Genomic DNA, 141,717 nt, shown 5'->3' with positions numbered 1-141,717 from the left:
TCCGATAACTGCATGAAAACTCCCGCTGCCTCAAGAATTCACCAGCCTCCATTTAATTATATTTCCTGCAGTCAAACAGGTCTAGTTAGAATGTTGTTTTTTTTGTTGCTGATTAGGACATCCATCTGACAGGATGTGTTGTGGATAGTCTTCAACTAATTATAAAATAAAGTCTCTTTAAGAATATTCTGAGTTCGTAGATTTGTTGAGTAGTAACGCCTTTATTTAATCAACAAAGGGAGGCTGGTGGCGCAGCTTAAGGTGTATGGCCACCATTTTGTGTAATGATTGTTCACTGTTAATGCTCAAGCTCACAAAATGGCTGATATTAAATGCATGTAGAAATAACATAAAAATAACCAAGTCAGATGAAAATAGTATGGAAGACTGTTGAGTAAAATACAATATTTTACATTAAAGGTGCAGTAGGACACCCTTATAAAAGTAGTACATGAGACGGATAATATGTGAAAAAACACTCCATAGCTTGAAAATTTTAACGAGTACAATTTCCAGGTCCATACCCCCTCCCTCTCCACTGTGCTCCAGCCCTGCCTCCAAAGCCCCTACTGAGCCCCTAGGAGGCTGCCATGCACGTGCTATCTACAGCAATATCTATTCGGCTAAAGAACTAGCACACACTTCACTTCAGTGCTTAGGTGTGTGTTTGATAACAGAAACTGTCATAAATAGCGCTTGATAAGCAGTAAACCACTTATGAGAACATTTACCTGTGAGAGCACAGGCCAACATAAATATCAGGACAAACAACAAACTGATACGACTGGGCACTTCACAAAGATATTTTCAAATCAAACAATGCTAACCTACAGAACCCCTGAAGTCCCATAAGGTGATATTTTGTATCTTGTGTGTATCTTGTGTGCCCTGCAGCGTGTGCATGAGTGTGGAGCTAGGTGAAGACTGAGGAGCCTGATTATATTAAGAGATTATCTGTCTCGTGTACTTTCAGGACATAATGACAGTTTTAACAATTATGACAAAAAGTTATTTTATATGGATTCCCTACTGCACCTTTAAATGTAAAATATTGCTTTCTACTCAACAGACTTTATTAACTATACTATTTGCATCCTATCAGAAACGAATCCTAATCACCAAAAAGTAATTCTAACTAGACCTGTTACATCTGACAGCAGGAAATACAATCAAATTGAGGCTGGTGAATTCCTGAGACCGCAGGAATTTTCATGTGACTGGATGTTCTGCACAGTCACAGAGAGATATGAAATGTAAGATTAGAGATGCATTCCTGCAGGAAAATGTGATTGTGATTGTGCCACAACAGCACCCAGTCATTGCATGCCGTAATCTATGCAGTTATGTGGATGAGTCAATGTTCAAAAGGAGTCAATGGTCTCCCTTCATTGTGTGCATTGCACCTTATTGAGATCTAGGAAGAACTCGACCACTATGTAACTCTGAGGAACATCTGTTATCTTTGCCTTCTCGCCACAGCAATCAATTTAATTTAACAGTACATTTAATAAGAGGTTCAGACATTTTTTGAACTTCTGATAGAAGAACAATAATTAGATATGTAGTTGAGGTTTTTCATTATTAAGTATGGTATGTCTTCAGTGAGTGAAAAGTTGTTGATATGCAGAGCTCTTATTCACTCATAATTTTTTTTGTTTTCAGAAACACATTTGGTGCAACATCTCCACCTTTTATTGACTACTTGAAAGATATCCTCAGGAGATATCCAGATGGAGGACAAATATTAAAGGTATGGTCTGAATTGTTTTGTATATGGCAGTATTGATGATGAATGGCAGTGTAATCTGTAACGCCGTTCTCTGACTGGTCTGCCTGGTCTTTGAACAGGAGCTGATACAGAATGCAGATGATGCTGGCGCTTCAGAGGTGGTGTTCATTCATGATGAGAGGGCCTATGAGAAAGACAGCCTGTGGAGTGAAGACCTTGGAAAGTACCAAGGTAACCAAACTCAATTATTTGTGGTGTGTTACTGAGTTACTCTACACTGTGTGTCTGTCAGATGCTACATTTTCCTAAAACTTTTCCAAATCTTTATCAACTCACCAGTGTTAACTTGCCACAGTCACACAATCACCAGGACAGCTCTTTAATATAAGCAAATATAGGCAAGAGACAAGCATGGCAACCTTGTGACCAATGTAACTGTTCACACATGAAATATACATTAAAAATATTATTATAATGGAACACCAGCAGCTCCATCAGTTTTCCCTTGTCTGATATGAGCCATTGAAGTCCCCAGTCATTATTGATAAAACAAGCTGTAACTGTCAAGTATGACATTACCTGTAAAGACAGTTTTTCCCCAGTACTGCAGTTCTGGTTGCTTTGTAGTTTGCATAAGACTGTATGACTGGGGTATTAAGGTGTCTCTGTTAGGAATCATGTAACGGTTTTTTGATATCAGTTTGCTGATCCAGAGTAGTCTATGTGATGGGCGTCTCTGAAATACAGATTATCTTGATTTTAGAAAGTGGTTAAAGCAACACCAACGAGCAATTGTGCACTTTCTAATGTATGCTTTTATAGGCAATTCGTTTTGGGATCATCCTCAAATTCAGTTTATAGGTGTCTGGTTATGTTCAGGGCAGATAAACATACCTGTTTTTTTGGTTTGGCATTGATCTCTGAATGGCAGTGCACCATTGTTTCTTATGTGCTGTAGGGAACATTTTCAGTAAGGCCCTGTACCACCCATTGTCTAGCCTACATACTGTAAATGGACTATCAGCCTAAAACTATATAGCCTACCATTGCTAACTTGACTGTTCGTCATGTACTGTATGTAAGTAGAAAACAAAAGTGTGCTTCTATGCAGTTTTCAGCCTACGCATACTCCGCCCTTGACTTACATCTGTGTGACAGTTATGTGTGAAAATATTTAGCGGGGGTTACAGATGGGGCCGTTGAAAATACCATACAGCATAGGGTTCAGGGTTTTAGGGTACCCAACTTAATACAAAGGTAAAGACACCATATTATAGTGCAAAATATATTGCTTATCGTTAATTTCCTTGGCTCATCTCATGTGAATATCAGATTATGATACTCACATGAGATCAGCCAAGGAGTCATTAATCAGCCAAATTCCAATTCGAATGCATCATCACCAATACATCAAGGGTGTGGGTTGCATACAAATAACATAGATATTATTTATTAGCTGATAAAAATGTTTTTATAACCAGAACATATTTTATATAATTTACAAGTACCTTCAATTCATTAAATCATGTATCTTCTTTCTATAGAATAAAATAATTTAGGATGCAGAATTGTCTGGCCTTGTTCTGATGCAATTACAAAACACCACACAACAGATGTCATACTTGATTTCTTTATTACTTTTATCACTTTAATTATTAATATAATTTAATAATAGACATGCCATTCAATTTCCATAGTTCTATCTCAAAATCATGTTAAAAAAATGCTGTCTTAAAAATCCAACTCAAATGTGTAAGCCACTGTATAACCTACTTCCATTGTCTTCAACAAACACCACCTCTTTAAATATGACCAACACAATATTAGATACATTTAGTGTAAAATATTCTCTCACATTTTACATTTTTATTTAACTGCTCATTACAGAAACAAGAACAACAAATAGGTGGCTTTGCCACTGTGCATTTAAGTAATTTAAAAAAAGTAATTTTAAATATAAACTCTAGGCATGCACTTTTTAAACACTGTGTGCAAAATTTACCATCTTAAAAAAAAAAAAATTTTTTTTTTTTTAGACCACGTTTTTTAATCGTGAACGTTGCGGTTAGAAAATCGCATTCTATCATATCGCGATTAAATCGCAAATGCAGTTAATCGTTCAGCCCTAGTAATTTTCCATACTAACATGTGTTTATTACAGACATACACATGTTCTCCAATTCTCTCTCGTGAACAAACACACATATAGTCTTCTATGTTTCCTAAGGTCAGTTGAGCTCATTTTAACATCTGTTCACCCCAGGGGTCTAAAACTCAAATTACCCGGGGGCCGATGAGTGTCTTTTGGATCCCTTTGTCTCATTGATAGCCCATGACTTACATATACAGCAGTAATAGTTGGATAATGTCTACAATCAACAACTATATCTATATTTTTCCTTCATATATGTACATTTCAAAGCAAATGCTGTACTGCACCACTTTTGTATAGTTGGTAACAAGGCTGCAAACAAAAAAAAACAAAGCAGAAAACTGAATAAAGTTTCAGCAAATATCAGAATCATATAAAATAAATGTATTTATAATAAATATATTTCCAGAGTATAATTTCATTAATCTGTTAAAATACAGCATCTTCCCATCTATAGTGATCTAAAATGAATAGTTTACTGATATGCTGATTATTGAAGGTGCACCGTCTATTGTTATTCCTCAGAGCGACTTCAATGACAGTGCAGCATGCTCCATTGCGTCACACAGTTGCTCAAATGCATCCTTAGCTGTGGTACGGCCTTGCATTGTTTTTACACAAAGTAATTCCTCTTTCACTTGAAAGTGGTTGTTAACACCGCAGAAAAAAATTGCGAGCTAAGCACTATCATTTATGTCAGTACTCTTGTCCAGAGCCACAGAATACGCTCTGAAACTTTTGCCTTTGACGGATCTGGCCTGGGGGCCGAGAGTTTGAGACCCCTGGTTCACCCCATGCCGAAAATCAAAATGGGAATAAAATCTTTGATGGGGTCTCCCGGCCCAAAAAACAATGATGTGCGCTTCAAAAATTGTCCTGTAATGCCGTGACCAGACGTCAGTTGTTGTAGCTTTTTAAGGGGTTGCGGTCGCAAAGACATTAGAATGACTGGAACGTGTCAGTTTTTGGAGGGGGGGGGGGGGGGGGGCAGTGGGGTGACCAGTCATTTTAGCATGATGGCCCCTTGGGGGCGCCCTTGTCGGGAGAGCAGACCCTTATGCGCTTTTCAGCGACACGCTTCTGAGGACTAGAGTAAGTCAAGCGCCACCACAAGGCGACACAACATATTGCGTTTGAAGTCAGCAATAGCATTACTGAAAAAACATTAGCCAATGTTTTATTTCCGTTTCAAAGTTATATAGGGTAGCATGTTACATTAGGATACATTGTAACTGATATGTGTGTAACTGGAGGCGTTAAATGAAAAAATACGCCCCTTTAAGTTCAGATCTTTAATGCAAACTTACTGCAAAGAAGATCACTGAATTTAGGACCTTTGGCATTGCAGGGTCACATCACACACCTGCCTTAAAAGCCAAATAAGATAGATAGCCTCATTGATGTTGTGAAGGGAACCATTTATTCAATTCAATTCAATTCAATTCAATTTTATTTATATAGCGCCATAACAATACAATTATCTCTAGGCGCTTTACAGAGCCCAGAGCCTGAAACCCCCTTAGTGCAAGCACAATGGCAACACGGGCAAGAAAAAACTCCCTGTTAGTCAGGAAGGAACCTTAAGCAGAACCACGGCACATAAGGGGGAACTCATCTGCTTGAGGTCGGCCGGGTGGAGATAGGAAGGGGGGAAGGGGGGAGGGTTGTGTGGCAGAAGGGGAAGGGAAACAACAGGTGTTGTACATAGCCTGCATTTGGTAGATGTACATAATATATATACAGACATCCAGTGGTAAATACATGATACAGACAAGACCAGTTTAGTGGATATACACTGTGCTGATAGGGTTACTATTACAGGGGTAAGGGGAGTAGGAACAGAGAAACATGTCGATGGTGGCAATAATATATATTGTATATAAATGCTAGCATAGGGTATGAGGTAGAGTAAGTGTACGGCAGTGCAGTGGCGGTGGGTGCAATTGGTCGAGGGTTTCTGCAGGTAGACCGGGTAGAGAGACTACAGCAGCGTCCCATGGCGAAGATAGTCTAGATTAGGAGAGAAAGAAAAAGAACAGAGTGAGTGGGTTATTATAGGCATTAGCAATGTGATAAGAAAGGAGAGGGAGAGGGAGAGAGAGAGAGAGAGAGAGAGAGGCTGCCTGGCTGGGTGTATGGGGATTTTATTTAGTATTTAGTTGGCTGGTGACAGTCGCAATACGCGCCGTGTGCTGTACCCGGGATCTTCCGCACTCCTTCACGGTACAACATACGCTGTCTGTAGCCCAGTTATGTTGATTAGGGGGGTATTGCATGTGTTTTAGATGTGTTTAGCTATTCTGGCATTTAGCATTTAGTTTGGTTTGGCATTTAGTTTGGTTTAGCATTAGTTATGTTTAGCTATGCTGCCATTTAGCAATTAGTTTGGTTTGGTTTGGTACATATGGAGATTTTAGTCGTAAGCTTTGTTAGGGTTGCAGGGTACAACATACGCTGTCTGTAGCCCAGTGATATACATTTTTTTTTTTTTTTTTATACCACACTACTAGAGCCAGGTTTGTTGGTAAGGCTTGTTGGCAATTCAGATCATTTGTAGTGGTCACTTCCTGCAATTGGCATCCCTCATACACCTTCCACTTCTTCCTTCACAGTATGACCCCCACTCACAGTTCTTTACTCATCAATGGGATTCTTACATCTCACATCCCAGTGAGAATCCCATCTGAATGTGCAGTCACTCTGAAAAAACTGGTAACTGACTAAAAAGGACGGTAAAGTTTCGGGTATGGTGTTGTCACCCTGGCGTGTCTGTAAGAACACCGCTGGGGGGTATTCGTCGTAGCTCGCTAAGCGGTTTAGCGAGCTAATTTTCAGGCTAAGATAAAAAACGCCCCTCTTTTTGGTTCGTGGAAGCAACTTTTGATAAATCACCATAGTTACATATCGATTAGCACTAACCTGCTCCAGGGCAGGCTAACTTAAGTGTAGCTGGATAAGCTTGCCACACCCCCGGAAAAAGGAGGGATCCCATTGACCAAGGACTGATATTAGAGTTAGATTAGCGGAGGGAGAGAGTTCTTTGCGATCGCCAAGATCCATTATTCTTGTATGAGCGCTACCGATTCAGCCGACAAGGAATCATTAATTTACAAGACCTTCTCGAGTCATTTATTGCAAACACCACAGTCGAACATTGACTGTCTTGCGCTTTTTTGCGAGTGGTACATTTTTGTAGTGTCGGTGATGCGGAGAACAAAGCACTCATAATTATATAAGTGTTATTAGTACACCATAGCATATCATTATTGTAGAAAATGATTAAGGTGGACTCATGATAAGAATAGAGAGAAATACAGACAATTTATTTTCACTGCTTCAATTTATTGCATTTGTTATTAATACATTTAGTCATTTAACAGATGCTTTTATTCAAAGCGACTTCCAAGGAAATGTAAAACTACATCGAGGAAGGAGGTGAGGGGATTTGAACTAGCAACCATGCAGATTCAAACCGGTAGAGGAAACCTCTGTACCAGTGGACACTTGCTGTCAGATATTCATACATAGATATCACCCTATAAACATCCCAACACATGACCCCCACTCACAGTTCTTTACTCATCAATGGGATTCTTACATCTCACATCCCAGTGAGAATCCCATCTGAATGTGCAGTCACTCTGAAAAAACTGGTAACTGACTAAAAAGGACGGTAAAGTTTCGGGTATGGTGTTGTCACCCTGGCGTGTCTGTAAGAACACCGCTGGGGGGTATTCGTCGTAGCTCGCTAAGCGGTTTAGCGAGCTAATTTTCAGGCTAAGATAAAAAACGCCCCTCTTTTTGGTTCGTGGAAGCAACTTTTGATAAATCACCATAGTTACATATCGATTAGCACTAACCTGCTCCAGGGCAGGCTAACTTAAGTGTAGCTGGATAAGCTTGCCACACCCCCGGAAAAAGGAGGGATCCCATTGACCAAGGACTGATATTAGAGTTAGATTAGCGGAGGGAGAGAGTTCTTTGCGATCGCCAAGATCCATTATTCTTGTATGAGCGCTACCGATTCAGCCGACAAGGAATCATTAATTTACAAGACCTTCTCGAGTCATTTATTGCAAACACCACAGTCGAACATTGACTGTCTTGCGCTTTTTTGCGAGTGGTACATTTTTGTAGTGTCGGTGATGCGGAGAACAAAGCACTCATAATTATATAAGTGTTATTAGTACACCATAGCATATCATTATTGTAGAAAATGATTAAGGTGGACTCATGATAAGAATAGAGAGAAATACAGACAATTTATTTTCACTGCTTCAATTTATTGCATTTGTTATTAATACATTTAGTCATTTAACAGATGCTTTTATTCAAAGCGACTTCCAAGGAAATGTAAAACTACATCGAGGAAGGAGGTGAGGGGATTTGAACTAGCAACCATGCAGATTCAAACCGGTAGAGGAAACCTCTGTACCAGTGGACACTTGCTGTCAGATATTCATACATAGATATCACCCTATAAACATCCCAACACACCTTGCTCTCACAGCGGTGGTGGTGTTGAATTTTGCCATGATTATGGTCTTGTATTCTTCATAAGCGTTCATGTTCATCTCCTACTCGCCAGCGGAGAAAAAAAGAGCCCTTTTCTTTGAGTTTAGAAACATTATACCGTTAGAAAATCATGGTTTTGGTGATCGACCTTTCCTGCCTTTTGAAGTAGGACGTGCACGCGCAAATGCCATGATAACTTTAGCCTGGTTGAAATGAACCACATTAACGAACCGATATTTGCTGTTCTCAATCAGCTCGCTAATCTTAACGGGCTAAAAGGCCAGTTGATTAACTTAGCTTCAATCCTACGACGAACGTACCCCTGGAGTCAGAGAAATGTCAACTACGAAGGTAGTTGACACATTTGAAACAGGTCTAACATACTAACTAACATCATTAACAGTTTGCCTCAGCTGCATTTGGAGTAGCCAGAAATACAACTTGTATCATGACATACTAACAAACCAGTTGCTAAAACCAACAACGTTATTACAGAACGGAATTCGTTTAGTACTTTCATCCAACAATAAAAACAAACTTACAATTGTCAGTGATGCAAAAACGTGCAGGAAAGTAAGTGGAAATGCAGTCCAACATCCACCGCTAACATATAAACGAACGAGCAAACTAGTTGCCGTGCTGACTTATCAGGTGATTTTCCGCTTACTAAACTACTCACGAGATGTGCAAATCAAACACATCTCTGCTCATGCGCGCAGGGAAATCTGCTACGGTCAGTGGCAGTAACACACACCTTCCCTTTTTAACCAAAACAGTCTTGCTAGGCAGCCAAGCTGGCACTTCGTTTAGAATAATAATAACACACTTTATTTGTTTGGCACTTAAAATAAAGAAGAGAAATAAAAAGAGAAAATACAGAATAATAATGGGTAAACCACACAATATTAAAAGAAAGATAAACCACTCAATCCAAACTAAAAACAAAAAATACATATAAATAAATAAAAGAAAGTAAAAGAATCACACAAAAGCATTTAGTGCAGTTTCAGCTCTGTGTCATAAACATACCTTTTGTTACCATTTGAATATGCTTCCATAGGCCATTGAATGCTGGGCGTGTACAAAAATCCCATATTTTCCAAAAAATATTTTGAGAAAATGAGGCAGAACTCCACCACAAATGTTTGATATGTTAAGAACAAATATCTAATCTTTCCAAAACAGTTAGTTTCATGTTGATAAATGGTGTATTTTTTTTGCTATAGCTTGCCAAGAATTGCACAAAATGTGTTTCCATCCATTTTTAAGCTTTAATATCTTCCAGACCATTCATCACATAGGGACATTAATACAATATACAGAGCATACATAGGAAGGTCTGTGTATAATATCAAGTGTCTAGCTTTAATATTGAGCTTTCCACAGGCCTTCAAAGATGCAACAGAGCGTAGAGTAAAATCTTCGAGTAAATTCAAGCACCCTGAATACTATGATATACCCAAACCCCACACCCTTGGAAGTGCATATTCTTCAAGTAATGGTATCAGATTATTTTAAGCCTAGAAAGCTTGAAGGAGCAAGCTTAAATACTTTTCTAGTTATAGCAATTTGAAAATGGCTCTTCAGAAAACGCTGCTAAAAAAGCGTCTTAAGTACAGACACCCCCTCCCCCCTAAAACATCTTTTTGTGACAAAACTGTTGGGAGTAGAGAGTAGATATTTGGGACTATACCTATTAAGAAGTGTATGAACAACCTTGAATTTTTTCAGCCAAATCTGAGATGGTCGAGTGGGGAGATTTTCCTAAATTGGTACGTTTGGCGTGGAATGACTCAAATGTGTAATTTTAAGTCATCAGCATAGCTATGATAGTTCATATTGGGTTCTCTGATGCTATTACCCAGTGGTAGCATATAATGAAAAAAGACAGCTTCCCTGTGCAACAACAAAATAAATGATCGTGATCACCAACATAGGATGAACACGTGAAGACTAACATAGAATTGTCTCCCTGTAATATATTCTTTAAACCAGTTTAAGGCACGTTCAGAAAGGTCAACCTACTTTTCCAGCTGATTGATGAAAATGTTGTGATCGATTGTGTCAAAAGGGGAGCTCAAATCTAAGCACTGAAGAACCGAAACCTTCCTTCTGACAGCACTGAGTCTGAGATCGCTGACTTCTAGTGAGAGGAGTCTCAGTACTGTAAATAGATTTAAAACCTGACTGAAAATTATCTAAAATATTTGGGTTATTTTAAAAGATTTTGCTGATGGCAAAGTTCGATATAGGCCTGTAATTACTTATCACACTAACTAGTCTCAGTGGCATTTCTACATTAGGGGCACATGGGGCACTGCCCCACAAGATCCAGATGGCACTGTGGTGCAAAAAGCTCAATACAGCTGTGCTTTGTGGCAAAATATATCTTATTTTATTTAATATGCAAAGTAGCGATTCAATTGTAAATGTGTGTGAATAAACTAGACTCACAAGCATTATAGTGCTGTTTTGGAGTAATTTGATTTGTGTGTGTTTCTGTGTTTGTGCTTGCTCTGTGAAATGCTGCCTGCTCTCCGCTGTCCGTCCCCTTCTGGGGCAGCGCTGCAAACATAAGACTGTTGCTATGGAAACACCAATGAGCGTGAGCGACACAGGCCAAAGTTTACAATGGGAGTTCCCCACGAAATCTGCCTAGCAACCTGTGACCAACAAAAAAATCAATTATACAGATCGTACCCATACAGATCTACACCACTAACGTTACTGCTCGTTAGCTATCACTAGTTTTCTCCTGTTTTGGAACCAGCCTCCGTGTTTCAAGTTGCAGCCTGAAATAATTTCTGTTTATAAGACAACACTTTATGTAAGTTTTGTTCATTTAGCAGCATGATTTGTTGCTGTTATTTGTTTTAGTCTTGCCTTTCGCTTCATGTTGTATGCGTTTGCCACAAGCTTGATAAAGCATGCAAGTTATTTGAACAATGTGTCTATCTAATCTTTTCATTTTATTGCAATATATTTACTTTGTTGCTGTATTATAAGCAGTGGCGGTGCGTCAATACAATTTTGAGATGGAAAAAAAAAAAAAAAACATTATATACCAAACAATTAAAATAAGAAATGTACTGTGTTAACGCGTTAAATGTGTGTGGGAGACCGTAAGCCCCTGTCAACAACCACTTAAATGTGACCAAATATAATATATTGCCATTCGTTATCACTGAGATAAGCCACTCCTCCCTGGAGGGGCGCCGGCCAAATGGAAGTCAATGGGAGCTCTCATACTTTTCTGAAACATTTGAGCAAGGACAGCTTCTCATTGGCGGATGAAAGTTTGATCCTGGGGCGCAAAATTTTGCGCCCTAACCAATGACATCGTTTCTTATTTCAACGCGACTGGACTATTCGTCGAATCAGAGACCTTTATCATTCCCTCACATCCCATATACATCTCACGTATCTACGTGAGCAACATAGCTAGCAGAGACTTTGATTCTGTGAGTATGGCGACTGAAAACTCTGTGGTATCTCTTCGTGAAACACCTTTCAATCGACGATCAGATGTCAATAAGAAGAGACTGAAAGACATGGGACCCGAACGTCCGGATTTAAAAATGCAGCAGCAGAGCATCGACCGCGGGAGGACGTACACCCGTAGCTTCTCCTCAAGCCTGTATGCTAACCGGAGCTGGTTAGCTGGTTGTTCAGTGAGTGATGCGTTTTTTTTGTTTCCCCTGCCTGTTGTTCTAAAGTCCTGGGACTGAAACAATCTGGACTGCAACGGGGATGAGGGATCTAAAGCATTTCAACGATAAATGTAAGAAGCACGAATCTTGCCGCAGCCATCTAACTAACAGCCTGAAGCTAAGCCTCTTTGGAAGACTGAGTATAGCAGAGCAGCTTGACTAAGGGTACCGAATTGGCATTCGAAAACACAATGAAGAAGTAAGGAAAAACAGACACATTTTCTCAAGAATAATAGACTGTGTGAAGTTCTGTGGTGCATTTGAGTTGGCCCTGCGTGGTCATGATGAGAGCGAGAACTCGGATAACCCAGGGATATTCCGTGGCTTGGTGGACGTCGGTGCCTCACTTGACAGTGCACTGAAAGAGCATCTCGAGAGCGCGACTGTGTTTAAGGGAACATTCAAAACAGTCCAGAATGAACTTCTTGACTGTATGCTGGCTGTTGTGAGGGAAAAGTTAGTGAGATTTGCCAACTTGAAATAGAGGAGGGCTAAATTTCTTTACAAGTGGGGCCTACTCTTGTCAAACACCCAATGTAAAATGTGATATCACTTGTGCTCTAAACCTCTCATGTAAACCTCTGAAAACATTCTGCTCTGAACCGCTCATGCCCAAAGTTACAGTTTGTTGATGGTTGTTATTGGATAGTGTTGAGCACTGTGTGTTCTTGAAATAAAGCTTTGTTTTTTTAAATATTCTACTCAAACTCTTTTCTTATTGTGGAGTGCTATTTTAACCGCGCCGCCCAACTGCGCCCCCCCCCCCCCAAAAAAAAATCACCAGCCGCCACTGATTATAAGCAACATCTTTGTGTCGTGCTGAGAACTGAAGCATGTGAAATGTAATTGAAAAAGAATTTCTGCTCCCTCCCGGCACTCAATATGCAGCCCATAGCCTACGCCTACCTGGGCATAAAGGCAAATTGCTTATATAATAATATAATAATCAGCTAGCTCTATTTTGCTCTAAAATCGCCAAGTCTAGATTTGGTTTCTGTAAAAGCAGATTCACAACAGCAATGCATTTTGGAATATTCCAGCTTCAAGGGATATGTTAATTCTTTTTTTAAAGAGGTGGAGACATTATTAAAAAAACTTAATTTTATTTAGTAGGGACAGGATCAAGACAGCAAGTTGATGATTTGCACTGTCTTACAGAGTTCTGTCTCAGAGATGGTATTGAAGCAGGGCTTTACGCTAATGTTTTCCCCAAGGAGTACATGTGTTCCTAAATGAAAACATTTAGGAGCACACAAAGAAATTTAGGAGCACAGTGTTTTTTTTATTATTTTCGTTTATTAAACAAATTTCATGCAAGTTTGCTCGTGCAAAATCACACATTGGCCTAGATGCAATGGATATCAGTTGTCCAGCTACTTTTATATGTTTATATTAGGGCTGTCAATAGATTAAAAAAAATTACCTAATTAATCTCACAGTTTGAAATTCATTAATCTAGATTAATCGCGATTAAAAGTTTGTTTGTCTGTTTTTTTTTCCAATGAAAAATATCTCAATTCCATACATTGTCAATAAAATGAGCTGTGACACCCAGGTAATTGTCATTGCTGACGTCCAGTGGTCACCAGTAAGGGCGACGCTGGCAGCTTGCTCGAGGAGCTGAATTTTTCGTGCTCTCTCGCCGTCATACAAGGAATGTATGCGAGACACAATGGTGCCCCTCGACGGTTAATCGTAGAGTTGTCCCCTGTAGCAATTTGAATCTCCTCAGTCAGCCCAACGTCTTTAACTAAGTTGATGGTCCGACAGTCACCGGCAACCCAAACTGCTAATGCGTTAGTAACCTTTTCACGGACTGGTCTAGTTATGGAGTGTGGGTGGGCGACCATCTAACCTGGGACTGCTTTCTATCGGGTGCTTTGCATTAAGGTGATAACTTAAAGACGAGCTGCTTCTGTGATCGCTAAATTCAATTTGACAAATGCTACATACAACTTTAGTTTTGTCGATTGTTCCGTCATTTTGCCTATGAAACTTTCCGCCCAACAATCCCTCAGCGCTCTGCATCTTCAACTACCGTCTCGGTCTCTCCTATTTAACTGACTGCAGGCACCCAGCGGTTTTGTGTCAGGGCTCAACGCACACCGGATGTAAACAAAGTTGCGTTAACTGCGTCAAGATATTGTATCGCATTAATCTCGGCCACAATAATCTCATACATTAACGCGTTAACTTTGACAGCCCTAGTTTATATGTTTATATGTTGGTGTTCGTTGGCATACAAAGTTAGTCTTCTCTTATTAGCCTAGTTAGTACATCAGGGGGGTATTCGTCGTAGCGAGCTAAGCGGTTTAGCAAGCTAATTTTCAGGCTAAGATAAAGAAAAAATTGGGCTCCAGCAGAAGGGGCACTTTTCTCATCCAGGGCAAAAGGGCAGGTGCTTGAGCACCACTAGGGGTCTATCTGTGCACGTGCCTGCTGCCTAGTGTTATAAGTTAATGTAATACATAAATGTTAATAAAGTATCAGACGATACAACACACCAGTAACCAATTGATATTATGTGTTAATATACCGAAAATGTCAGTAAATCGAGATGTTGCTGCGGTCTGTCCTGTCGAAAACCATTCAAACAGGTTACCAGCAGTGGGTTTTTTGCGAGCTACTTGAACCAAGTGATCACGTTGTCAGCGAGATCAAAGAGTGTCGTAACTCTTTTTATATGGTTCCGGCCCATGGCCCGTCGCTCTCATTTGCATAAAGTTAAGCAGTTCATCATGCTATGTTCACATAGTGCAGTCGCGACCCCGTCACTTGCTTTCCATGTGAAATCAATGGTATGCTTCACTTCATCGCGCTGTTGTTCCGTGTATTGACAACTCGCGCACTGTGCTCGTAAATCATTTTTCAAGTTCGCACATACCTATTTTTAGGCGCAAATGCGAGTGAAATACTCGCACTGTAGAGCCCTGTGAAGTTCCTCATGGTTCTTGGCCTATTAAAGGGCAAATCTGTGCTCTACTGGTGTTTCTGACGATTATTAAAATTCTTCACATTTTGAGGCAGAATCTAGGCTGAAAATGTCAGAGGCTGTAGCGGGATAGTCGCATAGGCGGAGATCCCGGGGGGGACGTGTCCCCCCCTACCATAAAGTTGTCCCCCCCAACAATCATTGACATTTTTTTTTTTTTTTTTTTAAATAAAAATACGACGACACAAGCGGTGCTAATTATAGATGTAAAACAATGTGTTTTTTAAGTGTTGAAAAATCATGTTCCCCCTATTCCTCAAAGTGGTTTGGTTCACATGCTGTTTCCAACGGGCAGGGCTACCGGCAGCTCCGTGTTTCAGTTAATCAGCCCAGTAGCCTACACGGTCAGATTGTCAGACTGTTTCCTACTCTGTCCCCTGTCGCTGCCGCTATGATACACGATATGTAAAGAGATTTACCTCATTCTCGAACGCAGTAAGAACATGTAAAGAAGAAGTTTTTTCTAAACTCCATTTACGAAGTTCCAATCGATATGCACAAGTATACATAAGTTTATTAATGGATTGGCATGACAACGTGAATGTTTGCCGATAACACACGCATGCCGGTAATTAACACAGTTAAGATAGCTAGCTAGACAGTCTAGGACACTGTCCTGTCAGGGGCTAGTTAATAAACGTAGGTCTACATCTCAGTGCCTCTCCAGATTTGTAAAATTATCTGAAGTTAAATGAATGTCATCTTTTTCTGCGGTCCATGAACTATGCTGGTATTGTAATATGGAGTGACAGTGGCGCAGGAGGTAGAGAGGTCGAATTATAATCAAAAGGTTGCTAGTTTGATTCCCTGTTGAGTTGTTTTATAACTTATTTTGAGCATCAAGTTCTCTTGAACTTTGGACATTATTTGTCTGTGAATAGATATTTCGTGTTAGTACATTTAATGCTGTTTAGATAATTCTAAAATGACTTCGAATTTCTGTTTGTAAATGTGATAAGAGAATTCGGTATTTAGCAGTTTATGCTAGCTCTCGTGAAAGCAATTGTTTCATGTCCCCCCCCCCGGAATTACACTCTGAAATTTGACCATGTATTGTCCCCCCCTACAATGAAATGGGATCTCCGCCCCTGGATAGTCGTTCTGTGGTTGAGAACAGTTGCTGCAATTCTCTGCAATGATATTTGAAAAGTAGGCTTTTGTCTCAGTGCAGATAGTATTGTTGTAGGTGGAGATACTCTTCTTTAAAACTGGACTTCCAGTTTAGTTGTTCTCCATGCCCTACACAATCTCTTTACCTCACAGATAGTAATTTATTCATGTTTTTTTGTCATGTGACCCCTTTTTGATCTTAATTGTCGCAATGCTGTCAAATGCATTTCCTAAGTTGCTATTTAAGACATCAACCATTTCATTCATAGAAGAGTGTGCATTAGATAGATCAACTAAGTTCGCAAGTTCAGAACATATTTATTCTGCTCATAGGTCTTTCCTCATTTTGAAATGTGCAATGTTTATTTCCCCCATTAAGACACTTGCATACATTTTCATTTTCAGGTTTTTTTTTCACCTTTTTGTAACCAAACTCACCTCAACCAAAATACCTTTAATTTTGAGTAGATGTAACTGAACATTGTTCTCTTGAGCAGGTCCTGCCCTCTATGCTTTCAACAATGCTGTCTTCACTGAAGAAGACTGGCAAGGCATTCAGGCCACAGGAAGAAGTGTCAAGCGCGATGATCCAAACAGAGTGGGGAGGTTTGGGATTGGATTCAATTCTGTCTATCATATCACAGGTGAAAATGATGAAGCAATACCACTTACTACATACATACATAATCATGTTGTGTTAAAAAAGCAGTTAAATCTAATGCCATTGAATCATCATTACCCATAGATGTGCCATGCATATTCAGTTCCAAATACCTGGGGCTGCTGGACCCACAGGAGAAGCTATTTGGAGAAGGAAAGGGAGGTTTCAGATGGTCTCTGGATGATGAAGAAGAGAGAAAAGAGCTTTTGACCTTGAGAGATCAATTTCAACCACTCCGAGACATTGTTAAACAAGTCAGTAACAGTACCTGGGAGAAAACCATAGAAGAGGATCAGTATTTTAATGGGACTCTTTTTAGGTTTCCTTTGCGCTGTGTATCCTCAGAGATTTCTGACAACTTATATGACTCTGACAAAATTGTTCAGCTTTTTGACAGTTTCATTGCAGATGCAGACATTAGCCTTCTTTTCTTGAGACATGTGTCTAATGTCTCCCTGATGCACATTGATACCTGTGGCTCTGTAGCCGTGAGACTTAAAGTGTCCCTGTCAAGCTCCCCAGCATGTTCAGATTCAGGTGACACAGACACAGAGCCCTCAGAGGGGTCAACCGTGTTTAAAAACATTTCTTCTGCTTCACTCAGTGATGGAGAGAGAAATACCCAGTGGCTTGTAACGTCATACTGCTTGGAGAAGGGGGAAGTGACAAAGATTGACTCACTTGCTGAGAAGCTGTGCTACCAGCCTAAAGTTGACTTGGCTTTCCCTTGTGATCCAGAGAACTTCATTTCTGATGGACGACTGAGTTGTTTCCTTCCACTTCCAAATAATGAGTCAAACAGGACCGGGCTCCCAGTTCAAATTAATGCATCTTTTGGCTTGACTGACAACCGGCGGCATATCAAATGGCAAGATGAGGACCAGAAGAATGACGAAGCGGCACAATGGAATGAGCTTCTGATGACTGACGTTCTTCCACACACATACTTGAAGATGATTCTTGATTCCATTCAGTGTTGCAGGAACTCCATCCTTCCTGCAACATCAGTGTACCGCTTGTGGCCAGACATTGTCCAAATGGAACATAAAGAGAAATGGCACGGAATAGCAATGGATGTTCTGGAACGTCTACTGGACGAAAAAGCTGTGTTCTCTCTTGCTAAAGATGAAAAAATCTGGGTGACCCCATTAGATGCTGTATTTCCAGCTAATGACATTGAGGAGCCAGTCTTAACATCTGCTGTAGCCAGAGTTTTGATGGCAGAGAATGAAAATCTTATCAACATTCCAGAGCATGTGATAAATGATGTGAAATGTGTCTTTCCTGAGTCAGACACTCTACAGTGGATCACACCACGTTTGGTCAGGGATGTTCTCCACAGAGGTGGATTAGAGGAGGTCTCACACAATGACAAGCTTTCCCTACTGGAGTATGTGCTCAGTGATGGGAATTACCAGGAGCTTGAGGGTCTGCAGCTCCTACCACTTTACAATGGGATCTTCAAAAAGTTCACGGATAGTGATGAATGCACTGCTTTGATTGACAACAAAGAATTTCCAAGGTGAGTTAGGACAATTGACTTTACAATTCTTTATCCTCAGATAAACCTTATATTCTTTTGTAAAGATACTAGAAAATTCAGTTTTGTTTGCTTCCACTTTACAGAGAATTGCTGCCATTTTTCAAAGAAGCGTTTATATCTCAGGAATTGAGCCCCAAGAGCCTTTGTCACCTGAGGATTCTGGCCACAGAAGGTTTGTTAATTTCTCACTATTAATAAGCAAACATAAACAAATAAACACATACAACAGTAATAGTCCACCAGCATCTGTAATGCATCATTGTAAATTATTTCATAGTGTGTAGAATTTAAGGTGTAAAACATATATTTTTTAGAAAATCATCTAAATCTTTTCTTTTGTAAACATTGTAGAAACATTCAAAATCATCAACCTGGATGCACAAAATGTGGCTGATTTAACCAAGAAACATTTTCCACATGAATGGAAGAATGGACATGACCATGTGATATGGGACGTAGGTAATCCAGAGCATCCTCCAAGGGGTTGGTTGATAGAGTTCTGGAAATATCTGAGCTCCCACTGGGAGGAGTTAGGCCACTTTATTAACATGCCGTTGATACCTGTGAAATCACCTGAAAGTGATTCCAAATCTGTGTTGTTGGCAAGGCTACAGGAAAAGCCCACCCTGGTGTTTCAGCAAAGCAAACATAGCAGCCTGTCTGAACAAATTCAGAATGTGGTGAAGAAGGTTGGGGGAACCGTCATAAAAAGAGTTGAGTGTCTCAAACACCATGACATAGAAACCTTTGTACTTCCACCATCACCAAAAAGCCTGCTGAAGATGTTCTTAAACCTGAGCATGGATCAGGTCATCAGGGGAATCCACTCAGCATCTTGCACTGAAAAAGAGGAAATCAAGTTCTTCCTCTCTTCCTTGGATTCTCTTTCCAATGAAGAGCGAAGCATAGTCTCTAGGATGCCTCTGTTCCAGTTGATGACTGGCGACTATGTATGTGCTGAATCAAAGCAGGCAGTGCTTTTGAACTCCTCACCAACCATTCCCTCTGACCTACCCATTCCTAATTCTGTGGTCCAGTGTGCTACTGAAGCAGATCGCAGACTTTTGTCCATGATGAAGATTGAACTTTTGGACACAGCACAGTTGGCCCTTCATCTGGTGGATTGCATTGAGACAGGATCATTTCAATCGAGAGAATGAAAAGAAAACAATGATCTGGATATTACAACACGGCTTCACTCTCTTCACTCAAAATGTGATGTTACACAACAAATGTAAAGCTCTGACCTTCATTGAAACAGAAGGAGAGTGCCAAAAATCCAGAGTTTCAAATGTGTTCGATCCCAGCAATGACACCTTCAAGAACCTCTTTGAGCCAAATTTCTTTCCTTCTGCTGACTACGTAATGACTCCACAAATGCTTCAGAGCTTAAAGCAACTTGATCTGCAGTCAAAAGAGAAGGACATATCACCTAACAATGTGCTGGATGTCGTCAGAAATCTTGAAGAGCTTCACACACATTCTCAGGAAGAAGCCTGTAAGAAAGCAGACGTCCTTCTCAAAGTGCTGAATGATAATGATATAATTTCTAAATTCTCTCCTAGCCAGCTGGAGCAACTGCAGAAGATAAAATGGTTTCCTTGTCAGAATCCACACACTGTCACCAAAGACCTCAACGAAAGACCTGAAAAAAAAGGTTTCTATAAGCCGTGTGAGATCAGACATTCAAAATACCGTACTGTTGTTGGGCATGTTATGCCACTTGTTGCTGAGCTAAATGAGAAAGTTTGCAAACAGCTTGGACTACTGAACCCACCACCAGTTGAGAAAGTCATGGAGAATCTATCTGTACTAAACTCAATGGCCCAAACCACACCTGACCTTGACAAAGATATCCAATTTAAAACAAAGTTGCATGACACGTACAGATTTATGCAGAACCATATTGAGCTTTTTAGGGAAGTAATGAGGAAGAATTCTGTGCCTTGGCTCTGGATTGACAACCACTTTGTTTCACCTTGTGATGTGGTTTTAGCCTATCCCCCTGAATTAGATCTGAGTTCTTACATTAAGAAGGTTCCAGAAGAATACTCACCATTTGAAGTCTTACTGACAGAGTTTGGAGTGAAATTAAACCTTTCAGACGATGAGATTGAGGAAATACTTCATGATGTCAAAGAAAGAATTGACAAAAGAAGTCCACCCTTTGGAGTGCCCTCTGAGTTGAGAGTGTCCTTAAATATTCTGAACTGGATGCGCAAGGAGCAGAAACCTGCTAAGGATGATACTCCAGTACCAGTCATGGCAGAGAACCAAACATTTGCTTTGAAGCCTGCCTCTAAGTCTGTGGTCTGTGATATTAGCAAAGAGGGTTTAGCAGACTTGAAGGAAGACCATGAAGATTTTCATGTCATACATGAAGAGGTACCTCCTGTGACAACAGAGTGGCTGAGAATTCCGCTGCTCAGCACTCGCATTCTAAACCCAGAGTTCATTGGAATAGAGCAGTGTGGGCAGACAGAACCCATAATTCTGAGAATTAAAAACATTCTGAAGGAGTACGACGAGGATAGTGACATTTTTAAAGAGCTCCTACAAAATGCTGAAGATGCTGGTGCAAGAACTTGCAGATTCATGGTGGATTTCAGGAAACACAGAGACCCTCCTGAAAGTCTCATTGACAGTGGTATGTCCCTGTGTAGCGGCCCTTGCCTTTGGACATTCAATGATAAACTCTTTTCAGATGAAGACTGGAAGAACATCACCAGAGTGGGATCTGCTTCAAAAGAAAAGAAAGTGGAGAAAATTGGAAAATTCGGAATAGGATTTAATGCAGTATACCATGTGACTGATGTTCCCTCTGTGTTAAGTGGGAAGAGCCTCCTAATTTTCGATCCAAATGTGACACATCTAAAAAAGTTCATTCAAAACAAGGGAAATCCGGGAATCAAACTTAATTTATTCCAAGAGCGAATTTTTCGAAGGTTTCCAGGACAATTCAGGTCATATGAAGGCATTTTTGATTGTGATCTCTCTGAGATAAACACTGGAAAATTCTACAAGGGGACATTGATAAAGTTGCCCTTTCGCAGTCCAGAGGAATCAACAATGTCAGAAATCAGCACAAAGGTGTATGACACAGATCGTATTACGGCTTTTCAACAACACCTGACTCATAAAGCTCAAACTCATCTGCTTTTTCTGAAAAATATAGAGGATCTCTCACTTCAGACTTTGCCAGAGAATGCCTCCACACCTCCAACCACAGAACAAATGAAGACTCTTGTTCAAATCACAAGAAAAGTTGTGGACACAGTTGAAATATCGGATGGAATTCGTAAAGACACTCAAAAAAACTCTGTCACATCTTTGATGCAACATTATACCAAGTGTGCTGATGTAATGGATAGTTCTACAGCAAGCATTACTGAAATAATTCTGAACAATGTTGATGGATGTGATGTTCAGTACTGGCTTCTTTACTCTTGTTTCGGCACCCACAGTTCACTGAGAATGGTCCAAGAGGACAATGAGCTGAACGTCTCTCTGCCAATTGGGGGAATAGCTGTGCCTTTGCAAAAAGGATCTCAGACAGGAAAATGGGTTGCCGATAAAAGCAGCTTAACTGGACAAGCATTTAGTTTCCTGCCTCTGTCAATTGAAACTGGCCTCCCTGTGAACATCAATGGTTCATTTGCTGTGATGTCAAATCGAAAATGTCTATGGGAGACTGGGATGAAGGCAGAATGGAACAGAGCCCTACTGAAGGATGCTGTAACAAATGCCTACATTACCACCCTACTCGTCTTGAAGAAATTGTCAGAAAATGGAAGCCTTTCAGATTATCCCTATTACACATTCTGGCCAGATAAAGAGAAAGTAGGCAAAGCATTTCAACCACTGGTTGATGCCTTCTACTCAGAAATTGTGCATGGATTTTGTAACGAAGATCTTAAGCTTTTCAGTGATGGGAAGAAGTGGTGCTCACTTAACTATGTGAGGTTTCTGGACCCAAACATAACAGAGCACAAGGATGTTGGAGAACTTGCAGAGAAGATTTTTCTGAGCCAGCAAAACCCAGGATTCTGTGCGGTTCTACTTCCTTCGTGGGTGAGGGAAAGCATGATGAAGAGTGGCTTCAAAGACATTGTTAAGGCGAGAACACTCAATTGGACGGATTTTTTCCGGGAAGTGGTGTTTAGAAATTTAGATTCCCTGGAATCCCAAGACAGAAATGCGATGATTCTCAGTGCAATTGACCTCAATGATGATGAAGTTGATGAACTACTGAAAGGGCATCGCTGCATTCCTTCACAGAGGAGTGGTGAACTGCAGTACATCAGAACAGTTGTGAATCCTTCTGGCAAAGTGGCCTGTCTGTATGATCAAGAGGAAGGCAGGTTTCTTGATGGTACCAGAGATGACTTCTGCTCCCCAAAAAGGATCCAAAGGCTCACAGCATTGGGAATGCTAAGTGATCATCTGCCCTTAGAGGACATAATTGAGAGAGCAGGCACTATATCAAAGGTTTGGGAAACAGACCAAATTGAAGCAACAAAGCGTCTTGAATGCTTGTTTGATTTGATGCAGGAGCCGTCAGTTGACAAAAAATCTCATCACTGGTGTTCACTTCAAAACACACCACTCATCCCTGCCTGTTCCCCAGTGAACACACTACCAGACAATCAAGTGATTCCTACATTGAAAAAGCCCTATGAGGTTTACAACTTCAGTTGCCGCTATTTGGTTAACATGACAGAATTCACAGTAGACCATAGAACCCTTAAGATACAAGCTCATAACTCAGTTCTTGAGAAACTGGGTGTGCGTCAAACACCACCACTTGAGACGGTGCTAAGACAATTGGAGGAAGCATCCAAATTTGATGTGTGTGATCAGTCTCTATTAGCCAGAATAGCAAATGAGAGCTATGAATACTTGAATAAGTGGCTCAGTGATCAACAAGACCAAACTCTCATTGATGAATTTGTGAAGTCATTTCCCTTTGTCTTGGTAGAAGACAAATTTGTACACGTGAAATCAGTGGCAAAATGTCAAGATTTTGAAGTTAAACCATATCTCTATGTGCTTCCAAGTGTCCTCTCCAAGTTCAGCACACTTTGGGAATGTGTTGGCATACAAAATCAATTTACACCTCAGCAGTTTGCTGCTGTCCTGCATGAGATGAAAAGAAAGTATGGATCCAATCCTGTTTCCAACACTGATCTTAATATCTGTCTGGACATACTTACAAAAGGACTTCTTAAGACTAAAGACGCAATTTCACAGAACTATCTTGTTCCTGATGAAAACTCTGTGTTGAGACCGAGCTCTGATCTACATTACAACGACAGCCCATGGATGCCAGCGTCAGCTGATGTCACGTTGTGTCACAAACTAATACCAAGGGAAGCTGCATGCCATTTTGGTGTTAGAACAACAAGACACCACACACTAAAAAATAGTTCAGTTGATGGCTTTTCACCTTATGCACAAGAATTTGGACAACATGAGAAGCTAACAGTCCGAATCAAAAACATCATAGAAGCATATCCTTCCAAGAAGGACATCATTAAGGAGCTCATTCAAAATGCAGATGATGCAGAAGCAACTGAAATACACTTAATTTGGGATAAAAGGAAACATGGCACTGAAAAAACATTTGGGATGAACTGGAATTCACTTCAAGGTCCAGCTCTATGTGTGTACAACAACAAGGTGTTTACTGATGCAGACTTGCAAGGAATTCAAAAGCTGGGGGAAGGTGGAAAACAAGGACAGTGTGGAAAGACAGGAAAATATGGTCTTGGATTCAATTCTGTTTATCATCTCACAGATTGCCCTGCCATTTTAACAGGAGACGAGTGGCTTTGCATATCTGACCCACACGTGAAATATTCAGAGTTGGCGACAAGACAATTACCAGGATGCAAGTACTCATTGGAAGATACATTTAAGGATTCATTCATGGATGTCTATCAGACCTTTCTGCCATCAGATTTCAGCCTCAAGTCTGGAACTATGTTTAGGCTTCCCCTCAGAACAGAGGAAATGGCAGCTGAATCTGAGATTTGCAAAGCAGATGTCAGAGACCATCATATGGAGGAACTTTTGCAAGTGCTTGCTGAAGACCCAGATGGCTTGATCCTCTTCCTGAAACATATCAAGAAAATACAGTTTCATACAATCAGCCCTGACTCAGACAAACTGCATACCGTGCATTTGATTGAAAAAGAACTATCTGAGAAAAGCAGCATTAAGAGAGCACACTTTCAAAATCAAGTTCAAGCTTCTCAGATTCCATGCCAGGTCATCTATGATATGCATGTCTCTTCATCAGATTCAAAACACAAAAGGCGAAGTCAATGGGTTGTTGCAGAACAGTTTGGCTCTCTTGCACCAACTCCTGACAGAGGTAATGGGCAGTCAGATGTTTCACAGGCCCCACAGGCCGCTGTGGCAGCATGTATGGGAGCAAAGCCATATGAGCCTGACTTCATTGGAAGGTTGTTCTGCTCCCTCCCTTTGCCTGGGGTAACTGGACTGCCAGTTCATGTCAATGGAAATTTTGAGGTTGACTCCTCTAGAAGAGACCTATGGAAAGAGGATGGGGAAAGTCTTAAGACTATATGGAATGAGTCACTCAAACTGGATGTTATTTCACCCCTGTATGCTGATCTCTTAAAGTACATACAAACGAACATTAAAACAGGAAACCACCTTCTTGTATCCACTTTAGGATCACAGTTAGATCCTCATTTTTGAAATTCTTCCCATCTGTCTCAAAAGATGTTAAGAAAGAATGGCACACAGTGATCAATCATGTGTACAAATCAATCAGTGAAAGAGCCCTCTCTGTAATACCTGTTTTACAACGGAAGCTGGAAGACAAAAAATATGCAACAACAAAATACACAGTCAGCTGGTCAAATGTTTGCAAACACAATCCAATGGATTCTCCTCATTTTAGTAAAGAGCTAACAGACGGCCTTTTTGCTATTTTAGAGGACATTGGAATGAGCGTGGTTCCTTGGTCTTGCCAGATGGATAAGATATCTACAGGTTTTAAGACTGCAGGTGTGGAAGTGATGATGCTATGTCCCAAAACAGTAAGAGAGTATCTGAAGGAAAAACCTCTGAATGATGCTATGAAAACTTCAGCAGCTTTGCCCTTACCAGTGGCTCACACCCTAATTAAAGACAAAAAGCGATGTTCCTCACTGCTGACTTCTGTATGTGGAATGTTAATGAGAACAATGTTAACTCTGTCAATGGACTTCCTCTTCTACTAACTCAAGATCAGATGCTAAGGGTTTTTGACAGGGACTCTCCAAGGCAGTATTCCAGATTTTGGGATATATTTCAGGGACAGAAAGCAGTCTTTGCAGATTATCTCATGAACTTCGATCACCGTGAAATACTTGAAAAAGGCGGTTATCTTCAGAAATTGACAATTCCAGTTGCATCAAAATACTTTATACCTGTACTGAAAGACCTTGTTCAAAATGAAGACAACCCACCTGCGTGGCTGAAGCAAGTTTGGGAATTCTTTGAGGAACAAATCCAACGAGAGGTCATAAAAGATGGAGAAACAAAAACTAATTTCAATGAAATCAAGAAAGCATTCTTCGACTGTCCTATTTTGCCCGTCATCAGCCCAGAGCCAAAATAACAAACAATATCTGAAAACAATGAGAGATCTTTCCAGTGTTGTTGGGAAACCAACTGAGAAAATTTCATCCATCTTAGTCCAATTAGGTCTCATGACATTAAACTCTTCATTTTTTGTAAATTTACGAGAAGTGCTTTTTAATCATTTGATGCCTGAGCTCCTCAACACCGATAACAGCAATGCTGTTTTGGACCATGTTTCCCAGATTCCCCTTTCTAAATTCAAGCTCCTGTCCAATGATGACTTGGATAAGCTTCAGGAGTTTCTCCAAAGTGGAATTGGCACTGCCGAAAACCCTCAGAAATATCAGGAAAAGCTCAAGTCATTACCACTGTTTCAAACAGTGCAGGGTGAGCGACAGCGCATCGAAGGACACAACAGTGTGTTCATCCTGAAGACAGAGTGCTCTGGAAAATTCCCAGATTTGTTTGGCATTACTACAGATGGGCATCTTTTCCTTAAGTACAACCTGGTCAATGTACACCTGTCAAAGACCATGGACATAAGCATTTTGACTGATCTGGACTTCTATGTGAAGTTCCTGTTGCCCTCATTGCACACACTCACAGAAGCACAAGTTCTTGACTCTATTCGGCTGCTGTTGGTCTTACAGCAACACCAAACATACGGAAAATACCATGATCAGATTGTAGCTGAACTAAGAACTGTTAGGTTCATTATGGACTTCCATGGTACTCTTCAGTTGACCTCCTACTTTTTTGATGAGAAAGAACCTCTGTACAAGATCATGCTTCCTCGAGAGAAATTTGTACCAGCAAAGTTTTGGAAACTATTTGAACATGATGAAATGTCACCTAGACGGCTACTGAAGGACCTTGGAATGAAACACACTGTGTCGGATATGGAGATTATTGAGTTTGCACATACAATTGAGTTAGAAGCACGAGGCAAGACCTCAGTTGAGGAGCTCAGGAGGAAGTCTTCAGCATTATTCAAGGAGGCTTTGAAATACAATGTCACTAAAGAGAACTCCAACTTGTTGAACAGGATTGCAACCATCAAGTTTGTTTTTCCAGTGAAAATTCAGAAAGAATTGTGTGACTATCACCAACCCCTTGCTGGAGAAAGAGATCTGGTTGGAATCAAAGGGTCTTTGATTGAAGGAAACTCTGATCATCAATATCTTATTTGGTCTTCCATGTCAATAATTTCCACAGACAAACTTCCTCAATCTTATCTCGAACATTTGAATAAAGCAGGAGCCTTTCATCAGCCACCCGGTGATTTAGTGGCCCAGAATCTGAAAAACATCTGTCAGTCAGGATGCGCAGACAATTATTTGAGAAACATTAGAAAAACAGCATTTTGCAAATCGTATGCATACTTACAATCAACGGATTTCAGTGCCTCTCTGCTTCAAGACCAGCCAGTGGTTCTTGTCGAAAATGATGCTGTTCTTGTGCAAGCCAGTCAAGCAGTGCTTAGTCTTGATGATTACAATGAGTTTAGGCCCTATCTGTACAGAATCAGTCCACGGCATGCCCTATATGCTGAGTTCTTGAAAGGGATAGGTGTGCAGGAGACACCCACAATAAGGCAGTACAGCGTAGTCCTCAAGGATATTTTCATGGACTCCAAAGGAAAAGAAACTCTGAATGGAAATCAGCAGTCAACTATGAAACGCACTGTAAAGCACCTGTTTCAGCTGATGAAAGACCAGACAGAACAGATACAATTTCAGGAGACCTTGTATTTACCATCAGCAGATGGCAAACTGTACAAGTCTAATGACCTCTACTTCAATGACACTGGCTTCCAGAAAGAAAGACTGGAAGACTCTCTGAAAGACAAAGTCAGTCTCCTTGTGAACCTGGTTCATTGTCATCTGGGGAGGGACACGTATAAACATCAGCACATGCTCAAATTATTGCCTGAACATATTCGTCCTACAATGTTGTCCCGTGTGACCTCTGAACGTCTTGCTGGGTTCTCGTATGAAACCTTGTGAATACGGAGAAAGCTGTGAGTTCAGTGGCTCTTTCAAGGAAAAATTGTCCTCTGGTCCATTTTTGCATGGTGTTACATGTTTGATCCGACAAGAAAGTGAGGGCAGTATGTCTCACGATGATGCTGTTGAATTATGCCAAAACACCTTTGGGACGACTCAAGATCACTTGCTGTGAAAGCCTAGAGACAGAGCTCTTCTTTGGTGATGAGCTACTGGCCAACACCGCTTCTGAAACACAAGTGTACTCGACAAAAGAGACACAGGGCTGCACTTTCTACCTGAAACACAGTGATGATATGGCCTCAAAGGTAATGTTGTGTAGAGTGAACACATTATTAACCAAAGAAATTAATTTACTGCTGGAGAAAATTCTCTGCCAAAATTATCTTTTCGCTTTGGGAGAGCTTCTGTTGTGTGATACTGTGGTAGAAATTGAGAAGACATTGGAAGCATATAAAATCCGCTACAGTGCCTACAACGAGGAAGGGCATCATCATCCAGACCCAGGCAGCCCAATACCTAAGGAATGGTATGATGCCCTTGACATGAGCTTCATGAACAATTATGAAAGAGGCGAATATGTTGGCTTCAAAAAGACATCAGAGGATGAAATGTATTACTATGCAGTGATTGTTGAACGTTTAGATGTATCAAGTGAAGGCCAGTATTGTTGTAAATACAAAATTCAGATCGGCACAAATGAGTTTGATGAGGTCAGCTCCCTAGATCTTTACCAGTTTAAACGTGAAAAAACATCTGCTTCAAAGCAAAATCATTGTAGAGAGATCCAGCTGGTGGATGGACCTGTGCCACCACCTAAGAAAGACTTCCCCAAGACTTTTAAAGAAATAAAAAGGGAAATTGATCAGTGCCTGAAAGAAATCTGCACCCTGTCCAAAGATGAACAACAAAAAGCCCTCCGGCGCCTGTATCTCAGGTGGCACCCAGACAAAAACCCAGACCAAGAGGAGCTGGCTAATGAGGCCTTCAAGTACATAAAAAACAAATATGAAGAATTTAAACAAAATGGAGAAGGACATGGTCAATCATCATCTTCAAATAACTACAGGGGGCAGAATAAGAGTGGACAGTCCAGTTGGTCATGGAATTTTAAAGACTTCTATGATGAGTGGGACTCTGAGGCGACACGTCACCGCCAAGGACGAGAAAGGTTCTACAGACACAACAGCAGATCCCACTATAATTTTTCGTCATTTCACCAGGAAATGCCAAGACCAGACAAAGCAGAAGCTAAGCGCTGGTATTTACAAGCCCAGTGTGACCTTAATGCTGCTCACAATGACACAGGAGGAGAGAGCCCTGAGTGGTGTTTGTTCAAGGTTCACCAAGCTGTGGAGAAGGCTCTGATGGCAGCGGAGTACAGAAGGTGTGGAAAAAGCTCTCCCAACTGCTCCATCTCTAGTCTTGCTCAGAAAGTGTCAGGCTACAGCCCAGAGCTGAGTGCTTTGCCAGGCCTTGTGAGTCGACTGAAACATTTGGGTGTGAACGCCAAAACTACTCAGTACCCCAGTTACCATACTCCCCCTAAAATCCCTAACAATACATTCCAACCTGAAAACGAAAAAGAAGTTTTAGATATTGCATTGGAACTTCTGCAGAAAGTGGACACATTTATAACAAACTGATTAAAAAGTAGCGTTCTGTTTGTAGCTCTTGTATGTTTGCATTATTCATTCCAATTTTTTTTTTCTTCATCTTTAAAATACCTTAATGGTGATATTATTCTGATGGTAATATATTTCTTACGACTCTCTGTATCATTTATTATGGACATGATTTATTTGTGTGTGTGCATTTATTCTGAAAATACGGTTGCTCAGAAGGTCTGAGTCAGTAAATAGTTAATCTCAAAAAAAGGTTAAGGGAATGGTGATATTATTCGGATTTCTTATGATGTTCTCTATCATTTGTTATATGATGTATGTGTGTATGCATATTCTGAAGTTAAACTACTTAATAAAGATTGCTTAATTGAAGATATTTGTCTGTCAGTCAATATATTCAACTGAGTTCATTTGAAAGTGAGTGATATTAAAGCCATTTAGACAAACACAAATCTTTACTAGACAAAAACTTTGACATAAGTTTTCAGTTACTTTTGATGTTGTAATGTTAAAACACAGCCAGATGTAATCGGAAGAAAGCATTGTATTTCTTAAGAGATTATGTGACTTAAAGACAGAGAAGGTTAAAGGTTAAATTAAATTGTAGGGCCAGATCCAATCATAGTTTTTAAAAATAACTTCTCAAGTAGTTTTTGTATTCCTGAAATAATGAAACCATCATCTATGTCCATTAATCTGGAGAGAAGAAAGGAGAGTGTTGATGGAGGAAAAACAGTTGTAACACATCAAGGGAATATGATTTGGTGACTTTGGTCAATTTTCTTTGCAGTCTTGACTTAGCCAGTGATACCAGTCACCACCACTCATACTGGAATGCAACAGAAATATCTTTGCTGTTCAAAACTCAAAACACAAATGTTTGTATTCTTCTTTGTATGTCATCAATGAACCATATATCTAAATGGTCTTTGTGAATAACAGATCAAGATGTCAATTAAGATTTTAAACTCATTATCTGGAGACAGCAAAAAAGGCAAATTCATACAGTTCAGTGAGCAATACCCGAACGTCCTGAACAAGGTTGATACTGTCTGAAATAAGCAATGTCACTACTTTACTAAACGATAAGTTTAAAAGCAAACAAATAGCAAGCATCTGGAAATATTTAAAACAAATGGAAAGGGATGGATTAAAAACAGATCCTGTCCATTTCGAAATAACTGAACATACTTTTAGGGAGAAAATGAATCAAAAGATACTATTTTGGTGGTAGTGATATCACTGTCAACATTAGCGTAATTAATTGGCATATTTTATAAATCAGAATTCACAAATCAGAAAAAAACGCAAACATGAACAATTTCAAACCACAGCCAAATCCGGCTGAAATGTGTTGCTGTCCTGTAAAACATGATCCTTCAAGTGCCGTGCTTCAGACCTCACTTCCTGTTGACATGTGAGCCAGGGCAGTAGTGGAAATCACTAGGAGTTCTTGTAGGCCAAAATCACTCTGCTTAATGGCACGTTGAGTGCATGATAATCTACATGGGTATATCAGGCAACTATAACAATCAAAATCAAATCAAACCATGACAACAAAAAAGAAAAACATTTTCCGTCACCTGCCTTACCAAAAAGCAGTCTCAACGTCCAAGGCATTCAAATTAGTCTGTCATAGAAAAATGTACGCACAGCATAGCTCTGTCAAGATTAGGAATGGCCCATGTCTTCTAGGGATAACGAAAGGTGAAGGTGAAGATCCATTCACTTTCTGTCTCTTCTATTTCACTTCTGCTCTATCCCATTGTGTGCAAACTGCTTATCTCTCCACGATGTCCCTGCCCCTTTAAGGCCACATGTTTTAAGGCCAAGCTGATCAATTAGGAAGCCATCATGCATATCCTGGCAGGCTGTTAAAAAAATAAAGCCCCAACATTTCTTGTGTGTGTGACTCTGTGTATGTGTGTGTTTGAGAGTGAGTGTGTGTGTGTGTGTGTGTGTGTGTGAGGGAGTGAGTGTGTGTGTATGTGTTAGAGAGTGAGTGTGTGTGTGTGTGAGAGAGTGAGTGTGTGAACACGCCCTTTTCACCACATATCCACCAACCAACCAACCACCTTTGGTTTTGTTATTGGCAGGTTCCAAGCCACAGAACATTTCTGTCTGTACACCCAGAAATGTAGACGGTGTTGGTGGGATCTTCCGCCTGTCATCCATCCCATAAAAAACATGAACACAGAGGTTTATGGTCAATTTATTCACCCATCAAGTGATGCAATCACACAAACTCAACTCAGACACACATAATCCTGAATTCTACACTTACCATGCCAGAACAGCAAGTCTGTGATACTTTATTAATGACCGTTTATTTTGATAGGACTAGCTTTCAGCTACCGTGTCCTGGTTGTATATGTAGAGTTGAGCCTTCACTGGATGTTGTACTTATTCTAGCCTGCAATACACTGGGAGGCTCCACAGCACGCCCAGCCTCACTGTGGGTGACTTTAAAAAAAGAAAAAGATTGTTAATGTTACTGTGAGCGTGTTTGGGGTTTCTTTTTCTGATAGTCAGTGTCTTGGAATCAAATGGAGTAATGCATACAGCAAATAGCTTACAATAGTAAATACATAAGATGATGTATTTCTGTTATATTTTCAGTAAAGTTGTTTTTTTAAAGAGATTTTGAGAAATTATGCAGTACAAAATAGTTTCACATATCCTGAAGTTATGGTAATGTCGATGTTGTTGTTGTTGTCAAAATATTCCACTTATCAAACAAAAATCAGCTACTTGTAGAAATGTAATGTTTTTTCCCCATGTTGATTTGGTCGTGGTAAATAGGGTAGGTAGCACATGGTAAACTGTCCATTTACTCACACGTGAGATGGAATGACTCATCGTAAATAGAGCAGAGGAATTATTTATAGGCCTTTTGTAGTGAACTGCAGTGGATTCCGTGAAATTGTCGACTTTGTAAAGAATGATGATTTTATCACAGAGAAAGTCATATTTGAAAAAATATATATATTTAAAAATTACAAATGTATGTATGGATGGATATATATGTACCAGTGGGTTTAATAATATTGTTTTTTGGACACACACACATACCTGTGTGTGCCTGTCTGATTGAGAGAATGAATGTGAGAGGGTGAAGAGGAAGACCTAAGATTCTCTTTGATTATAATTTTACACATGTAACCCTTTGTGTATTATAAATATTTTGGTGCTCTAAAGTGGCCTGCTGTAAAAGTATCATAAGTAAAAGTTTATTCATAAAGACAAACTGTAAGGTAAACATGTTGGATTTGAAAAGATATTGAAGAAGATAATGTTTTAGGTATCAAAATTGTTTGGATTTCTACAAAGCAGTGAAACATGTAATGTACCTTGTGTAACATGCCTTAGATATGATTTAGGTATGTGTAGTGCGTGTGTGGGCATACCAGTTCATACCAACAAATGTACGGCTGCCTCTTTCCCAGTATATTTGAGGCAGTTGTGTTCACAGAGGTTGTCATGTGTGTATAGCTCCCTCTAGTGGGCACTGACACTACATGACTGTCTCCTGATACATGATTTTGTATCCTACATGCTCGCCTGTCATCTTGAAGAGATGTTATTTAAAGTAATATTGGTATATGGGTCATTCCATGTCATCTGAACTATGAGCATCCACCACACCATCTCAGAATTGGCTGATCATTTTACCCTCAACATATCGCAAAATTGTTGCTTCCTATTCCCCAAACTTTTCTGTTTGGAATGTATTTAGTACTTAGAAAGCTACCTTTATCAGGTAGTTCAGAGAAATCAGAGAAATGTCTGTGGCTGGGAAAATGCTTCTAAACTAATTTTAAACAGAAAAGTTTTGGAAGGAAGCTAAACGTCATCTCAAAGTGTATGTGTCAAGGTAAAAGTTCTGGGATGGTGTGGTGAAAAGATTTTTCCAAATTGGTTGAAATGACATGGAATGACCCCATATGCCATTAATAAAATGAAGTCTAAAATGATTTATCAAAACGCGAGAAATCATTCTCAGCTGTAGAATAGACAAGCCAAAACACAATCATACCCAATAATACATCTTAAAATACAATGATTGGTGATTTTAAAAGTAATGTAATAACTTTTCAAAATCTGTCTGTGTTTCATTTAAGACGACAACACCTCCAGCCACCACTTAGGTAGGGGAGACTGAGCACAATTATAACTCGCTTAATTTCTCAGATGGTGACAAAATGTGATGACTCACAGACAACGTGTGATGGCAACAGCATGCTACGTTCAAAATCAATAGTCAATCAAAAATCAATCAATTAACTATAATGTCAGTAGTTACAGAGATAAGTTGGTTTGGGGGGCCAGTTTGCATTTCAGCAAGTGAAGAGCCTAGCTACTTTTGTGAAAATGTGACATTCTTGGTTTGTAATCTCACTGGCATTTTGAAAACAAATGCTGTAAAGACTATAATTTACAGAAAAACCTTAAACCTTATCCACTGCTATGATGGTTTGAATAATACATGGCTGTTGCCGTAAATGTTACTTTACCCTTCAATCTGGCATGTTCCAAATGGTATTACATGTAATGTAGATAGCTACACAGATACTGACACCTTCCCTGTCTTGCTTACTGCTATGAAGTGCGGACGTTACAATTTACTCTTTGTTCACCAGCTGTCATGGGTATATATAAACATTGTTTGTGCTGTATGTGTATGTTTGTGTATGTATTGTATATACTTTTCTTTACTTGTATATACATTTTAAATAGGGAACACAATATTGGCAATACATGACAATGACAATAACTCTTTGCGGTTAGTTGTGTAAAAATGTAAACAGGTCCTTTTAGAAATACTGTGTTTTGATATTGAGATCTAAAACGATATTGAGTATAAAAAACCCCAGTCAAGTCACATACACTAAGTCTATAGAAATGTATATTTTCAGAAAATATATAGACATCGAGCCCTGAATTGGGCCTAACAAAGATGGCTGAGCAGAGTATGAACTTCCTGAGGCTGCTGAAGATATTCAACCTGCCAAAGGCCATGATGGTGGACTTTTACACTGCCATCGCTCAGTCCATCCTAACCTGCTCAATCACCATCTTGTACGCAAATACAAGAGCAGACTGCTGTGCTGTATATCATTTATTCTACTGAGAGGATGATTGGCTGCCATTTGCTATCGCTCCAGGACCTGAATGACTCCAGGCCCCTGAAGTGAGCAGGGAAGATTCTGGCTGATCCCTCCCACCCTGGTCAGGTCTTTTTGAAAGACTCCCCTCTGGTAAGAGACTGTGGTCCATCAGGACCAGAACCTCACGCCATAAGAACAGTTTCTTTCCAAGAGCAGTCAGTCTCATCAACAATGCCCACAAACTTCTGTTTCAGCTCACGGACAGCTATTCATTGCGACATGTTGACAACCTTGCACTGTTGCACATTTTGCATAATCCATATATATTTAAAATAGGTCACATACAGTAATAGGGCAAGTTCAACTAACAACTCTGTTCTGCCTATTCATATTAAGCAATCTATAGGCTCAATGTATTCAGTAATGTACAGGGTGTTCTATGACTCCCATTTTTTATCATATATGTGGACCTTGCAGAGTTCTGGATGTGGCGATCTATAATAGATTTAATGGAGAAATGTCAACGTCAATTTTAATAAACAACAAAAAATAAATGTTGTGTAGCCTACCTAATGGGCTACCATCTCATTAAATAGTTGCAAGATGAGTCTGCTGCAATGACAAAATTTGCAAATGAAATAGGCAGTGTATTTATCTAGAGCAGTTAGCACAACAGGTATATGCCGTGTAAAACGTTGAAACATTCGTCAAATCGTCAAACAAAACTTTGAAGCGGACTTTTATTTTGACGCTTTCCAACTTATTCTATGCTACAGGGTAAATATGGATAGCGAATGATAGATGTTTCACAGCGCCAAATGGTGGCACGGAGTAAAACTACTCAATCACAATAACAAGAACATCACAAAGACCTTTGTGGCTGTAAACCCATGCAGGAATATACGATTAGTAGGTGTGTAAACTAGAGCATGTAATATTAAAAAGTCCAGCTCTGATGTTGTTTTTTCGTGTGTACCTTGTTATTTTTTATATTGTATATGGTTATTGGGGTAAATTGCCCATGTGGGTGCACGCAGTCTTGATCTGACTTTGCCCTATTGTTTAACACATTAAGCAGACTGCTAAGTATGCAGTATGGTTACCTTGAAGACAGTCATATCAACTCCTGAAATGTTTGACATGATATCTGAATGTAACTTATGGAAACAGCAAAGTTCTGACAATAGTGGCACCTTGAGTTTTGCTTCATTAGAACCCTCATGACATAACAGGTGAAAAAGTGTTGGCTAAGCAATTAACGTATGGTGTGCTTAGTGACACTGTAGCATTCTAACTGTCCTACTCAACATGCATCATAATTGCATAATCTGGATTTATGGCTTCATAATTTCACTACTAATTATGGCACACATCATTGAGAAGATATTGTGCTATTCGATTTAATAACTATGACATGTTAACATTTTGACATTTTGTGCACATTGTCTTCACCGCCTCATTGGCTTAATGATGATGAATGTGCTGCGATGGGCAGAGCAGTCCAGGGTCAAACATAATCAAAGCCATGCTTTAGATGTAGCTTGAAACAGTTTTCCATGTCCTCTGCCTGCATGTCATCTTGTTTCAGTGGCGGTTATAAGGGCAGCGACTAACTCTGAGACAGGCTAGTCAGCGCACATCTCTGAGGCCTCTTGGGACCATGAAAGAGATGAGTGGTAGCTGGGAGATGTTGGAGTAGGAGAAGGAGGAGGAGGTGGAGGAGGAGGAGGAGGAGGAGGAGGAGGAGGAGGGGGCCTGTGTGCACATGTCCAGACACACTTTTTCCTCCCTTAGGATCATGCTCTGAAAAATCTACTGTTACAGATTTGAACCTTAACCTAATTCACTGGTATTATTACTGGTAGTATGATAATCATTTCAAAACAGTAACTGATTGCACAGTAATTGTTAGTTAGAGTGAAATCAACAACACTCTGCAGAGTCTGGTATTAAAATGAAACAAGCATCTGAAATACATCTTAATGGCAGCCGACCCTTATGAAACAGTCAACCATATTTTCTGGGTTTGTAAATGTTTACTTCTTTCGAAATATCCGTGATATGTATTCATATTTCAAAAGCCACATAATTCACTGACCAGTAGATTGCAGTAGATTCTTCACTGACTCACTGCCCTCTGACTGTATACACTTCCACTTCCTACGGAGGCTGTTCATTTCAAGTGGAGGCACACTGTGAATTGAACAGGAAATGTAGCAAGACAGTGACCAAATATGAACAAGGCAGCACTTCACCATGGATTAAACATTAAAAAAACAGTGTCAGGTGTATCAATCCAATACCCATACCGAATTTTCAGGGAAGGCTATTTGAAGGATGTTCAGGGGTCAAACCTCGGGCATAGGGGGATGAATGTTTCAGACAGTGGAGTGTGGGCAGTCACATCACCACTTGTTCACCTTTGCTTGGCTCCTGTCCATCTCACACATTTCCCCCATCTGTTAACTTCTCCAGTTGTCTTACAATCTGACTGACGCTGCTCTTGGGCCATCTGGTGCCCTTTAGAGCCAGAACTGGCCGGTGTCCAAGTGCTATGCAATGCAGCACCTCATTATTTGCCTCCCTGTCACTGGCACAAAGCCACCTGCTACATAATTTTTAAAGAATATATAACAAATAAAAGAACAAAAACAAAAGAAGTAGCTTTAAACATGTACTGTGTTTTGCCTTACTGATTTTAGGTTGTATGGAGAGGTAACCTATGTGGCCTGTTATCACTGCACTATGGAGTCTCATCTCTTTATGTGACACTGTTGTCTTTAAAAAAGGTTGTAGATGGATATTCATCTGTCAAATTCATCCAACCAGTTGGTTTATTATTGCTTTATAACCATTGAATGTTTAACCATAATGTTTATTATAGCATGTCTGAAGTTTACTTTATGTTCCTAATATTAGTAAATGCTGGTTGAATGACAAGCCCTTCCTGAGTGCCCTTGCCCTTCAGTCCCTTAAATGGTGAAAGTGGTGTTATGGGTCACTGGTAATGTGAACTAATGTGGCTCTAAAAATGAATCTGTCAAACGTCCTTCCTGCTCACTAAGAAATTACCATGATGTCCTTTGTGACCCATTCAGGAGTGCACTGAAAGATCTTAAGAGCATCCCACCCAAGCCCTCGGGCAGAGAATTCCATTACTGAGATACTGTGCATCAATTCAATCAATCCCACAAGACAATTCTGTGTAGTTGTAGTGTTGTGACTGTTTGCCAGGGGGCAGCCACTTAGCACGGACAAAGAGAGAGATGCAGCTGAAATTGGCCAAAGAAATGGCCCGATGCTCTTTTTGCCTCGGTGTGTTTGGTGTCAAAGTAGAGGACCTCAGATAAAATCCTCATTTTAAAACCACAAAGTGAAGTAGGGGAGACATAGTGTGCCATATATTGTGACAGCTCAACATATTGAATAGCACAATTAAATATATCAGATAAATATTTTAAATTTGTAACATTGTAAAACAGTCTTTTGTTTCTGAAAAATGATCAAATGCTAAGTCTTTATGAATTACTTTGGCTAGAATATATGACATAATAATATTTATTCTATGTGCATTGAAAGCTTCTGCTGTGAATCACTGGCCATGCTGGTCTGAAGATGTACAAAACAGTGGTACCTAACCCTTAAAATCCCCCTAAACCGTAATTCCTGATCTAAATCATTTCCTTCACATGCATTGGTACTGTTTACTGTTTACTCTAGGGTGAGATAAACGCCACTAAAATGAGGTCAAGGTGTAAAGGTGTAAATACAAGAGTTTATGAGGCAAAAAAACTCACAACGTCCACTATTTGGATAATACAACTGATAGTACAGAAAATTGACATTAACAAAAATATGTAATAGTGAACTGTGAACACACAAAAAAGCTACTATGGCTAGATGAGCTGAGTTGAATTTGAGGTATATGCTAATGGCTCTAACTTACTTACTTCCTACACAAGCACATCTGATAAAGATATCTGATATAACGCCAACAGCAAATCAAACTTCTATCAGCACTGGACAGGTCAATTGAGCATTCTCTGCACACCTAGAAATAATAGCACTCCTCATATCCACATACATTGACAGACTACTCTGTGTAGATGATGGTGATAAATGCTCAGTCACTGGAATTCTGCAGGTTTCTGCTTTAAATCTCTTAGTATGTCATAACCAGCTATCAAATCTAGGTCACATTGTATTGAAGGCAAGAAGAATAAAGCTTGCGTTCAAATGGCCCATGGCTGAGGGTGTATTTTATTGTCCGTGATGTAAAGTCATTCCCACCCTACACTGAGAATTGACCCACCTCCTCAAGTACCTCTTGAGGCTAGAAGAGAATATAAGAGGCCATCTTGATCCCCTTTTTGACCCTCCTGGCCTCCATAGTTTTGAAGCTCACACCCAAACTCAGGTTGCCAAGAATGAAGACACTGACTGTTACACTGCAGTATAATATAATCAGCACCCAGCTGGGCACCATAGCGTAGCTCTCTTCTCTTCAAAAAAAGGAAAAACCTTGAATGACATTTTCTCATAATAGCATCCACGTTACAAATCCTGTCTGTCCAATCCAAGCAAACTCAATGAAACTTGAATGAGGACTGATTCCACAGCAGAGGCTTGCATGGGATATAGAGTGCTAGAGTCTTGTTCCTGCTGAAATCCTTCCTCTGGTTATTTTGTTGCGCTGATGTTATACTGCAGATGGTTAGCATGGCTCCTACAGCATCAGTGCACTCTACTGCCTGTCAAAATCCTCGCAGATAGTACATGCAGGAAAATTAAGTAAGCCTTTGGAGGCTTTCTGAAGGTGGCAGAAAATGGTGTATTTAAAGTCTTTGCTCCAGAGAGTCAAGTCAAATGTAAAATAAAGAGGATGGTTCCCTGTGAGCCACTGGCTGCACAGGACCTGTGAGGGGGTGTTCTACAGGCTCACTCACGGTTTGGCCTTGAGGAAATCTTATTAGGTACATACACAAACTCACTGGAATGGGGAGGGATGGAGACTAGCGGTCCTGGGTTCATTACTGAGCATTATTATCACAGTGTATTTGGAATCACCGCATTAACACTTGAAGTAAATTGTGTAAACTGAATTCAGTTTATGTCTCAATTTCTGATACATACTGTGGACACATTTGTATCTGTGTATGGCAGATGTCTATGGTTTATTGTCTATGGTTTATATGTCTATGGTTTATTTGTTCAGATAAATCCTATCAAAATGAAAGAAATTACTTTTAAAAGGAAGCTCTGGTACAGTCAGACAAAAATAATCAAACCCACATTTCACTTAAGCCTAGCGCACTTGCTGTTCAACAAGAAAAAACAGCTCCTCATTATGTAAATTGTCCTGCATTCAAATTCTTTAGCCATTTTATGCAGATAATGTACCCTTCATAATTTGACACAACTAGCATCTGGATCAAGGAAACTGTCCTGCTGTGTTTGTGTACAGTTCCAATCCCCGTAGGAGATGGCTTGACTTACTTATCATTGACCTGGTTTAGATTCAAAGCACCTGAAGCCACAGCAAGCCTTTCATTCCTGGGCACGGCACACTGAAGCAGAAATCAACGTTTTATTTAAAAAGAAAGGCTTCTCCATGGCCCTGAGCTCAGGTAGATACATGCACACACTGTCTTGATATCTAAGTTTTGATATGTGCTCTGCTTTTTAAAGAACCTTACATGGCTGCTTTAGTTTTGAATGTCTGGACCAGATGAAGGCTTAGGCCCATTAGAGAGCTGGGGAAGTATAGGAAAATGATACATCGATAATAACAGGTTATTATGGAAAACAGGTAGACTGAGTACATTTTGTGATTTGTGCTCAACTATTCTGTTGATTGTGAGATGATGCTCTGTATTCACTACGGTTCATTTACAATATGTTTGGAGAGAGCTGGAAGACTCTGGACAGAATGTCATTCTATGTAGCGGCATTCTTGAAATTCCACAAGAACCAATAATTTAGTTGGCAAATGGCAAGAAATTAGCTGTGAAATGAAAAGAGTGGTGGTTACCTTTGGCAGCATGGCTGCATGATAATGTCTTTTCATCTGGAGCAATTCCAGAGGTAATTGAGAAAATATGTTGGATTCATCTCTCAGATATGCTCCCTGGATGCTTGATAAGATGTGGAATACCTTCATATGGTGGGAACCAAAGACATGTCTGCAATCACACACTTCAGAATATTTACCTACAATTTGCATCTTATTTCTCCTTGTGACTGGTCTGACAGGACTTGTGCTAGAAGTAAGGATTAAGGAATGTTACATTTCCATTCCCTGATTTTTCCTCTTCCCACTTGCATTACATCAACGCACAATGTTATGGGATGTCACTAAAACCGCACAGGTTACTGAAATTTAGATTAATAAACATTTACAACTAATATTTCTTGGTGATGTAAACTTTGTGTGTTCAGTACATGACTAGCATGAATATTTTAAAAAAAACATCAAGACCTTCTATTTATATTTGTGAATGTCCACCTAAAGTGATATGAAATACTGGGGGGAAAAGGGTCAAGGGTAGCCAGTGATGGGGGAGTGGGACTAAAATTGAGTAAAAAAATACAGCTGTTACCTATGTTCAGCCTGTGCAAGGGAAAGTCAGAGTTTGTCTGTGTTTATCTTCTCCACAATGCCCCCAGGAGAAAGCTAGACATGACACACGCCGCGCTGAAGATCATGATTAGATTTAATTGAGGGTGTGAAGACGGCACGGCTCGCAGCAATTTCCACTCAAACACCAGCAAGTCTTTTCTCCCTCCCTCCCTCCTCTCGCTCTCTCTCTCTCTCTCTCTCTCTCTCTCTCTCTCATCTATCACTTTCACTCTATTCCTCTCTCGCCCTCTCAGCTGTCGTTCGTGCATCCGCTCACAGATTTAGAAAACTTGCTATTCAGCATCTCATGGCCCCAAGCATGCATCACACGCATACACACACACACACACACACTCACACACACACACACACACACACACACACACACTCAAGCATGCATCTCAGCTGGGCCCCTATGGTGTGGGCTGAGCTCCGAATCAAACGCTGATAACAAAGACCAGCATAAGCGTTGCACACACGCATACACACACGCATACACACGCATACACACACACACACTCACACACACACACACACACATACCCACACACACATACACACACACACACACACACTCTCTCACACACACACACACACACACACACACACACACACACACACACACACACACACACACACACACACACACACACACACACACACACACACACACACACGCCCCACCCCAGTCCTGATCTTCTGGGAATTCAACTATGCTGCTATTCTGTGGTCTTGCTAACCTGCAAAATCCAACCTGGCAGCCCCCTTTTTTTTCTTCCCCCTTCATGAGAACCAAGCTCGAGCAACAAAGGACACCCAAGCCCTTATTTACTTTGCACATTCCACAGTTACTGAGGTTTATTATTGCATATTTTGGTTGCCTGATGGAGGATGGGAATTGCTCTCCGATAAATAGCGGTGCCAGTATGTTATCAAACCCATATGTTTCCATGGCGCGGCGAGTGGCCGCCCCTGCTGTCACGTTTTAGATTTAGGCTAGCGAGCTGTGAGCCTCTCCTTTCGTCTGAAACTCACACCAGCTGTGACCTCAGCCTCTCAAGATGTTGAAAAAAACACAAACGTACACTCAAACAAACACTCGTCAAAAAAGAGAAACACACATACACACACACACACACACACACACACACACACACTGAATGCTGGACATATAGACCTCAGAGAGATACAAATCCAGCATTTTCAACAGAACTGTGTTTTAACCTGGCATGTGTCCACACATGGCCATTAATGCACCTACAAACTGCATGGCCACAGCCATGGATCTTTTTTAAATGATGCTTAGCAGTGTGTGTTCTTAGTGGATGGGCGCATAAGTGAGCTATTGGCTTATGAAGCATAAATAAAGGGAGGCTGCCAGTTCTGGCTGGCCTCCAGCCCGCTAACATTCCCAGTCAGGGTTGTGCCTTTGGAGTCTTTTGTTGAGTTTCGAGAGAGAAAGATGAGAACATTTCAGCAAGAGCCCACAGCTTTACACTATGGAGGGATTTTGTTCTAAATCATGTTTTTGTGGGACTTTTGTTTCAGGAATTGCCTGTCTCTCTCTCTCTCTCTCTCTCTCTCTCTCTCTCTTTCTCTGTGTGTGTGTCAATTGTCAGTTTACAAAATAGTAAATTACAAGAAATCCATAATGCAGCGATGTAAAGAATTCCAGAGAATTTGGCAAGAAGATGCATTGCTAGACATCTTTTAAATACCTGAGTTACTAAAATGGTGATCTACACTAAGACTTAATGCCTGCACATCTTGAGCAAGATCAACCAGCTGTGAAAGCAATATGAAGCTGGAGCAGATGTCCGAAACCATACTCCTGAAATATTTGGCCAGCCAGCTGAGCCACAGAGGACAAATGTAGAGGTGTAAAACACAATGACAAACTGATGTCTTGATGTTTTTGTCACAGGAAAATGTACAGGACAGTTTGGACATCCTGCAAATAAAACAATATTTGATGGCCTGGTGGTGAAATGGCAGCTGTTCTTAGACATGTTTATATGATGTCAGATCATACTGTGGTAAAACTCAAAACTAAGTTTGCTCTTTTTGGACAGATTTGAAGCACGGACCATTTGAAGTGTTCAATGTCGGCAGGAAATAGTCCTGAGTCCCCTTCAACAAAATGTGATAAGTGTGTTATCTGGAAGACCTGTCAGAAGACTGTAACCATCTGAATGGCTAAAATTAGAACGTTTATCCCACAAAAACTCCAGATTCATGAAAGTTGCTTCACTCAGTTCTTCCATGACAGAGTGTATTATCTCTGTGACAATAAATCTCATCCAGAAGAAGATTGCATGGTTTATGGGAAATCTTACTCCATGTTTTACGGGAAATCTTACTGCATGGTTTACTGGAATCTTAATCTTACTGTATCACTGTAGCATAGCCATCGTGGTTTTTTAATACAATGTATTATAAGAAATGATACATTACTATCATAATTGTCTATTTTGTTGTTGTTATCTTCACCTGGTTCTTAAAATAGTCTAAATACAGCCACCAGACAGACAAACACCCAACAGAAGACGTCTGTTTTGTCTTTGTAAAGTTTGGTTGGTATTTGAGACAGCATGCCAGAGGTGACTCAGCGTCACAAAATACTGTTCGTTTTAAGAAGAGAGAGAGAGAGAGAGAGAGAGAGAGAGAGAGAGTTTGTCTACAAAGCTATCATTGAAACACTAGACTGGTCTTTTCGAGGGAAGTGTCTTACTATTCCACATCATTGGTAATTCCCTGAAAATATTGTGTAAACTATTCCCACACGGCCAGCCCATCGGCCCCGTCAAACTCGTTCTAACCGACGATAGGCGTGTGTGCTGAAGTTCCGCAGCGACCGCCCCCCTCCCATGTCTCCGGTGTTCAGCACAACGGATTCGAAACTGAAGCAAGGAGTCACATATAGGTAGCCTTTTCTTGGTCAGTACTTTCTTATCCTCTTTTCTCAAATGCGAATCACATTTTTCATCGGTGGACGCCCAGCCAGACCCATTCGCATCTGTCCTTCTTTAACGCTTGAAAATTGTTTCTGCAACTTTAACTGCATGAATTTTTAAGTGCTTTTCTTGGGGAGTTGGCCCGCACTACAGCATTGCCCCAGTGTGTCAGCAAGGTTCCAACTTTGTGGTACAGGGTGAATGTCAAAATGTGTGAAGGTTGATGGCTCCATTGAAGAGTAACAGAGCGGGTGCGAGTGAGTTATAGAGGAGTCCCTCTTACGTACGAAGTCTATCTTTGGATAAATGAAGGAGTCGAGGTACAGGCTTTTTTGAAGGATGGAGCACATTCACGACATGAAATGCAAAATAGTGGTCGTTGGGGATAGTCAGTGTGGAAAAACATCCCTGCTGAGCGTATTCGCGAAAGACTGCTTTCCAGAGGTAGGTTCACTCAATCCTTAGCCGATAAATGATCATTAAACCATAGCACAAGGTAGCACCGCTGATGGTAGCGTGATTGTAAGGCTTTGATTATTGGAACCGTTCGCATCATTGAACTTATGCCATGCCCTATTTCTTTTCTTCAGGGATACGCTCCTACGGTGTTTGAAAACTACACTGCTAGTTTTGAAATCGACACTCAGCGAGTTGAATTGAGGCTGTGGGACACATCTGGTAAGACTATCAGTATTTTTAACGTGACTAAACACATGAAAGAAAGTGTTTTGCCGATCGCAGGCTTACTGGGCCACTGGCTTCATGTTTGAAGTAGCCTATAGAAATACACAAATATGTCAATGAAGTAGGAAAAACACAAGATGATAGCCTACAACTCTTGTGGATATCCGAGTGTTGTCCGAGGAAGATTAGCTGTGGTAGGTTCACGCTCATCCCTCTGTATCCAGTGGTTAGAAGCCCCGAGGAATGACGCTCCAGTTCTGGAATGCTGGAAGCGCTAGCCAGGATGGGAAGTCAGATAAGGTTATAGAAACCGCATGTCCATTCAGTTCCAGCCACCGGAACGCCCAAGTCAGAATGAGAGCATTGTTAAACGATCACCGAACGGTGACTATTTTAGTTTTAATTAAAAAGACAATATCAAATAAGGATCAGTAAGTAGGCAGGGAAATGACATAACACTGTCACTGAATAAGAACTGAGATGATATGTAAGAGTGATATATTTATCCAACAGCAAACTGTTCTCCATACCTTTTGTATTCACACTGAAAATATGTATGTGTGTGTGTGCGTGCAATGCAAAGGGTAGTGTGGGTCCCTAACCTTAACCTAGTTCCTACACAATCTTATACAAATCTGAAACTGTCTGCTCGTATGACATGCTTCATTAAACCAGAACTAGTACATCATGAGGGCATTTGTCAGTAACCACTGGCTCATAGCGTAGATCACATCAGGCTCTCCGGACCAGCGTCTGGAGGTAATTACTCTCTGTGTCAGCATTCAGACCTCACATCTGTTGGCTGATCTGCCCCTGGGTTTTGCCTGAATGTTCAAGAATGGGGGGAGTGGGACCACTAGTACCACAGTTCACAGTGTAACCTCGAGTTGATTATAATCCCCTCCAGAGACCTCACCAAAACACACACACTGCCTCTCCAGGATCGTGTTCATATAGCTAACATCACTGAAATAACCCACTGATAGTATGAACATATGGGGAGTTACAGAATTTAACAAAGCATGTTGCTATGGTTATTAGCTATTGTACGCCAACTCCATGTCCTCATGCCTGAGAGTACTTTACATTGCTTAAAAGATAAAAAATGTTTAGATGTTACTATACTAACACGTTACCATACTTACATATAGATGTACATATAGACTATACTAACATGTTGACATACTAACATATAGATGAAAATTTACTTCCCATGAATGAGAGATACTGAATATCAGGGTCTTTAACTCGGTGGGCCAACAGTCATTTCTTGCCACCAGAGTACAGTTAAGCAAGGGCACAAGAATCATAATATCAAAACAGTAGATTCTGCTTTCACATTCTAGTCAGGAGTCGACCCAAGAGCAAGCTCACACCTAAACAAATACAATATTTGTTTACATTTGTCTACATCTCTATTTTAGATACATCCAGTTAATAGTAAAAGATGTTGCAGCTTACACTCAATAACACAAACTGTCTGTGCTAGTGGCCACACAATTGCTAGCATGATGACCAAGTCTGGAAGCTGCACCTCCGTTTGGTTATGGGTGCACCACTCTGAAGCTGTGTGAGCTTCTTCACAGAATTCTCCAGGTCACATGCAGCTTTCTTCTCCCAGAATAGCACTGTAACCTAATTTGCTGATAACTCATTCGGCTTGCATGTGGCCTTTCTGTCTACTTTTAGTGTGTGCAGCTTTCAGAGGGGATTCCATGGTGTAATTTGGGCCTCCGAGATAGCTGGAGACACCCTGAGAAAAGATCTCAAGGAATTCCCTCATTATCAAGAACAGTAGTGGCTGGAGCATGCTTGTGCTTTGTCAACAGAATTTACAGCCACAGCTGAGTGTCTGAGTGAAATGATATTTCATTTTGTATCCAACATGTGCTTAAGATATCAGTGTGTTCCTTCTGTCTTCTTGGTTACACATTTAGCTCTACATATGATTGTTAGGTGCAGTTGATGTGTTTGGTCACTGTGGTGATCTTTGGTTAGTTTTAGCTGCTGCGTTCTTTTAGGTTATGGTAGTTTATTTTGTTGCAACCCAGGGCCGTTTTTTCAAAACACAGAACTGCACTCTCAGTTCAAAGTACATATCTGAATTTCCCAGAATGTAATTAAGATTTTGGAATCACTTTTTACATGGTGGATATGAAGCGTGTGCTCTTGTGGAAACACAAATATGTGCTTGGGAAGACGACTCGTGATTCAGTGACTGTGATGTAATCCTTTATAAGAAATGTTTTTGGTTAGAGCCTTATGTAAGGTGGTTATGGGTTTTAGTCAAATTGTAAAATCCTCATACAACCACCATTTTGTAAACAGGGGTTAACCTGTTCTTTAATAAAGAACACATAGTTTATGTGGTGTAGGCATATTTTGGCTTATGTATGTACAGAAAATCCCTTAAACAACAAAGAAAAAACTAAAGTAGTCGGTTTTTGCTTGTTTCATTTGAAGTATTTTGGGGGTTAACGTGCAGAAAAAGTTTTCATGCACACATAAGCACATTCCTCAAGTTCTCAAGTTTCACACCAGATACATATTAAAGACTTTAACAGCCCGCACTTAAAATAGTGGTCTCAGTTCTGTTTATTTTATAAGGATTGACTCACCAGACACCAGAATATTTCATTTTTGTTTGTGTCTGTCTTTGTGGTATTACTGAGTGGAAAAAACCTGTGGGAGAGGCAACAGACCAAAGTCCAATGCCAAAATCTTTACAGACTACAGTCATTCCTCTGTAAGAACTTGCACAGTCAGTGTTTGAGACAATATGCCATTATTTGTGATGTTGATATATATTTGTGTGAGGTAGATTTTCCCATGACAATTTAGATTCATCACTGTTTTCACAGTGTTAGTTTTATTTGGTATAAATATTGTTATTACGTTTGTTTCACCTCCTAGTGTGCAAAAGCATACATTCTTGCTTAATCCATCTTCACTGAAAATCTATGCCTTGCCATCCAAGAATTCTGATTATTTATTTTGAACAGTCCACTACACTGGCAAGTTACTAAAGCATAGCTGTCTCCAGAATTTGCACATTTGCAGATCCAGCCTCAGTCAAACATTTTAGATGGGAAATGTTTGTCTTTCTCATCATTAATTACTGCATGGTGTTATGCATTGTAAGGACTTCACAAAGTATTTCAAAATGAAAATGGTAGAAATGTCAGTAATGTACCAGTCACCTTAACATATGACCAAAGGAAGAAATTACCTTAATAAATATACATCACAGACACATTGCGCTATAACATAGTAATACATGAACAGTGATAGCAATACAAATTGTAAGGATAAATCATCGGGACTTTGAGCTTTAACAAAGACTCTCTTGTATTTGGAAAAGTATCCAGCGTTTAAATAGACAGATACTTACATCTGCTGCACTGGGGGCTGCTTGACTTGTTGCACTGTTAAAGTAGGACTCTAGTGTTTGCCTGCATTCCATCTAGTGGTGTAGTTGAATCCCTTTGTTTGTGTTGTTTGTCATCTGTGTTTAGAGTTTCAGGGATTAAGCCTCTCAAATGCTACCCCTTTGTTAGTCCACATTCTCCCCTTCATTTTGTGAGAGCTTCTGGTCTTAAGTTTGACACTAGAGTTGCACAGTTTGTGACAGCCAAGCTCTTTCATTTCACACACTTGCTCAGTATAAGATGAGTGCTTTACAAAGTACCCAGGCGTACACTTGACATGGGTTGAAATTACTAGTCTGCTGTGTGGTTGCAATAGGCCACAGTGTGCAAGACAATTTATGGCAAGGTGAAAGGTTTGAATTTACCCACTCTCTGATTATGGTTAGATTTACCAAGGGTGGCGTATTTATATGTCATAGTCATAACATATATGTGCATAAACAAAACCTTGACCTCGTGCTCATGTTTTACAGGGTCACCTTATTATGACAACGTACGTCCACTGTCCTATCCTGATGCAGATGCAGTCCTCATCTGTTTCGACATCAGCCGCCCAGAAACCTTGGACAGCGTGCCAAAGAAGGTGGGTGCTTCAGGGCTGACCTGTTACTAAACTAAAATCCATTCCACAGATCCAGCTCTTTGCCTTCTGTCTTATCGCTGTCGCAGGAAGTGGAAAGGCTGAACGGCATTCATACAGAGCTGCAGTTCACTCCATAAAGGCTTGTCTTTGTGTAACAGGGTCAAGTGTCCCAGGCTGCAAAGAAGAAGAAAAAGCTTTTCACCAACTCGAGAGCAGAGAGCAGTGTGTTTGTCTGCCTGTGTGTGTGTGTGTGTGTGTGTGTGTGTGTGTTGCCACTCACGTGAGGGTGAAGAATGATAATTGTCCCAGTGAATGCCTTGTTTGCAGTTGCTCATACACACAGGATGCTATTGTTTGTGTGTGTGTGTGTGTGTGTGTGTGTGTGTGTGTGTGTGTGTGTGTGCGTGTGTGTGTGTGCGGATGCCTCTTGACATCTGATGTCATAAAAGCTCATTGTGCTGCTAATGGAGAACTGTGAAGATGTGTTGAAATCAGAGACAGGATGGCACAATAGGGCGGCAATGAGCATTTGCTATTTTAAACTTCAGTGAAGAGTCTGTTTGCGAGAGTTAGGAAAGGAAATAGGGAGAAATGAACTGGAACATACTTTATTGCAACAGTTTACCATGAGAAAACCCATTCATTTCATGCAGTTCAGGATTCATGTTCATGTCTGGCTGTGCACACATGTAGTTTCATTTCAGTTAACACGATAATTTCTGTGAAACAAAAATATGCTGTTGCTGTGGTCACACTGTGAATGCCATCTCTGCTCTTTGTTTTGTTTGCAGTGGAAAAGTGAGATTCAGGAGTTCTGCCCCAACACAAAGACACTGCTGGTGGGGTGCAAGTCGGACCTGCGCACAGACCTGTGTACTTTTGTGGGATTCTCTAATCATGTTCCGCCACCCGTGTCATATGACCAGGTGAGTTTGTGCGTCCAGATGTAGATGAGATGTAGAGTCTGCTGGTCTCCAGTAGCAGCTCGGACCTTTCTTACTTTGAAACACCTGTGCAGCTTGAACACTCTAGAGCCTTCTCTGACATTAGTATTTGTTTTATCTAACAGCAACAGCGTCTGCTCTCTTTGGCTGATGTGGTCTATAATGACCAAGCCTGCAACATCACAAACACCACACCAAAAAATAAACCGTGTCCAGGCCCAAACGAATAAACGTACATGTTCAAGACCAACCCTGTTGTTTTATTTATTCTTCCAGGGTCTGAACATGGCCAAGCAGATCTCGGCCCCATATCTGGAGTGCTCGGCCCTGCAGTCTGAGAACAGCGTGAGGGACATTTTTCACGTGGCCACTCTGGCTTGCGTCAACAAGGGCCACAAGAATGTGAAACGCCACAAGTCCTCGAGGACCACCAAGAGATGGCCCAGCCGGCCAGAACTGGGGACAGTAGGATCCGATCTTAACAAATCCAAAGCTAAAAGCTGTACGGTCATGTGACATGGAAAAGAATGTATGTGGTGAACACATGACTTACTTGGGATTATTGTTCTTAAGATGTGTGATTTTTTCCTTCGGATTTTGTATGATAAGCCATCCATCCTTAGGATACATAGGAAGTGAAGGGACGATCTTTTGCACTTTAAAAATGACATGGAATCTTAGAAGGAATTGTTATTGAGAGAGCTTTTGAAGGACTTCACCCAGAGCAAAACGCATAATGAAGACCAAGCCCCTGGATGACATGTCTGGACTTGTTCCCTTTTGTATCATTCTCAAAATGTATCTGGTACTCTGTGTCCCCAGATATGCTTCATTTAGGATTGAAACTCAAAGTGTGTCCTTCTGGTACTGAGCGTGACTTCAGAGTCATAGGGTGACCTAAAGGAAGATACTAATGTAGGTACATATGATGTGCTCTATATGTGTGGTCAAAGTGGATGTGTGTGTGTGTGTGTGTATGTTTGTGTGTTTTCTCTTTGGAGTACACTGTGCTTTAAGAATCCAGCAGTGCATATGACAGAGTTCCCATAAAATGATTTTCAAAACTGCATTCCTTTGTACTTAGGTGTGGTCTCAGATCCTCGTTGTTTGCCAGTAAATCACAACTAAGGCTTTCGAAAGCCACAGTTGTCAGTCATCATTTCTCTGTGTAATTTTATAGAATAAACAAGAACAGCTACTTAATACTTACAAAGACTACATATCAGAATTATTTCTCTTTCTTGTGTCATGGTGACCCTTTATTTATGTTAAGAACTTTGTCTTATGTACAACTTTTGGTGAAAGAATCATCAATTCAGAGCATAACAAAGCATCTTAGTGATAAGGATCCCTGAATCAGTGTAGAACTGGATCCCCAAGTTAGATAAATTGCAAGAATGTACAGATATTTATGTGCACGGGGAAACAGAAGTGAAAGAAAGGCTTGGTGATCAAAGCTTCATGGAATGGAGACTCATCAATGTTCTAAACCAGCTGTTTGCATGTACGATTGTGTTCTTATACAGGATCTTGCCTGTTATGGCGTTCTGTCTTCTGTCTCTTAGTCGCATAGTTACATCAAGGGGTTATGACAGCCTCCATATTAAAGTGATGTAACATCATTAGATAAAACGTTAATAACCTATATAACATTAAGGAAAAGAATTTGTGAAAAATGCAAGTTGACCTCTTAAAATAAATGAAAATGTCAAAATGTAGTTGGTATATTTTATAGAGGAAGACTCTGCCTGACCATCATATTATACAAAAAAAGTAGCCTGATGTGGGTACAGTGGAATCTATTTTCAGTAATTTTGGAGGGTGAGTTTCTGTACAACATCCTTTGAAAACACTGGTCAAATGGGGACAAGTGCCACAGGAAGCATTTCCTCAAATCTGCCTCCCATCCGCTCATATTTGGGTTTGAGTGTGAAGTATGTGAAGTCTGTGTGTCTGTTTCCTTTTTGCTGAGCTTTCATCTTCACATGAACCAAAAAAAAACACATATTTTCACTCAGATAACACATCTGTATTTCATCAGAAATATTTTCCATACTTTCTAAAACATTCACAACTGACAACAGTTAGCTCTATATAGTCTGTGTAGACCTACCAACCAATAAGGGATGATGATGTTCCTTAAAACACATGAGCCTTGTTATATGCAACCATGTGTGTATAAGAGCCGTTCACATTCTGGCATTGAAGTTGTACAATGTCGATCTCATCATGTGGAGGGGAAAATGTGACACGACCACCTAACGTACGTAAGAAACGGCTTCACAGTGACTGAATCTCAGTTTAGTGATGGAAACAGCCATCATTTATGGTTTTGTGGTCTTGTCGTTTATGTATGTGGCATAGAGGAGTGAAAATGGTTCTTGGATGTGATAGAATGTAAAGAGCATGCCAAACTTGAAGAACGGACTGGAAGAAGCAGTTAGGATTTTTGGAGTTTGTTGGAGACCCCCTCTAAGTGTGTTGTTCAGAGAATGGCCGACCTGATTGTAGCATGTGTTGGATTTTATACCATTCAGTCAGGTAGAATACAGGAGGAGGCGGTGAGACCACACTCTATAGGTGATGGCCGGAAGGGGAGACAGTGGGGTCGAGGGGTTCACCTGTGGGGGGAGGAGGGGGGAGGACAGAGGACAAAGGGTGATAGCAGGAAGGAGGCTGCCTGGGGGAAATGGGTTCTGATGCTAACGGTTCAGGTCTCAGTGAGACAGACAGAGTACATATCCAGGGGTAGGAGTTCTGGATAAAAACTTAGTTCATGTCAACAGTAGAGGAGCAATATTCAGTTCCATCAGATGCTTCGAGGTTCCCTCAAAGATTGCAAATATCACTCCAAGATATCCAGGACACTTGAAGAGGGTGTGCCAATGGCAAGATGGGGAATGTACAAGTTCCACAAGGATTAGAGATGGAGAGTCAGAATTGTGAGTGATAAGAAGGAGAGAATCCTTAGAGGCAAGCACAATGATTATGATGACATGATACTACTTGCTAGGGAATACAGTAATTATTGTAAATAAGATGACTTGCGGCTGAATTAAAATATGGTTTAATCTTATTTTGTGGCTCAGAAATGTCAGGTCCTGCACAAGTGTAGTTAGGGCACATACCATGGTAGTAAAGGGACAATAAACATGTCTCTATCTTCTATTGCACTTATACAAAATTGGAGGCAAAACAGAATAGCTGCTGTAAATCAACTGTCAGGAAATTATATTAATTACCCCTAAATGCAATGATGCATAACAATGATAAAGATATTCATTGATTTGGCCAGTCATTCTTCCTGGCACTATACTGTATATTTACAGGAAGAGGAAGCTCATCTTAAACAGGTAAGAGATTTTCCTTCTCTCTGGCTTCTTGGTAAGTCATATCTGTAACCTTGAAAATCGTGCACAAGTGAAAACGTTTGTGGTTGGCAGTTCACATGCATGCTGAGAGTATAATCTCTTCGCCATGTTGTCTCAACATGGAACGCCTCATATTCATCCTGACCCTGACGTGAGAGGAATTTTAATCTATCCGACAGCATTTTCATCAGGCACTGTATCAAAATTATCTGGGGCTTTAACAAGGTAGAATAATATGATATGTGCATCTATGATATGTCTTTCAAGTTGCCTTAATATTGTGTAATTAAATAATTCCCTCAGGATCTACATTAGCTAGTCAAATATAAAAGAGACCCATACCATAAGTGCAAAAACCTTTTTCCATTGCTTGTATGGATATAAGTGTTTTAGGGGATAAGTGCTATATTATCATTATTTTGATTAAGTTATCAACATCAGAGAGGACACCGACTTGGTTATTTGGATGACAGTACTATAGTCAGTGCCAAGTACCAGATGTATCTCTCAAACGACAAATTCTCCCTCTTCTGGATTCGTTCACTGGTTAATGGTTTAACCAGATCCAAAACATCCATGTGTCACAGCTGGGTTCCCTTCACTGTATCTCTCTTTAAAGAAGATCTTCCTTATCACTATACGGCTAAGAAGGCACATATTAAAGCAAAATCTAACTGCAGGAAACTTCACGTCCTTGCATGTGGCCTAGCCTGATGATCCTCATCAGTAATTCAGGACCACGCATCTCCTCTCTCTCTCGTCCAGTGTCTCAAATGTCAAACACCTCCTCCAGGTTGGCCCTCCCTCCCCCTCCCACTACTCCAGACACAAAGGACGGAGCCAGCGACGCTCCCTCCTGATTGGAACGACAAGCCCTGCGGCCCACATCCTACAAGCCCACCTTTATCTGTCTGGTCTGGGACTCAGAGGTGACCTCCACAGGGGGAGCTGCAACGGTGACCTGTGACCCCAGACTTCTGCATTATTCACCAGTTCCAGGAGATGAGAGCAAACATCATTAACACTCTGGGAGCTTACCCACAATCCCCCTGTGGATGGTCCTCAGCAGCTCTATATTTAGGAAGAGGAAGAGAAGGATGACCTTTTTTTACCCCAATCCTTTTTCCTTACCATGTTTTTTTTATGTTTTCACCCCAATCCTTACCCAGAATCCTCCTGTAGGTGGTCCTCAGCAGCCTTTATCCAGGGCAGCCCAGTGAGGAAGAGGACGATGACTTGAGCTGATGTTTCTACGCCAATCCTTTTTCCTGTGGTTGTGTTTCATGTTATTGTTTTCAGGGTGCTGTTATGTGCCACTGTTATATCAAGGTCAAAAGTAATGTCACAGTTTACAGAATATTTGGGTTTTGTCCCCCAGCATAACAGGTGCACACAACAATGACAAAGACGTAAAAAAAAGAGATAGTCACAAAGAGACCTTTAAAAAAGATTCCTTTCGCTGACGTAAAGCCATTACGTACATGGCCCCAACAATCAAATGCTCGTGACACTGATATTTTTCCATGGTAGAGACCTAGATATGTCAAGTATGCATGCGTCACTAAAGGGAAAAAAGAGGAGAAAAGATTCATTTCCTGGTTCGTCTCTGACTTGCTTGTCACTTTGTGTCATCCTGAAGGCTGGGTTTATTCCGTTCTGCCCCAGAAGATGATAATCAGAGTGAAGGTTCCTGAGAGTCATGACAAATACCATATGGATTGAAGTGATTGTTGGGGACCAAGGGGCGCTGGTGATGTCATGCAACCCTTGTCCTTAAACGCTGGCTGGTACTGTGTTTGTGGGGTGGCGTGTGTGGGTGGGCAATAGGAGACGTGTGTGTTTGTGGGGTGGCGTGTGTGTGTGTGTGTGTGTGTGTGTGTGTGTGTGTGTGTGTGTGTGTGTGTGTGTGTGTGTGTGTGTGTGTGTGTGTGTGTGTGTGTGTTTGGACATGTGCCATTCACAATGTAGTGCTTTTCAGTAGTATGGAAATTGAAATGCAATTTAATCGTTGCAGTAGGTTGTTTTTCATTAGATAATAGTCCATGAGTCATAGTCATGAGCAATACCTTTTCAAAGACAGAAAAAGATATCTAAGGAAGAGGAAACCTTGTTTCATGTGTCTATCCAATTTCCGTTTGGGGTTCCAATTGACTGAACAGTTGAAACAGTGTAGGTGTGAACCACAACATCCAAGAAATCCATTTGTCTTGGATGCCCTTAATGTATATTTAGAGATTATTTAGCCATGTCCCCTTTGAGACAATCTAACTATAGATTTCCCAGAGGTTTCATTTGAAAAGCTTGCAGCCTGAATCTGCCCTATTTCCTGTTTTGAGGCCAGTTTCATAGGGTTATATACATGCCCGGGGTAATGTGTATCATGCAGATTCCCTGGCACATTCAGACTCTTCAGTAAACACAGGAAAGCTGGATCAGGAAGGTGACTCTCTCTCTCTAATCCCCCTAAATGATGCATGATAAGACCGCTGTGTATAATCACGCCTAAACTGTTGTATTAAGTAAATCCTGCCCAAGATAAATAGTGGAGGATATAGGCATCAGTTAAGAATACTGTGCCTCCACTATTCCACAAATGGAGAAGCTTTATTTCAACAATTAAATTAGACTGTGTGTGTCATTGGAAGGTTTTCTTAATAATTATATTTGTCACCACACATTCAAGGTCTTCGGGACGGGAGGAAAGCAATCCAAGGAAATTGCTGTCTGCTATCTTGGGGACGCAACGCTTGAAATGCATATGGGGAGTAAACATGAATGTCCACTGATGTGGCCGCACTCCCAGAGGGGAATTAGTAAAGTCAGCTCCCACTTATGCAGATGGATGACGAATCTGCTGAATATAAAAGGATGGGAAGGATTCTCGCTCCACTGCAGAAATAGACGGACCCAAAACGCAGTGTTAAATTTTTCATATTAGCCACGACGAGTTCCTTTCTCCACCACTGTGTAAATATCACTTAAATTGCATTTAGGGAACAGACAGGAAATGAGATAGCCCTTACTTGCTCTTTGAATATAAAAAGCAGCATATATGCTGGACTTTAATTGAGTTGCACAAGTGCAGAATATGACTTTGCTGATTATGGGCTTTGATGACTTATTCATGAGATGGGATGGAGAATTATACTTCTAGCAGCGGGGCGACGTCCTCACCCCTTACTGACCTTGAGATGGATGGTAAATAGGACAGACTGAGGGAGGAATACCACATAAACATCACGAAAGTAAACATGGTTAGATATGTTTACATGTCAGTGATATGATATGGATAACGTACATCTTGACAAATATAAGGTAATGCTGGCATTTTGAATGTGTATGGGTACATGAATACATTGTAGTTGGGAAAATAGCATGGGTTGATGGCAGACTGTGACATGAACTCTTTACATAGCTGGTGGATAATACACCCCTGGGTTCTATGCTCTGTGTACATCGCATGTGTAAAATTTTTTAAATAAGGGTATTTTATATCTTGGCACATGAAGGCTATTGTCTGAGTTTAAAATGTTTACGTATAGACATTTTACTAGGGAAAATAGCATGGGCATGATGGCATATTCCGACACATTCTCCACAGACAGCCACAGAACAATACAGCCTGTAAAGTTTTATGTATGCCAATTAAGATGTCTAGTGCAAGAGGGTGGAGAGGAACTGCTGCTCACTCATGCACAGCCAAATGTGACCAGGCCAGCGACCGCAAGTCAGCTCATGTTGGTTCTTTTCAATTTCTCCATTTAAAAGGGAATATGGGATCAGTAAAGCTGTGATATAAGAGGAGACATGGCTATGTGTTGCACAAGAAATCATTTGAATTCATTTGATGACGATGTCATTCATTATATAACCTGGCATCACTGAGGACTGAGGATCTTTCAACATCAGAGGCCCTGCTCTATTTAACCTGACCTGAGGCTCAGAAGACCAGCTGAGGTCATATCAAAGTAGCCTACAGTAGAGCCTGAATGAGAGGTGTCAGCTGCAGAGACTGAGTTCAAAATCCCAGGAGATGGGTGCAATAGCAAGCACAGAGACTGGCACACCACCTTCTGAGGGAGCTCATGTTTTGAAACCACAGGACAAATCTCTTATATAGCTATGGTTATTATAGCGATCCACAGACAACATTGCATATGACTTTTTAATACTTTTTTAATGTTTCTATATCTATAATTGGAAGGTTTATATGGCTGTCATAAAGGTATTTGCATGTGGATTGTGCTTTATGTACTTATCTTAAATAGTCCCTTAAATGTGTTTAATGTCATAATTTTGGTCTGACCACAAATAAAGTCAATATCTCATGGGTCTTTCCCTGTGCTTGGACACAGACCAGTTTTCACAGCTGGAAGTGTTTTCTGTACGCCTGGAGTTGATCATGTTGGTGATGCAGTTGAATTATAATTTGATATTGTAAAACATTCCTCTGGACTCTTGATCTTGTGCTTTCTTGTATAATTTGATTTCCCCAAAAATTTAATTACTTATTTTCTCTTCCATGAATTCCCTATTGCTGAATTCAAAATAACAACCACTGAACCAATTGGTGCTCTTTCTTTCATTGTGGAGTCAGTTCTGTGAAGCTGTGAGCGGTGAGCTCAGTAAATTCTCACCTATAGTTAAAACTGCAATGTCTGTCACCAAGCAAGTCTCAGCTTGGCACAACATCAAACATTTACCATCTATAACCTCTGGTCTGCGATATTCACAACAATACAACAAACTGAGTGTTCATTGGTTACATATCAATTTGTTATGTAGATGAACACCAAATATGTAGTCATTGTACATTGAACAATGTTGTGAGATATTTTTTATTCTAATTTTTAAATGTTTACATATATTTCTATCTATTTGTTAGACATGTGCTAAATGTTTGTTAAGTATTAGTGATAGTGAAGGCATTTTTACACCACCAATACCACTTTCATTTAGTACATGCTACACTGTACACAATATATAATCCACCAGTCTCTGTTTGTTTCGTCATTACAACCCATCTCCTCGCATACACAAGGAAGTCAGAGAGTATTTTGACAAAGGCACAAAACACAAATACAATACTTTATTCAGGAGCCCAGTCCACCCTCAGGCAGATGGTGTGACTGTCTAACCTTTCAGAAAAACATCCCAGACAAAAGACAGGGAAATGAACCTATCCGAGGCTTATCTCGCTGTAGCCTTTACAGAAAGGGATCCATCAAGTGACAGAGACATTTGAATAACCCCTTCGCTCATGGCGGAATTGCCTCTGGTCTGCTTGTAATGCGTTTCCAATCTATGTACTTTGTCAGCTTTAGTGTCTGTGTATTTAACTGACTGCTATTTTTGTCACTGGTGTTTGAAATTAGCAGCTTTGAAACAGGAATAGCTAATCTGAAGCAATGCAAGACACACTTTACATTACCTGTAAAATAACATCAACAGGGTATCAAATCTTGAGTCAGTTCTGAAGAGACTAAGCTAAAGTATACTACACACAATCAAAACAGGCAAAACAGTTGCCCCTAAAGGAATAGAATAAATGATTCCCACAGTATTAAAGCTTTCAGAGCAGATTTTCTGTCTCTAGCTAAACTAATTATATGATTGAACAGATATTCTATGATCCCACTGAGACCAAGGTGACACAGCTTAGGAAACGCTGTGTAGTTTCCAATTTCGCCAAAAGTGAGGCTTAAGCCTTCACATCGCCTTGGGAGACTCGGCACCGACCTTGTCAGATACTGTAGGGTGTTCGTCAGTCATTTTATATGTCAACAACATTACCTTGTTAACTTCACAGTAGAAACAGCTACCATTTTTTTGCTTTGTCCCTTTTAGATGTCCTTCTGTTGGCAAACTTTCTTACTCACTGCTTGCCTTTTGTTGAACAATTTTACAAATTTGTTCAGGACACCCCTCCTATTTCTGCTCCATATTATAAGAAGATGCTTGCACCTTTTTTGTGGGATAAAATGCAGTCAACAGAAGGTTCAAAACTGGCATGTATAACCCATCTGTTCTTTCCCACCTTTTCAGTATAAAATTAAGTTAAATCTCTTCTTGAAAATATTTTGCCATGCAAGGACATCAGTAGGGTTCAAAGGTCATAGTAAGCAGCATATGTCAGTAAATAGTTTGACAGTATTGACATGACACTTTGTCACATTGTCCCCTCACTTCTCTCCGCATTCCTCTTCTTTGGTGTGAACAACCTTGACACCTGTCTGAACAGTATGGTGCAGATTGTGCTGTGCTGGTTGTTATGCAGTGGTAATATCTCTTTGATAGACAGAGGCAGCCTTGACTTCATTCCCTTCACCTCTATGTTTTTGCCTGAAACTTTTTTCTACATGTATTTTTCATTATGTGCTTGTACTGGCATACTGCATAAGTTTTCCTATTAATGAGTGAAACCTCATAATCTTGCTGCCGCAAAAACATTCTCAGTGAGTGAATGTGTTCGTATTTGTTTTATTGTGTGTATTCAGAGCAGAGTGTTTAATTAGACAACATCTGCTGATAATGTGGCTTTGCATATTTGATCAAATGGAAAGACTTAATTAAGTTGCTTAATGTGAAAAAAATGCATGCTGTTGTTTACTAAACAGGATTTCTGAGATTAGCTGTATGTTTCTCAGATCATCATGGAGATTGGTTTAAGATTATCTGTCTCATAGGACTTTTTAAGGGGATGAGGGGAAACATATTTTGATGAGAAAATGGTTGCATTTCTGGTAGGTGTCACTACCTCATGAGAAATATAGTTAGATGGTTTCTTGATTTTATACGAGACCTCATATTCAGAGGGATGCATTCCCGGGATATACTGTGTAGATCATGAACGCAAAGAGATCTTCCATATGGCCCATTCAACTATGCAACCACAACTCACCCATTCATCATTCTTTTAATCATTCCGTTGTCATGTGGTATTCCTACACTGTTTACTTATTGACATCACTGACCAGAGATCCACTGTGGTTGCTTCTCTCTGATAGGTGCATCAACAGAGCAGTCTTTGATGTGTATACAAAAGGTACAAAATAAAACGACAACAACACTGTCCACCCTGACCACCCTGATAGTAATTTTTTGTGAATCTTACAACAAGTTTGTATATTTAGAAAACACCTGCCACACATGCTGCAAATTCATGCCCCCTGTGGCCTATGCCAGAGCTAAAAATAACACATTTCATCCCAGGGTCCTCTGTGCACACTAGCACTAGAGCACCTAATGCAATCCTATTTTGCCATTTTGTCCCTTTTCTTGATATGTCATATGTCATTTTACAACAACTGACCTATTTTAACGGCCTTCAGAAGACCCATACACGTAGTCCCCCAAAAAGCCTCCCAGGTATGCCAGGGGGAGAGAGCCTTTTCCCCCACCCATCCCACTGTCAGCTCCCTGCACAGTGCTCTGTGTCTCAGAAACACTCACCATCAACCAACTGGGGAGAGGACTGCAGGGAGTGCTTCACAAGCATATGGTGCCTTTTCATTTCACCCAGTCGGCTCTACAGCGTACACAATCAAATTAGGCTGTGCTAATACTGAATATATAGTGATCTTTTAGGTTACTGTGAAGAGTAGAGACAGCTCATGGTGTCCGTCTAGTCCAGCTGTCACAGTCTGGAAAAATGTAATTGAATCCCTTTGGCTGTCATTCAGAAGACTTGCCCAGCTGCTGCTCTCCAGGATAGCTTAATTGGAAGAATTTAATTGGAGTCAGAATACACTAAAAAGTCAGTTGTCTGCATAATCGAGTGTAGTGTTTTTCTGTGCACAGTGCTGTTGACTTTAGAAATTATGCTTTACATGTGGCCAGGATGTCATACGTGGAAAATGTAGTTATGCAGATTGATTGCTATGCTAGTAATGATCACAAAAAGATAACAAAACATTCCAATTTAACATAAAATATGATCACCAACTGTGACAAAAAGTAATCTGCCTGCCTGGTGCTTTCATACTGTGCTCTTTTTTCAGTAGTTAATAATACTTATTACAAATAGTGCAGTATGACAATTAATCCTCTCAAAATCATAACAGCATGCAGGAGAAATGATTAAAGTCAGTCCTTGGTATGCTAACTGTCCAATCGCAATAGTCTGGTTTCCATCCAACTCATTCTCATACTTTAGGAGCATTTATGAAAGTTCCCATTTCCATCAACCTTAGTCACATTAAACCCTGTGCCAATCGGGAGTTGATGTAACCCCCCCCCCCACTAGCGAATTAAGTTGTTATTAGACTTTATAAGATTTTATGCGAATTTCAAGCATTTCCACACAGGATGTCCTATTTGAATGGTCAAAATTGGCATGAAAAGTTGGACGGACACCCAGCTAGTGTTACGTGAGTGCGCTTGGAATGATTAATCACCGGCTGACCTCCAGATGAGCATCGTGGAGGGTGTCGCTTGCACACAGCAGCTGCAGGAGTGATGCAACTTCCTAAGACCGGAGTCAACAAAGCAGCACTGAAGCTGTGGCACAGAGACCCTGCAGCTCTCGTGCCAGAGCCCACTGAGTTCCCTCATGCCCTTGACTGAATTGATATTGCACTGGGGTTGGCACAATCTCCACAATCACGCCGCTGTGGACCTGAACCCTCCTCTCTGGGGGAAAAAAAGAAGCCCCCAGGCAGGTTCCCACCTCTGTGGAAGAGGACAAACTTAAGAGGCGGCTGTCAGGACAGAGCCCACCTCCCATCGTCGACCCCGGGAGAGACCCCTGGCAGATCACACACCAGTCTGTGTCATGAGGTGATAATTGATTCACATGCATTCATCACCCTGTTGGAAATGTGCTGGTAATGATGTCCTACAGCTGTGTGACTCATTCCCAAACACCTTCACCGTCCTGAAAGCACTGAATAAATCTTATAATAAAGCCTTTCTAATTAGTCACACGGTGACTGTGTGTGCGTGATGTGGTGGCAGCTTTATCAGATTGTTCATCAGTGTTTACATCTAGTAATGTTGATACCAGTAATAAGATAGGCTCAAATGTTTAAATGAATATGATATGGATCATTACATTGTGTAATAATGGTCAAATATACCCTCATGCCAGTCAGTTTTGTTGTCTTATTGCACTCCCACTTGATGTGCATTCTCAGTGAGGCGTCTTACTTCTGTGAACACAGTGTGTCCAGATGATGTGAGGTCATGTCTGATGTCATAGCTCAGGGATGTGGTTATCAAGCAATGTTTGATTGTGCAAGCAATGTATTTTGCGCAAACATACATTTACAAACGCGCTATACTGACAAGGGTGCTCATGACTCACCATGAAGACGCTTATGGGGACAATTTTTACAAGGACAATCATTACAAAAACAAAAGTCATGGAAATCAGAAGAGCCATGCATACACACATACCGTAGTTGTGTTCTGCAGTATTTTATGGCAATCACACCCCATCTGTAGACCAAAGGGATGGTAGAGCAACAGCCAAAGGCCAAGCTGTGCCCTCTCTGGGTGACAAGGGAACCACACACAGATGGTATTCAGAGTAGCGGAGTATGTGTACATGGTGCGTGCCAGGAAGGGTTGAACACTGAGAAGAATACAAAAGCACAGGTAGAAATTATCCATTTAGTAATTATATAGTGAGATCTATACTTACTGTACTGTATATCTGCTATCTATCTGTGCATGAATACATATGCGTATACAGTATCACTACATGTTTTAAAATATTTATCAAAAATGTATATGTGTCATGACAATGAGATGGACAACAAAATCGCTGAAAAAGATGTCTGCCCATGATGTCTTTTTCAATATCCACAAGAAAACACATAATTACTACAAACAGCAGTGTGGTCTGCCTCCCACAGGACAAGGGACAAGTCAATTAATCAGACCAGACAAATTGACAATTTATGCAACATAGTGAGCTCGTAATTGGTTATTACAGACGTGGGCATCTGGTGTGAAACATAATTACTCTTCCGTATGTGTGGATGTGAGTCATTTCAGAAAAGTAAAGTAAAGATCTGTATCGCAATCCCATCAGCCTCTTCCCTATTATTTCCCATAATGCCATGTCCCCTGCTGATGCCACCGACTCTTTCCTCACTGGACCCCTGGGGGACTAAACCCTGTAATGGCATATTTTGCTTCCCTTTGCTCTGGGCGTTTTTTCCTTCGAATAACTCCAAGCACATTACTGTCAGCTTTCAAAGCTAATAGTAGATGAGAAATCTATTTGTCTTCATACAAAAGTAGGCTCCATGTTAGGGCCAATGTCTGTTATTATCAAGCCAGACTAAGACTGCTGTGTCTTTCTACATTTCCTCCTACATTCACATTTGATCAATTTTGTCGCTCAGTCCATTGAGCTCATGCTGTGGATGTCAACCTTCCCTTTGTCATTTTTAAAGATATTACTAATACATTGACATAGAAACACTCTAGGCTGCAAACATGACATCAAAACGCCACACGCATCCTACTCTACACTGCTGGCATTTTTCTACTTACAGCTATATTGCTGTCTGTTTCTGAAATATGTCAATTTGGGGTTTTGTGGAAACTGTAAAAAATTATTGTTTGTACAGTCAGTGTTTTATCTCTTTTTGCAGTCTCTGACATAACACCACATTCAGTGTCTGTAGTTGATTGGCTTACCTATGGTGCTGGAGTGGGCAGTCAAAGGATAGCGCCTCCCTTCGATAATCGACAACATGCACTAAATGGGGTGCTGTGTCAGAGACCGGAAGAAGTATTATTACTTTGTTAGATAACATCACTGTGTACACATTATATCTGCATCTGTGTGGTCTCTGAGGGGACCTGCTTGCAAAATAAATGAAATAAAGTAATTGTTAGGTGTTAAACTAATTGTATGATTTCCACACATGTTCATGAGCAACACTTAAACCAAATTACTTTTTACTGCTACACTGATGCAAAATAAAAATTTCAAATCACATCACGATGCCTATAATACACAGCTTCAGCCACATGCATGTGTATGTAGTTCCAAACAGATTCCATGTACATTTGGGATTTGAACTTGAACTTGACCTTGGTTGTTATTCATCCATTGTGCCTGGGGTTAAACTCACCCTTTACAGATAAAGGTTATCCCACTATTTTCCATGACCTATGGATCTGTTATGTACTGTGGCAAGTATGTTTTCTCAACAGCTGCACCCTGCAGCAACCTTACACCTACACACATGAGCATGCTCCACATAGAAAGGTCACAAAGTATTTTTGTCAATTTTTGGGAGAATGCTGGATAACCTGGGATGTCTAACTATAGAAATGTCTCATCCAAATACTGTTTTCATAAGTTTATGGAGACAAACTGTTTCCATTGTGTTTTCAGTTACATTGTCTGCATGCTGTAGTTCCAAGCACATGGGTTAACTAGAAGAGAGAAGCTCCTTATTTTCATTTATATATTTTTGTTTCAATTGTTTGGACATTTCTCCATTACTATATTGCAGTTCACATTACAGTCATATTCTATATACCACTATAAGCACAATTGTGGTTGGTTTTGGCTCAGTTACTGTAAGGTCACAGCTATCCAAGCCAAGAATCCGGTGTGTCCCCATGTAACGATTCGAATGGCAGCAGTGAAGAAGCACTGTGGCAGCTGACATGGGAAAGGTTCTTCTGTGTGACAGCATCTCAGGTTAATTGTCCACAGGGTTACTACCCAATCGATAGCTACGGGGACTCCCTGACCCTGGGCATGGTGACTGCTCTTAATGACTGCTTTCTTCTGTGGTGGAGGGAGAAATCCATGAAGGTCAAAAGGTTAATCAGAGAAGGTCGATCCCACTTTGTCTCTGATGTTATCTATGCATTGATGGCTACTCCGTAACATTGAGGCGTCACAGAGAGAGAGAAGGAGTAGCTTTTAATTAACCCCAACAAATGACAGCTGCGAGTCCAAGGAAGGTTATTCTTTTGCTTGTGGTGGTACGTCTTATATGCACTGACAGGGTTTACCATACCACTCAAAACAGAGATTTCACCAAAAACGTACAAAATGTTAACTTCTCAGGAAAAAAAAAGACAGGAGAAATTGATGGTAATTCAAAGCACACCACATGGTCCCCCAGGCTATCAAGGATTTGACGGACGGAATAAATCTTTTTCCAATGGAACATGAGGATCAAAAAGCATTTAATCATGTCTTGATAACATGTCCCATTGATTTATTTTTGCCAAAAATGTAGCCCTAAAGAATGCCATTCTTGGGGGACACTGTGGCGCGAGCCAATAAGCCCCCCATTTACAGGCTACAATGCCCGCGGGGACACAAGTTCGATTCCGGCCTGCTGTTGTTTCCCCATCCTCTTCACTCCTCCTCACTTCCTGTCCAAAATACTTCACTGTCCTATCCAAATAAAGACTAAGAAGCCCATAAACAAATCTTTAAAAAAAAAAAAAAATGCAATTATTTAGTTTTGTGTTATAGACCCACACTATACTGCTTACCAATGAACACAGTTAACATGACACAAAAAGTGAGACTGTGGAAATCTCCTATCAGCACCAGACTGTATCTGTTGTGTACTGTGCAGTTTGTCTCCAGTGACAGACTCCCTTGGGCTTGATTCTGGCACGCTGCATCACAGTAAATTAGGGACTTAGAGCATCGGCAGTACTTTGAGGAAAGAGGTGGGAATGCCTGTCTTCCTGTTTACATAGATAGGGAAGACCATAACACTGGAGACACTCAGGGATGTCAAAAAAGCTAGCTCAAAGTTTGTTTAAACCAGTTAGCCAATGATCCTGAGATGTTTAACAGGAACTCTGCGGGATAAGCAGCCAGCAGGTTCTAGCACAAATATCTGTAGGGAGAGGAATAGTGGAGCCATTTTACATGCCAGTGCCTTGTGATCTTTTGTTTGAATGCTCATGTCTCTGTTGAATGAGAGCTACATTCAGAGAATTGGCTATCTTAAATTTCACCCACCCACGTATAGAAAACTGTTCCCACTGTCAGGCGGGGTTGCTACCCTCTGCAGTGCCTCATTAAGCCTGCGCTGTGTGCAGTCGGAAGAGGGAAGCCTGTAGCCTGCTTTGTCTGTTATGGCGGCGAGTGTCTCGTGAAGTGAAGTGAATTGCCATTTCATTTGTCTTCACACTACGAGTCTGCCTCATTCTGTGGGAAAGGAGGCAGGGAGGAAGTATTAAAGGGCTCTCACACATGGTGGGAGAGGTGGCTGCGGATTAGGGGGATAATAGCGGAAACACCAGGGATGCTGTCACGCACCATGTCTCACATTCTTTATGGAAATAGTATGCAGGGCTGGGCCACCATCATCGAGACACCCAGCGTGAGAGAAAGGAAGATGGAGGAAGAGGCACAGGGAGAGAGCACCACCCTCTGTATATTATTCTGCAGAGGAGATAGACTTGGAGTTTAGTAAAATATGGTGAGCACCGTGATAAATTGCAATCTGACACATGCTGTATCATGATAACTTTGAGCAAATCTGCCGGTCCAAATCGCAATACATCCGAACGAGCTGTAAAGTTTTGAGGACAGACATTTGAGCTGACTGAAATAAGACAGCATGGAAAGGGGCTCAGCCGATAATCCATCACCATGACTTATTTCGCAGTATGAAGCGAAAAACAACGTGAGGGATATTTTTCCATTTTATGGGCCATGAAGCACAGTAAGTGAGTCTGAGACAGTCACTTGGACAGTTTGATTTACAATTGATCAATCGTGTTTTATCTTTATTGTGAAGTAAAAAAAAACCTATTAAGCATCATTGTCACCTGATTGCACTGAAACAAGTTAACTTCCTTCCACATAAATTCAGTTGTGCACCAAATATAGCAAACTTTCCTATTCATAACCTTGAACTGTGATTGTGTTGACTACAAAGAAAGGGAAGCTACTGAAAATACTCTTAACAGACATTTATTACAAGCAGATCAAAAAAAAATAACTTAAATAAATACTTCAAAAACAAAATCTAACCACAGACATTCAAATGGCAGACGTCTAAAAGCCAATGGTTTTCATGACTTCACTATTCCAAATGTAATTTTCTTTTCATGCCATGTAAATGTATAAATGCAATGAAAGAAATGGCTTGAGGGACCATGTAATGCACCAGCGCATATACTGCCCTGTGAAAGGCTGAGGTCTTACAGGCTGAACAGTTTTGAGAAGTTCCAGGACAGGTACTGTAAGTAGTAATATAAAAACAATCCTTGGGGTCACGCAAAGGTCAGCTTCAGTTTCTCGTCACCAGATTCTGTCAAATATTGCAGGACTGTATTGTTATGAGATTACTCCCAGGATGACCTATAATAGCAGACTGATATGACGAAAGACAGGATGCCAAAAAGGCCAATGACTGATAGTTGTATGTGGTGGCTATACAATTTGCCAATCAGAATCTTACTTCTTTTGCATAGCTGTTTACTCATGGATATAATGTTCACAGACTTAAAACACAACTTCATCTAGCCGACATGTTAAATTCACGAACCCATTTACTTAGGCACTGAAGTTGAGGTTTGGAGCGGTTCTACTGGCATAACAGGTTCCAAAAGATGTACATATCTTCTTAACGGAGGTTTCTACCAGAACAGTCCACAGCAACCCTCCGATATCAAGCTACTGTAGAAGGTTTGGAAATATCAACAAACTGTCAGGATTTCTCTTTGGTATGTAAAGAGGACAAAAGATCTGGAAGGCAGAAGTATTTCATAACAACATCCTGGAAAGTAGGTAAAAAAAAGAATCCACTAATTTTTCAGTATAAATAATTGAACCATTCTCAGAATAAGACCTCAAACACAGTGATGGTTTGTCACTCCTTTCGTGATGTGATGACTGACAAGTAGACTACATCCAGAAGCAATGTCTAGTCTTCTTACCAGGACGCTGACATCCAGAGCATCTTTACTCTGTTGTTTCTTTAAATCTTGGCTGTAGTTCTGGTGGCCAGTCAATAACCAATAGCCTGGGTGAGATGCACACGTGTTAAGGTGTAGAACCCCTCCCAGGAGGTATTCAGAGACAACTGGCACCGTATCCCAGGATCCTTCAAATACTGTCCTCCTCTGCCCTGTTGTCCTGCTTCATATGAACACCATCAGGTCCATCTCCTCACATCACAGTACAGCTTCTGGTTTTGTTTTTGCGTATATCTGATGGCACAGCAGCCAAGTCAGGCTGGGCGGGCATGTGGGAGATCCTCTTTGTGGCCTTGGAGGGTTTCGGGCGTTTCACATTCTTGTGGCCCTTGTTGACGCAGGCCAGAGTGGCCACGTGGAAAATATCCCTCACACTGTTCTCAGACTGCATGGCCGAGCACTCCAGGTACGGGGCCGAGATCTGCTTGGCCACGTTTGAACCCTGAGAAACAGAACTGTGTTAATATTTGTGAAATTCATTTAAAAGCTAATTTCAAAAGTGTACAACACATACTTTCATTGGGAAATTGTCTAAATTCTCAGAATTCTCAACTTAATGAACGACAAAGACAATAATGCTCACCTGGTCATATGACACTGGTATCTGCTGGTGATTCGAAAGTTCTACCAATGTGGACAGATCTGTGCGAAGGTCTGACTTGCATCCAACCAGAAAAACCTGGGTGTTGGGGCAAAACTCCATCACCTCAGGTTTCCACTAGAGAGAGTGTGGGAGAAGGTTGTTTTTTACTGCAGTTTTTACAACCTATATATCCACCTAAAGTGGTATAGAATGTATGCCCTGCTGATTTATCACTCCTAACTATAGTCCACAGGTAAATGTCACAGAGATGTTGTGCCAATGCCACTGTGTCACTGTGTTAATGCCACTGTGTCAAACATACTGAGATCTAATACCACTCATCACACAACAAGGGGACATCAAATACAAAATGCCCACTAATCCCAGTTTTCCATACCACTTCACCATCACCACCATAACAAACAAGATCTTCTCAAGTCCATCATAATGCTATAAAACTGTCTCTCTGTCAGCTTCCCACTGATGGGAGGGCAAGGATGTGTTTATTTTAGGATGTGTCATAGCCTCAGGAATGCTTACTTTCTTAAGGACACTGTCCAGGGTCTCTGCTTTACTGATGTCAAAACAGATGAGGACCGCATCAGAGTCAGGGTAGGAGAGGGGTCGAACATTGTCATAGTAGGCTGATCCTGCAAACACAAAATGTGATTACTAGGATACCATGTATTGTGTGTGTTTTGAATGTTACTTTTTCAGGGGTGTTACAAACGTGAGGGATATCCAAAAGCATTTTTTTTTAAATCATATTCAAGTTCTCTTCATGGTCTAACATTTTCATCTGGACATGATATAATACTCCTCTAAGGGGAAGTCTGCACCTCCGCATATTCATGAATTAATAATTTCCCTGACCAATCATTTTAGCCATTCTGTCTTTGGCCTTACATGAACTCTCCAATTCACTAATGCCAACAGAGTTGAAGTGAGGTCAGGGGAAACACATATATCTCTAAATCATTCTAGGAGGCTTAAGTCACAGCAGTGGAAAGATGGCCGTCTTAGCTTCATTATTTTACATAACACAAACTCAGTATACCTGAACTATAGTAACTACAAGCACACATTAAAATGAATGAGCCGCAAGTATTAAATAGAGCCTTTCAGAAATTATCTGGGTTTTTTTTCCGAATGTCACTGTGGTACTTGTTGCCTAATTGCTCATTGACTCAATGAGAAAACAGCGTTTGGCTGTGTTGAGTGTTCAAGGCTTTGCCACCTGCATCACTTTAAATTATTAAAGTTAATGGGAGGTAAAGCCAGTGGCTGGGAGTGTTTAGTGGATGATGCTGTGCCCAATTAACTGCTGTGCAGCTGACCACATGAAAGACCACAGGTTGTGATGAAGCACTTTTGCTTATTTCTTTATGTGATTTTTCAGGAATTCCTCTGAAAACTCTACGTAATTAATGAGTCCATAATTCTTTCCAAAGAATGATTTCAGTCCGAGTAGAAAAAAAAAAGAAGAAAGAAGATAATCTTCTTCATTCCCTCTTTTTACTGTAACCCAAACATGCACGAACACCCAAAACAGCCGCCTATCTTCTTTGAAATGTCGAAATTGATAAGTTAGGTAGTGTTGTTACTGCCTTTTGCCATATGCACTCAATACAATTTATGGTACTGTATTTTAATTCAGCTATTGTCTCCCTAATGTCGACAGGGGGTGGCATTGGACTGTGACGGCGGTTATTAGGTCTTAACGTTTCTTATGGACGTCCCTACTGGAGCTTTATGGACCTTGGTTTGTAGCCTGAATGAGAATGACCTTATCGTTGTCTCTGAAATGCAGATTTATCAACTGGGACAATCTCGATCTAAATCGTGTCGTTGTTTGCATGTAGATCAGACCAAGCGAAACATGTTTTTCCAGCTACAAGGGTGGCCGACTTCAAACTGAGATATTGATAGGTGACCAATATCCTTGATTCCTAATAATTACTGGGCTGATATCAACTCTTTGTGCCATAAAGAGAATAATTTACCTGAGGTGTCCCACAGACTAAGTTCAATTCGTTGTCCGTCGATTTCAAAGCTGGCAGTGTAGTTCTCAAATACAGTGGGAACATAGCTCTGCACATGAAAGGAAATATGTAACACCAAGTAAATTGGCTTTCAATTCATAATCATAAAATCATTTAAATCAGTGTAATATCATTATTGGCTAAAGTGCTGTAATGTAACCTACCGAAACAAAATCGATACATAATATTGAAACGACACCCATTATGTCAGTGACGGTTTACATTAAAGAACTTTTGAATAGCATGATGTCCTCAAGGTGCATTATGCCTCCGAAACCCATGCACACATGCAGAATTCCAAGTCCCGTGAAGGTCAAAGATCCTTAACATACCTCTGGAAAGCAGTCTTTTGCAAATATATGAAGTAAAGCAGTTTTTCCACACTGGCTATTCCCGACAACCACGATTTTGTATTTTACATTCTGGTTGAGATCCATGTCGCGTTACTGTGATAGCGTCTCTGGTGCTCATTGACGTCGTGAAATAGAAGTCCACAGATAGTAATACCAAGCAAATGAGCGCCGCACGTGCCAAACCTCAATACGCTTGCTGGGGCAGGTGAAGCCCTTACGTAGTTATCCCACCAGTGTGTTAGTGGACGTGACGCTCTTTCGAATCTTGTTTACAAATAGGCAGGGATGTAATGATAGGCTAAGGACCAATCATCTTTGTCTTAATGATCTGAGAACGAAACACCTCCTCGCTATGTGCGAAAAGCAGAATGGACACAATAGGAACGCCCTCTAAGGTGGGCAGCATATTTTAACTAAACCAGCACAGAAGAGGTAGGGTAATGTAGCTTATGAATGAATGTTGGTTAAGATAAAAATTACAGTACAATAGAAATACCCCCGGAGTGTTTAATTACTTTTCAACACCTTTCAGGGGTGTGGGAAACAGAGGGAATTGGGGGCATGTTCATCCCCAGCACCATATCGATGTATGCTGTATTGTGTGCATTGCATTGTGTTGTGTGTAATGTTTGTCATTATCAGCAGGGACAATTGTATTCAATGCCTCTGATATAGACAATGGGTGCCCCAACCCTAAATCCAGAATTGTCTGAAACTGTGATGCAGTTTGTGACCAAATAGAGAGCAAGCCAACTAAAAGACAAAACAATGGCATATTGCAATATTGAATTGCAATGTAAAGCCTGCACATGCTGTGATAATGTCATAGGAGAAACAAGATCCATAGATCCATATCTGCCTGAGAGTGAAAGTCTGTTTAAACCAAAACAGTGGGACTTTTTTCTGCAAGACCAACACTCATCGCTGGTGTAAGATGGCGTGTGCTTTCACTGTGCCCTCAGACGACTTCTTCCCAGGAAACGTGTAATGAGGGCTAAATGGGAGAGAGGATCATCTCTATTGCCCTAGGGCCACCATATCCAAGACCTCGCCTGCTCTATGACATGAGTCACTGACTGTTGGTCGTGATGGACACTAGAAAGCATTGTGTGGGTGATATAGCATGGCAATAAGTGTGTCACCCCAAAACACACTTGAGATTGTGGTTTTCGACACACATACACACACACACTTTCTGTAACCAAAGCAGACCACAGGATTATTGTGTGCATCACATAACCGATGACAAAACATTAACAAGGCAGTGGTATGATCAACATCACAACCATTTAATTTCCTCCACATCAGTATACATAGAATAAAGTCCTTTTTCCCCTGCGTTTGTCTTGTAAAGGGGACAACCCAGAGCCCAAAGCAGACGGGGCTGATATAGGCTCATATGGGTAGCTCTGTGGTGTCCTCCACTCCACCCCTCAGGCCAGCAAGTTGTGACTTTTTTTTGTCTCAGATTGTGGTGCATATTTTTTAACTGCTCCACTGGTAATTCGTGTCACACTTTGGACTTTGCATGTACTGGTCACTTTTGGAGACAGACAGTTATTCTATATGATCTCAGATCTCTCCAGACTCTACTAAATAATCATGCCAAATGTGTGAACTGCAAGTGAAACTAGATTTTAATTTAAATTCTTGCAAAAAAATAAAAATATATATATATATATATATTGTATCAGTTTATACAACATTTAACAAAAGACCCAAACATCAAGAACATCTCTCCTCACACCTCTCCCCTAAAAAACAGTCTCCTTGGTAGATATCTTGTGACTACACGTTGGTATTCAAACCCATTCATACTCCATAGCATTTGTATGATACTGTAGCACAGAGCAATTAGTCACAGCTCTTCGGTCATCCAGCCCTGTCAGCAAAACTGTGCTGATACCTGGAAGCCAGCTTCAGGCTGATATTGGCTAAAAACAAGTGCTTGTTGATTGCACCATCAGCAGCAAACACAAAGCCTGCAGTCAGACGGGAGTAATGAACCTTTGACGAAAATCAATTACTTCAAGTCCCACCTTCCAGCCAGGAACATTTGATAAATCACATCACATTAGCTCTGATTCCCTGCACCCTGATTCTAACATTTTCTAGACCTTCCATTGTCTTGAGGGCATTCCATACACCAGCACAATACAGTTACACTACATTACTACAGCACAACCAGTTCAGAATAATGCTTGCTTCAGTAGATGTACAATGTATTGACACCAGTGTAGACAACACCAGTTTAAAGTCATCTGTTTGATTCCTCTTCTGTTTTTAGTAACAGACGGATACAGCCATAGTTCACTGAAGTACATTTTTGTCAAAACACTCTTTTATTTCTCAACACATTAAAGGCGATGGTAGCTTTTAGGTTTTTTTTTTTTTAGATGATGGCAGGTCGTTTTTGCTTGGCATGGCTGAGCCATCGCTATATAACAGGGAAGGTGTGGAGGAGGGGAAAGTAATTACCTCTATCAGTGAGACAGCCAAGACCATACAATTAATATAGTCTGTGCTCTTCTGCTTCTTCATCATCAGCAAATCAGCTTGAATTAAATGGCAACTAGAAGAGAGACATAAAATACACCATCTGTCTTAGGAAATAAAATTAAGTACTAGCCCAATATACTGCTATGGAATAATAACAATTACAGATGGCTAGCATTCTAACTAGCATTCTAGTTTGATATATTTTGATATTTACCACACAGAACTTGTTTCTTTGCTTTTGGAAGCTCTCTTGCAGGCTCCTATAGTCCTATAGTTACCTGTATATTTAAACATTACATTTGAATCCCTTAAGTTAGGCATTAAGTCCCCTCCTGCACAATTGATTTCATCTCAATGTTGTAAGCCTAGTTTCAGACAGATATCCCAATTTAAGAACCACTTCATTTGGCTGAGATACTTCATTTAGTTTCCTTAAAACGTGTATCCCACAGCCAAAGGCAGTGCTTGATTTGTGGCTGTTATTTGTCTGAGTGTCTCTCCATGTCTACAGCAACACATTATTTAGGGCTTCCTGTTCTCATCTACCTGCAATGTTCCTTCGCCTATTACTAATTTATTTTTGTCTTTGTCTCCAGGCAGTGTTCTCCCCTTTCCAGTTGTAACTCCTTCATTAAAAGACCACAATTCAGGTGTATTCCTGTTTCATGATAGGTCTGCTTTGAGTTTTGTCTGGTTTTGTTTGTGTGGGCGTGCAGGTAGGCATGACCTCATCAGAGGTGCCATATGGGGCAGGTTAGGAGAGGTACTCAGCACTTTCTTCCACAAAGGCAGATGAAGTCACGATGAACTCACATGGCTACAAAAGCAAAATAGATAAAAAATTATGAAAAGGATTTCAACAGGGTTTCAGTAGCTAGTATATTTAATAGCTAACGCCAGATTTGTGTTATCATCCAATCTCTACCTGTCAGCTAATGATGTCTTTATATTCTAACATGTACATTTCATTTGGAACACTTGTTCACCTGCCACAAGCTTGACATATTGCTGAGCCTTTAGCATGTCTAGACGGAAATTCACAATCACCCCCTGGCAATAAAAGGAGATACATCAAAATGTAATTTTCTAACATCTGCACCGTTGGAGTCTACATCTTGAGCAGTCAGCAGGTATAGTATAGATGGTTATTTATGCCATGAACACACTGTTGATATGTTGATATGGGAAACTGCTCATCTCAACATCTGAAAGAAAAAGCTAATTCTGAAATACATTACGCTTCTAGTGTACCAATATGTATAATTTTTTATTTATTTTTTGCCAGATTTTGTCATATGCATTAATGATATGCATATACTTCAGGTTGCAAGGTTTAATGAAGGACAATAAGGAAAAGCACGGTTGGAAATTCATTCGGAAGTTGTAATGGGGTCAGTCTATGGCCCACACGAGACTAGGAGAGTTCAACAGCACTGCCCTCTAAGTTTAGAAAGCAGAGACCCGACAAAAATAGCAGCCATTGCAATTCTGCGAGAGGTACAATTACAGCAGTTCCTTCAGTTTAGGGGTGCACATCATGAGCCGCCTGGTGATATACGGACATCTGCTTGGCTCAAGTCAGAGTATCAAAGTCAGCCAGATATAAATAAATATACATACATATATCATACACATATGTCACCTAAAGCTACAGAGTCTCAGACGGTCAGTCTATTCCAGTTTACATGAACTGCCTAGTAACAGCCTCAGTCACTTCCTTATGAGACAAAAACATTCATTGGAGGAGTTTGTCAAGGGTGCAGAGAAAGTGGAGGAGGGAGGGTTCTGGTGGGTCTGGGTGTGAGAGGAGCAGATGTGTTCTCTATTATTCTGGTCTCTAGAGACCAAATAAGCATACCAATCTGTTCTCAGTCCGCTGAGCCAACCGACTTTAAAACTGAGAAGTGTTTTTTTATTAACTAATGCAGATTAGAGTAATACATGTACTATTATTCAGAAACATAATCAAAGTGGGACCCAAATAGTTAAATGAACTGATTTGATGTAAAGTTTTTACGTGGCTAACAGTCTCTGTTGTACTGGAGTCTAGAATGTTGTGTTTAGTTTTTCTATTCTCTTACTTCCCTGGAGTTAAAATTCCTGTGGCATCAGAATTCTCTATTTCACAAAACATCTTAGCGATAGAAGTCTTATTCTTTTGATGTATATTATTGTGTTAATACCAGCTTCAAGAATCTATGCCCTGAACTGAGTTGTGTACACATGACACTGGTTGACAAACTCTGCTCTCTCTACTGCTCAAGTCAAAAATTCTCCATTAGCCACGGTAAGGGCTGGAGCCTTATATATGGACCTGCGTGCATTCATCATTCTGCACACAGGAGGACTTGAGCTCTGACACAGATAAACTTACTGCCCAGGAATGTCACCACAGCCGGGAGAGGAGCATTCCACAGCAGCATTCCATCCACAGCTGGCCAGGCCTTTCTTCCTCAGAAGTCATGCCTGACAAACAGTGTATGATGCATCAAGCCCCTATACAGGCTCATATGTATATTTCTTTCTTTCTTTCTTTCTTTCTTTCTATGTATATATCTATCTCATTCATCACCAATAACTTGAAGGGAATCTAAATATACAACCATTTTGTTTATCACACAAGCTGCCAAGGTTTGTAATCCATTGACAAGCATTTTGCAATACGTTTTGTGTCATCATGTTGAACTCCTGATAACACATCACCTATTAAAAAAAATATTACCCTTTTACACTAACAGCTGATTTCAGAGTCAGTAAGTCTCAGCCCTGAGTCATACATGAGCTCATACAGGGAAGGAGAGCAAAAAAAGACTTATGTCACAGAGAGGCGGTGTCTGATGTCTCATTTGTCTTTTCTAAGTCAGTGTTAAGGCCAATTTATAGTCCAGGTGACTAGAGCTGCTCAACAAAACTGACGTAAAAGTGACAGAATTTGTCTGCTGGGTGGCTCAGACCATGTTACCTGCATGTACATTTTTGAAGAGGTGCAGGCGCTGAAAACTTTCGTCACTCTCTCTGATTGGATGACAAGAGAGTGTCAAGTGTTTCTCCTTATTTACATGTCCACAGTCATCTAGCTGGCTTGAATGCTCCCCATCATGATACAATGCTTCTCAAAACAGATTTGTAATGAGCCTTGTTAAATAAGCATTGAAAAGATGTGAAATATTATCAAATTATCAAATTTGCCTATGTAGAGTGATGTTCACTATGTTGCCTTGAAAATATATTTTTGCATTTTATTTTGATATCTACAACTTGAGTATTTTGGTTATTCTATCAAAGTACATTTTGATGTACCTTTGCCCATCCCTGACCCAACCAGAAATAAAAAAATTAAGTCTATCTTGCCCCCAATCTTATAAACCCCAGGCAGTGATCACATCGCAATGTTCCTCCATATTGTTCTTTCTCTTGAAAGTATGTTTTTCTTTGTAACTGTGGGAGGCAGACAGTAAGTTAGCTGGTGTAGGAAAACAAAAGACCACACTCCTGGCAATGATCTGGACACACTAACTCTCAAGGGTCTGTCAGTGCTCGTGGCTGAAGAAGGCAGTACTTTCACAAGCATGGTGTTTACACTGAAAATACTTCTATTTACCATGTGTCATTCATCAACCTGAAATTTATCTCAAGTTAGGGTGACCAGATGTAAATAGACCAAAGTAAATTTGTGTGGGAACATTTTGTGGGATATGTTACCAACGCTGAGAGGTAACCAAAACTTGATATAATGTCTATTATCTATCTAACTGCATAAGAAACATTTCTATTCTGCCTTTCAGCTCGAAAACCCCTATACTGTACTGTAGTCGATTCCACAGCACACCAGGTGGGCCATAAGAGAGACAGGATACAGCTTTGGCTATATGAAAGATATGAGATAAGATGATAAGATGATAACAGATAAGATGAGCCATGATGTCGCCTGGTAGCTTTACCTTATCTGCAAAGTCTGTGTAAGTAGGCTATGTTTTTTGTGACGTGGCAGTGGAGTTCACCGGCCCCAGGTCGGTACAGCTGTATTGACGGTTGCCTCAGCCAATTGATTACAGCTGTCACTGCTCTCTTCTCAGCCATTGGGTAAAAGCCAGACTTCTAGAAAAGCTTGGCTATGTTGCATTTGTATGAGCCAGGGACACGTTCAAACTGAAGACGGTGTGCACCGTTTTGCTACGATTTCCAGGCTGAACGACGTGTTTCCTCGAAGCGGTGTGCAACGGGCTTACGACACCTGGTCACTCTATCTCCAGTGCATGCCAGGACTGGTTATTTGCAGCTCACCATCCAGCCAAAAGGCACTCCTTTGACCCACTGATATTTTAAGCAATGCCGACCCCTTAAATATCCTGTTTCTGTAATGCATGCACACTGGATGTATCTGAGTGATGTTTTTCCAGACTGGCTCTCTGACGGACTTCCTCAGCCTAACTTGTATTTATTGTTCTTTTAATTGGACTTTTACTTTATTTTTTGTCTTTCTTTTGCCTTTTTTTCTTGTCATGCACAATAATAACCCAATTTTGTGCACTGGAGTATGTTCTAATATGCTTCAAGCACAAGCAATGATAAACCAAGATGGACATCAGCACATATGTGCATTTAAATGGCTTCTTTTACAGTGTCATCATATGTCACTATTTCATTTTACCTTTGTCTTGGTACATAATAATTTCAGTCTGACATCATTTCCATGTATTGTACTGAATTTCATTTAGACAGCGCAATCTCAACTCATATACTTTCTCCAATTCTCAAGTTTTTTTATCCCGAAATCGCATCCAGTGCACTTTAGATCTACTACCAACCCATGTTCTGCACAGAGCGGGCTCCATTTGAGATGTTTACAAAAATTTGAGACCTTGAGGGGGCAACTCAAGCCTTTATGTCTTAAAATCCAATCTGATTGTGTTTGAAAAGCAGGGCCTCACTTTCCAGGTCCTCAGAGTGAGACCAGTGTTATTCCAATGATCCGTTACACTCCCTGCAGGTCTCCAGCATCCCTTTAATGAGCTGGTGTAGTCACCTACTATAAACGTCCAGTCCAGCTGCCCATATTCACCTGACAGGCCAGTGATGGAGATATTCCCCCTGTAGTTTGTGTTATTGAGAACGGGGGTCTAGCACTCCCGAGGGTCTGTGCATTGGGGAAACTGCAAATGGAGCAAATGTAAGCTTGGTGCCGACATTTGTTTCCCTGACAAGTACTCTGTAAGACCACGCAGTGACATGTTTTATGGAAACCTTATGGAGCCATTTGCCCCTGTGCCTCGTCACTAATCTCCTGAACGAAGTAGTGCACTCAGATATTTTGCTGCTGAAATAACCTTGTGTATTTAGTATTAATATATCTTCTTCCTTTTTATCTATTTCCACACAGATGCATTTATTGTACGTATGGTCAAATCTTGACTGTCTAAGGCAGCAGCAACCCTTTGTTTTGGTAAATCCTAATTTTTAGTAGTCTTTCAACCCTAACACTAATGCCTCAACTAAATCAATCAGACCCTGAACTGGCTTTCAGGAAGCTACTATAGCTATTAATTATTCATGGTGGAAAGTCTTAAGTCACTGTTAAGTGGTTTACAAAGACAGACAAATAGACAATGAGAGAGATGAATGAATAATTTACAACGGGAATTTCTGACTTGGGTTTCTGTTTGACAGCTGTTGTATTTTGATGAATGAAATAGTGCTGGCCAGTATTGCAATTAACTTTAACATACGGTCCTGCGATATTGTCAACCCAGGCACTGGTAATGAGGTGGGCACAGTGACTATAACATGGACCTTCCACTATCCCCTGCTAAGCTTAATCTTTTAAGATCTAAAATTGTATCTGAAAGCTATAAAACAGAGAGGGTCACTAACTCAGTCCAAAACAGTCTGTACTTAGGTTTAACTGCCAATGAAAAGAAAACTGCTATTGTTAGGTTTCAAAGCAATGTAGGTTACAATGTAAATAGCATGCCCTACAAATCATGCTATTCCTGTTGAACAAGTCAGTTAGATGTTTGGGCCAGTGTTGCCATAGTTACTGAGTATTACAAAACATTCTAAAGTTGAACAATTATAATTACTAAAACCATATTCGGACAATCTGGCCTGAATACAGTATGTTTCTTATATACTCATGTCATTTACCAGTGGCTAAGAATCAAAGTCACTCAGCATATGTCACTTCAGCATTTTGTAATGCAGCCTTTCATCATTTTATGGGTGGTGCAAGATTGGGGCTATCACTTACTTGAGTGGAAATTTAAGATCAGTGTTTGTTAACCTGTTAATCCAAGTACATTCCCAGCGAAAAGCAAGCTAGAGATATATAGTCTTGTGCTATTCAAGCCAGAGAGTTTTATCAGGTAATGTAAAAGTGTGTGAGATCCATGTGAGGAAAGTAGAGGGTGGTAGAACACACCAAACCCCATCGAAGTACATGTACTCTGATATTAGTGTGGAAGAGTGGGTCCTCTTGTGAAAGATTTATTATTTATTTACATGACCATATAGGTATAACGTCCTCTGGAGTTTCCATGAAACTACTCTGAATTGCTTTAAATGTATTTATCATAAATGTACTTGTCCGGTGCTGATTAAGAATTTAAATAGATTCACATGTTTGTGTTATTATAGCTCCCTCTAGTGGCAAGCCACACAAGATTTCAAAGACAACTTTATGAAATGATAAGGTAGATACAACCATTTCATTTCTGTTCTGGAATATAAAAAACTTGATTTCATACAGTATGTTAAAGGTTTTTATTACCGTTTATAATTAGGCTACATCATCACAAGGCTGATAATGAATTTCCATCTGAGAAACATGCATGCAAACGGTTCTTGCAGCACATGAACAACGATTTCTCCCTATACTGTAGTTTTAAACGTACTCCTATGTAGCGCACACACTCCACAATTTTGGTATTGTATCAGTTTCAGCTGCATTTTATTTAATGTGCTGAATTCAAAAAAATTATCTTTGCCATTTTCTCATGTTAAATTGCATAGATGGTGTTGATGTTGTTGTTGCAGTATGTTGATATGTTATAATTACAATGGAAGGTAGTAATTTCTAAGCTATTGTGTACTTGATGGCATGATTTCTGTACCCATATGATGACTGTTGGCATGATAATTGGCATGATAATTGGCATGGTAGTTTTTTTTATAGGTCTTGGCTATTACTCAAAAGAATTGCTTGATATGTCATAAGTCAGGAAAAAATAGGTTGCCCAGCTGAACAAGAGAACAATAGAGCTATGCTGAGTGGTAGTATTATGTATTATAGTACTATAGAACAAATAAACTCCCCTTCATACTTCCTGAATAGAGATATGTATAGATATATGTATTGTATAATAAACCAGAAAGCCAAAGCATAGTTCAAGTACTTAAACTGAAGTGAACTTGAAGTAAATTTTCCCCACATATTAACCATGTTAAGATTTTGCATCCACCAACTGTGGAACAAACCTTCAAACTAAAGCTTTATGTCATTAATAACAAGAAAAATGTTCAATCAAAATCTACTATTATTCCTATACATTTTTGAGGCTTAGGATATGTGGTTGCATGAAAACCCTTTGCATTTGACACTGTAAGATTTAAGCTTTCACGCCAAGGTCCTCACTAAAGAAAGCCTTCGCCTCCATGCCTTTGGAGACGTATTTAATGCTCTCCACCTCTCCCCCGTAGTTGCTTGGCTTCTGGAAGTGAATTTCCAGATAATCCTGCATATCCTCCTCCTCCATGGCGTCCTGGATCCCCCTCAGCAGTATGGAACGTGTGGGAGTGCCACAGTAGGTCTAGAACCAAACAAAGACATGGGTCAGATACAACATGCTAAGTGTGTTCATGTTGAAACTACCTTGAAACTCCACAGAACAGCTGTAGAAAAACATATTTTCCCTGAAATGTCCTGTACCAGCCTGTATAATATTGTGTTTCATTCTGCTTCTATGTTTACTGCTCATGAACCGGTACAACAGAAACCTTGGAAATAGGGTGTAGAAGTAAATTACTGTTACTACAGTAGGACACCTCTATGAGGGATTTGCCTGTGCTTCGAACACACCACACCAGAGACCCCAAAATCATACCTGGAACTTTTTCAGCTGGTATTGGTAAAGGGGGGCAACATCTACCATAGTTTCTCCGCCAGCATCCAAAGGGTACCTCCCACTCAGAGCCATCCTCTCTGCAACTGAGGGAACAAGAACAGGTTTATTTTGTCCTGTTTACAGTAGCAGAAAACTATGAAAGAAACCATAATTTCAAGGGAAAAATTAGAGCATATTTCCTCAAATTATAGTTAAAATCAGAAATACAGTAATTAATAGGAGAGCCCATGTAAATGAGTAAGACTTCATGTTGAGTAGTCTAATGACATTTTTGACAAAATGATGTTATACGTTATACCTGCTTGGACATGATGCTTCCATAACTAAGTTCATTCTAAATAATGCAATCTGCAATATGCCTGAGGCAAACAGCTCAGACTCCAGAACAGACCTCCAGTGTTGAGGAAGGTGATCTGAGCAGTCCCAGAGCTCCTGTCGTAAGAGACACTCTCCACCTCGCCTCCTCCGCGACTCGGCTTGGAGAAACTGATCTCAAGCCTGTCCCTCATACGTTCCTCAGGCAGGACAGGGGGAGCCTGAGAGACCTGCACTGTCTTCTTAGAGACCTGCAGGTGCACCTAGAACACACAGTGCTGCAGTATAGTCTGTGTTTGTCATCGCTGTTACATGACTAAACTTTCCAGCTGGATAAAATATCTAATACCTTTGACAGATTAACAGATAAACCTCACCCAAGTTTTGACTCAAAAGGCAATTCAGCATAGGTGTATCCTAGATTGCGCTAAACTGATTCAAGAACTAGGGGCATATTAATCAAAAATACCTCAAATTTCACAGAAGGCTCCAGATCCAAGCAGAACGGCTTCACATCCATCTTGGTTTGGTCAACAACCACGGAGCACTTGGCCAATCGCAGGATCTGCTGTGCCACTACAAACAAAACACACATAGTAGATACCAATTGTGTGTTCTCCTAAAATCTGGATTTTGTTGAATTTCAGATGAACTTTGAAAATGTGTTTGGATAGCACCCCAATAAAAACCCATTGCTATGCATAAATCAATAAGGTGATTATATATTTGTCTACTTTCAATTAACAACCAGTCTTCTGATAAAAAAAAACAACTACTAGTTCTGCATACAGACAATCAGAGAGATTCTCCAGGTTCTCCAATGGACTTAATGTAGAAGGAAAGATCTTCTTTAGCATGGCAGAGGGTAACCAACTTTGTTTGTGAGCAAGATGAGGAAACTTGATGAGCAACAGCGGCTTCTCAAGCAAAGCAAGGACAATGGATGAACTGGCAGGATGTGACGAGGAATATCAGCTGGAGATAATTTAGGCAATGGACACTAACCACATTAAATTCATCGTTGGCGCCACTAAGTGGTAAGTGGATGGGTGGGTGAAGACGGAAGACGCAAGCTGTGTTTGTACATATTCTGTCGGGGTGTAAAACTAGCCTGACCCAGGGTCGCTACACGTGGAGGCATAGTCAGGTTTTTGTTTTGTGAATAAATGAGTTGCCAGTTAATGACAGGGACAACAGAATATTTTTTGTGCAAGACGAGCAGAAAAGTGGACACCAGGCACATACAAACAGTACTGGATAATGGGGCATGCTGGACTGTGAAGGAGAGCCTTTGCGGATCTCAGGTACAACATGCAGTGCGTGCGAGTGTTGTTGTTGTTGTTGTTGTATCCTGCTGTTTGGGATCTATGGTTGGGCAGTTATACTGGTTAGGATAGGTTGTTGGGTATGAGTAATTGCATGTGACAGTGAGAGGTTTGGCCACTGTGAGGAGTCCCAAACCAATAGCACAAGGAATTTAACATCTTTTCCTGGGTCTAACTAAAATAATAATAATTACAGGAAATATATTTTTGACACAGGTTGCGCTACATGCTGTATTAGATGTGGATTGCCTGTATGTACCTTTCTCCTCCTCAAAGGTGATGAGCGCTTCTCCTCCACTCAGAACAGTGCAGGGCCTCTGAGTGATGGTGAAGACCCCCTTTGTGTCTGTGCAGAGGTCCTCCCTCTCTGCTTTCTCCACCTCAGAAAACTTCAGACACTTCTCAGGGATTTCAGCTCTTATCTGAGAAGAACATAGAGGGAATCGTCTTCTTGACAGCACTAGCACTAGGACACTGATATAATTCACTTACATTTCTAAATGGCACTTATTTCATTATATTAGAAAAGTATTAGGTTTACACTAATAAAGGGTTCAGGCCTAAGTACTCCAGTAGAAGGCTATAGGTTGAGTATGGATTATGAGCAGCAGGAGTAAAAGTAAAGGTTTTAGAGCTTAGAAACCTTCATAGTGCAAATATAAACATGCGTATTCCGGTCATTTTGAGACCAAATTCAAGTGTCTACGACCTTCAGAAGCTGAAATACAGATGCGCTGGACGCACGCTAAAAGGGCGTGGCAAAATCTCGATGTTCGTTCGGGTTACAGTAAACGACAGCATCCTACTTTTGTTCCTCACCGTCAAATTAGCCAAAAAACGTTACCATACTCAACCTATAGCCTGCTACTCCAGTAAAGAAGAGGCTTGAACATCTGTAAATTTGCATTGATTGCTTATCATTTTTATAAGCAACTATCATCCTAAACACTGTGTTTACCCCTTTTCTTTTAAGAAACCAGAAAGAGAAACCTTACTGCTAACATAGATAAAGCAAAGCATACCTTAAACCTCCTCTGAAATGTGTCAATTTCAGCCTTTTTTACTTTCCTTTCTTCATGGAACCTCTCCAGATTATTCCTCAGATCTGTGTTCTCTCTCTCTATGGTTTGGATTTGTACCTTTATGACATTAAATGATGAGAATCAGAGACAACCAACTGTTGTATTTTATCATTACTCTTTGACCACAGTAGCAAAGTTGAGGTCAACTGCTTAGTTGTTCGTCTGAGGCTATATAATGACATACAATAATATACTACACACAATTATCATGCATACAATAGTAAAGTACATCTTATAAGTAAAGAAACATTCAAGGCATTGATTAGTTATGATGACTTCATAAAAAATGAATACAAACAATGGTCCTAAGGCTTCCTTAGACAGAAACACCTACTGAAATAAGGATTCTATCCATACCTCAATCTCCTTCATTTGATTTACAGAATCTTCAGCAAGTTCTTGTTGGGCTTGTAAGAGCTTAGTTGTAGAGTTCTGGGCTTGCTTCTTTGTCCCATCTGTATCCAGTTTATCCAAAGTCAGTCTTGATTTTTCTTGATCGGCTTGCTCTACTTTCATCTAAATCAATAAGTAGAAACAGGTGGTATTTACAAGTTCTAGATAAAGAATATGAACAAAATCATTCCAAACATGTAGAGAATAGACAGCACCTTCCATTGTTCCAGCTCTGCTACTGCTCGTGCAAGGCTCTGTTCATCCTCACTGCTAACAAGCTGAAGAAGTAAGGACAAAGACAGAGTCATTTCAACAGCTTATTCTTTGAACTAAACATTCAGACATTAAAGGGAAACTTTTGGATTTTTCAAACTGGGCCCTATTTTTAGATATTTTTGGGTCCAAACTAAAACCGGCAACCGCAAAATGGCTATGATACAATGGATTCCTATGTGGCAAGCCAGCACATCAAAGTGAAATGCCACTGACAGGCTCGTAAATGTTATTATAAGGGTCTGAGAACATGAGAACAGATATAGAGACAGGTGTCTTTATCGTATCAATCAATCGTGTCTTCGTCGATACTCTTTAGAACGTTAATTCCACTACATTTTAAATACACTGGCGTGACAGCAGGCTACCTCCCGAAGGGTTAAAGAATCAGAATCAGAAAACAATATGCAACTGTTTACAGGCAACTCGTCATCTTCAAATGGTATATGTGAAGGACTGAGAAACACACATGTCGTTCCCACTAGCAATCTAGGATCTGTGTTCCAGGCACAGAAATGCAAAAAAGAAGAGTGTACAAGAAGCTTTCACAGCATGACATTGCAGCCTACTAGCTAGCATGATAGCAAGCTTTTATCGGTGCCAGTTGAGCTTGTGCTTTTAGTAAGGTTCTGCATGCTTTTTAGTTAGTTGACCGATCGTTTCAGACTAAAACCCATTATGGCTACTTTAAATGAAAGCTCAACTACCTTTTTGTTTCACAAAAAATACAAAAACGATTTACCTCTCCGTTCATTATTTGAGTGGTATCCTGACTCGCAGATCTTAGTGAAATATGAAATCGAAAGTATTTGGGTGAAATACTTCCAGAGCCCCAGCTTCTTGATCCCAAAAATCGCCTAGTTTTACTAATTTCACCGTAGAAATGTTTTAGGCCACTTGTTTTTCTCCTGGTGTTTCCGCGTTGTTTCTGTCAAACAGGTCCTCGATTAGTTTCCCAGAAATCACATGGGTCAAAAACTATAACGCGAAAGCGAAACTATGTCTAACTAGTTAGGTAAGCTTGGGGCTGGGCTTTTCGGGGTTTCCCGATCGAAATATCCCGGCTTTATCTTATTATTTGTACGTATACCCTAGCGAGCTTATGACAACTGCATTGGCTTAAGAACTATAAACTATAACTCCAAACACCAATTCGTCTTGATATATATATTCGTCTTGCATATTCGTCATACTTAAAGTCGCAGCATGGATGAGATAACATTGATTCTGGAAGGTCTTCCAGCTGACGACTTCAACAACATCAAACCAAAGTTAGATCTGTATTTCAAAAACAAAAGAAGATCAGGAGGAGAAATAGCAGAGCTTCGCAGGCACCCGACGGATGACAAAAAGGCCTTGCTCGTGTACCTACAAGAGGAAGGTGAGGATGTGTCATGGTATTTCGATAGCCTAATTATCGTAAAATAGGAAACAAATTATGTACATGACGTGCTGCTGTATTGAATGATGTATCTGCAATTGGCAGTGTTCATGCACATTATACCTTACTAAATGAATGAGAGCTACAGTCACCTGTGATCGAGAGACAAACAACTTTGGATGACGTTGTCTTCTCTCAGGTGCCCAGAAAGTTCTTGATAAAAAGGTGCACAAGATAGCTTTTAAAGGCTTTGGAGAAGTGGAGATTATGGTGAAACGGCAAGATGATAACAGTTCAAAAACGGCTAAAATCAAGCCTTCGGATGCACCTCGTCTTCAAATGAATAAACCCGCTCCAGTTAAGACGACGATTCCCCCCCCACGGAAGAAGGTATGTTCCAGCTGAGTGTTAATTGCATTGTGTGCTTACACACTTTGAACATTTCACTTAGAAATGATGTCAAAGACATTTAATAAAAGTCAGACCTATCATATGTTGAAAAATGAGGAAGTGATCTTGTTCTGCATGTTACTTATTAAGCTAGAGGAGTACCCTGATTATTAATAAACTATTAAGTCTGTTTTCGCTATATCTACAAAAGTGTCACAACAAATTATGGAAAAACATATGATGTTCACTGTCATTTTCTTTTCATTTAATTGATAAAGCCTCCAGACCTGACTGAAGATCATAAAGGTATCAGTGTCTGACATTAATATCAAACAGTCAAATGTTAGAATATTTAAATATAGTTTTGCTACATTCAGAGCAAGCTGGTTTTCACATTGTGCATATTTGACCAACCAATATATAACCAAAAGCTTGTAAAATGTTTTCAAGCAAAGCAATGTGGTGTGTGTTGATCTTTTATGCTCAGAGTCAAAACACGAGACCAGTGAAGTTGATGCCCTTATTGTGACTAGCACAGAAACAATTGACAAGGAGATCCTCCACATGTATTTTGAACAGTTCTCAGAGAACTGTGAAATACAGAAGAATGGAGAAACTCAGTGGATTGTTAAATTTGCCAACTTGTCAGGTAAAACCATTAGACTTATATATTTGCACTATCTACACTTATTATTATTATTATTAATAATAATAATAATAATAATAATAATGATAATAAATAAATAATGTCATAGAGGCAATTCAGCTATTAATGTAAAAGTGCTTTTAAACCTCAAACAGATGCACAGAAGGTTCTAGCCAAGGAAAAACATGATCTGGGGATCTCGGTTGAGGTGTACAATGAGCAAGATATGCAGAAGAAACGGGACCCTCGGCGATTCATCCTGAGTGGGTTTGGTGACAGATGCAAGTTGCAAGTCGTCTCATTGTACATTGGCAGCTGTAGTCAAGGGAGAGAGCACACATGGGAGATTCTTGAAGATGAGAAGATACTGGTAACCTTCAAAAGTGACATTGGTGAGTTTAAAATGCTGCCTATGCTGCACATTGTTGTGGCATTATGAAGTAGTTGTATTTCTGAGTATCTGTGGACTGTGGCCTAAAGTACCAAATGTTTTTATTTATTACTACTTCAATTGCTTAAGTGCACCTATTTCTTCTCCTAGATATAGAGTCCTTTCTGAAGAGATGTGCAACAAAGAAGTGTCAGAGCATGGAGATCACAGCCACTTGTGTGGAATATACCGACTCTGTGCTTGTCCAAGGCGACATGAGTGAGGTTTCAGATGATGCATTGATGTTGTACCTCACCAACAAAAAGAGGAGCCGGGGCGGAGAGGTCAAGTCCTCTACATGGGACGACAGGAGGAAAAGTGTTGTGGTTGCCTTTGAAGACTGCCATGGTATGTGTATCATCATACTCGTTTCAGGACAGAAAAACAGGTTCAGCTGGCCAACACACTATCAGACAATGAATGAGTCATTCACCCTCATGCTGTGTTCCGATCATAAATTACCGTTTTGAGACTTTAGTCTTTCATAAAAATCTTAAACTTATGAGGATTATTTTTCAAATTTAACAGTTAACATTGTCACACTTATTTTATTTTAAAATGACTGTACGAAACTGTAATACCTAGAGTTTTATGAGTGAAAAAACATGGTGATGTTGTCAGATGTCACATTTAATGCAGTCAGTTGGATGTTGATATGAATAGGTGTGCATTTTCGTCATAAATAACACTGGTCATTTTTGACCGAAGACACAACAAGTGTTAATATGTTGTAAAATTACAGATTTCTTGATGTACGTATATTTTATGCATATTTCAAATGCGTTATTTTTAAATACATTTCTCAGTACACAAAATACTAATAATCCTGAGATCTGAACTAGTTGTATGTATTGAATTTCCCTTATTTTGAATAAAACCAACTGTTACATCATTATAAGGGGAGTTAAAAGCGAAAAGATATAATAATTTAAAAAAACTGTCAGGAAGACAATTACACGCATTTTTAGAAAGGTTTAAATAAAAATAGATAAAAATCAAATGTTTACAAAAAGCCTTATTAACATTTATGTCAGGCCTGTCAATTCTGACCGGAACCGCAACAAGTAACCATGAGGGTTAACCCTTAGACTTTTTTAGATATCTGACATGCCTTGATGTTTTTGTATATTTCCTCAAACTAAAAAACATTGATGCACAAGTGGCATATATGTAAAAGATTAAAGGTTTCTGGGGGTGTTCTTTTTATGATTCTAGGACAAAAACTCGCAGAGCTTTAAAGGCATATTGACAACAAGAACAAAAAACTATTTTCCCACCGGTGGAAAAATGACCTCTAACAATATCAACAATATAATTGAATAATATAATAATACAATCAGTATAATTTAAAGGCTGGTTTGAGCTTTCGTACTCATGTTTACTGTGAAAAAGGTGATCATATCTCTATTTCCTGGTGGAATCTGGGTCATAGGCCATCTTGCTCCCTTTGCATAATGCATGAGGGAATAATACAATGCAACCGATTTAAATCTGTTTCCAGGCCGACTAGTCCAAAACAGTAATGAGGGCCCATAGGGTCAAGGACTTATTATTATTATTATTATGTATCATGGATTAAGTATAGTGAATACTGAGGGAAACCAATATTTCCTCTAGATTAACAAGTTATTAAGCATACTGCCCCTAAGAAATCAGAAGGTTGTTTGTTCAGTTGCAATTAGTGTGTGTTTCTGTGTGTGTGGAATAACTCAGTCAGTGGGATACACCTGTTGCTCCTACTGACAGTACTTTAACCATGTTACAACTGCTATTGTTGTCTTAACTGCTCTGTTGATGTAGACTTTGAGACTCTGACATTTGGTGCCCTGTTGTAAATAGAGCCTGTATTCCCTTTTTTACAGTTGTCAGCCGCGTCTCAGAGAAGAAGCATCACATTTTTGACACAGATCTCAGCATTTTACCCTTCTACTCCAATCTCCAAAAGACACTGGTGGGCACAGTCCCCTCCTCATTGGTCAAGCCCTCAGATGTCACCATCCCTATCAATGAAGCTCTCCATGATTACATTACTCGCAATGAGGTGTGCAAGAAAGAGATCATTAGTGAACTAGGAAAGGTCCATAGCAACGTCGCCTTCGACAAAAGCTCAGAAACTTGTCTTATACTGAGTTTTGATGTCGTCCCAGAGTCTCTGCTCGCACTGAGATTGGGGTCCAGCTGGGAAGATAAAGCCAAGAAAGCAACCCAAGACCTTTTGGATAAATACTGTGTGGATGAACTGGCTGTTGAGCCAGATGTCTGGGCTCGAATAGAGGGTGACAGCATCAAGATGAGTTCCCTCAATGCCACTGTGCTCTACAAGGAAGAAACTACTACGGTTGTGGTTGTGGGTCTACAGGATGATGTGAGGAGCTGTGTGGATGGTATCAAGCAGATTGCGGAGATCGCCAGCCAAGAGCTGGAGCGGGAAAGGAACACGATCGAGCAACGGATCCAGATGGGCTCCAGGGAGGAGCTGGTTTTCATCTGGGACCGTATGCACACCAGTGTAGGAGAGCTGGACTTTTCCAAAGATGAAACAAGCTTGACTTTTGTCCTCAAAGGTTCGAGGGACCGTGTGACTGAGGTAGAGGGGATCCTGAAAGACAAACAGAGGGATGTTGTCAATCAGCCCCTTGAGTTGTCACCAGCTCTGATAGAGTTCATTAACCTTGCAGGTCCAAAGAAATTAGAGAGAGACCTAGCTCAGAACGACATATTTATTTCCTTATCGAATCAAGAGGAATCCATTCAGATCATTGCAGAACGAAAGGATGTTAAGCGTGCTGAAGATAACCTAGGTGAAATACTCAAAGAAGAAGAGCTCGATCTTACCCCTGATCAAGAGATGGTCACCCAGGGTGAAGAATGGAAGGAGTTTTATGAGGGCTTACAGGATGAGGTCAAATCCAGCAACAGCGTCCTCCATCTCAAAGTTCTGGAGGGGAAGATTCAGGTATGTGGCTTCTCCACTGTGGTCGCAGACGTGTCAAGGAAGCTCAAAGGATATCTAGAAAACAAGAAGCCAACAACTGAAGAAGTAACCCTGAAGTCTGTGAGAGAAGTAGAATTTGTTCATTATTGTATGAATCTCTCAGAATCTCCTGAGCTGAAGTCCCTTCGTGTGACCATATTACCCAACATGACGGAGGGCTCACCTTGTTTGAAGATTACAGCACCAAGCAGTGTCATCAAAGAAGCTGTGACTGTGGTGAAGAACAAACTGACACCAATTGTGAGCGACACATTCCTTTACCCTAAGGCAGGAGAGTCCAAAGCGCTGGAGAAAAATCAACAGTCCCTCCACACAAAAGCTAAGGATATGGGATGCAAACTATACTTCACAGTCCAGAAACCTCCTGATGTGAAAGTAGCTGATGGGCTCACAGCAGCTGCTCCTCAACCTTCAGTGAGTTTCCCCAAACTCTCCCCTCTCCAGACAACTCCACTTACAGTCTATCACTTCATCAAAATGTGCAACATATTATTACAAGATTGTTGCTCTTGAGGCTTAATCACTGAATAACTTTAACAGCATCAGTTAGTCAAGGTTGATGAAGCTCAGATTTCACATGTGCTGCTTTGGTAATGCACAAAGACAAGACTGTGAGCTACATGTGAATGACTTTAGTTGCATTACATGATGGATCTATTTCATCTGTCTTCTTCCCTGTGCAGGCAGGGGCAGGGGCAGGGGCAGCCTCAGGGGCAGGGGCAACAAGCCCTATTCCCCCCTCTCCATCTCAGACACCAAGTTCAGGAACTGACCTAAAAGGTGACTTAGTTTGTCTTTGGCCATTGTTTTGCTACTTGCATTCGTTTGGTGTTGTAAGCATGTAAGACAATAGACCTCATTGAGTGATTTTATTCTCATTACATGTTGCATACTGACTTGACCATTGGCAGTGGACATCAGTGGTGTGTCAGTATTTCTCAAAAAAGGAGATATAACTAAAGAGACAGTTGATGTCATTGTGAATTCCACTAATACCTCTCTGAATCTTGCAACTGGTAAGCGATCATTTTGCTGCACAGCATATCAATTCTCTCTCTTTCTATCTCTTTCTCTCTCTCTTTCTCTTATTCTCTTTCTCTCTATCTGTCTGTAAATGGTATGGTAATTCTAGTGCTATTTGATTATAATTTAATCGTCAATGTTTAAACCAAACAACATTAATAACGAAGTTGCAATAAATTAATCTGTAACTATGCACATCTAGTAAATGAGTAATGAATTTCCTGACATGGTCACATAGAATTGGAATATAATTAGATCTCTTCCCAAAAGGTGTTTCAGCAGCCATTCTTAAAGCAGCAGGACAATCAGTAGAGGCTGAATGCAAAGCTCTCGGTAAGTTAGAGTTTCATGCAATCATGTGTCTGTCCTCAATTCCACAGAATTGGGAATACACCTCACACATAGTATAATTACATTAGATGTACTGCTTTATTTTCCAGGCACTATAGCATCTGATGCAGTGGTCCTCACCTCTGGTGGGACATTGTCATGTCAACACATTGCTCACATGGCTGGGCCAAACACTGCTGCTGACATAACATCTTCCATTGAGAAAGTTCTAGATCTCTGTGAGGGAAAGACAGCTTCTTCTTTGTCAGTTCCTGCCATCGGAACAGGTGACATGTCTTCAGTTTTGAAACCTTAGATTCAAATATTGCATGTGTTTTGGATTCTTAATGTTGTTGGTTGATACAACATTAACTTATGCTTACAGGTAGAGGTGGTATTGGAGCAAAAGAGTGCCTTAAAGCTATTGTCAAAGGTCTGGAGAATCATCTGTCCTGCACCACCTCATCAAGTGTCAAAGCCATGTACCTGGTCATTTTTGAGCAGAAGATATTTGACTCCTGCTCTGACTATTTCAACAAGAAGAATATGGTTGGTCATTTTAATGAGCTTTTATTAAGTACTGTATGACACCTTCTGAAACTATTGTTCTATGAAGTTAATGTTGTCCTGTTTTTGTAGCGCTCCTCTACAATTAGACACAGTCACCACGGAACACTTGCTGCAGATGAAGGTATTATAGTCACTATTAAGAATGCAGACTAACATGTTTACAGAATGTGACTTATATACAGCAATTGCTTAAAAAAAGAAATCAGTTTGCTTAAAAAAGTGCTGTTATATCTCTTTTAGTGAAGATTGGTGGTGTGAGAATACAAGTGAAGAAAGGTGACATCACCATGGAATCGGTGAGGGGCATCGTGAACACCACCAGCGGTGACATGTCCTTGCGAGGAGGTACGGTATCTAAAGCACATGTGCATGAACACAATAACTAAATGCTTCTCAGTTAGGTGGCTCTGGGCACGAACAGGTATACAGTTGGACCGAACCGATAACATACCATGGAGGCATGCATGTCAAAGCATTTGTTAAATATAAAGATGCATCATGCACTGCAAATAGTATGTGTTCCTCAACTGCAATGATATTTCTAGAATAACTTATTTTACAAATGGCAGTTCCTATCTATTTTGCAGGGGTTTCAGGAGCTATATTCCGGGCAGCCGGACCATCAGTAGAGCAGGAGTGCAAGACCCATGGTAAGTATCGACTGTGTAATACAACACTACTCAACACACACTGTCTCTAAGCATACCTCTCACCATTTCCCCCACATTTGTCTGTGTGCACTAAAGGTCCACTCAAAGGCAACACTGCTGCAGTGACCAGCGGTGGCAACCTGCAGTGCGATTTCATCATTCACATGATGGGCCCGCACTCTGCGGCCGATGCAACATCTCGTGTGCAGAACGTTCTGGAGAGGTGTGAGGAGAAAACCATCACCACAGTCTCCTTTCCTGCAGTTGGCACTGGTAAAAGAAGTTTATGGCTAGACATTAACAACATATGAAATGAGCCCACTTTACATGTTAAAGTTATCCAATTGATGGAGTAAGTACATCAACACTTAAGGTGATGGTACACATGGCACATTTTGACACGTGACATGACACATTTTATTGAGCAATGTTGCCAGGCAGTGCTGCTATGCGATGTTATTTAGGTACTTCTTTTCCGTTGATGATGGGCAACAAATTCTTATCCGGAGAACTTAAATCCTCAGTGGGCAACTTGTCACCATCATCCAGTCAGAACACTAGGAACCTGTTGTGTGGTTTCCTGTTAACATGGCTCAAAAAGTTGCCCCCAAGTTTTATCATCACCATGATTCTTAATTTTGCTGTGAAGGTGGTGGTGGTCTGAAGGGACAAGAGGCCATCAATGCCATGTTGCAGGGTATGGAGGACCATTTTTCTCAGTGCTCTCCAACGGTCCTGAAGCTGATCTACATCGTCATTGACCGTGACAACATCCTCCAGGCATTCTTACAAGGACTTCAGCAGTGGATGGCCAAAAAGCAGGTATGGGCCACCAAGCGAGTCTTAAGGACATGGTAGGCACTGTGCAATGGAGCTTGCAAGCTTAGAAGCTACTTCAACTTAAGAACAACTTTTTCATGTTACATGTTGACAGGATAATGATGATGAAGAGGAAGATAGTGAAATTGAGGATGCGGATGAAAACAACAGCGGGGAGGAGTTATCAGCGGAGGAAGAAGAGGAAGAGCAAGACATGCCAGACGGTTAGAATATTACAAGTGGAAATCTGCTAATGAGTGGAACCTGTAATGGGTTCGCTATAAAGCTGTTTGGCAGTTTGTTGTTTTTTTTAGTCGGGTATATAAATACAGGCAAATGTTTAGTCTGTCATGGACTGCAAGTATACGTATGTGTGGCATCTGAAAATAATCAGATGGGTGTAATTATCTCAAATACTGTACGACCGCAGGAACTGCACATTTTGACCGTAGGGCCCACGTGCCAACTTGACTTTGGGGCTTGCGTCGCTGTTTGTTCTCCTTTGAATGTTTTTGTTAGTCGCGAATATGAATACAGGCAAATGTTTAGTCTGATGTCATGGAAAATGATCAGATGGGTGTCATTATCACAAATGAATACTGTACGAGAAATCTGTGTGCCAATTTGACCATGGGGCATGTACAAATCATGAGTAGAACTCTGCTAATGAGAGCAACCTGTAATTGATTAACTATAAACATTTTCTGTAAGAAATATATGCTTTACAAGTGCAAGGGATAATGTTTGTAAGAAATCTGTGCTTTACCATAAACCTCCTGTGTACAGGCCAAAACACTGAAACAATGATTGGGCAAATTAAAGTCAAAGTGTTTTGTGGTGACATCACAAAAGAGACAACTCAGGCCATTGTCAATAGCACCAACACAAGTCTCGACTTGAATTCAGGTGAGGTCCTTGCCTTCTCATAGTGGCAATTTCTGTTTTCACATGACTGTATTCTTCAAGGACGTAACTGATTCCTCTTTTGTCTTGTAAAGTGATCAGTGTTAACCATTTTTACTGTGTAATCACCAGGAGTCTCAGGAGCCATCCTGAAAGCGGCTGGACAGGCTGTCGTTGATGAGTGCAAATCAAAGGGTGTGTATTCAGACTTTTGTACAGTGGATGTCTTATTATGTGTAATAAATAAATGAAACGTTATGCAGTGTTTAAATTGTTAGGACCAAATCAGGCTAAACAAACAGGATTGCAGTTTACTGATTTCTCTCAATCCTGGTTTTCCTTTTTAAGGCGCCCAGCCTAGTGATGGTATAGTCCTAACCCAGGCAGGGAACCTGGCCACTAAACACATTGCCCACATGGTTGGTCAAACAAAGGAGAAGGACATCACAAGCTCTGTGTACAAAGTTCTAAAGTTGTGCGAAGAAAACAATATCCAGTCTGTGTCCTTTCCAGCACTGGGGACAGGTAAGCCAGTGGTCTAGCGCTGTTGTAGATTTGACATTACAGTTACAAACACATCCCTATATGCATGATCATTCTCATGAAAATGAATCAGTAGACACTGGGCATTAATGAACACCATGAATGTGTGTGTTTATATCGACTAATACATCTTCCAGTTGAATAACTGTTACCTTTGTAAGCAATCAGTCTTACGTATATCATGTAAGAGCATTTTTTTTGTCAAAATGTCTAGATGTAAAAAATAAATAAAAAAATAAATGATGCTTCTGTTTTAGTGTTGTTTATGTTGGACATTGCTAATGTATGCCTCATCCATTTCCTTAGGCGCTGGAAACTTAGGAGCAGCACAGGTGGCACATGCCATGATAGATGCTGTTTCTAATTTTACCATTGACAGACCAAAAGCTGTAAATGCTGTGCACATTGTCATATTCCAACCCAAGATGTTATCAGACTTTGTGGAGGCTCTGAAGAATTTAAAGAAAATAACACCTACAGCACTACCCACAAGTAAGTGGGTTTGGACATTTTTAAATATATATTTACAATTTTTTTTTCTTTTAATATCTTGCTTCTTGGTTATTTTGTACAGGCCTGTATACACAAAGATTATCACTCAGTCTGAAGGCTTTGAAGAAAGCGCACTCTTTTCTGACTAAGGCTGCCCAGCCTTCAGCCATATCCCTAGCTGCTGCAGTAGCCAATGTGACTTTCCCCGTCATGGCTGTTGAAGTTTACAGTACATCCCCTAATGACCTGCTGCAAGTCCAGAAGATCCTGAACGATCTTCTCTCTGAGGAGTGTTGCACTGAGGATGTGGTCTCCAAACATCTCAACCTGCTCTCCGAGTCTGACAAGCAAGCCATAGTGGCCCTCAACCAGAGCCAGCAGGTGCAGATTCTCGTAGCAGCCACCGACAAGCTGTCCGTTTCGGGGAAGAGGGACGACGTGCTGGCCGCCGTGGTGAAGATAAAGGACCTCCTCCTAGGGGTGCAGGAGAGGGAGACCCGAGAGAGCGAGAAGAAGAGGGTCAAGGAGACCCTGCGGTGGGAGGTTGCAGAGGGCGAGATGTGGAAGGCGTTTGACTCGAACATCAACTACACCATTGAGTTGGCCTTCCAACGGAAAGAGAAGACGGTAGTGTTCCAGGATGGAGGGGAGACCTATACGGTGGACCTAAAGAAGAAGACGTGCACAGATAGTAAAGGGGAAATGCGGTGTATAAAAAGGACTCTGCTTGGAGACTCAGACACAGGTAACTTGAGGTTGTGAGAAATATTCAGAGGTCACTAATGTGTTAGAATTTCAACAGAACTTTAGGACATATTCATTATTATGGTACAATTTCATTACACAGGATGACTCTTCCTCACCACTTTAAAATCTTCTCCACCTTTTTAGCCATCATTCATCATCCAGCCACATGGACTGGGAAAACTCATGATATTGTCGCCCTCTCATCCACTTCAGAAGAGTACAAGAAAATTGAAAACGAGTTCCTGACAAGTAGCGTAAACCCTAACCCAACCCTAGTTCAAAAGTATCAAGTAGTCAAGGTAACTCATTTATCATCAAGTGAGAAGTAAGATCCAAACGTACGGTTCATTAGTTAGAAAGAAAGCGCCACACTCTTTACACTTTAAAACCTATTCTAAAGCTGTAACATTGATTCATGCCACCACACACAGATCGAAAGGATTCAGTGTCTGGACCAGTGGAAGAGGTATGCAGTGTTGAAGCAGACTATCGATAAGAGGCACCCTGGTCAGAAGAATCAGCGCCACCTTTACCATGGAACCACCAAGGAAATCGCTCAAAAAATCAACTCATATGGTTTTAACAGGAGCTTCTGCGGCAGGAATGGTATAGATCATTCATATTGTTAATGTAGCATGAATTTTGTCAGCCACAAGAAAGTTAAATATGACAATTAGTTGCCATCTCCTCTGCATCACCTTTTGGAGTTTAGTGCATGTTTAGGAGGGAATTAATTGTATTGAACACTGCCTGTCTGCCTGTGAGACAAATGGGTAATCAGATAGATCTCCCACCCTCAAAAACATGATTTGATTTCTCCTCAGAGGCCCATGAGGACTGTGTAGAGAAAAGCACTGAATTCCATATACACATTGATGTAGGCTACACAGTATTCCAACGAAGCTAGATATAATTTTAGAATCATTTGAAGATTAGTCTTGCCTTCTTTTCACGACTCTTCTCTGTGCCTCTGTTAACATTTGATTTTGCTTTAATACATTTCTTGTCTCTTTTCTTGGACAGCCACTGTCCATGGTGAAGGGACATACTTTGCCAAAGAGGCATGGTACTCCTGCTGTGACCAGTACTCAAACCCTCATGCGGGTCTGAAGTACATGTACAGGGCCAGAGTTCTGACCGGCTCGCCCTGCAAGTCTAGAGGTGCCATGAAGGAACCTGACCCACTGGACGCCAACAACATGCGAGCAGGCCTGCATGACTGTGCCGTGGACAACCTGGCCAATCCCTTCATTTTTGTGGTGTTCTGTGATGCTGGAGCCTACCCTGACTACCTCATCACATTTAAAAAAGCATGATGGAAGAACTGGCCTCTCGATCAGATCTTTAAAAATAAAAATAATAATACACATTACTTCAGAGCCTTTCAGCAAATATCATATTGTCTTCCGAGAGGAATACTGTTCTACTGTAATATTATACAGATTATACTCAGGTAATCCCAAAACTTGTAATCCAAGTTTGCCTTTCTGGTTTTTCTATTCTACACAAACGCTATACAATTTTATTAACGACCTATTTTTTCTGTAATGTTGTTTACTAAATGAACTCTGATTTAACTGTGGGAAACAACTTGAAACAGAAACTAATATTCTAGTTGTTTGGTGACCTAAGGTCACTGACTGTGACATTTAGATGTGACAGTCAATTAAATTGTATTTCCATTTTTAACTAAATATGTTGATTGTTATCATTGCCAGAATTAAGGTAACTACCGGAGCCTTTTCTAATGAGACCTGTGAATCAACCACAAAATAAAGAAACACAACAGCATGTTTGTTGAAAAACATCTTTTATTATCATTCGTCTAGTTAGATAAGAATGCTAGAGTGGATTCCATCATCAACTAATAGAAACACATTCTAATTCCGTGGCTGTCTGAACCAAGAGCTGGGAGCCTTGATACAAAACGTGCTGCTGGTGGCAACTGCTTCCTTGCCTTAGAGCCCTTGGTCAGGTTCATTTAGCGTCCTCTAGGTCATTGGGATTACTGTTAAATAAAAACCCATCAAGTGAGTGCTCTGGTCATTCCCATCCCAGGCGCTTAGGGCCTCCTAACCTTTGCCTTTTTACGTTTAAACAATCCAGGTTAAGAGAAAAAGACATTGTCATTGTTTACGGGAGAAGTCATCCAGTAGATTGTTCACAAAGGGTACTCGGTCAAGCTGATGGCGTTAACTGGATTATATTTGCCCATGCAGGGAAGTAGCTGAGGAAACATTTATGGACTCGAGAGGGGTTGTGACACCACCATACCCCCCTTCCCCATAAAAAAAGCAAAGGCTTAAACTCAGCATAATCCACCATTTGGACTAACACACGCACACACACACACACACACACACGAACCGGATCAGAGAGAGAACGAGAAGGAGAGGTATGGGAGAAGTTGTTGCTTTTGTTTGCTCTACATCTGCTGAGTGGAATTGCCATTCCAGGTGTTGTTTTCGTCTTCGCTGTCCTCTTGAGTCCGTAGCCGGTAGATCTTGCCGTCTTTTTTGAAGTCCTCTGGCCGCTTCTCTAGTACCCTTTTGCGAATCGTCTCCCTGGAGAGAGATGGGAGGACGGGGAGAGAAAGCACAACAGGTTTAAGTCACCATGGCAACCAGCAAGGTGGTCCTACTTCACCCCACTGAAGTTAGAAGTTCTGATTTGTTCTTATTAAGGGTTTGGGCACATTTTCTTAAAAAAAAAAAAAAAAAAAAGCAGCTGAAGCTGGTCCCCATGTCATCAGAAATGTAATAAAAGTATTGCTGTTCATTTGTGCTGTTAAAGGTTTTAGCTTAGGAAATCAACATTACATTTTCTGGCCAGTGACTTAAAAATTACTTGCAAATGATTGTTTTATGGCACAAACCAGCAAAACCGACCTGCAATACTTTTTTAATTTGAGTTTGAATAAAGTCTATTCATTAAACATTTAACCACACTTTCTTTTAATATTAGGCTACGGGTGAAAAAGTGGAGAAATACTACCCCATACATTTTTTATTTTCATTTCAAAGTTGTAAACGTTCGTAGTGGACATAGGAATGGGTTTAATGTCCTCCGAAAACATTGAATGGCTTCAGCACTCATGGAAGATATGCTATGACACTGTAAATGTATTTTGGAGGACATTTCAAACCCAGTGTACGTTGAACATAACTAGGGCTGTTTCTGTGTGTGCTGAAAAAGAAACTGTTTGTACACAGTCCTGGCTCCATAAATGGGAAATAAAGTGGCTCGGACCGAGCCATACACTATTCCAGCCCTTCAACACATTGCTTGAGGAGCACAGAAGGGAGGGGTGTTTTTAGATTGGCTGTTGAGCTAAAAGTCAACAACCTTTTCAGAATCACTGACTGTACCTTTAACAGCCAGGAACAGAGCCGGGACTCACCTCTTTGGCTCCCCAGAGGATGTGGAGGGCGTGGCATTACGCTGAGGGGGGTTCTGGGAGGGTCCTCCTCCTGAGGCGGGTGGGGGGCTGCAGAAGAGGAACCCGCTGAGGAACCTCCACACGGCCAGCAGAGGGTAGAGGATGGTGCCAAGCAGGGCCCACATGCCCCCACCTGACGACTGCACCACCGCATTGGCTGATCTGCCCGACTGCAGCAGGTTCATGCACAAGACCAAAAAGAAGCGCACGTGGTTAGGTGGTGAGAGTAAATAATATCTGGCTTCTGGTTAAACACCGCCATCAACTACCACCAAACTCCTTTTTTGTACAGCAGTTAGCTTTTAAGTTTCAGTTAAATTTCAATTGTCCTTTAATGACTTGTGCCTTGAGAAATATGATGATCACTTACAGGGAGCAGTACAATTGAGGCGCTTGGGGCTAGCTCAAGTTCCAGGAAGGTCTTCTCCAGATCCTCTCCCGTAAACTCCCTCCTGGGAAATGTGGTAGCCAAGGTGAAGTTGCCGTACCTGTTCCCCACTTCCTAGGAGAGAAAGAGAGAGAGAGAGATATGTCTCTTAAGATATTGAGCATGGATTTGCACCATTGCAGTAAAGAAGAGCTAGATTTTAAGTAAAGGGGAAATTTGGAATTAAAATAGTGCCTTGGTTTTTGGAAGCTTAGTTTTTCACTAACGAACAGCTGTGACACATTTGACAATGGAAGATTTCCGACCATGCAAATCACAGGCTATGGGGAGTGTTTAATGTGGTCAAATCATTCCCAGTGTAGATTTCATTAACATTCATTAGTGCCACCTCCAAGTCAAACAAAGACATTTGATCCAAGGGGTCCAAACAACAGTGAACCTGATGATGAACTCATGCTAGATTAATCATTAAGCAGATCTCCTTATCCAGGGCCATTTAAAGGGTGTTACAGCCAGAGATTCTATCAGGGTGTGTGAAGTCAGGAAACTGATCCATTGATCCTGATGATTCTTCTCTATGTGACCTTGTGACCTTCCAGTTGTGATAGCGAAGCGGACAGGGGTAAATCGCAACAACACTGTAACGCTAAAGCCTATAAGCTGCACTAGGGCTAGGGCTGAATTAACACAGGCCACCCACGGACTGCTCACATCGCCAGTGAACAACGCGCGCTAATGTGGGGGTGTTGAGACGGTGCATGGCCACACAAACATTAGCCTGGGGGTGCTGAGTCAGACTCTGGAGGCAGGCAGACAGGAAGGTGGAATCATTGCCATAGAAACGAACCTGTGCTACAAACTGCCTGGCCTCCTGCAGTCGCGACTCCGAGGGGAACTGGTTGGTGAACGAGGAGCCGTCTGGCAGGCGGAACTGTATCCTCGCAATGGCACTGCGAGGGGGAGAGGAAAACAGTGAGACACGGGCACACAAATAGCATGTGATGGGGTGAAGACTGGGGTGAACTACAGGGTCCAAGGAGATACTGTGGGCACTCCTGAAGGATTTGCTAGGGCTAACTTGTATCTCTATAGTTTTACAGCATAACACTGACATCATCTTTTCGAGTTCAGGATTGTTTCTTGAGTTAGAGGCACCAACCACATAAAGCTGTTTTATGTAAAATACAACTAGACTCATTGTAATAGTGTTAGTGTTGTGAAGGAATCACCATCATCATATCAGTAGCCTATAGTAATAATTATTCAATATATGATGTCTATATGATGTAGAAACACAGAAAACCTCATCAGATGCTCAGTATACATGTCCTGTAATAATCAATCATAATGAAATATATCTTATTAGCCTGTATGTTCTGCCCATAGGCCTTATGTTAAGTAATGTGAAGACCACAGCAATGATTACACTTTTGTGGTTTGAACTGTGCTAGGCTTTTATCAAATCAACACGACATATTTAATAATTTCCCTATGACAATTTAAGTTAAATATTTGTTTGTGCTGTCAAACGATTCAAATATTTAATCGCGATTAATCGCATTTATGTCATAGTTAACTCAAAATTAATCGCGATTAATCGCAAATTTTTATCTATTCTAAATGTCCCTTCGTTTATTTATTTTTTCCATCATTTTATTTTTATTTTAATGCCCTTATCAACATGGAAAAGTGGATTGGCTTGCTTTACGCAAATGTTTTATTTTATTGAAAACCAACATTGTCAAACAGGGCGGTACAAAATAAAAGTGCACATTTCAGGTAAACAAGGACTCAGCCTATAGTGCAGTTAAACCATGGCTTAATATTTTCTTTTTTCCAAGTTTGCTGGGAACATAGCAGTCAGGCCTCTTATTTCAGAAACAATGAACTGTAACAGTTAGGTTACCAATAAAAGGTAAGCCGCAGGGCCAGAGTGGGGCCACTTTTCAGCCCAGGAATTTCAGGCCCAAGACCGGCCCACTTTTTCCATGGTAGTGGAAATTGGATAAATGAAGCAACAGTTCAGCTATTACTATCCTGTAGTTTTTTCTTTATTAATACCATGTTTCAACAAATAATGTAACGGTTAAATAAAAATCCACTTAAACTGAGAAGTTAACAAAAAATATTCCACTATTCCACAAGGATAGGTTGATAAATTAACAAAAGCAGATAAAAATAAATAAAGCATTTGAAAGGTATCCCACTCTTCAACAAAGAGGCATATTGAACTAATGTTTACAGTTCAACTCACAGTACAGTATACAGTTACATTGTGAATAGCACCAACAGCATCTACAGCATCAGTAACCGCCTAAGCAGTGCACTGGTTTCAGCCACTTTATCTATAACTGTGTCGTTGCTTATAGACATGAGGATTTCCTTCTCTGTGCACATTAACACGAAAGCCTCCAAGTTGTCCTGACTCAATGAGCTTCGTAGCCTATTCTTCAAATTTTAAGGTTGACAAGCTTCTCTCACATGCAACCTGTGTGATGGACAAAGTCAACAACTTATATGCTAACCCAATGACACGATAAGCATCTGTGAGGAGGTTGTACTCTGAGAGTATTAAATTAACACAAATGGCACAGTTTTTGCAGGAGGAACAGGTCCTGCTTTCAAGCTCCATCTCTGGTAATATTTTGCTTGCGAATAGGTTGACAACGCTACAACGATATTAACCAACGCTACGTTAGCCTAATAGTTACGTTGCTAATCATTAGGCCTATGTCTCTCTTTACCAGTTGCCACTTGTGTTTGTCCTTTTGAAAATAAATCGGTAAGCGTGGCACATTTGGCAGCATTCTCCTCCAATGCCTTTCTTTTTTTCAACCTGGCTTTTTCAGCCCCGCTTCCTCCTATCCATCCTCCTTGGCACGTATCGTTGCGGTAGGGCCGGCCCAGCTATCGGTAGTCTTTTGGGAAAAGACAGGCTATGGACCCAACCAACTCTATTTGGGAGGGGAGAACTCCCTCGCATGGTACAACCCATGCAGAGGCTGCGGTGTCAGAATGCGGAACGTGTGTAGCCTACTTTAAGAGAAGATGAACTAACGTGACAAATGTCAAAACATTTAATTCTTGACCGGCCCAGAAGTGAAGCAGCCCACCGGGAACTCTCCCGATAACTCTCCTAGGTAAGCCTACTACTTCTTTGCTTTCAGCCAGCTGCCTGTTGACATTTTTAGACAACAGTGAAGCTCGCTTCTTTTGCACAACACAACTTTTAAAAGTAAACTTTCCATTCAGAAGCTTTTTATCATCCATTTCGCGCTCACCATTCACTCAAACCGTAACGATAGCCTACTACACAGTTTGCGAGGCCAAAAAGAATGTTAATCTAAAAAAATAAACAGCGTTAAAATGGGTTTGCGTTAACGCCGTTAATAACGCGTTAAACTGACAGCACTAATATTTTTTTATAACATGCACTGATGTTGGACTTCCTGTTGATATGATTGGCTCCAAAGACATGAATTCAACAGCACACCCACAAATTCATATGTCGGTTCACCTGCCCCACAAAGGTTCCCCGTTACTCTGGCGTCCTATGAGTGAATAACAATTCTTCTCGACTCCTCCCTCTGATGTTGCACCAGTCACACGCGTAGCTCACATCCCTCTCTTTTGAATCGCTACCAAACCTTCACATGTCCTATAAATCACCTGTCACTTCAGCCCATAGACCTTAGGTGGTGACCTAAAAACCAAATCACCAGTGTAGAGATCATCCCAGTGCCATACCTCCTCTCCCGCTGTGTCGACTCTTTCTTGGCCTCCTGCTCAGCCTGCCTGGCCTGTAGGGCTGCAATCCTGACCGCCTCCACCTCATCCTGGTTCTTGGAGTAGCGGGCAGCACGGTCAGCTCGGTCCTACAGACAGAAACGACCATTCTTTTTCAAGTACAGACAAATACGGTTCTGACAGACTATATCAGAAACTATGTAACAGTGCCAACATAACAATCCCTGTGTGTGTGATGTTTGTTGTTAAGAGTGAACTGGTGCACTTCAAAGTAAATGCTGCAATATCTGTGCAACATTAATAGTACAGTTTAAGACTTTTACGTGAGATATACTTCTGGTTGTGACATACTGTGTGCGGACTGAATGATTTTAAGCCTGTAGTAGGTGGCTTTGTTCACACAATCCTTTTAAAAAAAAATTAAAAATGTTGTCATGGTGCATGGCAGTCATGATTGAACTCTAACTGAGATACAGCTTTTCCCCAATGCCTGATCAACCCCCTCTCTCTAACCCTGTCTTCTGTTCCACCGTTCAACATCAAATGGTTACCAGAGCAATCTGTTGTTTGACCCGGTCACGGGCTGCCTTCTCCTCCGCCTTCTCCCTGTTCCTCTCGTCCAACATGCGTTTGGTCCTGTCGTCGTCCTGCTTGCGTTTGTAATCCAGCATCTCTTTCCCATGCTGTCGTCGCTCCATCTCTTTTTTGATCTCATTCTGCCAACACACATAACAGTGACAGTGTGAGCACCTCCATCGGAAGAAGCACTCCTCTTACAGTGTTTTTGTATTGGAACATGAACATGTTTGGAAAGACTTACCTCCTCTTCTCCTTTCTTTTTCTGCTCCCTCTTCTCCTCCAGTTTCTTGTTCAACCTTTAAAAAAAGTCAAAAGTTAGTGGCAGTGTAGGTAGGTTTAATAAATAAATAAGAATGCCACATATATTTAAATAGGATATATAATTTACTACATATGATTTCAAGAAGTTGTTAATTTACTATTTCTTTAACTATTAGCCACAATTGACCCTCTAAAACGTCCTTCTAACTCACTCACACTGTTGTTGGCAGGTGTGAGTGTGCCAAGTGCTTACCTGTCCACCTTGACATCCAGCCCTTCTTCTGGCTGTGAGGCGAGGGACACGTCGTCTGAGGACAGGCTCCTGTCATCACCTGGTGTCGCAGGGCCTGAGGCTCCATCCTCTTCGGCTGGTCTTGACAACGATTCTTCCAACGAGACAGGGGATAAAAAGAAGGGGTCACATTCAACAAGTTACAAAAATAAACTGGATTCTGTGGTCATGGCAAACACTAAAGTGAAGCAGTTCATCTCGTGAAGTGATACTACAATAGACAGTTTGAGTTGACAATCAAAACATATCTAAACTGATATGGATAGATACATCTGGAAGAGTGTTACTGCCTCGAATGTGACCAAAGAACCTGAAATTCATTTTGTGTTCAGAAAGAGGACAGGTTTTAGCCTTGAAACCCTCCCTGCGGGAGCATTCACCTTTAGATGTGGAGGCGGGGGCAGGCTCCTCTGAGTTCTCCATGGGGCAGGCAGGCGGGTTGGGGTCAAGAGGGGTTGGCGTGTGCTGGGCAGCTGCCTCTAGAGCCGTGCTGGTCTGAGAGAGGGGTTCCGCCTGCATCTCTGTCTCAGCTGTGCTGTCATTTTGTTGACCTGCCTGCTGAAAGTGCATCTGAGATGCAGAGGACGTGCGGAAGGTTAAGAGTGGCGGTCATAAGGTTTCTATTCCCTCAGAGAACAAGCACACATTCAGGAAATAAATCCATTTGAAGTAAAATGTGGATACTTTTAGATTCTAGTTAAAGGTAGAGTCCTCGATTCTAATCCAAAACACCTTTTGTCAAATTCAGTAGAGTGCTCCTCGTGGGCCTCTAATTGTTCGTTCTGTGTACGGTAAAAAAACGTTGAGTGTTCGTCCTCACTGCTGGCTCTATAATTCCAGACCCATAAACTATTTCAGCATATCAACACGTTGCTTCAGGAGCATGGAAAGAAGGAATGTAATTTGATTGTCTGTTGAGCTTTAATATCAGCAAACTTTCGTCAGAACCGCGGATTCTACCTTTAACTGGCAATGCGTTTTTCCTACTACTGTGGGTTATCACTCTTGACAGTGATGAACTGACACCAAGTCAGACCTGTTTGACTTTGTCGATTCTCTTTGAGAGCTCTTCTGCAGACACACTGCCAGCAACAACCTCCAGGGGAATCCCATTCACTCCAATGAAGAAACTGGACGGGACGCACACCACAGGATCTTTTTATGAACAAACATTAAGGTAAAAAAACCTTTGAACAAACAGTTACTGAAAACCATTGCTCAAACTGTCACATCCAGAATAGCAGTGGTAATATTCTTGATTGAAACGTATACCATCTGTTATACAGGTCAACTATTTATAGTCAGGACAGAGTACTTATGTGGAAGGATACAAATTTGGGAAAACTGGACACAGGTTTCACTGCAAGAAAGGGAAAACACACTGCCATTAGACACTACGTTACTTCAGCAGAATAGGTCACATACAGGATTGTTTTTTTTCCCCCTGTGAGAATTAAATATTGTACCTCTTGGCGTCTATTTTAATAGCTACGAAGGAGTTGTTGGATGTTTCGGTGACTTGATCATCCTCCCAGCTTGACATCATCTGTGTGGATGGTTCATCATCTCCTATACATTTGAATGGACATTTATCAAGTATGATGAGGAAGACAAAGATCACATATAGTATATAAATATATACACAAATTCATATTTTGGATAAATTCATATTTTGGATAAAATTCATATTTTGGGTACTATCTGGGTATTTAAACTGTAATCTATAGTAAATTAGATGACTGAAACACTAGCTAAATTGGAACACTTCGAGCAATATAAAATGTTTTTTTTTTTGTGTGCTGTAAACTGCATGATATGACTAAACTGTGGTGAAACACATCAATGCTAGTGTTAATGTTACCAAAATCTTCATAAAATCGTCATTTTACGTGTTGAACATGGATCAACACGCCATTCCCTGTTTAAAATAACCCTGAACCTTGCGAGGACGATGTTGACGTAGAGAGAACTGTTTCGGACCTACTTATGTCATGATATACATACATTCGAATGAAGCACCCCTCAGCCAGAGAGGATTGAGGCGGAGTATTCTAAAACCATTGTCTCTGCCCAGAGTAAGGCTCAGAGCTGGGGGTTAAGTTACACTTTAAGATAAACAATGTAAGACCAATAGTCAGCTGGCCTTGGATCCAGCTGACATGCCAGATCAATCTCGTATGTTTAACGTTAGCTGTAATCTACAAGCATCCAGCTGAAAAGGTCGACAAGAATATAGGCTGGGGGACACTAAGGTACACACGAGCAGGTAGCCAACTCTCCCTTTCCTATCTCAATTTAGCACAAGGCAAAACTCGCTGCACCAAATGTTTCGTTTACTCACCAGATGACACGCAACAGTTCGCTTTAGTAACGTTAGCTGACTAGGTAGCAAGATAGCTAACGTCATCTATTCCGTTTTGCTATCTGATTAGCTAACTAGAATCAACGGCCAGACAACGACACCCCATTAAAAAAAGCAGTCAAGTCGGGGAAGGTTATTTTAAGATACCATATTTTAGTGAAATGTCATAATAATAGAAGCAGACAATAAACGTTATTACATTAATTACACTAGCAAGCTACTTGTGCTAATCCCGTAGGCTAGGCCCTCTCACAGTAATCCAAGTGCCGAATGACAAACTAACATTAGTCATTTGGGTTGTTAAGACATGTACCTGTTATAACGACGACGAATACAGCATTTTGTTGTTTGGCAGTGGCAATGGCAGCTGGTATTGAACCCTCGAACCAAAACATCTTAGCAGAATTTGGTAGATAGATCAATTTACTGTGAGGCAGTTGTTGAATGCATCTATGCTGAGGGCTGCCAACTAGAACCTTCAGTGTGTAATCACGGAACTAGGCGCAAAGAATTATGGGAATTGTAGTGTTACAACTAATGCACCTGCGTAGGTTGAGTGATTGCTTCCAACGTCCTCATGGGACTCATTATCACCTATCTTTCAACTCTCAGTATCAGGTAGGTGGAATGACTCATGTAGATGTTCAAACGACTTCCAATTACTTTTTTCAGATGAACAATACTAGCAGGCTCTTTGTATTTAGGTATTTCTTTTTAGGTAAGCTTTTTTTCATTTTGGTTTGTATTTTCCCACTTTTACGTTTATTGTACCTTTGATAGCACATACAGTTTTTTATTATTATAATGTTCTGTCCTTGTATAATTTAAAATTAATAAATAAGTTTTGACTTTTATTTTCATAAAATAAAACCGAATGGCGGCCTTGACACTTTCGTTATTGTTGCTTAGCTACACGGTGCTCAGCAGAACACGCCTACACAACTGTCCTCATTCATTTGTTTGATAGTGCATATGCATGTTTAATTCATGTCATTGCAGTGTAATTCATCCTTTTCATGGATATCTAGGTTTTGTTTAAGTTGTAAGGGTCAGACAGACTCGTCAGTGTTTTACCATATAACGTGCGATAACTCTCTCAGGTAGGTAGAAAATAATCATGCCTACCTGTCGCAAAAGTCGAAAATCAGGGAAGGATACCGCTGTAAATTTAATTCAGTCAATACTGGTGTATCTTATGACATGTCTGATGACTGAAAGACCACTCTCGCTTTATAGGTGCAGGGAACAAATGACAGGTGTGGGGTTACCACGGTGTCTCGACGAGCCCCTCTCATCAACAGGTGAAAAAAAGAAATGTACATTGCCATTACACTGTATAGACAGTGAGGAGTTGCAGTTTCACCGTTGAGGTCTGTGATGTCTGTATTAAAAATCTTTGACCATGGGTATATTTGTGTCTGTGTCTCTATGGATGCACTCCTTGGGGGGAAGGTTGTGGATCACTGTGTCAAAGAGTTTCTCCTGGTCTATCTGTATCTAGCAAAGGTGACGATAAAAGCATTTTAATTCAGCTCGAATCCATGTGTCAAATTGTCATACATACCTCATTTGTTTTAGTCACATCACTGAGAATCTTCACATTGGGAAACTCCCGAGCCCATGCCTAAAAATCTTCGAAGTAGAGTGCATTTCTCTAAGGAGGAGATTGTTTACAGTATGATCAGATTTAGGCAAATACAAGGTTTGATTCTGATTCTTGCAGGAATTCGGTTAATATGGACCAATGCAGGTAACTTACGACCACAAATATGGTATCCACATCCAGTTGCAGTCATTGCCTTGATCCAATGAGATATAAGTGGCCAACGGGAAGCAGTGGTTTGGTAATGGCCAAAAGACGCTTGAATCGTCCAGTTTTGTCATTCTCAACATCTCTTTGCAACCTTGTTCCATATCCTGCCGCTAGAATAACAGCTTTCATGTTGGAAGCTAAATCAAACAGAAAAGTTTGCCCATGGAGGTTAGCAAATTAGCTAACGCTGTGATAGCTGAAAGCTTCTCCTCCGTTCTCAAAACGACTAGTTCAATCGTAAACTTTCGTAACAGCCTCAACTTTCAAGTCTACGTGTTGGAATTGTTATACGAGTAACCGTGTACAGTTAACCTCGATTCCGGTTTACATCCCCAATGGTTACAACAGGAGCCTTTTCTGAAGTGACATGTGCCCTAGAGCTGGTCAAATTGCACATTCAAAGCTCAAAACAATGCAATGCTACCCTCTACTGTTTACAAGGAGGCACTTCAAGTGAACAAGTACATGACGCAACTGCACCTAGAACAAGAGCGCCTCTGGTTGCCATGTGCAACGCCGATATCTGGCAAACTTGAACTCAAGTTTACTTGGACGCCACGAAAGTCTTGATTTTTTCCACTTTAAAAGATTGATTCTTTGTATTGTTGGCTGGCGATGGTAGGGAAGAAGATATGTATTGATTGATTCAGAGAAGTTAACGTTATTATTCATTTAGAGCTTGTCTAGCGATGTTAATTTAATTGGCTAACGTTAAAGTTGTTTGGCTGTCGAATTGTATGACTTAAATAGCTAGCCTGCTAATTATTTTGTTTAGCCTGCACGGTGTATCAGTGAAATCATTAACTGAAGGATTAATTGCGTATGGCGCAGTCTCAAATTACGACTTCTTTTTCAAAGTTAAATTCATGCACAGATGGGAGGGAAGACACATCGCTCCGTGCCACCTTGGCAGCCCAGAGAGATGCTACAGCGTTCTTTGAGAAGTATGACAGAAGGGAGCTCCAGGAGTTGTTGGCTCTAACGACCTGTAACTGGTTGCTGTGCGGCGACGATTTTACTTTGCCTGTAGAACTGCCTCCAGGAATCGTAAAACAAATGAAAAACTTCACACAGTCCAACATCACTGTCCTTATGCCTTATGACTCTAGTGCGCCACTTGATTACAAAGTTGTCCATCAAATTATCAGGGAACTTACAGTCGGAATCTACTGCTTTAACCAAGTCCCAGTCATCAGTCTTGAATCCAACTATGATAAGAGTACCACATGTCAACTGACACCAGCTTATTTTGACACTAAAGTGGGACAGATTTTGGTCAGCATAGACTACGCAATTAAGGCCCTCTGGCATGGAGCGATAATACCCAGAGACAAACGGATCCGGTTTTCTGAACTGTGGCGATCCAGTATGGGAGTGGATTCCAGTGGAGTCCCACAGACGAAGAAGAACATGCTTGCAGCGTTTCTTACAGCAGGTGAGGTTCATTGTAATATGTTGTACTCTGGGTCATCTGTTATTATAGTAATTTTAAAGGTGGGAATCACCAGAGATGTTAAGATTCTATTTAATCATTACTCATGATTTACAACTTTGATGAGAAACATTATGAAGTCACTGAAACATTGTTACTGGGCTGTTACAAAAGCACAGTATATTCAGTGCAATATGACAGGACGTTCACAATACATCACACATACAAAATATCATGATACTCTACTGAATCCATTATTACCTCCACCCTTTATTATTGCATTGTCCTCCTTTGAATTCTTGTTGTGCTCCGTTGTTCACCTGTCACTTCCCTAGGGGTTTTAGTCTTTGTGTTATGTAAAGCACATTGAGACAGTATTGTTAAAAGTGCTATATAAATAGATACAATTGAATTTTGAATATCTGTTCAGGTTTAATGGACATTTCAGAGGATCCTGCATACCAGGGCATATACGTGGACCCGTGCCCTGACCCGACCTACAATCCTAACCTTGCAGACGAGGAGAGACTCTTCCAGCAGTACTCCGACAACGTCCTGCTGAAGCTCACGTCCTACCTGACCTCGGCCTGCCAGCAGGAGAACCTGTTCACATTTGAGAGCACCCACAGCCTGGTGAGTGCACTGAGGCTCACTGAGGATAAACTGGAGCTGGCAACCTACCAGAGGCTGCAGCAGAGGCTGGCTCGCCAGGCGCAGGTCGTGAGGGAGAGCCTGGCGCGGAGGCCCGACGTCTGCACAGACCTGGCCTACCTCAAGCTCATCACCTTCCTGGTGCCCCTGCTGGTGGGCCTGAAGAAGAAGATGAAGATCCCCGACCTGTCGAAGGTTCTTCCGGGTTTTTCAGGTCAGGGCTAAGTGATGACTGTTTGAGACTGACTTGTTTGTTTGTGATGATGTGAACGCTGTTTTTTCAGAGGCTTTGTGATTCAGAGATCCTTATGATATTATGTGTGTGTGCTGGTTCATGCCACTTCTGGGCAAAGGAAAAAATAAGGATATTTGTATCCATTCTTACAGTGGCTTCTATTATGGATGTGAGTGATAATATTTTCCTCTTTGTCCCAACCCTTTCTAGGAGATACACTGAAGACTGAAAGGGAGCTGCCTCCTCTCATTCTTGGACCCGAGTTTGCTTGCAAGCATTTTCCATACAAAGAAGATGAGTACTTTCACCTGCATGGCGGGATTGAAATTGATGTGGGGACACCGTCTCTTGATGAGTTTTCTCAGGAAATTAAGGTGGGACTGAGAGCTTCAAGTTAATTATCCTCGCCTGCATTTTGATGACTACTAATGATGAACAGTAATGTTCTATGGCAATCTTCAAATGTTTTGACACAGGGAAATGTCACATATATTCAGAGACTTGCGGCAGATTGCTTGAATGACCTGTTTCGTCAAGACACAATGTACAAAAAACACTTCCCCATACCAGTGATAGACATTGATGGGAAAAGGTAGGGTGTTGTGCTGTTGAACTGCAGACACATGCATGCATGGCAGCTCTCTCTCTTTATCTCCAAACATCACACAAAAAATGTCCACAAGTATGTGCTTGCAAGAGTCTGAAATCCCCCTTTGTGTCTGCGGCAGCTATCATGTGATCTCCATTGAGTTGGGGTCTCTCTATCCCCAACCCTGCCTAATCCAGTGGTGGGAAGCTCTGCATAGCTCCATCAAAACCCTCAGGAAGAAACGACTGCCGCTAACAGACCTTCAGCTACACGAGCAGTTCAAAAAGACCTTTGGGTACAAGAAGGCCATCCAGTGTAAGGTAATGGTCCAACGGTAGCAGTCAATCTTGCTAGTGCTGTTGTGAATATATTTCAGTTGCAATGTGTTGCAACTATGTCAATGAGAGCTTGTCTTGTGATTGACCAATCAGAGAGTGCCACTTGGGCTGAGGACAGCGGCCGAGCGTGGCCTGTCAGCGGTGTTTCAGACGCTCTGTCGGAAGAACTCGCCGTCACACCTGGGCGCTATTGACGACCAGGGATACACACTCCTTCACCACGCTGCTGTCCACAACCAGACGCACATCGTGTGCCAGCTCGCCATGGCAGGGATCAACCTTAACCAGGCACGCAGCAGGAGGTTCACCCGCACAGGTTCTGTGTGTTTTAGCGCACACACACACACACCATACACACACCTTACACGTATATGATAATATATGATGATAAAAAAAATACAAATATAAAAATATTCCTAAAGGCTCATTAAATCCTCAAGTCATTTTCACTCCTAAATTCTGATGCTATTGACTATACTTATATTTACTCTACTAGAAAGTTTTTTTTATTCAAAGACAATAATCTCATACATTTCAGCCAAGACTGGAGTGGATGTGCAGCTAAAAGAAGGAGCTGGTAGGCAGTTCCACCCACTTATCTAACTTTGTACAAGCAAAATCCCTTCCACTGTACAAGATATTCCAACTTTTTACCTGTTGAATTCAAATAGGACCCACACCACTTCATCTGGCTGCACAATGTGGCTCCCTGGAGGCTTTGAACTGCCTGCTGGCACTACAGGCCGACTATAAAATTGTGGATCGCAGAGGCTGGATGGCTGTCCACTTTGCATCCTTCTACGGCCACGTTGCCTGCATCCAGGCGCTGTGTAGAAAGGACCCTGCTTTGGTCGAGTGCCAGACCAAAGCAGAGTAAGTACCTCCTGACCCCTGTCCTTCATGTCTAACTACACATCAAAAACCTAAAGCATGGTGAACCAGGAAGTGAAACTGCTGAGGTTATGGCTACTGAGGCGAGACTGCAGGAAGTGAAAGCATGAACCTTTATCATCATGTATCAGTGCAATTACTGATCATTTACTGATTTAGTTGAGATTAAACATAATTAAGTCACGGTCAGTAATGTATCAACTTCCTGGACATTAATTGAACTAAATCATGATCACTCGTCATTTTTCTGCAGGTACCGTAGCTCTCCATTGTTGCTCTCCGCTACGTCAGGTGCTGTGGAGGTTCTGCAGTACCTGCTGTCCGTTGGTGCAGACTGGAGCCAGACTGACAGTAAAGGGAACAATATTGTTCAGTTGGCCGTGCTGTATTTCCACATAAACGTTCTAATTCTTTTTGTTGAGCTGAACTTGGAAGGGCTGCCAGTATGGAAGATTCTTGTAGGTATGAAACGGTTTGTTTAGTTAATACATAAGTACATTTTTGGATTTACTTTGCAATTTCACTGCCTGTTTTTCCAAATCAGTGTCCCCCCCAATATATCTGTACTTGGTTTTGCTAGACACCGACTTGACATCAGTGACATTATTGCGATTCAGAGTGTTTGAGTGTATAATTGCTCCCAAATTTTTTAGACACGAGTGCATCAGGACTTCCCAGTATGACATATGTAATGTGCTCAGCTTGATTAGTGATTTCCAGAGCTATGTCATGAGGTATTCAGATCCCTTCTCAATTCAATTTAATTCAAGTAGCAAGACACAATATGTGTTGCCAAGCACCTTCTCAAAAGTGAAAGCAAGTTGGAATGTGAGGAGGTAAGGAACAGTTCCACAGAATTATGTTAAACACGGACTACCCCACACACCTACCCCTGAGGGGACTTCCCAGTTAACTGCATCATACCGGCTGCTGCTGGGGTCTGATACTGGGGTCTGTGTGCCTGCAGATATGCTGCACAGTGAGGACCACAGGAGACTGGAGATGTCTATCAGGTGTCTGGAGGTACTCTGTGTGAGAGTGGAGTCCTTTTGGAAAGACATCATGGATGCAGGTAACATGTTCCCCCTCTCATGCCCTCTCTTGAAACCATAGATTTTAATATCCAGTCCATGTTCCAGCTGCTGTTTTGGTATTGTTTTGCCAATATTAATACAAAACAATGCAATGCAAACTGCATTCCTGGTCCTATATTCACAATCTATTGGTAAATGTAGCTCCTCATGGGCCAGGTTTGGAGCAATGCAAGATATTCACTCACAAATACGATGACCTATGCAGATGGCAGGGGCTGCACTCTCAGGGTCTCTGTGAAAACGCTTATCAAAGAATGTTTAATGGCTCAAGGAGGTTCCTCCTGATCACAGGCTTAGAATCTCATGGCTCTGGCTGCACCGCAGGTGGTATCGCGTCTCTGGTGGAGCTTCTCCGCAGCGAAAAGTTGTTGTTCCAGCGGCTGGCGGCGGCTGTGGTGTGTCACGTGTCGGAGCGGCCGCAGGTGTGCGAGGTCCTGGTGCGATACGGGGCGGTTTCAGCGCTGATCAACCTGCTCAGCTACCCTCAGGCGGAACTTCACTCTCGCTGTGCCGTCATTCTGGCCGACCTGGCCGGACACAGCGACCAGTACAAGGCTCTTATTGCCCAGCTGGTGAGTCCAACACAGATGAGCTGTGCTGATATATCCAGGCTTCGTTATGTTGATGTCTGTGGACAGGCCCAGGAATGGTCCTGACGTGTCCAAAACTTTTATGGCAAAAGGGAGCATAAACTGTGTAGTCTCTATTGGTCTAGTGTTGATAAATAAGTCCCATTCCAATCCCATATAAGTCCCATTCAGATAAGCTGTGGAGGTCTATCCTGATTTGCCTGTTTATATTACCGGTGTCCAGTTGTATTCATTGCTGGCTGGCATAGGGGCAAGTTTTCATAGGTGGCTTGCTTGGATAGAATGAGAATGAATACCTGCAGTCACACAGGCTGTGTGGATAAGATTGCCCATCCCTGAATTATATTTACATTAACATTGCCTAGGGGTAGAGCATTTAGGCTCGGAATGTAAACAATGTGGCTTCTTTAAGTTGAATTCTTGAGCCAGGAGTGGAAGTCATCTCATGAGTGTTTCCAAAACATTGACAGATAGAAAAAAGAGAGGCATAAAGTCAAGAGAGGCATACAATTATTATACTTACCAAAGCTATACTGAAAAGTATTGAGTTCAGTGAATGTTCAACAAAATTGTCTGATCCTGACACACAGGTCTGTGTTTGTCTTGGGCACTGTGGGCATGCACCATCTTAATGCCATGAAGCTACTGTACGTGCTAAAACATTACAGCCCTTTAGCTCCTACCCCGACGTTTTAAAAAGTACATTAAACATTAGTTATGTTAACAGGCATCTGAGGAAAGGTTTATAATTTGTCTTTCTCCCTGTAGGGTGGGATTAACCTCCTGGTGAAACTCCTGAAGTCCAGTCTGCAGGATGTGCTGGTGAACACAGTCAGATGTATTCGGGCTCTGTGTGTCGGTATTCCTGACCATCAGAGTGCTGTTGCTAAGTCTGGAGGGATTCCCTATCTGGTGGAGTTCTTAATGGTCAATTCTGGTATTGTAGACTACATAATTCACTGACTCTTAAGCATTATCACTATGTAATCATACTAATTTACAGGTGTGTAGCTCTTATCGCAATTAGGATAGTAATTGTAGAATACAGAATTTTTTTAATAATTGTTAGTTTTAGCATCACCATTGATCATCACTGAGCATTGGAGAATTCATACTGGCAAATTATAAATCAATCAATCAATCAATCAATCAATCAATCAACATATAAAAAGGAATTGAAAGAAATGGATGGAAAGTCAGAGACAGTTTCCCTTTCCTTTTGAACTCTTTTTGCATGATATTGGCATAAACAGATCAAGAGTATCGCTTTGCTAACCATCTCCCAAACCTTGGTAACCATCTCCCAAACCTGCCTTGTCTCTAACAGAGGGCCTGCAGGAGGAGGCGTGCCTGGCCTTGGCGGAGCTGGCCCACGGCCACCGAGAGAACCAGGAGGATATTTGTTCAGCCGGAGCGGTGAGCCCTCTGGTGCTGATCCTGCGTGGCAGGAGGATGACGGCGCAGGTCAAGGCTGCCAAAGCCCTGGAGGCCATAGCCGACCACAACGCCGCCATACAGACTCGCTTTCTGAAGAAGTCTGCCAGCAGGCACCTCCTGCGACTCTTGAAGGTGATATATCCTAAGATGGAGCCTTAGTGTTGTACTTAACCCACTCATCTGTGGTTGAAACACAAGTGAATTAGTTAATAAACACTAAGTCTTAAATAAAGTTGAGTTCTACCTTCAATTAATCTTATGCTTTCCAACACCAAGTCCAATGAAATGGACATATTGTATAACAAGTACATATCTAATGTGTTTATCAGGAACCTTTCTTCCGTGCTCAGGTGTTTCAGGTGGACATCAGAGAGCAGGGCGCCGTGTCTCTCTGGGTCCTGGCTGGACAATCGCTCAGGCAACAGAAGCAGATGGCAGAGAACATCGGCTACCACTACATCCTAGATCTCCTCCTGACCTCCTCTGATAAGATGCAGTATGTTGGTATGTCCCTTTTTGCTTCCTGTAGGTAAAAGGAAATAAATATGTGGTGCTGGTTATTGGTTACTGGTGTTGTAGGCTGATTGAAATCCATGTAATGTCATTATTTTTTCGGGACAAAAATAAACACGACTGCTCCCATTAGAATGCATTTCAGCATCATTGCATTCTCATTGTATCTCTGAAACACTTGTTTACTTTACTTTGCATGGGGACTAACAAACTGAAACAACCCCCACCCCCAAAACATTGTCAAACTCCTCCCCTGTCTCGTTTCCATGGGGATAACAGGTTAGACGTGGAAGGAACTGAGTGAGGGTTTCACTTCTCAGTCTGTGCTTTGTGACCTTAAACTGCACCTGTTTGCTAGGCTCTAGGGGCCTGAGGGGGTTTCCGCGAAGCATATTTCCGATAAGATGCAGCCTTTATCATTCCTTGTAGAACAGAGGAATAACTTAGCCACCAGATAAATACTTTAGGTTCATTGAGTTCTCCTTGAGTTCAGTGGGTATGGAGTGGCCATGTTCTTACTCTGGTCTACACATCGTCCTGTTCTTTGAGAACCAGCATTGCAGCTTAAGTGCTTGACCCCCCTCCCTCAACATTCCTTTCTTTCTGTCTCCATTCTGCATTCTTTTTACTTTTCCAAGCAAGCTGTGACCACAAAGAACTTCTCTTAAATGTAGATGTAAATGTAGATGATAGAATACATCCTCTTCCTTCCATCCTCATCCTCTGTGTGTGTTGTGATGTTTCAGGCTGCCAAGCGGTCATCGCCTTGAGCCACGACTGTTCTGCCCACCAGAACGGCCTGCTGAAGGAGAACGTGGTGCCCCCCCTGGTGCGCCTGCTGCGGGGGACCCGCACCAAAGAGAGAACCCTCCTCAGCGTCATCACCGCCTTAGCCAGCCTGTGCATCGGTATGCCCTCTCAACACTCAGTCCGTAAAACTAAATTGGGTGGACAGTTGTCTTGTTTGTGGCACTGCGTCTCAATGGTAAAATGGAAATCATTTGAGTTGTAAACCTGGGTTTATTTTGTGATTGTTTTATGGCTTTTTCTTATTTTTTTTTGTATTGGCAAGATTTTTGTTATGCTTTCTCTGTGTTCTTGCTGTCTTTAGGTGTAGCCCATACAAACAACACAGCCTCTCAGGGAAGTCATCTTTGAAGAGAAAGCCGTTCCTACTTTGTTGGAGCTGTTGAGGAACCATGTTTCCCTGCAGGTCAAGGTAATCATTTAACCCTTTTCTCCACAAAAGCTTAGCAGGGATGTACACATGCTCTGGCCGCTGCAGTTTTTTTAAATATTTTTGGCCTCTTTTAGGTTCAAGTTGCTCAGACTCTAGCTTGTCTATTGTTGGGAAACCAGGATCTCCAGGCAGTGTTTTGGGAGCAAGAGGAATTCTCTTACAAAATCATCCTGGATCTCCTGCAACTAGAAGACCAGGTAATCTTTGCTCCACTGCCCTGTTGGAATCAATCATCAATCATTATTCATTTCTGTCTAGACATGCCCTTGTTGCTCGTGAATGTGAAGTGTAAATGTAAGTGTTACAAATGTGAGACCTTTGCACTGTTGTGGTAATTTTGGTGTGATTTAAATGTCAGCTGTTGTAACTTGTCTCTGGTATTTCCTACTTCAACAGAACATCCGTCTGGAGGCTGGCTGTGCCTTATCTCTCTTTGCATACAACAACACAGCCCAGCAAGCAGCTATACTGAAAGCTGGAGGAGTTCCTTTTGCAATGTACGAATCCTTCTTGAACTCAGAAAATGAAATTGCAAGAGCTAAAGCAGCATTTCAGGTATTAACCGCTTTTATTTATCACCCCGGATCTCTACAGGTCTCTCATTTGTGTCTCACGATAACAAATCAAATATTCTGTTGTTTCGTCAGACAGTTGTGCTTGCAAAGGTGATAATAGACACTGACCACGTGACCCTGTCTGCAAGAGGTGTCACCATCCTTTCTGAGCAGCTCCAGTCTGACAGCCCAAAAACTATTGTGTTAACAGGTAAAAGAGTTATGTGCTGTCATTTAAAACATCACGGTAAAATGCTTTTCATGTCATATATTTTCAGGTTTGTTACAGCCTAATGAACACATGCATATGGCATGAATCCCTAATAGTATTGCTGACAAAAGTCTTTTCTCAGGAATGCATGTTTAAGCAAATTGGCTAGCTGAATAAAGGTTCTGATAGCCATCACAAGATTAAAAACCTCTCCCAGGGACCCTTCAGGGCCTTGTATTCACCAACAAAAAATTAAACATGGCCCAGATAAACTACCTAATGGAATTAAACATGGCCCATATAAACTAACCAATGAAATAGCTTCCAATCCTGCCAATTACCTTGTTAGTACACCTCACATTAAAAATATGTTACCATAACTCACAAGAAGTCCCAATATTGCTTACAGTAGCTTTAGTCTCCTTTTTCATCCCCCTGCAGCTGAATTACTGTCTAGCCTGGCTCACACAAGAGCCGGTATCCCAGATGCCATCATCACTATGGGGGCTGTGGCCCACCTCTCAGCTCACCTAAACTCACCAGAAGAAGAGGTTCCCTCTCAATACAATATTTACACTATTTGTCTCTTTCAGTACTTATATGGTTATCTCTCTGTACAGTTGCCTTGTTCAGCAGTGTTTCAGGAACATCAGGAATATACGTTAAATATTCCACAGGTACGCACCGCTTGTGCAGCTGCACTTGGATACCTCACCTTCAACCGTCATGCTCACCGCCTGCTTCTGGTGGAATGCCGGAACACTCCGTCCACGTACAACCTGCTGACTCGGCATCTTAGTAAAGACGCCAAAATATCTTCAGTCTTTACCGATGAGTTCAGAAGACAGAAGACCATTGGCCTTCCCTCACTGAGGTGACACAACAACAAGATCTCTGTTCATTTGCAACCGTTTTTAAAAGTATCCATTAATGTTATTCTTTCAGTGTAAATAGTGTAAGTAATGGATTTTCCCCACTCATTAAATATAGCTTGGAGATTAATGGGGGCCCGCCTGTACTTCAACGAAGTGTGACAAGTAAGTTCAAATAGTCCAATCAAATAGTATTGCATTTATTTGACATAACTAATTGCAAAATCCTAAATAACCAAGTGCAAAAATTATTTTAATAATTGAAGTACATAAGAATGACCTCAATTAATATGTGTGGTTCTCCTCTCTCAACAAGGCATGTCTAAACGGCTGAGTGACACAACCGGCCTGTTGGGCTCTAAGGTTTGCTTTGAGAGGACCAGGTCTGCCCCAGTACTTCAGCTCCACAGGGCGAAGAGCAGGTCAGCCACAGTCAGAGCAGGGACTTCACACAGTTCACGACCTACGCAGGAGAGACCCAGGCTCTGACGAGTCCCTCTGCTACAGCTCAGTGCTACACGGAGAACCAACATTTTAACCATGAAGAACATCATAGAACTGATGCGTATGAGAACTAAGACTCACACAACTGAAGCATCTCCACATCCATGTGGAGATAAGGATAGATGACATCGAAATCCGAGTTTGAGTTTGAGAGTTTGAATAAATAACACAGATGGTATTATTGTTCCTTATAAAATGGAAAATACATTTGTACATAATAACTGTTAGTTTTTTACTCTCAGTTTTAAAGGTGGGACTCTGATTGCAGCATCCTTCACCTGGGTTGAAATGTCAATACCTAGGGGAGCCCTGAAACACAAAACAATTTCTGATCAAATAATTGATACTTCAAAACTGTTGTGAAAATGTTGTTCAAGCTTGCCAACTTACTTTGGTTCATAGCGGACCTCCTCTGTATATGACAAAATGCCCCTTCCCGCTCTTAGCTTTTCAATTCCATTCCTATACAACAGATAGCCATGAGTTAAGCTGAGCAGCACCAGCAATACATCCAACTGCATGTTAACAGCTTCCTTTAAGTGCTCACCATGCAACCATGACTCCATTGTCGGTGCAAAACTTGGATGGAGGGCAGAGTAAATGCAGCCCTGTGGCGTCTGTGACAATTTTCAGAGTCTCCCTGATGTATGTGTTACTCGCCACCCCTCCAGACACAACCTACACAAAACACAGATTTGAACAAAAGAACATCATAGCACTGCCGTATAGGAGAATGTACAGTATACATGCACATCAACATGACATGCACATTTAAGACATCACACCCATTTAAGTGGTGATATGAATAGACACAAAATCCATTTTCTGTGGATAGATGACTCCAGCACCCAAGTTCTAAATTAGTTAAGTAAGTTTAAAAAAACAGATGGCAACTTATCATGACTGCATACAGATAGAGAGTTGTACATGTGTGTTTGTGTGGTCGTACACAGTTGTTAAGTTCCCACCATAACTTAACATGTATCACACTATGGCATAACAATGTAATGACCGTTTTGAGTGCATACCAGAGTAGGACTGTGTTGAGGCAACAGGCCTCTAGCTTTGCAGAACAGAATAGCCCGATGTGTGCGTTTAGCGATGTGGGAGGCCACTGTGTGCTGTGTGCCAGCAGCAATGTCGTTGACACATGAAAGTAGTTCTCCTGACTTCACTCCTACAGAGGGGAGAAGATAGAATCATAAAATGGCTATGTACCAGAAATGCTCAATAGGGGATGTATGTATTTATGTTTCCAAGAGAAAAATTATTCCATACCCTCATCAATTTCTTTCCTGTCTATGGCCACTGACACCTGGGTCCGTAGACCAGCAAAAGAGAAATTGCAGTCGAAGACTTGTCCCATCGGTGTCGTCAACAGAAAATTACGTCTGTTGCCTTGCTTGGCTAAGTGTTCAATTGCCTGTCCACCACTCATTGTAGAACACTCCGGATGATTTTTTAAGTGCAGTCTTCGAGCTACCTGTCAATTGAAGATCACCTAAAACAATTATTTTACAAAACAAAAGCCTCATTAATAATGATGATGCAAGCTCTTAAGTGTTTACCTTGTCTAAAATATCCCCTGGTGCTTCATCTGTGGATTGCCCTAAGAGAAGGAAGTCATCAATGTCCCTGGCCAGGGCCAAAAGGCCATGACCCCCTGAGATGAGAAGGACCAGAAAAGGAAATTCAACGGGCTCCAGCATCCGTACGGTGAGAGCGTGGGCCTCCATGTGATGGATAGGGATGAAGGGTTTTTGGTGCTGCTTTACGAAGGCCAGACTGAATTCCAAGCCAATTCCTAAGCTTAGGGACAGACCTGGCTTAACAGTTGTTGCAACGGCTGAAAGTTCACTTGGGGAGACGCCACTCCGGTCTATCGCCTCCCGAACAACTCTGAATATGTTCTCTCTGTGGAGTCGCTGGGCAACAGCTGGTATGACCCCACCTGCTCTACAAAAATCAAAATACAGTTTGAATGACAGTTACCACGGCATCATACTGAAATAATAAGTGACACTTCAATAAGCACTTACTGCAGATGGACCTCTTTTTGAGAATGCAGTGACTCCCCGAGAATCAAACCCGTCTCATTCACGACAGCTGCTCCTGTATCGTCGCAGCTTGTCTCGATGCCTAGAACTAACCTGGAGCGTGCTTGTTGGCAAAATGTTCCTCGTTTGACAACATGACCGAGTGAATAAGTACTTTGCTTGACTAGACCCTTCAATGAAAACATTCTGTTCAGTGCATGTGACCTGACTTGCACTGTATATTACACTGTACACTATCGCTTAAGTAACACAAAAATAATTCCCACTAGGAAACATGGGCTTTCAAAGCAAACTCCCGTGGCAGCAACATTGAAATATCGATACTGAAAATAGTATAAACGTGGAATTTTGTATGATTTCATTGTTAAGAATAATTAAGATCTTGTCTGTGATCTATCTGTCAAGTGAACATTAAAAACTACTTTTCCAGGAAATGTATATTTTATCGTGTGTTTCTAGTCGGACCACAGCGGTTGCACTGATTCACACAGCTCTGGCAGCATGTGTACGAAAGACGGTTATGCAGGATGACCAGTTATGTGTAAATACGTTTTTAATTCAAAGACTGCTTTTGCGCTCTTATCTTACATTGTCCCTGGGGTTTAATAAGGTGAGTAACAGAAGCCTGCAAGAGTCCAGTTTTCACTATATACATGAAATGAACAGTAGGCCAGTCATCACTTCACACATACATTAATTAACTGCAAAGTCAACTGAGCTCGCTTTCAACTCTTGCGTCGACATTTATACCTGGCAGCTGGGCAGTAATTCACGATTATTTAATGTAGCGAATTCATTTTGGCTTATTGTGCGTTAAAGCAGCAATAAGGAGTTCTGTTCCAAAACTAGCAAGCTAACTACCTAAAAGAAATGCAAAACCACCTTGCAAACACCACCAACAGCCCATTTGACACTGATAGAAGCTTGCCAACACACTAACTGGTGTCTTTTGGCAGTACAGCTGGAAATATCATGCTGTGAAAGCTTTTCTTCCATTTTTGCAGGGTATTCCAGCCCAGTACACAGAACGTCATGGCCATGGGGCATATCCTGGATGGCTAGTGGGAAAGACACAGGTGTTTATCCTTCACATGACCATATGCTATCAAAATGAATTTGAGGATGGTAACGAATTGCCTTGTGTTACGTCTTGCCTGCTGTAGGTTTGGAAAATGTCAACTTAGTCCCACTTCAGAATGGAGCCGCTGCCCAAACGCAGAAAAGGGATGGATGAGGGTGTAGATTCGTGGGAGGTTCATCCCATCCTTTCTGATGAACAGTCCCACGACATCAAGTTAGTGGAAGCATTTGCAGCACCCATTATAAACAAAAAGGAAACCTCACGTCTCCTTAAAGATCTCGCCACTACCTATCCACTGCCAGGGCTCCAGCACATCAAAAGGGTGAGGGCCCGGAAGAGTGACAAACACCCACACCCGTTAGAGGTCGTTATATGTCTGGTGGATGGCGCTCCAGAAGTTAAAGACTCCAAGGAAGTGTCTCTTACCACCTTGTTGCCCTCTGAGTCATTCAACAGCAGTGGACTGGGGGAACCTTTCACTGTGAAAATACCAGCACATCCTTCTTTGACCCGACCCCAGTTTGAGCAAGCCAGTGTGCACTGGCCCACAACGTTTCACGAGGACAAACAGGTCACAGCTGCCCTCAGAGGACAGCTCTTCACTGCTGCCCAGAAGGCCAAGATGCACAAGTACATGATGACTGCCATCAGAGCTGCTAAAGCAGGCCAGGAGCAGGGCATGGTCCCAGTGGGGGCTGTGATGGTTGATCCAGCATCTGACCAAATACTCGCCACAGCCCACGACTGCGCCCGGGGCACTCACCCTCTGCTTCACGCGGTAATGGTCTGCATTGACCTGGTGGCACACGGACAAGGTGGCGGGGCCTATGACTTTGATCCATTCCCAGCCTGTCAGTTTACGGTCCCAGACCGCCAACCCGTTGAAGGGTCATCAGACTCAGTTGCTCCTGGGTCAACTCAGGAGCAGAGGGGTGAGCCATACCTATGCACCGGGTACGACCTGTACGTGACCAGAGAGCCGTGCATCATGTGTGCGATGTCCTTGCTACACTCCAGGATCGGTCGTGTATTCTATGGGACAACCACTCGTGATGGTGCTCTGGGGACAAGGTACAAGATCCACACGCAGAAAGAGCTGAATCACCACTTTGAAGTGTACCGGGGAGTTACACAGCACCTTTGTGAAGACCTTGCAGAAGAGCCTCACTGATGGGAATCTTTATATTGAAGACTTTGAACCATTGTTTTAATCTGACTCAGGGTGACCAATGGACCTCTTAAAAACAGAACACATTGAAAAGTGTAGACGCTTCCAATAGAGAGACACTGTTTGTATACCAAACCTGATAGTCCAAGTATGAATGAGTTTTCTACAATGTCAACATTGGACCACCTAGATCTTTGACACTGCCTAAATTAAATCTTTATAACATTTAAAATTGTGTGATTTACTTTAACACTCATTCACTTGAATTGCTACTCATTATGTCCAAACATTTAAAAACACGATTGTTAACTTGTTTCTCATGATGACATGGCAAATAATCCAAGGTTGTGACGCTCCAGTCATTGCTGTGCCTCAACACGGACTATTGCTGTTCTCCAAACATTGAACGAAACAAGACTGGCTCCCCACTTAAGGGCAGAATTGTTTTTAATGATCTCACATACAAGGGTATTCTGAGTCCCAAGAATACTATGGATGCGCAGAGGCCAAGAATGACTAGCTGCCTTGGTAACAACATCCAGAGTAAATTTATGAAGTTCTAAACAGTTAAATGAATGTCAGTACATAAAACATACCTCAGACCTTTTAAGTAAACACTTCATCCTTGTTAATCATCTTTGTGATTAAGAGTCAATACAAGAAACGTAGAAAAAAAATTATATACACTGATGCTGCTCACTTGATTGACCAAAGACAAAGGATTCATTTTAACAAGGATATCATGCAAAAACACATTTCTCTTGACAGACCACCGCGGAGGGGGGTCAAACCTCACAGCAGAGTCTCGTACTTCGTTATGAACCACGGGTTCCTGTCCTTGTGAAACAAACAATTTTTAAAAGGTAGTTTTTCGTGGCTTAGTTTAAGAACATATCCAGAAATGTTACACTGAAACAAAACATTTCTATCCCCACTGTGCAGAGGGCTATTAAGCAATAATTGAAAATAACAAAAGAAACAAAAAAAAATAAACGAACAAAAACAGTCACCAGTCATAAACTCCGAAACCTGGGCCAGCCCAGATCCATGAGGACCAAAACATTTTTTTTTTTTTTTTTTTTTTACTTAAGTTAGTAATGCACATGGCATTCTCCTCTGTCCATATCCCTGTTATAGTTTCTCCCGATGTATCCAAGTAATGAAAGGGACAATTATAACAGACAGTACAAAACTGCTAAGTATACACCACCGCCGTACAAAGGTTTTCCTATTCACCACCCCACAGTATGAAGCAATAACTTGTGGCTGAGAATCGGGTCAGAAATGCGACTCCCAAGAGCTCCACATTTAATACTTGTTGATCCCAAAGATTCGGACACCGTGTAGTTGTGGCAGCTTTGGGATCAGAACACTCAGGAGCGAGGCTGTGTTTACAATGAAGTGTGTCGGGTCATATTTTGTGTAGAAGCTGGCGAGAAAGTATCTGGTAGAGAGGAGGAAAGAAGGATAAGCAAATGTTAAGTAACATCAAACATATGAGGAAGTCGCACACTGAAACATTACATGAGAATTAAAAACCAGAAGCTTCAACTGTCTGTAAACTGTATTTCAATGACAGGCATATTGGGAACAACATTTAGAAGTTGCATCAATAAAACGTACAAAATTATGGGAGAGATGGTAAAGAATTTCCTGGATGATGTGAACTGCACGCCGTAGTCTAGCTGTTCCCAGTGTGTTAAGAGTCTGGCTTTGCCCTGGTCAGGGGTCTCGAACGGGGTTCCCTTCACCGCATGCATGAACACATACATTCCCTGTGAAAGCACAGCGAGCACACAGACACATATCAGTCTTTTAGCACACTATGGTTATTAAAGAGAAATGCATTTCATTATGCTACAAATCAGGTTTATGTGCGCCTAGGGCTCATGTTTGCTGAGGGCTGCAGTGAAAGCATATGCTTGCTATCAGGAAGGGTCACATGGTAAACATGGAGGAATTGTTTGGAGGGATATTCCCCTTTAATTCAGTTATCAGCTGCTGGGAGAAGACGCCATTCAGTCATTCCCGACAAATGCTACACATGCTAAATTTGAAATGTGCTCCCTGGATGTTGGCTACACATGCTAAATGGATAGTGGCAGTCAACAATGGGCCCAGGCAGTAGGCAATATACTGGCAGCAGATAATGGAGGCGTTTCAATGAGTTTCCTTATCGTTCAGTTGCAGTAAGATGACTTCCACCAGGTGGTAAAATTGCTTTAACTTAGTAAATGACATCATGCTAGTGTCCTTGTTCTTTATTCTGGGGAACTCCACACTCAACAATAACACACACATGTGCTAAGGAAGCTCCAATTGTTTTCAACACCAACTGGCTTTAGGAAAGCTTACAATGAAGATGACAAAGGCTCAACAACCAGTAGAAAAGCTTTTGGCAGACATCACTGTTGAAGTTAAAGCATGCAGGAAAGAAGGAAAAAAGGCTAGGAGAGCAAAATGGTCCAATATTGTAAACCTCTTTTATCAAACACTTACAAAATTGTGTATAACATTTGTGAGTGTCCACACGACAGGAACACTGAAGAAAGGAATGCTTAGCAGGACAATGTGAAGCATTCCGACACCAAGAGCGTATGTTAACCAAATGCCTCGACTGTTCATAACTCGAGTGTTGGGGTTTACTTCACTGTGGGCCACTCCGACGTTCATTTTGCTTTTCTGTGGATGAGAGGAGAGATACAGGCAAAGAGAAACATTAGTTATCCTTCTTCTGATAAAAACGAAGATAGTCATCAGCAGTATTAAGCAATTTGCACATCTGTATAAGGGGCAATGACTGCAACAGCTCTACTCCACCAGCCAAGATATCATTATTTATTATTCCCTAGAGAGCTATTTGACAGTTTGAACAGTTCTTATTTATTCTGTGAGTCTTAAAACATGAAGGGTGCATAAGATGTTCTGTGACCACACAATAGTGTCATTCATTTAAACGCCTTGACCAGAAACATTTAGAAATTACAAAATCCTATCCAGAGTGCTGGGTTTACAAAAAGCTTGGTAACAACTGCAAATGTTGGCAAGTTTGAAATTTAACACAAAGCCATTCAAGCGCATTATGAAAACCAGGCAACGAGGTTAATCCGGAGGATGTGGCCTGCAAGGTAGCACGCAGCTGCTTTGTAGCTGATAACTGTGAAATGTTGAGATGCAAAGTTCAAGGTTGTGTCGCATACTCTCCACCATGCTCAACATGCAGTTGCATGCACCGTCTCTCTGAAAATATGCGTGAGCACATCTATCGGTTGGTTTTTGGGCCAAGTACACAACCAGAGAAACGCGTAATAGCTTATTAGTCAGACAAGTAAATGTTAGGAGCTTTCAGGAAAGTAGTCAAGCATTTCAGAACTGAGCCTCCATATACTTCACAAATGTGACTACAAACAGATACACACACATTTGGCCTGATATACCAAATTATCAAATAATAGTATCAAATAAAAATTACTTTGATCACTGCTGTGATCAAAGTAAGATTCAAATCATTACAATAAAAAAAAATCCAAACTCCAATGACATGTAATCACAGTCGTATAATTCAACTTATCAAGTCCTAATCATTTAAGCAAGAAAAGGTAAATATTACTAGGCCCCGTAAATACCGGGAGCGTTCTCACGTGTAGCTGGAATACGCTCTAACGTTTCTAAATGACATCCTTTCTATTGCAAGCTAACGTTAGCTTTGTGCTGGCACTAATGTTCGTTAGCCTACATGTACATTGCATTGCATAGTTAAGACTGTTTTCCTTCCACAGAAGCAAGCTCAGTTGAACAACTGGCCACCAATTATTACATTGTCGTTGACTGACATATACGTGTTTCTATATAAAAAGTGAATCGCTTGGCTGATATCTAAGCTAGCATTACAACAGATAAGCCGCAAGCTACACTATTATATGCCTGCAAGCTAGCGAGGGCAGCTAGATTCAGCAAGCTAGCCATCCTCACATCGGCGAAGTACTGAAACAACACCACCAGTTGATATGGGAATTCTCGCTGATATAAGATGTAGGTCACGGTAAAACCCGTCAAGCAAACTCAACATCAATTACATTAAATAAATACATGCAACGGTAACAGCATACTTACAGAAGTACCTTTGACAAATCTGTTTTGAAACGCAGCTAGCTGTACTGCACTGCGAAGGCTAACCTTCCCACTCCCCGTTTCAGCTGTTGTTGTCTCACCACACAACAGATAGCTCGCTGTATTTTTGGGTGAAGCGGTGAAAAGCACAAAATTAGCCTCTTCACAAATGGTACTTCCGGTACAGCTCTTTTTCAAATTAATAGCTGCCTCACAAAGAAAAGTCAAGATGTTTGGGTGTGTAAATGTCTTAAAGTATCCCCCATCTCAGTGTAATACACTATATATATACACATTAGCTTTTATTCATCAACAAAAAGCTAGGAAACTAGACGAGCAGCAGCAGTTTCTCAGGCAAAGCAAGTAATGGATGTACATAAGAAAAGGAGGATCAGCTGGAAGGAGCCATATGGCTCTTCTTTCAGGATGTTTACCACTTACTCTGAGTTAATTTTGTCACTAAATCACGTACTTGGAAACCCCCACGGTGTTGTATTCTGAGTGTGAGCCTGTTGTCACAAAATGTTTAGGTGTCCAGGGTTCGTATCCCATTTTATTCTGTTACCCTAAACCAGGTTCTTAATCCCGGGGGGCTCTGTTTACAACTCAAAACCAAACTCAAACCAATTGAGTGCACAATTATCTATTTAATGTGTGCTCAAATTCCAATGTACACTACCCCGAACAATGTCTCTTTCACCCCATTGATGTCTCTTCTCTGTGCACACTCAATTTGCCCGTCACATGCTCACTCAATTTTAAGAATTACAATTGTAAGAGTTATAATTGTGTCATAAGTGAAAGGGTAATGTAGTTGTATCGATATCCAACAAAATGAAAGCAAATCTGACCCAAAGACTTACAGTTCATGCATACTTGACCATTTTCGTCAGTGTTTTTTATTGTGTTCTCATCATATAACCTTATCATATGACACAACTGTGTCAAACAATACTTTGCTAAATTGAATGATCATATGTAGAGTAAGTTGAACAGGCACAGAGACAGCAAGCGACTGTGAAATATACTGTGCAAGGGCACATACAAGTGTGCTTGGAATAGATATTTGCCTGATTCAACGAAACACTGACGAAGGAAGGTGCCTGAACCTGAAATGCTCATGAAGGCATCTTCGTTGTTGTTAAATATTGTTAAGTATCGATATGATGGTTGTAGTGCACCCTGTTGTTATAATACTTAGGCTAGGTTGTTGGGGATGAATACTTGCATGTCACCGTGAGAGGTTTGGCTGCTGTGGGTAGTCCCCCACCAATAACACAAGAAATTTCACATCTTTTCCTTTGTAACTAAAATCATCATATTGTACAATATACATATGTACATATTGTTTTGTCATGATACAAAATCAGGAAAACATTAAAAAAAAGCTTCGAAAGCACCAGCCAAATAAGTAAATTAAATTAAATAAATGTTAATGTAAATGTAAAGGACAATAAGTTGATCACACAGGGCAGGTGAGGAAAAAACAGCCTCAGATTAGCCTAGAAGACTAGCAAGAAATACTCTCTAACCAAGCATTTTACAAATCTGTCATCCCTGGCATGTTTTAAACCCCTAAGCATGTCACTTCTGAATTATGCCTTTTATGTCCCCTGCTCCTTTCAATATGCAAATGTAACATTTTTTTAAGGATGCTGACTTTGATCAAAATGGATGTGAGATGCTTTTCTTTCTGATGACAAATTGTTGTAAAACTCTATCCTAATTCTGGGTAACCAAATGTTTTCATATACCTCAGCATCCACACTCTGGTGTTATAGTTGCGTCAATAATCCACGACTAAACATCCGTTTTGACGATGTTTGACAAAGCTTCAAAATAAAAGTAAAATAAAAGTTCTTCATACTTTGATTTATGCATATTTTGTCATTTTTAAAAGGATAATTTAATATGGACAAGTCTACTTTGCTATAAAGTGATAAGGTTAGACAAAACCCTGTGACATTTATTGTGGCAACTTCATATTGGCATGCTTAAAATGTTGCTGGAAACATCCTTCAGTTGTGTGCCCTCTCCAAAAAACAATTATGAACTTCAATAGCTGCTGTGAAACAGTCTTGATAGCTGTTCTTATGTGGGAAAGATTATTTTACGTAGCCTTAATGGTCGCTTAAAATGCATTGTCATCTTTGAACTATGTTTTAATCGTGAAAAATCTCCCAAAATCGTGGCTCAAATGAGGTCATTTGTGTACATTTATTTCTTGCCAATAGCATTGATCTTTTTCACAAAGAGAACAGCAAAGGCGGGACGAGTGGGTGATAGACATATATCTTTTATTTGGAGAGGTCCTGAGGGTGGCTGTCGGTAGAGTCTCTGTATCTGATTGGTGGATTTATCTTACAAGGCGGGTCGTAAGCAGAAAAGCGAAAGGGTCAATGTCAAACAAGCTTATATCAGCTGTTTCTACCGATTGCAGCAGCAACAGCATCTACAGCTAAAGTACGACAGGGAGCGTGGACCAGGTAGTTACTGTTTAAACTACTGTATGTGCTCATCTTAAGTGTCTGTGCCGAAGAGTGTGAGAACAGTGCCTGGTTATTCTCAGGTAGGCTACATATTTTGCTAAGTAGCTAACTAACTTGGATCATTTTATACAGGCTTAGAGAAGTCAATCTTTTTAGGATAAGACTATTTCTTGTTCGTAGGAAGAACCTGTTAATTGAATTGAAGATGGTAGGGATTCAATAATCTATCACATCATCTATCCAATACATGCATTGTTTAAAGACCAGCTCCTAAATTAATTTAACCCACCTGGGAGATATGTCTCCAACTGGGTAGTTAGCCGAGGCCCTGCGTTGTTTACGATTTGGGAGGGCGAACTTGCTGAACTTGAGAAAGGTTGTCATGCACAGAATTCAGACGTATTATATTCTGTTTGTAGTGTGACTTATTTTGACGGGTCCACTCCACAAATCTCCATCTTATTTCAGGAAACATGAACTCTGGACCAGGCAGAAGTGTGCTGTCGCTGTGCAGACGGTCCACAAGCGCTCTACGGTTGCTCGCCAGCCAGCCAGGTCACCCTGTCACTCGCGGTATAGACAACAACCTCCTGGGGACAGTGCGGGTCTGCCATTCGGGGGCCACCCGCAGCGTTAGCACCAAGAAGCGGGGCTATGATATCACCAGAAACCCACATCTTAATAAGGTAATGTGTAATCTGATGGAAACCGATGGAATTCCGTGTGGATGGCAGTGCGATAACCATGCAATAATTTAATCAAAATCAGAGTTCGTAGAGATAAGAATGATACAATGTTTGGCAGACATTATCTCTGAAACGCAGACGGGGCAATTTGGGACATGAGCATGCGACTACCTAGGTTAAGCGAGGTTAACGTCTACTTGAAGTGCACGCTCACTGAGACTGATACACCTGTAGCTTTTGTGCTACATTGACCGTGGCTTGTTCACAGATTAGTTGGCAGTAAATCCTAGATTGCTGCAGCTCTTTATGACAGAGGGATAAAGAGACTTCAGCAGTACTTTCAGTAAATCAAGTGACCTGCATAGCACAGCACCACCTCCCATCTTCTGCTGTATCTGTGTCAAATATTTGGAACTTCTGTGTTGGGTCCTTTGGGTACCTTGGCAAAAAAAATGTAGGGTTAATTAACTTTGCTGGTTGAAGAATCATGATGCCTGTAGAAAATATGCCACTTTTGTTAACGTAGCAAAAGGTGTTAGTTTAGAAAAGAAAAAAAAACATTTTTAGTTGTTAGAGTTTTTTTCTCAATTTTTAACAGCACACATACTTTCATGAATATCTAGCTCAAGAGCAATTTAAACAGGACACGACTAAGGATTTTTTACTGTCGATAACAGCTTGTGCTGTGGTGAGCATAAACTGCTCTCCAAGAGCAAAGTTTCACTTTTCTAGGATTTACTCTTGTGACCAGTCCAAAATACCAAATAGATGCTGGATGTCAAAAGGGGGACCATACAATGGCAGTGAGAAACAGAGAGTGTGTGGAGTATGTGAAAGTGTGTGGAGTATGAGATATTATAGGTACTGTATGGAACTGAACAGGGGAGGATGGTCAGGAAGGCATTCTATTGGACAGAAATAAATAGCACTGACATGTGCTGTGTCGTCGTTCCCCCCCCCCCCCCCCCCCCTTTGGAAACCTGGCCAGGTTCTGAAGCACACCCCAGTGCTGTGACGTGGTGAAGTGGTATTTGTTTTAATATGAACCACATTGTTGGAGGCCGTATGGATGGCAATGCCTTTAATGGTGGATGTGGTGTACAGTTTCAGCAAAGCGCCTATAGGAATACACTTTGCAGAAGATATTAAACTGATTAAAACATTTGAAAATGAAGTTCAGTTAAGTGGCTTTAGATATTTTCATGCATTTACACATCATGTCTAGTGTATGTTGAGGTTGGGTCCTGGTAGAGTAAAGTGCAGGGTTGGCCAGGGCTTTGATTCCCTGGGAGCCCATGTACCGATTTCAAATGTGAATCTGTACCATACAGTAAGTCGTTTTGGATAAAGGTGTCTGCCAAGTGGATCCATGTAAATAGAAATGTGAATGTGATGCTAACAGGGTTTGGTGCTGTTGGGTCCTCACAGGGCATGGCCTTCACCCTGGAAGAGCGTCAGCAGCTGGGCATCCATGGCCTGCTACCCCCCTGCTTCCTCACGCAAGACGTCCAGGTGCTGCGGGTCATGAAGAGCTACGAGACCCGCATCAACCCCCTGGACAAGTAAGCCAGCACCTCCCAAGTATCTGATTGGACAGAAGAGTGTCATGGGGGCACTTATAGCATGTTTGTAAGACTGACTCGACACACACACACACACACACACACACACACACACAAACACTCAGTGTGTATACAGTCAACTCAAAACTCACATGCTTCACGTGGAGAAACACTTTTTCAGATGCAAGGTCAGATCTATAACGCCTCCTGTATATAGCATGATTAGTTGTGCAGCTGGATAGCATGGTGCATAACAATGAGTTAGGCCCCCATGCACAGGCTGATGCAAATTCCACTGCTGACAAGTTGATACTGTTGAAATGTGTGTGTTGGAATTTCTCATTGGGACAAGGACAGGGTGTCTGTCCAGCCAAATACTATGTTTATTCTGTACCCTGTGCTTGACTTTGACTTTTTATGCCTCCCCCCCCCCCCCTTATATTGCCCCCCCCCCCCCATAAACCACCAACTGCACCACCCTTCTCAGGTACATCTTGCTGATGACTCTACAGGACCGTAACGAAAAGCTCTTCTACCGGGTGCTTATGTCAGACGTTGAGGAGTTCATGCCCATTGTTTACACCCCTACGGTGGGCTTGGCTTGCCAGCAGTATGGCTTGGCCTTCCGGAGACCCAGGTGAGGAGCAGAGTGGGGCTGTTTATAACACCGTGGGTGTAGGTTTCTAATCTCTAAATCACACCGGGAGCACAATGCTGTGGTTAAGCCTCTTACACGTCAGGAATTGTCACTCCCACACCAACCAAGAAAGCTACACATGGCCACACAGTCTTGTTGTATCAACTTCTTTTTTTCTTGGAGAAACTAAGCTATGAGGCTATGATCACACCACAGGTGTTAATACTTAGTTTATTTTTTTGACCAATGTAGACCTTTTGGCCTTTATTGTTCAGTTTGGTATTTGTTAGCGGCCCACCTGTCGTGTGTGAATGCACAGATCTTTGCCCTGCATAGTCACACGGGGCATAGTCACACAGGGGCATGACCTGCATTTTAAGAACTGCCAAAAGTGTGCGCTTATTTAGTGGGGCATGTTAAATTCCACAAACAAACAACAAAATATGTCTCGCTCATACAGTTCTCCCAGAGGCCACTCTGGCTATTGCTGGTCTGTTGTGCACTTTGTGGCGATGAATTACATCTGGTCTTGGTTCAGATTTCAGATCACATTTGCACATGTAGACTGCAGAGAGGGTACTTTGGATATATTTCTAGCCTGTCATGTGAGTTTAGCCTCACATATTTAAAAATAATTAACCCCAAACTGACTTTCCTGAATTAGCTAAGCAGACGCATTTTGTTGCTAAATTTGTTGCTGACTGTTACTTGTTTCTCCACCAGAGGTCTCTTCATTACCATTCATGACCGAGGCCATATCGCTACCATGCTGGACTCCTGGCCCGAGGAGGACATCAAGGTATCCAAATGAGTTGTTTTCATGATGTACTGTACATACATACTGCTGCTATTATAAATATTATTATACGGTTACACAACTCAGTCACAAACATGCATATATGCATACATACACACATGCATGCCGTTCTTATTCGTGTAAATATATGCTTTTGTTTTATAATTGTATGACTGTGTATTTATCATATGTATTTATGAGTTATATTTTACTCATATATTTATTTTATATTATACTTCTGTTTGCTTGTAGGCCATTGTGGTGACAGACGGTGAGCGTATCCTGGGCCTTGGTGACCTGGGCAGCTATGGGATGGGCATCCCTGTGGGCAAGCTGGCCCTATACACGGCATGTGGAGGAGTGCCACCCCAGCAGTGCCTGCCAGTGCTGCTGGACGTGGGCACAGATAACCAGGTGCAGTTGGGTGCCCTCAGCGGCACTGCTTTAGTCCGTTCGGGGGTGGGGGGTGGGGGTGGTGGGGGGGGGGGGTTGGTAAAGGATACAAAATAGTTCCAACTGGAACGTTTGGCATTAAGTGTTGCCAAGCAATAGATAGCCATTCTGCTCTCTCTCGCTTTGAAGAATGAATTGAATGTTAATGTAGAATTGTACAGTTAAAATAAATCAAAGTAAATACTAAATATGCAACCATTATGCACAGTCAAATCAAAGTTAATGTTTCACTTTTATCAGTTTGTTGTGCCGTTTTGGAAGTTCTTATTATTTGATGATTTCCCATCAGGAACTTTTGGATGACCCTCTGTACATCGGGGTGAAACACAAGAGAATACGAGGGAAGGAGTATGATGACTTGATCGATGAGTTCATGCAGGCAGCAACTGACAAGTTAGTGAATTACTGCTAAATGTGAACTTCCCTTTGTCTTCAGATGCATTTTCTCATGTGGCCTCTCCTAAACAGATAAGATGTGATGAAAACGGTATATCTTTTATCTCCATTGTGCAGGTATGGAATGAACTGCCTAATTCAATTTGAGGACTTCGCCAACAGCAACGCCTTCAGAATCCTCAACAAATACCGAAACCGCTACTGCTCCTTCAATGATGACATCCAAGGTAGAGTTCACCAGAGTTCATCTCTGCACACACTGAGGCTCTACAGTCATAGGTCTAGTACTGACTATATGACCATCTAGTTCAGTATTTATTCATCAACTCAAGATCAGTGGTTTAATTGCACTGTACACATTGACTGCTCTCTCCAGACCAGTGCATTTGATGACCCCCTCTTAATTTCACCCTGAATCTCTACCCTATTTCATTCTTTCCTATCGTCTTGTAACTCTTTCATCATGCTCTTGAGTCCTTCTGGTTATGTGCTGAGTCACTGTGCTGACTATTTCCTATTCTGTTTTGTTGGTGAACAGGCACAGCCTCTGTGGCGGTGGCAGGAGTCTTGGCTGCCCTGAAGATCACCAAGAACAAGCTGTCTGACCACAGATTTGTGTTCCAGGGAGCTGGAGAGGTGGGTAGCAGCCAAGTCCCTCTTGGTACCCCTGTACTAATTTTAATGTTCCAGTAAGGTTTCGACCTTGTTTGCGAGAGACAAACAACCAATTAAATGCAGATGCTGCTTCTGCCTCCAGGCTGCGATGGGCATCGCTCAGCTTTTGATCATGGCCATGGCCAAGGAGGGAGTGTCCAAAGCAGACGCCCTCAAGAAGATCTGGATGGTGGACTCCAAAGGCCTCATTGTCAGGGTATGTGAGCCTCAGGGCATGTGTACCTCAGTACTGGGCACACAGATTGTGTAAATGTCCTAATCTGTTAGCATGGGTAGTTTTGAAAATCGAGAAAATCGTTTCATGGTGTACCTGATAGATGGATAGATACTTAAATGATCCCAAAGGAATCACCAGTTATTTGCCATGATTTGGCTGCATGTGTGTGAAACCAGTCTTTGATCAAAACCTTTATAGACCTGATTAACCGGACTGAATCCTGTTGTTCTCATGTGCAGTCCGTGACCCTTAATGCCGTTTGATCCTCAGGGTCGTGGCCACCTGAACCACGAAAAGGAAGAGTTTGCTCAAGAGCACCCTCACGTGAAGACACTGGAGGAGGTGGTGGAGACCATCAAGCCCACAGCCATCATCGGTGAGTGGCTCCCAACACAGCTCAACACAGCCCAACACCACACAGCCCAGCCAAGCCTTATCAACGCAACACAGCCCAACACAGCGCAACACCACACAGCCCAGCCAAGCCTTATCAACACCACACAGCCCCACACAGCCCAGCCAAGCCCTATCAACACAACACAGCTCGCTCACCTGAATAACAATGTGCAACAGAGGTTTCAACGGCCACAATGCACACACACTTATAAAATATATATTCCTTCCATATAATATAGGTTCCTTTGGATGGAAAAAAAAACAAACAATGATTGAATAAATAAGTACACATATAAACACTAGTTGCTTTAATAAAACCACGTCCTGACTTGTCCTGGTCTGGCTTCGTGTTCTTCCTTCAGGTGTGGCGGCCATCAGCGGAGCCTTCACTGAGAAGATCATCAAGAACATGGCGTCCTTCAACGAGAGGCCCATCATCTTCGCCCTGAGCAACCCCACCAGCAAAGCAGAGTGCACAGCCGAGCAGTGCTATCAACTCACCAATGTAATCCACACCCACAAAGACTGTGACGTTTACTAATTATGGCTGAACAAAATGCATATGTACTGAGGGGTTATGCTCAATTATTTAATTTAAGTTGCAATTAATGAGAAAGTATGCTGGTGTAGTTGTTTTGAGTATTATTTTATGCAGTGAGAAAATACCATAATACTCAGCTATTTGGCCTGAGCAGCACTTCTGTAGAGTAGTTTATATTCCTACTTAGAGTTGCAACGCAATCATAAGTATTGATTTCTGTTTTTTGGCCATTTATCATTTAGTTTGAGCAGGATATTTCCTTGACGCTAATGTCAGGGTTCTCTCTGCTTGACTGCCTCTCTGCATTCAGCGAGCAGTAAGTTTGAGGCTGTTTGTGTACTGGCTTGTGGGTGTTTGAATAGGGCAAGGGCATCTTTGCCAGTGGGAGCCCCTTTAAGAAGGTGACTCTGGCTGACGGGCGCACATTCCATCCCGGCCAAGGCAACAACGCTTACGTCTTCCCCGGAGTCGCCCTGGGGGTCATCGCCTGCGGAGTGCGTCATATCTCTGATGACATTTTTCTTACAACTGCTGAGGTGATTCTTTTTTGAACATTTTTACACACACACACACACACTAACGCGCACGTTTTAAGGGAGTGGACAGTGCCTGTCAACAAGCTTTGCTACCTTACCTTTGCTTCTCCTACATAACTGATTTGACCTTCCTGGTCCCCTGGCTTAAAATGAGCAAAACCACCACTCCCACAAGAGACATACACATACCGTAAATCCTCAAATAAGGACTGGGATTCAATTAGAGGCCGGGCTTCAGATAGTAGCCGGGGGCGTGGTCGATACCGACAAATAAAGGCCTGCCCCTAATACAAGCCTGCCCCAAATACAGGCCGGTGCGCTGTGCAGCCTAAGTTAATAAAAGCCCTGGCTACTATTTGAGGATTTACGGTACTCATTTAGACACTTTTGTACTCTATGTTTAAGGACAATACATAGCAGCATATGAAGCTGAGTGTGCTAAGGAACTTGTCTTTACCCCTCAGGCCATCTCAGACATGGTGACAGAGGAACACCTGGCAGAGGGCAGACTCTACCCCCCTCTCAGCACCATCAGAGAGGTGTCCTTCAAGATCGCTGTCAAGGTCAGAGTCTCCGCCATCTTCAAAAATCCCCATCCACACCTATATTGCTCACGTTAGCAACACTAAATTCTGAGTGTCTTATTACTGCCTACATATGTACGCCGAAATACCTCTGTGATACAATTATTAGTTAAATTTGACTTGAGTACTGTAAAACACAGTATGCCCACAGTGTAGTATAACAGACTGCCCACACACACTCATAAAAACCTGAACAGTCTCATTGCCAGCCGTATAATATGGTACTTTATTTTCTTTATATTGAGGTATCCATCTAAAATGACTGACTAACTTAAATATATCTATTCAACTCCTACATACCTATTTTCCCTCGGTATGGTTGAGTGTGATGCCATTGCACAAGGACTTTCAAATTGAGCTCAGCTATATTCAGATATTGGTCTATTTTATAAACTGGGTTAAGAGCTTTTGTGTGGTTAATGTAGCTATTTATAGCTATTGGATCAAACGCTAGACGGCAACATGGGTGACGCACACCCTCACTCCCATTATAAGACCGTTAGCTTACAGTCACATACAGTATCTATTTGTGTTACAAACCGGGAATGGACATTCGGTTTTTTTTTTATATTATTTTTCTATTTTTCACTTGCCACCATTTTGTAATCTCACTTTTGTGTGTAGCAAAACATGTTTCCATGAAAATGATTACGTAATTAAATATTTATTCACTTATGGTTATCCATTTTTTTTTCTCATCACACTTCAATTGCACATAAAATATTAACATACAATTTGAACAATCTTACACACACCTCTCATCATCTGAATCAGATTCTGTTTTCTCTGGAGCCGACTTTCCTTGTATGATGCAGATCACCTCCTTTTGGCATTTGGAGGCTTCATAGTCCTTAAAATCCTCCAATTTAAAATGTTTGGTGCCAGAATGAAGCAACTAGACATCCAAAGCACGGAATTTATATCTGCCTCGCCATTGTTTTATTGACCAGACACCACATGACGCATGACACATGCCACACGTGTTTTGGCCAAACTGGCCTTCATCAGAACATCAGGCTCATCATCAAAGTCAGTGTTGATTTGTCTCAACCCTGTTAACATTCCTCCATGTCCCTTTCTTCTTGTCAGATTGTGGACTACGCCTACAGGCATAATGTTGCGTCGTGGTACCCGGAGCCTAAGGACAAGGAGGCGTTCATTCTGTCCCACGTCTACAACTCTGACTACGACTCCTTCACCCTGGACAACTACAGCTGGCCTGCTGATGCTCAGAAGGTCCAGGATGTGTAGACAGCTGCAGGTGCCAGAACTGATGCCTGGATCTCTCTCTCCCTTTTTTTTTTTTATCGTTCTTTTCTCTTTCTGCTTTCTTTCTCTGTCTCAACTCCTTAGTGTCTCACTCCTCTGTTCTCTCTGTGGGAAGGAAGGACAGAGAGTGGAGGAAAAGGGGGGGGGGGCAGGGGAGGGGGAGGGTCAATGAGGAAGGAGAGAGTGAGTCTTTACTGTTTTTCACCTCTCGTTTCTGGGCTGTCAGATCCACCCAGTGTATGATGGAAGACGCACAGAGAACAGCGAAGGAGAGGCTGAGAAACACTCCTTCCCTGATCTCCTTTTCCTTTTTTTCTTTTTTCATTATTTTGGTCCCTTTTGCTTCTGCTTTTCCTCTTCCTCTCTTCCCTCTGCGCCCGGGACAAACATATCTAAGACACGCCTCTTTTTTGCCGTTACTCATCCAGCCAACCAGCCAATCACTATTCAACCTTTTCCTGCAGTGTAGCATTTTGTATTCCTATGATACCTTTTTTAAACTCTGTCCACCCCCTTGTCAAGTGCTCTTGTCTGAGCCCCATGTGGCCTGTACCAAAATGAAATGTACTTGCATCCATTGTATCGTCACTCCATCTTCCTCAGATATGACAAACACACACACACACACACTCCCTTACAGCTTGTGACAGGAACAGTCAGCTCAAAGCGCAACGGTCAAACTAGTTACATCTTATACCTCACCAACTAACTCCATTTCGTAAGAAGGTATATTGCTCTGTATTCTAAAACATGATCTGAAACATCATTTTTTTTATCATTGATATTATTGTATTACTGTTGCTATTATTATCATTGACAGCACTCCTATCAAGTGTCCATGGTTTAATCAGACTTGCTCTACCAATTTGC

The 141,717-nt window shown here is 41.2% G+C and overlaps 11 protein-coding genes across 15 annotated transcripts in view; 6 read left to right on the top strand and 5 right to left on the bottom strand.

Moving 5' to 3' along the window:
- The window catches only part of LOC105893497 (sacsin-like), a 31,051-nt gene extending 1,040 nt beyond the window's left edge, over positions 1–30,011 (top strand). The window contains 13 exon segments of the mRNA XM_042709363.1: positions 895–917; positions 1,663–1,750; positions 1,849–1,960; positions 16,706–16,852; positions 16,954–18,391; positions 18,496–18,584; positions 18,764–19,560; positions 19,562–25,076; positions 25,079–25,597; positions 25,600–26,036; positions 26,038–27,996; positions 27,998–28,174; positions 28,176–30,011. Of these exon segments, the coding sequence (XP_042565297.1) occupies positions 895–917; positions 1,663–1,750; positions 1,849–1,960; positions 16,706–16,852; positions 16,954–18,391; positions 18,496–18,584; positions 18,764–19,560; positions 19,562–25,076; positions 25,079–25,597; positions 25,600–26,036; positions 26,038–27,996; positions 27,998–28,174; positions 28,176–29,660 (12,786 nt within the window). The 3' untranslated portion in view covers positions 29,661–30,011.
- Positions 30,012–44,164: 14,153 nt separating this feature from the next.
- Positions 44,165–51,168, top strand: LOC105892676 (rho-related GTP-binding protein RhoE-like). The gene is made up of 5 exons (XM_012818981.3): positions 44,165–44,764; positions 44,911–44,998; positions 48,906–49,015; positions 49,807–49,941; positions 50,236–51,168. Exons 1-5 carry the CDS (start codon positions 44,660–44,662, stop codon positions 50,473–50,475), a joined length of 678 nt encoding a protein of 225 aa, XP_012674435.1. The 5' UTR covers positions 44,165–44,659; the 3' UTR covers positions 50,476–51,168.
- A 15,900-nt stretch (positions 51,169–67,068) lies between these two features.
- Positions 67,069–71,969, bottom strand: LOC105892675 (rho-related GTP-binding protein RhoE-like). 2 transcript variants are annotated; one of them, XM_012818980.3, is made up of 5 exons: positions 71,216–71,969; positions 70,845–70,932; positions 69,382–69,491; positions 68,842–68,976; positions 67,069–68,700 (listed from the first exon to the last, which is right to left on the bottom strand). In XM_012818980.3, the coding sequence occupies exons 1-5, from the start codon at positions 71,318–71,320 to the stop codon at positions 68,452–68,454; spliced, it is 687 nt and encodes a 228-aa protein (XP_012674434.1). In that variant the 5' UTR covers positions 71,321–71,969; the 3' UTR covers positions 67,069–68,451. The 2 variants fall into 2 exon arrangements, with proteins under 2 accessions (XP_012674434.1, XP_042566482.1); XM_042710548.1 differs by having other exon boundaries at positions 71,048–71,347.
- An 8,510-nt stretch (positions 71,970–80,479) lies between these two features.
- Positions 80,480–86,216, bottom strand: nmi (N-myc (and STAT) interactor). Its single transcript, XM_031587423.2, has 9 exons — positions 85,986–86,216; positions 85,186–85,248; positions 84,935–85,093; positions 84,518–84,634; positions 83,755–83,917; positions 82,640–82,746; positions 82,247–82,433; positions 81,835–81,938; positions 80,480–81,540 (listed from the first exon to the last, which is right to left on the bottom strand). Exons 1-9 carry the CDS (start codon positions 85,995–85,997, stop codon positions 81,340–81,342), a joined length of 1,113 nt encoding a protein of 370 aa, XP_031443283.1. The 5' UTR covers positions 85,998–86,216; the 3' UTR covers positions 80,480–81,339.
- Positions 86,217–86,230: 14 nt separating this feature from the next.
- Positions 86,231–98,953, top strand: parp14rs3 (poly(ADP-ribose) polymerase family member 14-related sequence 3). The gene is made up of 26 exons (XM_031578028.2): positions 86,231–86,624; positions 86,824–87,014; positions 87,293–87,320; positions 87,502–87,663; positions 87,816–88,052; positions 88,202–88,438; positions 89,953–91,499; positions 91,769–91,865; positions 91,997–92,101; positions 92,379–92,441; positions 92,549–92,725; positions 92,824–92,987; positions 93,078–93,129; positions 93,249–93,353; positions 93,596–93,658; positions 93,755–93,931; positions 94,308–94,480; positions 94,593–94,701; positions 95,264–95,383; positions 95,513–95,575; positions 95,729–95,905; positions 96,230–96,415; positions 96,498–97,160; positions 97,307–97,461; positions 97,594–97,768; positions 98,186–98,953. The coding sequence occupies exons 1-26, from the start codon at positions 86,450–86,452 to the stop codon at positions 98,476–98,478; spliced, it is 5,694 nt and encodes a 1,897-aa protein (XP_031433888.1). The 5' UTR covers positions 86,231–86,449; the 3' UTR covers positions 98,479–98,953.
- A 2-nt stretch (positions 98,954–98,955) lies between these two features.
- On the bottom strand, positions 98,956–108,732 carry ubxn4 (UBX domain protein 4). The gene is made up of 13 exons (XM_012818982.3): positions 108,544–108,732; positions 107,335–107,437; positions 107,200–107,228; positions 106,905–107,023; positions 106,249–106,438; positions 105,830–105,962; positions 105,557–105,611; positions 105,288–105,452; positions 104,737–104,864; positions 101,837–101,939; positions 100,972–101,103; positions 100,563–100,771; positions 98,956–99,726 (listed from the first exon to the last, which is right to left on the bottom strand). Exons 1-13 carry the CDS (start codon positions 108,623–108,625, stop codon positions 99,588–99,590), a joined length of 1,587 nt encoding a protein of 528 aa, XP_012674436.2. The 5' UTR covers positions 108,626–108,732; the 3' UTR covers positions 98,956–99,587.
- Positions 108,733–110,445: 1,713 nt separating this feature from the next.
- On the top strand, positions 110,446–121,179 carry ankar (ankyrin and armadillo repeat containing). The gene is given in 24 exon segments (XM_012818977.3): positions 110,446–111,478; positions 111,906–112,340; positions 112,572–112,735; positions 112,838–112,953; positions 113,090–113,270; positions 113,382–113,604; positions 113,827–113,865; positions 113,960–114,161; positions 114,433–114,641; positions 115,147–115,251; positions 115,598–115,845; positions 116,632–116,800; positions 117,191–117,432; positions 117,651–117,804; positions 118,560–118,721; positions 118,925–118,956; positions 118,958–119,032; positions 119,128–119,250; positions 119,450–119,608; positions 119,701–119,818; positions 120,260–120,369; positions 120,496–120,692; positions 120,809–120,855; positions 121,007–121,179. Coding segments are annotated over 24 exon segments (4,296 nt in total). The 5' UTR covers positions 110,446–110,865.
- On the bottom strand, positions 120,870–123,527 carry osgepl1 (O-sialoglycoprotein endopeptidase-like 1). Its single transcript, XM_012818976.2, has 7 exons — positions 123,234–123,527; positions 122,763–123,150; positions 122,473–122,677; positions 122,223–122,371; positions 121,742–121,872; positions 121,585–121,656; positions 120,870–121,503 (listed from the first exon to the last, which is right to left on the bottom strand). Exons 1-7 carry the CDS (start codon positions 123,434–123,436, stop codon positions 121,419–121,421), a joined length of 1,233 nt encoding a protein of 410 aa, XP_012674430.1. The 5' UTR covers positions 123,437–123,527; the 3' UTR covers positions 120,870–121,418.
- Positions 123,528–123,718: 191 nt separating this feature from the next.
- On the top strand, positions 123,719–125,732 carry adat3 (adenosine deaminase tRNA specific 3). Of its 2 annotated transcripts, XM_012818984.3 has the most exons (3): positions 123,719–123,861; positions 124,256–124,327; positions 124,415–125,732. In XM_012818984.3, the coding sequence occupies exon 3, from the start codon at positions 124,448–124,450 to the stop codon at positions 125,501–125,503; it is 1,056 nt and encodes a 351-aa protein (XP_012674438.1). In that variant the 5' UTR covers positions 123,719–123,861; positions 124,256–124,327; positions 124,415–124,447; the 3' UTR covers positions 125,504–125,732. The 2 variants fall into 2 exon arrangements, with proteins under 2 accessions (XP_012674438.1, XP_031443296.1); XM_031587436.2 differs by lacking the exon at positions 124,256–124,327 and having other exon boundaries at positions 123,724–123,861.
- A 197-nt stretch (positions 125,733–125,929) lies between these two features.
- ormdl1 (ORMDL sphingolipid biosynthesis regulator 1) lies at positions 125,930–129,746 on the bottom strand. Of its 2 annotated transcripts, none has more exons than XM_031587449.2 (4): positions 129,622–129,746; positions 128,000–128,182; positions 127,124–127,275; positions 125,930–126,944 (listed from the first exon to the last, which is right to left on the bottom strand). In XM_031587449.2, the coding sequence occupies exons 2-4, from the start codon at positions 128,171–128,173 to the stop codon at positions 126,809–126,811; spliced, it is 462 nt and encodes a 153-aa protein (XP_031443309.1). In that variant the 5' UTR covers positions 128,174–128,182; positions 129,622–129,746; the 3' UTR covers positions 125,930–126,808. The 2 variants fall into 2 exon arrangements, with proteins under 2 accessions (XP_031443309.1, XP_031443302.1); XM_031587442.2 differs by having other exon boundaries at positions 129,614–129,744.
- Positions 129,747–131,959: 2,213 nt separating this feature from the next.
- On the top strand, positions 131,960–141,466 carry me3 (malic enzyme 3, NADP(+)-dependent, mitochondrial). 2 transcript variants are annotated; one of them, XM_012818991.3, is made up of 15 exons: positions 131,960–132,096; positions 132,568–132,785; positions 134,214–134,347; positions 134,835–134,984; positions 135,708–135,783; positions 136,033–136,194; positions 136,523–136,626; positions 136,747–136,856; positions 137,168–137,265; positions 137,387–137,500; positions 137,792–137,897; positions 138,280–138,422; positions 138,821–138,994; positions 139,459–139,557; positions 140,668–141,466. In XM_012818991.3, the coding sequence occupies exons 2-15, from the start codon at positions 132,573–132,575 to the stop codon at positions 140,827–140,829; spliced, it is 1,845 nt and encodes a 614-aa protein (XP_012674445.1). In that variant the 5' UTR covers positions 131,960–132,096; positions 132,568–132,572; the 3' UTR covers positions 140,830–141,466. The 2 variants fall into 2 exon arrangements, with proteins under 2 accessions (XP_012674445.1, XP_012674444.1); XM_012818990.3 differs by having other exon boundaries at positions 131,960–132,179.
- The last annotated feature ends 251 nt before the right edge of the window (positions 141,467–141,717 follow it).

The sequence above is a fragment of the Clupea harengus genome, chromosome 2 (genome assembly GCF_900700415.2).
Source record: "Clupea harengus chromosome 2, Ch_v2.0.2, whole genome shotgun sequence".
NCBI classification, from domain to species: domain Eukaryota; kingdom Metazoa; phylum Chordata; class Actinopteri; order Clupeiformes; family Clupeidae; genus Clupea; species Clupea harengus.
This window is presented reverse-complemented; position numbering and strand designations above follow the sequence as displayed.

What these genes read in the sequence shown, in the direction of transcription:
- ormdl1 (XM_031587449.2), bottom strand. Translation starts at nt 128,173, where the DNA reads ATGAACGTCGGAGTGGCCCACAGTGAAGTAAACCCCAACACTCGAGTT. An exon ending in CAAATGTTATACACAATTTT is followed by an intron (nt 127,276 to 127,999) that starts GTAAGTGTTTGA and finishes GTGCTTTCACAG; the next exon opens with GGAATGTATGTGTTCATGCA. An exon ending in ACCATCTCTCCCATAATTTT is followed by an intron (nt 126,945 to 127,123) that starts GTACGTTTTATT and finishes CCTCTCTACCAG; the next exon opens with ATACTTTCTCGCCAGCTTCT.
- me3 (XM_012818991.3), top strand. Translation starts at nt 132,573, where the DNA reads ATGAACTCTGGACCAGGCAGAAGTGTGCTGTCGCTGTGCAGACGGTCC. An exon ending in GGCCCGAGGAGGACATCAAG is followed by an intron (nt 135,784 to 136,032) that starts GTATCCAAATGA and finishes GTTTGCTTGTAG; the next exon opens with GCCATTGTGGTGACAGACGG. An exon ending in ATGCAGGCAGCAACTGACAA is followed by an intron (nt 136,627 to 136,746) that starts GTTAGTGAATTA and finishes TCCATTGTGCAG; the next exon opens with GTATGGAATGAACTGCCTAA.
- nmi (XM_031587423.2), bottom strand. An exon ending in AGCCTTCTGTGAAATTTGAG is followed by an intron (nt 82,434 to 82,639) that starts GTATTTTTGATT and finishes TGTGTGTTCTAG; the next exon opens with GTGCACCTGCAGGTCTCTAA. An exon ending in CACCTTCCTCAACACTGGAG is followed by an intron (nt 81,939 to 82,246) that starts GTCTGTTCTGGA and finishes TTGTTCCCTCAG; the next exon opens with TTGCAGAGAGGATGGCTCTG.
- parp14rs3 (XM_031578028.2), top strand. Translation starts at nt 86,450, where the DNA reads ATGGATGAGATAACATTGATTCTGGAAGGTCTTCCAGCTGACGACTTC. An exon ending in CGTGTACCTACAAGAGGAAG is followed by an intron (nt 86,625 to 86,823) that starts GTGAGGATGTGT and finishes GTCTTCTCTCAG; the next exon opens with GTGCCCAGAAAGTTCTTGAT. An exon ending in AACCTTCAAAAGTGACATTG is followed by an intron (nt 88,053 to 88,201) that starts GTGAGTTTAAAA and finishes TTCTTCTCCTAG; the next exon opens with ATATAGAGTCCTTTCTGAAG.
- osgepl1 (XM_012818976.2), bottom strand. Translation starts at nt 123,436, where the DNA reads ATGTTTTCATTGAAGGGTCTAGTCAAGCAAAGTACTTATTCACTCGGT. An exon ending in CAAAAAGAGGTCCATCTGCA is followed by an intron (nt 123,151 to 123,233) that starts GTAAGTGCTTAT and finishes TGATTTTTGTAG; the next exon opens with AGCAGGTGGGGTCATACCAG. An exon ending in CAGGGGATATTTTAGACAAG is followed by an intron (nt 122,678 to 122,762) that starts GTAAACACTTAA and finishes TTCAATTGACAG; the next exon opens with GTAGCTCGAAGACTGCACTT.
- ubxn4 (XM_012818982.3), bottom strand. Translation starts at nt 108,625, where the DNA reads ATGTTTTGGTTCGAGGGTTCAATACCAGCTGCCATTGCCACTGCCAAA. An exon ending in ATTAAAATAGACGCCAAGAG is followed by an intron (nt 107,229 to 107,334) that starts GTACAATATTTA and finishes CCTTTCTTGCAG; the next exon opens with TGAAACCTGTGTCCAGTTTT. An exon ending in TCGACACAGCGGGAGAGGAG is followed by an intron (nt 101,940 to 104,736) that starts GTATGGCACTGG and finishes TCCCCCTCGCAG; the next exon opens with TGCCATTGCGAGGATACAGT.
- adat3 (XM_012818984.3), top strand. Translation starts at nt 124,448, where the DNA reads ATGGAGCCGCTGCCCAAACGCAGAAAAGGGATGGATGAGGGTGTAGAT.
- LOC105892675 (XM_012818980.3), bottom strand. Translation starts at nt 71,320, where the DNA reads ATGGATCTCAACCAGAATGTAAAATACAAAATCGTGGTTGTCGGGAAT. An exon ending in TAGTCTGTGGGACACCTCAG is followed by an intron (nt 69,492 to 70,844) that starts GTAAATTATTCT and finishes TTGTGTTTGCAG; the next exon opens with GATCAGCCTACTATGACAAT. An exon ending in TACCAGTGTCATATGACCAG is followed by an intron (nt 68,701 to 68,841) that starts GTGAGCATTATT and finishes TCTGTTTCTCAG; the next exon opens with GGTTCAAACGTGGCCAAGCA.
- LOC105892676 (XM_012818981.3), top strand. Translation starts at nt 44,660, where the DNA reads ATGGAGCACATTCACGACATGAAATGCAAAATAGTGGTCGTTGGGGAT. An exon ending in CGAAAGACTGCTTTCCAGAG is followed by an intron (nt 44,765 to 44,910) that starts GTAGGTTCACTC and finishes TCTTTTCTTCAG; the next exon opens with GGATACGCTCCTACGGTGTT. An exon ending in CACCCGTGTCATATGACCAG is followed by an intron (nt 49,942 to 50,235) that starts GTGAGTTTGTGC and finishes TTATTCTTCCAG; the next exon opens with GGTCTGAACATGGCCAAGCA.